Source organism: Bombina bombina, chromosome 2 (assembly GCF_027579735.1).
Source record: "Bombina bombina isolate aBomBom1 chromosome 2, aBomBom1.pri, whole genome shotgun sequence".
Taxonomy (NCBI): Eukaryota; Metazoa; Chordata; class Amphibia; order Anura; family Bombinatoridae; genus Bombina; species Bombina bombina.
The window spans coordinates 366,063,765-366,207,943 of NC_069500.1; the positions used below are offsets into that span (position 1 = coordinate 366,063,765).

The following is a 144,179-nucleotide window of genomic DNA, read 5'->3' on the forward strand; positions in this document are numbered from 1 at the left end:
AACATCCTAGATGAGATAAGAGACAAGTTACATGGGTTAGCAAGGAAGGAGATAGTTCTGGTGCAGAGAGGTAGATTTGGGTGTCGTCGGCATACAAATAATGAAACCCGTGGGACTTTAAGGAACCTAATGACGTGTAGATTTCGGAGGGGACAGAGCCTTGCGGTACCTCAACAGAAAGAGGTAACAGGGCAGAGGATGCCCCAGAGAAGGCTACACTAAAGGTACGTTAGACATATAGGAAGAGAACCATGAGAGAGCTGTGTCGCAGATGCCTTAAGTAATGGAGTGTTTGGAGCAAAAGAGAGTGGTCGACAGTATCAAAGGCTGCAGACAGATCAAGGAGGATAAGTAGAAGTGGCCTTTGGATTTTGCTGTAAGTAGGTTGTTGGCAATCTTAACAATTGCTGTCTCTGTGGAGTGTAGGGGGCGAAATCCAGATTGCAGTGGGCCAAGGAGGGAGTTTAATGTAAGGAAATGGGATAGACGTGCATATACTAGCTTTTCGAGGAGCTTTGAGGCAAGAGGGAGTAGGGAAATGGTGGTTGGATTGTGAGGTTTTTCTCTTGTAGTGTAGTCAGTCCACGGGTCATCCATTACTTATGGAATATATCTCTTCCTAACAGGAAGCTGCAAGAGGATCACCCAGCAGAGCTTGCTACATAGCTCCTCCCCTCACATGTCATATTCAGTCATTCTCTTGCAGCCTAACTAGATAGGTCGCTGTGAGAGGTCTGTGGTGTTTTTTAACTTAGTTTATTTCTTCAATCAAAAGTTTGTTATTTTAAATGGCACCGGAGTGTGCTGTTTATTCTCAGGCAGCATTAGAAGAAGAATCTGCCTGCGTTTTCTATGATCTTAGCAGACGTAACTAAGATCCACTGGCTGTTCTCATCTGAGGAGTGAGGTAACTTCAGAAAAGGGGAATAGCATGCAGGGCCCCCCTGCAAATGAGGTATGTGCAGTAATTATTTTTCTGAGGAATGGAATTGACTGAGAAAATACTGCTGATACTAATGTAACGTAAATTCAGCCTTAAATGCAGTGATAGCGACTGGTATTAGGCTGATGAGTGTGTGTACACTGAATGTATTTTTCTAAGGAATGGAATTGACTCTGAAAATACTGTTAATACTGAAATGTATGAGCCTTAACTGCAGTAAAAGCGACTGGTAGCAGGCTTATTAATAACAATTCATAACTTTTCAAATGTATGTTTAAAACGTTTACTGGCATGTTAATCGTTTTTTGTGAGGTACTTGGTGATAAAACTTATTGGGGCATGATTTTTACCACATGGCCATCTTTGTTTTCTGCATAGAAACAGTTTTCTGAGCTTCCCCACTGTTGTAATATGAGTGGGAGGGGCCTATTTTAGCGCTTTTTTGCGCAGTAAAAATTCAGTCACAATCTGTCTACTTCATCCTCCATGATCCAGATCGTCTCTAGAGAGCTCAGGGGTCTTCAAAATTCATTTTGAGGGAGGTAATCAGTCACAGCAGACCTATGACAGTGTGTTTTGACTGTGTTAAAAACGTTAATTATTAAATTGTTATCCGTTTTTGGGTATTAAGGGGTTAATCATCCATTTGCTGGTGGGTGCAATCCTTTGCTAACTTAATACATTTACTGTGAAATTGGTTGCTATAACTGTTTTGGTTCATTGTTATTTCAACTGTGACAGCTTTTTGTGCTTCTTAAAGGCACAGTAGCGTTTTTTATATTGCTTGTAAATTTATTTAGAAAAGTATTTCCAAGCTTGCTAGTCTCATTGCTAGTCTGTTTAAACATGTCTGACACAGATGAATCTCTTTGTTCACTATGTTTAAAGGCCAATGTGGAGCCCAATAGAAATTTGTGTACTAATTGCATTGATGTTACTTTAAATAAAAGTCAATCTTTACATGTAAAGAAATTATCACCAGACAACGAGGGGGAAGTTATGCCGACTAACTCCTCACATGTCAGTACCTTTGCCTCCCGCTCAGGAGGTGCGTGATTTTGTGGCGCCAATTACATCAGGGAGGCCCTTACAAATCACTTTGCAAGACATGGCTACTGTTATGACAGAAGTATTATCTAAATTGCCAGAATTAAGAGGCAAGCGCGATAGCTCTGGGTTAAGGACAGAGCGCGCGGATGAGGTGAGAGCCATGTCAGATACTGCGTCACAGTTTGCAGAACATGAAGACGGAGAGCTTCATTCTGTGGGTGACGGATCTGATCCAGGGAGACTGGATTCAGAGATTTCTAATTTTAAATTTAAGCTTGAGAACCTCCGCATATTGCTAGGGGAGGTATTAGCGGCTCTGAATGATTGTAACACGGTTGCAATTCCAGAAAAATTATGTAGGTTGGATAGATACTATGCGGTACCGGTGTGTACTGACGTGTTTCCTAAAAGGCTTACAGAGATTATTAGCAAGGAGTGGGATAGACCTGGTGTGCCCTTTTCCCCTCCTCCCATATTTAGGAAAATGTTTCCTATAGACGCCACCACACGAGACTTATGGCAGACGGTCCCTAAGGTGGAGGGAGCAGTTTCTACTTTAGCTAAGCGTACCACTATCCCGGTGGAGGATAGTTGTGCCTTTTCAGATCCAATGGATAAGAAATTAGAGGGTTACCTTAAGAAAATGTTTGTTCAACAAGGTTTTATCTTACAGCCCCTTGCATGCATTGCGCCTGTCACTGCTGCAGCGGCATTCTGGTTTGAGTCTCTGGAAGAGGCCATTCGCACAGCTCCATTGGATGAAATTATGAACAAGCTTAAAGCACTTAAGCTAGCTAACGCATTTGTTTCTGATGCCGTCGTACATTTAACCAAACTTACGGCTAAGAACTCCGGATTCGCCATCCAAGCGCGCAGAGCGCTATGGCTTAAATCCTGGTCAGCTGACGTGACTTCTAAATCTAAATTGCTTAACATTCCTTTCAAAGAAAAGACCTTATTCGGGCCCGGCTTGAAAGAAATTATAGCTGACATTACGGGAGGTAAGGGCCATGCTCTACCTCAGGACAGGGCCAAATCAAAGGCCAAACAGTCTAATTTTCGTGCCTTTCGTAACTTCAAGGCTGGAGCAGCATCAACTTCCTCCGCTCCAAAACAGGAAGGAGCTGTTGCTCGTTACAGGCAGGGATGGAAAGTTAACCAGTCCTGGAACAAGGGCAAGCAGGCCAAGAAACCTGCTGCTGCCCCTAAGACAGCATGAAGAGAGGGCCCCCTATCCGGAAACGGATCTAGTGGGGGGCAGACTTTCTCTCTTCGCCCAGGCTTGGGCAAGAGATGTCCAGGATCCCTGGGCGTTGGAGATCATATCTCAGGGATATCTCCTGGACTTCAAAACTTCTCCTCCACGAGGGAGATTTCATCTTTCAAGGTTATCAGCAAACCAAATAAAGAAAGAGGCGTTTCTACGCTGTGTAAAAGACCTTTTACTAATGGGGGTGATCCACCCAGTTCCGCGGACGGAACACGGGCAGGGATTCTATTCAAATCTATTTGTGGTTCCCAACAAAGAGGGAACCTTCAGACCAATCTTGGACTTAAAAATCCTAAACAAATTTCTAAGAGTTCCATCATTCAAAATGGAAACTATTCGAACCATCCTTCCCATGATCCAAGAGGGTCAGTACATGACCACAGTGGATTTAAAGGATGCCTACCTTCACATACCGATTCACAAGGATCATTATCGGTACCTAAGATTTGCTTTCCTAGACAGGCATTACCAGTTTGTAGCTCTTCCCTTCGGATTAGCTACGGCTCCAAGAATCTTTACAAAAGTTCTGGGCTCACTTCTGGCGGTACTAAGACCGCGAGGCATAGCGGTGACTCCGTACCTAGACGACATTCTGATACAAGCGTCAAGTTTTCAAACTGCCAAGTCTCATACAGAGATAGTTCTGGCATTTCTGAGGTCGCATGGGTGGAAGGTGAACGTGGAAAAGAGTTCTCTATTACCACTTACAAGAGTTCCCTTTCTAGGGACTCTTATAGATTCTGTAGAGATGGAAAATTTACCTGACAGAGGCCAGGTTATCAAAACTTCTAAATGCTTGCCGTGTCCTTCATTCCATTCCACACCCGTCAGTAGCTCAGTGCATGGAAGTAATCGGCTTAATGGTAGCGGCAATGGACATAGTACCATTTGCGCGCCTGCATCTCAGACCGCTGCAATTGTGCATGCTAAATCAGTGGAACAGGGATTACTCAGATTTGTCCCCCCTACTAAGTCTGGATCAAGAGACCAGAGATTCTCTTCTATGGTGGCTCTCTCGGCCACATCTGTCCAAGGGGATGACCTTTCGCAGGCCAGATTGGACGATTGTAACAACAGACGCCAGCCTTCTAGGCTGGGGCGCAGTCTGGAACTCCCTGAAAGCTCAGGGATTATGGACTCAGGAGGAGAAACTCCTCCCAATAAATATTCTGGAATTAAGAGCAATATTCAATGCTCTCCTAGCTTGGCCTCAGTTAGCAACTCTGAGGTTCATCAGATTTCAGTCGGACAACATCACGACTGTGGCTTACATCAACCATCAAGGGGGAACCAGAAGTTCCCTAGTCTCAAAGATAATTCGCTGGGCAGAGTCTCACTCTTGCCATCTGTCAGCGATTTACATCCCAGGCGTAGAGAACTGGGAGGCGGATTTTCTAAGTCGCCAGACTTTTCATCCGGGTGAGTGGGAACTTCATCCGGAGGTCTTTGCTCAACTGATTCTTCGTTGCGGCAAACCAGATCTGGATCTCATGGCGTCTCGCCAGAACGCCAAGCTTCCTTGTTACGGATCCAGGTCCAGGGACCCGGAAGCGGTGCTGATAGATGCTCTGACAGCCCCTTGGGTCTTCAACATGGCTTATGTGTTTCCACCATTCCCGATGCTTCCTCGTTTGATTGCCAAGATCAAACAGGAGAGAGCTTCGGTGATTCTAATAGCGCCTGTGTGGCCACGCAGGACCTGGTATGCAGACCTAGTGGACATGTCGTCCTGTCCACCGTGGTCTCTACCTCTGAGACAGGACCTTCTAATTCAGGGTCCTTTCAAACATCCAAATCTAATTTCTCTGAGGCTGACTGCTTGGAGATTGAACGCTTGATTCTATCAAAGCGTGGCTTCTCGGAGTCTGTTATTGATACCTTAATACAGGCTAGGAAGCCTGTTACCAGAAAGATTTACCATAAGATATGGCGTAAATATTTATATTGGTGCGAATCCAAGAGTTACTCATGGAGTAAGGTTAGGATTCCTAGGATATTGTCCTTTCTACAAGAGGGTTTAGAAAAGGGCTTATCTGCTAGTTCGTTAAAGGGACAGATTTCTGCTCTGTCTATTCTTCTACACAAACGTCTGGCTGAAGTTCCAGACGTTCAGGCTTTAACTAGGATTAAGCCTGTGTTTAAGACTGTTGCTCCGCCGTGGAGCTTAAACTTAGTTCTTAATGTTCTTCAAGGCGTTCCATTTGAACCCCTTCATTCCATTGATATCAAGCTGTTATCCTGGAAGGTTTTGTTTTTGATGGCTATTTCCTTGGCTCAAAGAGTCTGAGTTATCTGCCTTACATTGTGATTCTCCTTATCTGATTTTTCATTCAGACAAGGTTGTTCTGCATACTAAACCTGGGTTCTTACCTAAGGTAGTTACTAACAGGAATATCAATCAAGAGATTGTTGTTCCATCACTGTGTCCTAACCCTTCTTCAAAGAAGGAACGACTTTTGCATAATCTGGACGTAGTCCGTGCCCTGAAGTTCTATTTGCAGGCAACTAAAGATTTTCGTCAAACTTCTTCCCTGTTTGTCGTTTACTCTGGACAGAGAAGAGGTCAAAAGGCTTCGGCTACCTCTCTCTCTTTTTGGCTTCGTAGCATAATACGTTTAGCCTATGAGACTGCTGGACAGCAGCCTCCTGAAAGGATTACAGCTCATTCTACTAGAGCTGTGGCTTCCACCTGGGCCTTTAAAAATGAGGCCTCTGTTGAACAGATTTGCAAGGCTGCGACTTGGTCTTCGCTTCACACCTTTTCAAAATTTTACAAATTTTACACTTTTGCTTCTTCGGAGGCTATTTTTGGGAGAAAGGTACTTCAGGCAGTGGTTCCTTCTGTTTAATGTTCCTGCCTTGTCCCTCCCTTCATCCGTGTACTTTAGCTTTGGTATTGGTATTCCATAAGTAATGGATGACCCGTGGACTGACTACACTTAAAGGGACACTGTACCCAAAATTATTCTTTCGTGATTCAGATTGAGCATGAAATTTTAAGCAACTTTCTAATTTACTCCTATTATCAAATTTTCTTCATTCTCTTGGTATCTTTATTTGAAATGCAAGAATTGAAGTTTAGATGCCGGCCCATTTTTGGTGAACAACCTGGGTTGTTCTTGCTGATTGGTGGATAAATCCATCCACCAATAAAAAAGTGCTGTCCAGAGTACTGAAACCAAAAAAAATCTTAGATGCCTTCTTTTTCAAATAATGATATCAAGAGAACGAAGAAAAATTGATAATAGGAGTAAATTAGAAATTTGCTTAAAATTGCATGCTCTTTCTGAATTACAAAAGAAAAAATTTGGGTACAGTGTCCCTTTAACAAGAGAAAACATAATTTATGCTTACCTGATAAATTTATTTCTCTTGTAGTGTAGTCAGTCCACGGCCCGCCCTGTCTTTAAGGCAGACCTAAATTTTAATTAAACTCCAGTCACCACTGCACCCTATGGTTTCTCCTTTCTCGTCTGCTTTGGTCGAATGACTGAATATGACATGTGAGGGGAGGAGCTATGTAGCAAGCTCTGCTGGGTGATCCTCTTGCAGCTTCCTGTTAGGAAGAGATATATTCCATAAGTAATGGATGACCCGTGGACTGACTACACTACAAGAGAAATAAATTTATCAGGTAAGCATAAATTATGTTTTTTGAGAATAAGTGTAACCAGTGCATGTTTAAGAGATGTGGGAACTATACCAGTGCTGAGGGATGTGTGAGAGTATAGGGGTAAGGGTAGAAGAGAGGGAGGGGAGTAGCTGTGAGGGGATGGGGTCGAGGGGACAGGTAGTGAGATGCAAGGATAGTATAAGGGCAGAAACTTCTTTGGGGGGGGTGGGTAGAGACTGGTAGTATGTTGCGAGCCGATTTCATTTCTGATGGAGACCATTTCCTTCTTAAAATGGGAAGAGTCCACAGCTGCATTCCTTGTGGGAAATACTGAACCTGGCCACCAGGAGGAGGCAAAGACACCCCAGCCAAAGGCTTAAATACCTCCCCCACAACCCCAGTCATTCTTTGCCTTTCGTCACAGGAGGTTGGTAGAGAAATGTTAGAAGATTCAGAGTAGTCTCTTATGGAGGATAGTACGCCGAGATGGGACTGGAGTTTTAAGCAGTCCTGTCAGCCTCTCAGCGAGAGCATAAATGAAAGTTAGAGTCTGGAGATGCAGGGAGAGTCTTTCTGCGAAACCATCCCGACTCATATTAACAGCTCCGTAGGCAATCGGTGTTGACGAGTTTCGCTGCCTGCTTTCTTCACTCAAGTCCATGTTGGAAGCGATGCTACTATCTGTCACACTTGAAGGGCCGTGTTCCTGTTCCCTGGCATAGGTTCTGGTAAGATCGTTTAGTTTTTTGATACCTGTATGATAACGCAAAAAGACAGGGTCACAGTGTGACTCCATTTATCTGTATAGAATCAAGGGTTAATATCTCCTGAGGGGATTATTAAAAGGTGGGGAATAATATAAGTATGTTTGATTTTATGCTGCTTTTATGTGTGAGATGGTATGGGCTCATAAGCTGTTATGGAATATACTGGTTCTACTTTCACTTTGAGAGCTGTGCAACTTACAAGCTTGGCGTGCTTTTTCTCCTAGATTCATTCCCTCTTTCCTGAACTGGTGTTTATCAGAGAGGAGTCCTAAATCTCTGTACTGTCAGGGTCATAGGAGGTGGTGAGTGCCCCAGCCATTGGGGTATAAGGTGCAGTTTTTTTATTAATAAAATAAGATGTTTTATTTCTATAGTTCTCCAGTTATTGCACTAGCGATGTAGGATTCTGTTACTCTTTAGGAATAGAGGGAGTACCCTCCTAAAGTAATTCCTGTTTATATTGTAAGGAGGCCTTAGATCCGCCCTCTCAACTATGTTCTATATTTATTATCAGGTATTTGTTGAGCGCTAACAGCTCTATTTCCATATGCCTTGATAATGTGATTACAAACATGTTTGATACCACTGCCCCGTCCACCTCTGAGGAGTTGTTGTCCAGCGAGGTGCGCACCCTACATTCTTATCCCTCTGCACATGCAGTTTCCCGTAGCATTGCTGATCCTCCATCTGGGGGGGGGGGGCGCTTTTTTTCACCAGAAGTTACTGCGCAGTTCAGACAGCGGTGTCTGCGGCCTTTAATGCTTTACCTCGCCTTGCTGTGTGCAAGCAAAAGGTTACATATTGCACTCATTCCCAGAGTACATCAGATAATTTTATTGTATTTAACTGATTGAAGTTTCAGAAAGAACTTCATCCTCTGATAACCCTGAGTATGAACATTCTGGGTCAGAATCTGCTGCCTCCTCTGGCTGCGGAGGAATCAGACTTTAGTTTTAGGAATTTGCACCTTCTTCTAAAGGAGGTTTTTGGCGAATTCCGAGCTTCCAGAGGCTAAATTGCCTGATGAATCTTTGATTCCTAAATTGGATAGAGTTTGAGGACAGGGTGATACCCTATCCTTCCCTGCTCCTGTTAGATGGCGAACATTATTAAGACTAAATGGGACAGGATTGGATTCCTTTTTTCCCCTCTTGTCCCTTTAACAAATTGTTCCCGGGTCCTGGATTCTCAATGGAGTTGTGAGGTTCTGTCCTTAAAAGGGGATGGCTCTATCTTCATCCTTGCTAAACGTACTACTATCCCGCTTAAACGAAGAGCTATCCTCAAAGAGCTACCTACTGGTGCAAATCCTTACGGGATTTGATCGAGGAGGAGGGTCCCCTCGATGTTATTCAGGAAAGAATTAAGGCCTTGAGGGCTGCTAATTCTTTTATCTGTGATGCCAATAAGCAGATTTTTCGCCTGAATGCTACGGCCTCAGCCTTTTCTGTTCAGGCCCATCGGTCTCTGGCTGAAGTCATGGTCTGCGGATATGACTTCTAAGTCTAGACTTCTCCCCTTTCAAGGGAATGATTTTTTGGTCCAGGCCTGGACTCTTATCTCCACGGTCACAGGGAGCACTCCTACTGCAAGAGAATATGAACTATTCTAAGGGACAATTTTCATTCTGATAAAGCCCATGTCGGCAGTCCTCTGCTAAGGCAGAGCAAAATAAGAGCCGGCTCAGTCCTGGAATAAATCCAAGCAGAGGAAGAAGCCCACCGAGTCTAAGTCAGCATGAATTCACGGGTAGTCGGGTACTATAATAGAATGAGAATATTTCTAACAGACCAGAGATGATGTAAGCTAGCTTCAACATGTCTTGCCCTCCAGACCTCCTTAAGACCATCTGTGGCTTGGTGTATGGAGGTGTTTGGTCTCATGGATATCATTTCCTTTGTCAGGTTTCACCTCAGACTGTTGCAACTGCGCATGCTAAAGCAGTGGAACGGTGATCATTTGGATATGTCTCAACAGATTTCTCTGGACAACCGATCAAGAGAATCGCTCTCTTGGTATTTTTGTCTGGTTCACTTGTCCCGGGGACATCCGTCTTAAGACCATCCTGGGTGATTGTGACAGGGCCTATGGACTCAGGAGGAAAGCTCCCTCCAAATCTCATTTGGCTCTTCGGGCAATATAAAATGCTCTGAAGTGCTTGGCCTCTGCTGGGTTTGTCCCAGTTTATCAGATTCCAATCAGACAATATAACCTTGGTGGCTTACATCATCGAGGGGGGAACGAGAAGCTCCCTAGCTATGAGGGAAGTATCTCTGATTCTGGAGTGGGCTGAGATGCACATTTGTTCGCTGTCAGCGATCCGCATTCCGGGTGTGGACAACTGGGTAGTGTATTTCCTCAGCAGACAATCCTTTCATCCGGGGGAATGGTCTCTCTATCCCAAGTGTTTGCGGAGATTTGCAAGAGGAAGATCTTATGATGTCTCAATACCAAGCTACCCAGATATGAGTTGTGGTACATCAATGTCTAGATTCTCTGAGGCTGACTGCGTAGAGATTGAACGCTTAGTCCTAGCCAAGAGAGGGTTTTCTGAGAGTTATTTTTACTCTCATTCAAGCTCGTAAGCTGGTTGCTCGTCGCATCTATTTTAAGGTGTGGAGGACCTACTTATTCTGTTCTCCAGGATGAACTGGAGAAGGGCTTTTCTGCAAGTCCCCTGAAGGGACAGATTTCGTCCCTGTCTGTGTTACTGCACAAGAGGTTCGCTGAGCTTCCAGATGTGCAGTCATTTAAGGCTCTGCTAGGATCAGGCCTGTGTTAAGATCTAATGCTCCTCCTTGAAGTTTAAATCTTGTTCTTAATGCATTGCCTCCAACAGAGCCCGTTGCAAAACTTTAAGTAGGCATTAAATTGTTGTCTTGGAAGGTTCCTTTTCTACTGGCTATTGCTTCTGCGTGCAGAGTATCTATCAAAGGGCCTCTTCGACTTCCTTATCTTTTTTGCTGAGGAGTGTCATCTGTTTAGCATAGAGCCAGTGGGACACAAGCCTCCTCTGAGGATTACGGCTCATTCTACGAGAGCAGTGGTTTCCACTTGGGCCTCCAAAAAACACAATTTATGCTTACCTGATAAATTTATTTCTCTTGTGGTGTATCCAGTCCACGGATCATCCATTACTTGTGGGATATTCTCATTCCCAACAGGAAGTTGCAAGAGGACACCCACAGCAGAGCTGTAATATAGCTCCTCCCCTAACTGTCATAGCCAGTCATTTGACCGAAAACAAGCCAAGAAAGGAGGAACCATAGGGTGCAGTGGTTACTGTAGTTTAAATTTAAAAATTACCTGCCTTAAAATGACAGGGCAGGCCGTGGACTGGATACACCACAAGAGAAATAAATTTATCAGGTAAGCATAAATTGTTTTTTCTCTTGTAAGGTGTATCCAGTCCACGGATCATCCATTACTTGTGGGATACCAATACCAAAGCTAAAGTACACTGATGAAGGGAGGGACAAGGCAGGAACTTAAATGGAAGGAACCACTGCCCGTAAAATCTTTCTCCCAAATATAGCCTCCGAAGAAGCAAAAGTATCAAATTTGTTAAATTTTGAAAAAATATGAAGCGAAGACCAAGTCGTCGCCTTGCAAATCTGATCAAAAGAAGCCTCATTTTTAAAGGCCCAAGTGGAAGCCACAGCTCTAGTGGAATGAGCTGTAATCCTTTCATGAGGTTGCTGTCCAGCAGTCTCATAGGCTAAGCGGATTAAGCTTCTTAGTGAAAAAGAGGTTGCCGAAGCCTTTTGACCTCTCCTCTGTCCAGAGTAGACAACAAACAAAGCAGATGTTTGACGAAAATCTTTAGTAGCTTGTAAGTAAAACTTTAAAGCACGGACCACGTCCAAATTGTGTAACACAAGGATGGAACAACAATCTCTTGACTGATATTCTTGTTAGATACCACCTTAGGTAAGAACCCAGGTTTGGTACGCAGGACTACCTTATCCGTATGAAAAATCAGATAAGGAGAATCACATTGTAAGGCAGATAGCTCAAAGACTCTAGGAGCCGAGGAAATAGCTACCAAAAAAAACTTTCCAAGATAAAAGCTTGATATCTATGGAATGAAGAGGTTCAAACGGAACTCCTTGAAGAACCTTAAGAACCAAGTTTAAGCTCCATGGTGGAGCAACAGGTTTAAACACAGGCTTGATTCTAACTAAAGCCTGACAAAATGCCTGAACGTCTGGAACATCTGCCAGACGCTTAACTAGCTGGCAATCCTTTTTCCAAACCTTCTTGGAGAAAAGATAATATCCTAGCAATCCTGACCTTACTCCATGAGTAACCCTTGGATTCACACCAATAAAGATATCTACGCCATACCTTATGGTAAATTTTCCTGGTGACAGGCTTTCGTGCCTGTCTTAAGGTATCAATAACTGACTCGGAGAAGCCACGCTTTGATAAAATCAAGCGTTCAATCTCCAGGCAGTCAGCCTCAGAGAAATTAGATTTGGATGGTTGAAAGGACCCTGAAGTAGAAGGTCCTGTTTCAGTGGCAGAGACCATGGTGGAAAGGATGACATGTCCACTAGATCTGCATACCAGGTCCTGCGTGGCCACGCAGGTGCTATCAGAATCACTGATGCTCTCTCCTGCTTGATCTTGGCAATCAGTCGAGGGAGCAGAGGAAACGGTGGAAACACATAAGCCAGGTTGAAAGACCAGGGCGCTGCTAGAGCATCTATCAGTGTCGCCTCTTGGGATCCCTGGACCTGGATCCGTAAAACGGAAGCTTGGCGTTCTGGCGAGACGCCATGAGATCCAGTTCTGGTTTGACCCAACGATGAATCAGTTGTGCAAATGCCTCCGGATGGAGTTCCCACTCTCCCGGATGAAAAGTCTGACGATGAAAATCCGCCTCCCAGTGCTCTACACCTGGGATATGGATAGCTGATAGGTGGCAAGAGTGAATCTCTGCCCAGCGAATTATTTTTGAAACTTCTAACATCTCTAGGGAACTTCTTGTTCCCCCTTGATGGTTGATGTAAGCTACAGTCGTGATGTTGTCCGACTGAAATCTGATGTACCTCAGAGTTTCTAACTGAGGCCAAGCCTGAAGAGCCTTGAATATCGCTCTTAGTTCCAGAATATTTAATGGAAGGAGAGACTCCTCCTGAGTCCACGATCCCTGAGCCTTCAGGGAGTTCCAGACTGCACCCCAACCTAGAAGGCTGGCATCTGTCGTAACAATTGTCCAAGCTGGCCTGCGAAAGGTCATACCTTTGGACAGATGGACCCGAGATAGCCACCAGAGAAGAGAATCCCTGGTCTCTTGGTCCAGATTCAGTTGAGGGGACAAATCTGTGTAATCCCCGCTCCACTGACTGAGCATGCATAGTTGCAGCAGTCTGAGATGTAAGCGTGCAAACGGCACTATGTCCATTGCCGCTACCATTAAGCCGATTACTTCCATACACTGAACCACCGAAGGGCGCGGAATGGAATGAAGAACCCGGCAGGAATTTAGAAGCTTTGATAACCTGGACTCCGTCAGGTGAATTTTCATTTCTACAGAATCTATCAGAGTCCCTAGAAAGGAAACTCTTGTGAGTGGGGATAGAGAACTCTTTTCCTCGTTCACTTTCCACCCATGCGACCACAGAAATGCCAGTACTACGTCCGTATGAGACTTGGCAATTTGGAAGTTTGACGCCTGTATCAGGATGTCGTCTAAATAAGGGGCTACTGCTATGCCCCGCGGCCTTAGGACCGCCATAAGTGACCCTAGAACCTTTGTAAAGATTCTTGGGGCTGTAGCTAATCCCAAGGGAAGAGCTACAACTGGTAATGCCTGTCTTAAAAGGCAAACCTGAGAAACCGATAATGATCTTTGTGTATCGGAATGTGAAGATAAGCATCCTTTAGATCCACTGTAGTCATATATTGACCCTCCTGGATCAGTGGTAGGATGGTACGAATAGTTTCCATCTTGAACGACGGAACTTTGAGGAATTTGTTTAAGATCTTTAGATCCAAAATTGGTCTGAAGGTTCCCTCTTTTTTGGGAACCACAAACAGATTTGAGTAAAAACCCTGTCCCTGTTCCTCCTTTGGAACTGGATGGATCACTCCCATAACTAGGAGGACTCGTACACAGTGTAAGAATGCCTCTCTCTTTATCTGGTGTGCAGATAATTGTGAAAGGTGAAATCTCCCTTTTGGGGGGGAAGCTTTGAAGTCCAGAAGATATCCCTGGGATATAATTTCCAACGCCCAGGGATCCTGAACATCTCTTGCCCATGCCTGGGCAAAGAGTGAAAGTCTGCCCCCTACTAGATCCGTTCCCGGATAGGGGGCCGTTCCTTCATGCTGTCTTAGAGGCAGCAGCAGGCTTTTTTACCTGCTTACCTTTTTTCCATGTCAGGTTTGGTCTCCAGACCGTCTTGGATTGAGCAAAAGTTCCCTCTTGTTTATTATTAGAGGAAGTTGATGCCGCACCTGCCTTGAAGTTTTGAAAGGCACGAAAATTAGACTGTTTGGCCCTAGATTTGGACCTGTCCTGAGGAAGGGCATGACCTTTTCCTCCAGTGATATCAGCAATAATCTCCTTCAACCAGGCCGAATAGGGTCTGCTCCTTGAAGGGAATGTTAAGTAGCTTAGATTTTGAAGTCACGTCAGCTGACCATGATCTAAGCCATAGCGCTCTGCGCGCCTGTATAGCAAAACCAGAATTCTTAGCCGTTAGTTTAGTCAAATGAACAATGGCATCAGAATAAAAGAATTGGCTAGCTTAAGTGCTCTAAGTTTGCCAAGTATGTCATCCAATGGAGTCGCTACCTGTAAAGCCTCTTCCAGAGACTCAAACCAGTACGCCGCAGCAGCAGTGACAGGGGCAATGCATGCAAGGGGCTGTAGGATAAAACCTTGTTGAATAAATATTTTCTTAAGGTAACCTCTAATTTTTTATCCATTGGATCTATAAAAAAAAAGCACAACTGTCCTCGACAGGGATAGTAGTACGCTTTACTAGAGTAGAAACTGCTCCCTCCACCTTAGGGACTGTCTGCCATAAGTCCCATGTGGTGGCGTCTATTGGAAACATTTTTCTAAAAATAGGAGGGGAAGAGAACGGCACACCTGGTCTATCCCATTCCTTATTAATAATTTCTGTAAACCTTTTAGGTATTTGGAAAAACATCAGTACACACCGGCACTGCAAAGTATTTATCCAGTCTACACAATTTCTCTGGCACTGCAATGGTATCACAGTCATTCAGAGCAGCTAAAACCTCCCTAAGCAACATGCGGAGGTGTTCAAGCTTAAATTTAAATGTAGAAATATTAGAATCAGGTATCTTTCCTGAGTCATTAACATCACCCACTGACTGAAGCTCTCTTTCCTCAGCTTCTGCATATTGTGAGGCAGTATCAGACATGGTTCTTAAAGTGTCAGTATGCTCTGCATTTTGTCTCACCCCAGAGCTATCTCGCTTACCTCTAAGTTCAGGTAGTCTGGCTAATACCGCTGACAGTGTATTATCCATGACTGCCGCCATGTCTTGTAAAGTAAACGCTATGGGCGCCCTAGATGTACTTGGCGCCATTTGAGCGTGAGTCCCTTAAACGGGAGTCAAAGGGTCTGACACGTGGGGAAAGTTAGTCGGTATAACTTCCCCCTCGTCAGATTCCTCTGGTGATACATTTTTTAAAGACAGAAAATGATCTTTATTGCATAAAATGAAATCAGTACATTTGGTACACATTCTAAGAGGGGGTTCCACCATGGCTTTTAAACATAATAAACAAGGAGTTTCTTCTATGTCAGACATGTTTATACAGAATAGCAATGAGACTAGCAAGCTTGGAAAACACTTTAAATCAAGTTAACAAGCAAATATAAAAAACGGTACTGTGCCTTTAAGAGAAACAAATTTTGTCAGAATTTGAAAAACAGTGGAAAAAAATGCAGTAAATCAAACGAAATTTTTACAGTGTGTATAATAGGCTAACAGAGCATTGCACCCACTTGCAAATGGATGATTAACACCTTAGTTCAAAAAACGGATCAAAAAAACAAAATAGACGTTTTTTAACAGTCACAACCAACTGCCACAGCAAGCTGTGGCCCTACCTTCCCAAATAAACGACTTTGGAAAGCCTTTGGGCCCTTTAGAGATGTCCTATAGCATTCAGAGGGCCTTTGAGGGAAGCTGGATGTCACAGTTTGTAATTTTAACTGCACCAACTGTAACTTTTATACTACAACAGTGGAAATTGTTTCTAGTCAAAATTTAAGCCAGCCATGTGGAAAAAACTAGGCCCCAATAAAGTTTTATCACCAAAGCATATATAAAAACGATTAAACATGCCAGCAAACGTTTTATATTGTAAATATCATAAGGGTATTACCCCTGGGAGTAAGCATGATACCAGTCGTTATTAAATCACTGTATTCAGGCTTAACTTACATTAATCCGGTATCAGCAGCATTTTCTAGTGTTTTCCCTCTCTAGAAAAAATTATAACTGCACATACCTGATAGCAGAATAAACTGCACGCCATTCTCTCGCTGAAGTTACCTCATCTGTGTAATCCCCTCAGACATATGTGAGAATAGCAATGGATCTTAGTTACAACCTGCTAAGATCATAGAAACCTCAGGCAGATTCTTCTTCTATTTACTGCCTGAGATAAAATAGCACAACTCCGGTACTATTTAAAAATAACAAACTTTTGATTGAAGAAAATAAACTAGCTATATTTAACCACTCTCTCCTACAACGTCCTTGCTTGTTGAGAGTTGCAAGAGAATGACTGGCTATGACAGTTAGGGGAGGAGCTATATTACAGCTCTGCTGTGGGTGTCCTCTTGCAACTTCCTGTTGGGAATGAGAATATCCCACAAGTAATGGATGATCCGTGGACTGGATACACCTTACAAGAGAAATAAGGTCTCTATGGATCAGATCTGTAAGGCGGCTACCTGTTCCTCCTTACATACTTTTTCCTAATTTTACAAGTTTGATGTTTTTGCTTCTGCTGAAGCAGCCTTCAGGAGAGAGGTTTTGCTGGCTGTGGTGCCCTCAGATTAAGGGCCGGCTCTCTCTTTTCCCTCCTGTTAGCATTCTGTGTACTCTAGAGCTTGGGTATATGTTTCCACAAGTAAGGAATGCAGCTGTGGACTCTTCCCATATTAAGAAGGAAAACATAAATTATGCTTAGCAGATAATTTCCTTTCCTTCTGTATGGGAAGAGTCCACAGCTCCTGCCCGTGATCTCCGATGGACGGCCCTAAATTTATTCTTCTGGCACCTTTTTCACCCCGATTTTTCTCCTACTGGGGTTGTGGGGGAGGTATTTAAGACTTTGGCTGGGGTGTCTTTGCCTCCTTCTGGTGGCCAGGTTCAGTATTTCCCACAAGTAAGGAATGCAGCTGTGGACTCTTCCCATACAGAAGGAAAGAAAATTATCTGGTAAGCATATTTTATGTTTTTGTTGTTGAAGTAGCTGGCAAAATCTTGAGCTGAGAGAGAAGTTGTAGTGGGAGGTAGGGGTGGGCAGAGATGAGTATTGAATGTGGAGAACAGACGTTTTGGGTTTGAAGAAAGAGTAGAGATAAGAGTAGAAAAGTAATGTTGTATTATGTGTAACTAGTATTCAGTAGTGCCAAGTATCAGTGTGACTATTTACTGTAGTTGCATGTGGATGGTAAGCAAGGTTCACATGCAACTGGATCTTTGGATCCCCAAGTTCCACAACTTGCAGATGGCGCCTGAGGCTGTGGTGCTCCACTCAGCGTCCCTCCAAGGTAACATGTCTTAGGCACTTCTGTATGTGGCAGTCAGGTCATATGACTGTGGGCCACATAGGATATAAGAAGTGTGGCCTACGGCTCTGAACAACTATTGCAATGCGAAAATAGATACAATCCAGCAGGGATACTTTGTGCTATTAAAACGTAACTAGTAGAAAAACAACAGGGCTCAACCTGACAAAGGTGCTTCCTTGATTGATTTTCTGTTAGTACCTTTGTAAAGTTCAGCCCTGTTGCAGTTTTTAATTGTTAAAATCCAGCAAGCATATACTTTGTGCCATTAAAATGTATCTATTGCATCCTTATAAAATTTAATCTGACCAGAGAACATTAGAAAATCAGGCCCCTATGGAACCAATATCAGCCTTATCTGTGTGGTAACCAATTAGCAGCTAGCTCTTAGTAGTGCATATGCTTTTAAACAAAGGATACCAAAAGTACAGTCACATTGAAAATGTCATTCTCTGTTAAAAAATAAAAATAAAAAAATGCTATAAACATATCTGATAAAAGGTAAGTGTGACTTTTTACTTAACAGAAAAAAAAGGAATTCACTTTGAATATTGGCCAGGTATAACCTGCAGTATAATAATGCTACACTGACTTGTAACTCTGCATTGCTCCTGTTAGATAATGTACTAGTTTTACACTAGAGTATGATTGCAGGCTAAAGTTATGGAAGAAAAAACACCACTTCACCTGTTACATTATAAACATTTTTAATTTGCAGAACGTAAAACAAACATCCAGTTTATATATTGCACACAATACTTTTGAAAATATATTGTATCCAAACTTTTTTTTATTTATTTAAATAAAGGAAAAAAAATAACCCAAGTTAATAATTTTTTTTAATGTTTTGAAATTAAAGTGGATGTAAAGTCACATATAGTACAGAAAAGCTTGAGCTCCAAAAAATAGCATAAGTTTAAATCATCGTTTTTATAAATACATTATATTCGATCTATTTTTATACTTATCTTGCTCTCTCCCTCCGCCCGCCATTTTGTTCCGCTTTTAGTACTTTGATTGACACTTTACCCAACTAATTATCTTCCATACCCCGTGGCGTCCAGCCCCTATTCCCAAAAGTCATTTTTTCTTTATGCGCATGTGTAAACCAACCACCTGGATTTCGAAGCGCTGCGCGTTCACGCTGTTCGCATGTGCATAAAAAGCCAGGTGTAAGCTATGTAGCTTAGAGAACATCACCGCTCAGTACGCATGCAAATTACATTATTACGATCGCAATGATGTTGACTAACGCATGCGCAAATCAGTCAGTTAAAATTAAACGCATGCGCACAAAAATAAGACACCGTGAACGAGCATTGCTAATACGTCATAGAGCGGGTGGGACCGCTCTAGACGTGATGAGGAAGGAAACAGGGAAGTAATGGATGGGAGGAGCTGAAAGCAAAAACAGAGCTAAGTATAAAACTCCAATATAATCGTTGATTTTGAACTTTTTAATAAAAAACCAATGCGGTTTGGCTAATACAGCTAGGATGAATGAATATTTATTATTAACAACCGGAAAATTTACATTCACTTTAAGCAGTTGCAGCTAGATCTTGCTGAGGCACAGAAATCCCATTCTTCGTTGTTTTCAGCTTGTCTTTCAGTGTTATGAGTCTGGATAATGAGTATCACCTGTAAACTATATTTTGGGGCCAATATACTGCTACTTTTTTCACAAAGTGAACACAAATACCCTCCAACTCATCTGAAACAAGCCAATACGAATTGCAGCTAAAATGCTAGTAGAAACGCAGACCTCTAAATAAAGAACTTCTCGTGCCAAGAACAGTAGTATCGCTGCAAAACTGCTTCTAGCTGTTGTTGCATTCAAGATACGATTAATCAACCACCTGCTGTGTCTTATCATAAATACACTTGTACATAAAAAAGTCATTGGAATTTCATGATCAAATATTACTCAAAGGGACATTAAACACTAAATACATTTGATGCACCCTTACAATTATAGGTGCTGACATTTTAGAACCTAGGTTTTACTGCAGGTAGGCAAATACATCAGCACTAGAATGCAGTGAAAGCTAGCTGGCACCCATGACTAGAGGGAAGTTAGTATGGGGTGTGTATATAGAGTGCTGTTTGTTGCATACGTCTTATGAAGTATTTTCCCTTTTAAAAATTTGGGACACCAAGCTAAGGGGCAGGACTAGGTCTGTCCACGTGCTCTTTATCCAACCTGCACCTGTAGAAACTCACATTATTAGCAATAGGTCAACCCCTGCTAAAGTAGATGCTGCTGTAACTAGTTTTCCCATTGATTATTCAGGTGTCTTTTTACCACATGGTACTAGATGTGCAATTTGTTATTTAAATGTCTAGCATGCCTGTGGTTTGTGACATTTTCTAATAAATCTGTCACCAGTAAGCCGAAAACCCCAAACTGCAGCCATTTGTAGCCTTTAATGAATAGCAGATTGTACAGGGTACTAGGAATGTTTTACAAATTTTAGACATAAAAGAGAAGGCACTTATATAAACAACTTTAAGTCCAAAGCGAGACTCGGGCTGCACTGCCATAAAAAAACCACAAGTCATACTGCACTGGATTTTCAGTTACACATTGATAGTACAGTAATTAACACCAAACAGGTAAGTAAAGCAGAACGATAAATTGAACTCCTAATGAGCGTAAAGTATAAGTTGAGTCACCAAACACTTGTACAATACATGCATCAGAATACATCTCAACACACAGTTATTAATGGAAGTATTGCGGATATTTACTTGCTCAGTCCCACAGAGTTGCTATTATTATTAACTCAATATGATACCTGGGTGCAGCTGGCCTAACACATTCTACTCTGGGGATTACTTCCAAAACTTTGGCTCCATGTTATCCACAAGCTGAGCTCTTTGAAATGCAACACCTCCTTGTTTCAATTCACTCTACCATAGAGCTGCTACTCAATCCATGTCATTCCACCAGTTAGATGGGCGTTGCTTGGTGATGTAATGGCCAGTAATGATGGGTTTCACTCTTCCCAACAGGGCTGGCACAAAGCTTTGTCAACAAAATGCATGTAACTGATAATCCAGTGGAGTAGGAATTGTGTTTTATGGCAGTGGAGCCTAGGTCATGCTTTGGACTTGCAGTTTATAGAAGTCCCTTCTCTCTCTTTATGTCTACATTTACTTATTTTTGTGACTGCTTGTATGCTAATTATTAAAACATATAACTGCACCTTAAATCTATTTAGTAGATACTACTATGTTTTACCCAAGTAGTATATACCATCTATTAGACACAGGCATTGTATTTCAACTGAGTTCACAGCTTTTAGTCATGCTCCAGCTAATCTCTGTGCACTTTTGCATTTTACCAAAGCAACAATAGATATAGATACAACCATAGAAGGAAATGTGTGGGGGGAGTAAGATCTTTACAATTCGGAAACTTAAAAGAAAGGGTTAATGGCAAGGCAGTATACATTTGTAGGTAAAGTAATTAATGTACATATTATATTTTGTCTCTATCCCAACGTTGGTCACATGTACAAGCAAAAACATACAGCAAGTCTTAGTTGTCCCTCCGAAGCACACCAACATCTTTTCTTCCAGGAGCATACTTGTTTCACTTTAGAAACATCTAGGTACAGCAAAATTCAGATCAATAGGAACTCAATATAATTTCAAAAAGAGAAAATATATATTTCTGCCTCATTTCCACATCCATGGGGACATACTCGTCCATAAAATCCACAAACACCAGTTTTATTATTTAAAAAAAAAAAAAGACAATTCTAATCTACACAGAATCACTTATGAAATGAATCCTTGTGAAGGTGTTTCTGGTTTATACACGTCTCAGGGTTGCTACTTTCATATTTCAGTGGCAAACAGTCATGTGCAGTACCTCTGAATGTCACGAATTACAGAAATTACGAAGATGCTATAATTTTTTTTTTTTAACTCTGGATGATATACTTTTCATGGCCACTTCAGAGAAGAAAGAGCAAGTTCTGACATAGCAGGTTTTATAACTTCATTAGAGTTATGGCTAATACATTTTGATAAATGCCAGATGGTATAGTGTCTCATCTCAGAAGATCAGGACACCAGAGGCTTGATAAACATTTTGGGAAAGCTGGTTACAAACATAGTAACAGCTATGCTATATTATATATGTGTATATATATTTCATAAGATTAAGGTGGTATTTACATTTTTACACGACCATGAATGTTTAACCATTAAACGTTAGAAGTTGTAAGAGGTCTATGCTATTTTGTAAATCCTATGCAGTGAAAAACAAATGGACTGTTAACCCACGATGACACTAATCCTACGCAAAATCTATGATTTTGACTTGAAAAGTATAGTACATTGATAAGACATGCAAGTTAAAAGGTGTTCTAAATCCTGAAAGACTCAGCCTTCTGGGTAATGAAAGAAGTTGAATCACCAGCTGTGCTTCGTCAGGCAGCAGTTTTGAACACTCATAACACTTTCTCACTAAACGTTAGATGTCCATTAATACACCTCTGCAAAGTTTGAAGCAAGACTTTCAATTCTGTTTTATCTTAATACAATCTATGTAGCATATTAATTTATTTATGTCCTTTTGTCCCATTCAGTATTTGCACTGCTTTGTACTAAATGCACCTGTTAAGTATAAGCAGGGTAAGTCAAGATAATCAGAAATAATATAAAGACATTACTATACATAGCAGGGTCCCTACCCTCATCTTCCATCCTGTGATGGACATTCACTATGAATGAGGAGAGCGACAAGAGAAGTCATCTTTAAGATGGTAAGGTTGGTCATCCAAAAGGCGATGATTGGGTTTTATGTGATTAGTAAAGTATTAGCAAAGACATAAGCCCAGCTTTATTTAGAAAAAATACACAAACTCTATAAATGTGCAGATATGCTTTGCTCAGATGTGCAAAGGTATGGAAAGATTTGGTCTCATAAACATTCTACTGCTGACTAAAATAGGTTATTAATACACTAGATGAGCAGCAAATGTACATGAGAATATAACCTATGTCTTATAGACAGGCAATACATGCCCATATCCTTCATTTCAAAATGACAAAATATAAAAATCCCTTTTTAGAAAAATCAGTGCAAGGTAGAAGAAAGCAGGTTGCGCATAATAAACTCTGTTTAGGATCACAAAGTAAAGAAAATGTTCATAACTTCCTTAAGCACAGCTAAAAAAAATATGACAATAAAAATTGTATCCATAAAAATAAAGGCAGCATTCTTCACTACGTATGCTTCTCCTGTTTAAAGGAAAACCTGTTTGGTGGAACAAAAAGAAACACAATTAGTACAGACAAAAACATAATTTATGTAAGAACTTACCTAATAAATTAATTTCTTTCATAATGGCAAGAGTCCATGAGCTAGTGACGTATGGGATATACATTCCTACGAGGAGGGGGCAAAGTTTCCCAAACCTCAAATACCTATAAATACACCTCCCCCCACACACATACTTCAGTTTAACGTATAGCCTAGTAGTGAGGTGTAAAAAGGAGTAAAAAAAGCATATAAAAAAAGAGGAACTGGAAAATAATATTGTGCTTTTATACAAAAATAATATAACCGCCAAAAACAGGGTGGACCTCATGGACTCTTGCCATTATGAAAGAAATGAATTTATCAGGTAAGTTCTTACATAAATTAGGTTTTCTTTCATGTAAATAGCAAGAGTCCATGAGCTAGTGACGTATGGGATAAAATACCCAAGATGTGGAGGTCCACAGAAGAGTCACTAGAGAGGGAGGAATAAAATAAAAAACATAATTTATGCTTACCTGATAAATTTATTTCTCTTGTAGTGTAGTCAGTCCACGGGTCATCCATTACTTATGGAATATATCTCTTCCTAACAGGAAGCTGCAAGAGGATCACCCAAGCAGAGCTGCTATATAGCTCCTCCCCTCACATGTCATATTCAGTCATTCGACCAAAACCAGACGAGAAAGGAGAAACCATAGGGTGCAGTGGTGACTGGAGTTTAATTAAACTTTAGATCTGCCTTAAAGACAGGGCGGGCCGTGGACTGACTACACTACAAGAGAAATAAATTTATCAGGTAAGCATAAATTATGTTTTCTCTTGTTAAGTGTAGTCAGTCCACGGGTCATCCATTACTTATGGAATACCAATACCAAAGCTAAAGTACACGGATGAAGGGAGGGACAAGGCAGGAACCTTAAACAGAAGGAACCACTGCCTGAAGCACCTTTCTCCCAAAAATAGCCTCCGAAGAAGCAAAAGTGTCAAATTTATAAAATTTTGAAAAAGTGTGAAGTGAAGACCAAGTTGCAGCCTTGCAAATCTGTTCAACAGAGGCCTCATTTTTAAAGGCCCAGGTGGAAGCCACAGCTCTAGTAGAATGAGCTGTAATCCTTTCAGGAGGCTGCTGTCCAGCAGTCTCATAGGCTAAACGTATTATGCTACGAAGCCAAAAAGAGAGAGAGGTAGCCGAAGCCTTTTGACCTCTTCTCTGTCCCGAGTAAATGACAAACAGGGAAGAAGTTTGACGAAAATCTTTAGTTGCCTGCAAATAGAACTTCAGGGCACGGACTACGTCCAGATTATGCAAAAGTCGTTCTTTCTTTGAAGAAGGGTTAGGAAACAGTGATGGAACAACAATCTCTTGATTGATATTCCTGTTAGTAACTACCTTAGGTAAGAACCCAGGTTTAGTACGCAGAACTACCTTGTCTGAATGAAAAATCAGATAAGGAGAATCACAATGTAAGGCAGATAACTCAGAGACTCTTCGAGCCGAGGAAATAGCCATCAAAAACAGAACCTTCCAGGATAACAGCTTGATATCAATGGAATGAAGGGGTTCAAATGGAACGCCTTGAAGAACGTTAAGAACTAAGTTTAAGCTCCACGGCGGAGCAACAGTCTTAAACACAGGCTTAATCCTAGCTAAAGCCTGACAAAAAGCCTGAACGTCTGGAACTTCTGCCAGACGTTTGTGTAGAAGAATAGACAGAGCAGAAATCTGTCCCTTTAACGAACTAGCAGATAAGCCCTTTTCTAAACATCCTAGGAATCCTAACCTTACTCCATGAGTAACTCTTGGATTCGCACCAATATAAATATTTACGCCATATCTTATGGTAAATTCTTCTGGTAACAGGCTTCCTAGCCTGTATTAAGGTATCAATAACCGACTCCGAGAAGCCACGCTTTGATAGAATCAAGCGTTCAATCTCCATGCAGTCAGCCTCAGAGAAATTAGATTTGGATGGTTGAAAGGACCCTGAATTAGAAGGTCCTGTCTCAGAGGCAGAGACCACGGTGGGCAGGACGACATGTCCACTAGGTCTGCATACCAGGTCCTGCGTGGCCACGCAGGCGCTATCAGAATCACCAAAGCTCTCTCCTGTTTGATCTTGGCAATCAAACGAGGAAGCATCGGAAATGGTGGAAACACATAAGCCATGTTGAAGACCCAAGGGGCTGTCAGAGCATCTATCAGCACCGCTCCCGGGTCCCTGGACCTGGATCCGTAACAAGGAAGCTTGGCGTTCTGGCGAGACGCCATGAGATCCAGATCTGGTTTGCCCCAACGATGAATCAGTTGAGCAAAGACCTCCGGATGAAGTTCCCACTCCCCCGGATGAAAAGTCTGGCGACTTAGAAAATCCGCCTCCCAGTTCTCCACGCCTGGGATGTAAATCGCTGACAGGTGGCAAGAGTGAGACTCTGCCCAGCGAATTATCTTTGAGACTTCCAACATCGCTAGGGAACTTCTGGTTCCCCCTTGATGGATGATGTAAGCCACAGTCGTGATGTTGTCCGACTGAAATCTGATGAACCTCAGAGTTGCTAACTGAGGCCAAGCTAGGAGAGCATTGAATATTGCTCTTAATTCCAGAATATTTATTGGGAGGAGTTTCTCCTCCTGAGTCCATAGTCCCTGAGCCTTCAGGGAGTTCCAGACTGCGCCCCAGCCTAGAAGGCTGGAGTCTGTTGTTACAATCGTCCAATCTGGCCTGCGAAAGGTCATCCCCTTGGACAGATGTGGCCGAGAAAGCCACCATAGAAGAGAATCTCTGGTCTCTTGATCCAGATTTAGCAGGGGGGACAAATCTGAGTAATCCCCATTCCACTGACTTAGCATGCACAATTGCAGCGGTCTGAGATGCAGGCGCGCAAATGGTACTATGTCCATTGCCGCTACCATTAAGCCGATTACTTCCATGCACTGAGCTACTGACGGGTGTGGAATGGAATGAAGGACACGGCAAGCATTTAGAAGTTTTGATAACCTGGCCTCCGTCAGGTAAATTTTCATCTCTACAGAATCTATAAGAGTCCCTAGAAAGGGAACCCTTGTAAGTGGTAATAGAGAACTCTTTTCCACGTTCACCTTCCACCCATGCGACCTCAGAAATGCCAGAACTATCTCTGTATGAGACTTGGCAGTTTGAAAACTTGACGCTTGTATCAGAATGTCGTCTAGGTACGGAGTCACCGCTATGCCTCGCGGTCTTAGTACCGCCAGAAGTGAGCCCAGAACTTTTGTAAAGATTCTTGGAGCCGTAGCTAATCCGAAGGGAAGAGCTACAAACTGGTAATGCCTGTCTAGGAAAGCAAATCTTAGGTACCGATAATGATCCTTGTGAATCGGTATGTGAAGGTAGGCATCCTTTAAGTCCACTGTGGTCATGTACTGACCCTCTTGGATCATGGGAAGGATGGTTCGAATAGTTTCCATTTTGAATGATGGAACTCTTAGGAATTTGTTTAGGATTTTTAAGTCCAAGATTGGTCTGAAGGTTCCCTCTTTCTTGGGAACCACAAATAGATTTGAATAGAATCCTTGCCCGTGTTCCGTCCGCGGAACTGGGTGGATCACCCCATTAGTAAGAGGTCTTGTACACAGCGTAGAAACGCCTCTTTCTTTATTTGGTTTGCTGATAACCTTGAAAGATCAAAACTTCTCCTCCACGAGGGAGATTTCAAGTCCAGGAGATATCCCTGAGATATGATCTCCAACGCCCAGGGATCCTGGACATCTCTTGCCCAAGCCTGGGCGAAGAGAGAAAGTCTGCCCCCCACTAGATCTGTTTCCGGATAGGGGGCCCTCTCTTCATGCTGTCTTAGGGGCAGCAGCAGGTTTCTTGGCCTGCTTGCCCTTGTTCCAGGACTGGTTAACTTTCCAGCCCTGTCTGTAACGAGCAACAGCTCCTTCCTGTTTTGGAGCTGAGGAAGTTGATGCTGCTCCTGCCTTGAAGTTACGAAAGGCACGAAAATTAGACTGTTTGGCCTTTGATTTGGCCCTGTCCTGAGGTACAGCATGGCCCTTACCTCCCGTAATGTCAGCTATAATTTCTTTCAAGCCGGGCCCGAATAAGGTCTGCCCTTTGAAAGGAATATTAAGCAATTCGATTTAGAAGTCACGTCAGCTGACCAGGATTTAAGCCATAGCGCTCTGCGCGCTTGGATGGCGAATCCGGAGTTCTTAGCCGTAAGTTTGGTTAAATGTACGACGGCATCAGAAACAAATGCGTTAGCTAGCTTAAGTGCTTTAAGCTTGTTCATAATTTCATCCAATGGAGCTGTGCGAATGGCCTCTTCCAGAGACTCAAACCAGAATGCCGCTGCAGCAGTGACAGGCGCAATGCATGCAAGGGGCTGTAAGATAAAACCTTGTTGAACAAACATTTTCTTAAGGTAACCCTCTAATTTCTTATCCATTGGATCTGAAAAGGCACAACTATGCTCCACCGGGATAGTGGTACGCTTAGCTAAAGTAGAAACTGCTCCCTCCACCTTAGGGACCGTCTGCCATAAGTCTTGTGTGGTGGCGTCTATAGGAAACATTTTCCTAAATATGGGAGGAGGGGAAAAAGGCACACCAGGTCTATCCCACTCCTTGCTAATAATCTCTGTAAGCCTTTTAGGTATAGGAAACACGTCAGTACACACCGGTACCGCATAGTATCTATCCAACCTACATAATTTTTCTGGAATTGCAACCGTGTTACAATCATTCAGAGCCGCTAATACCTCCCCTAGCAATATGCGGAGGTTCTCAAGCTTAAATTTAAAATTAGAAATCTCTGAATCCAGTCTCCCTGGATCAGATCCGTCACCCACAGAATGAAGCTCTCCGTCTTCATGTTCTGCAAACTGTGACGCAGTATCTGACATGGCTCTCACCTCATCCACGCGCTCTGTCCTTAACACAGAGCTATCGCGCTTGCCTCTTAATTCTGGCAATTTAGATAATACTTCTGTCATAACAGTAGCCATGTCTTGCAAAGTGATTTGTAAGGGCCTCCCTGATGTACTTGGCGCCACAAAATCACGCACCTCCTGAGAGGGAGGCGAAGGTACTGACACATGAGGAGAGTTAGTCGGCATAACTTCCCCCTCGTTGTCTGGTGATAATTTCTTTACATTTTAAGATTGACTTTTATTTAAAGTAACATCAATGCAATTAGTACACAAATTTCTATTGGGCTCCACATTGGCCTTTAAACATAGTGAACAAAGAGATTCATCTGAGTCATACATGTTTAAACAGACTAGCAATGAGACTAGCAAGCTTGGAAATACTTTTCTAAATAAATTTACAAGCAATATAAAAAACGCTACTGTGCCTTTAAGAAGCACAAAAAGCTGTCACAGTTGAAATAACAATGAACCAAAATAGTTATAGCAACCAATTTTTCACAGTAAATGTATTAAGTTATCAAAGGATTGCACCCACCAGCAAATGGATGATTAACCCCTTAATACCCAAAAACGGATAACAATTTAATAATTAACGTTTTTAACACAGTCAAAACACACTGTCATAGGTCTGCTGTGACTGATTACCTCCCTCAAAATGAATTTTGAAGACCCCTGAGCTCTCTAGAGACGATCTGGATCATGGAGGATGAAGTAGACAGATTGTGACTGAATTTTTACTGCGAAAAAAAGCGCTAAAATAGGCCCCTCCCACTCATATTACAACAGTGGGGAAGCTCAGAAAACTGTTTCTATGCAGAAAACAAAGATGGCCATGTGGTAAAAATCATGCCCCAATAAGTTTTATCACCAAGTACCTCACAAAAAACGATTAACATGCCATTAAACGTTTTGAACATACATTTTAAAAGTTATGAAGTGTTATTAATAAGCCTGCTACCAGTCGCTTTTACTGCAGTTAAGGCTCATACATTATTTCAGTATTAACAGTATTTTCAGAGTCAATTCCATTCCTTAGAAAAATACATTCAGTGTACACACACTCATCAGCCTAATACCAGTCGCTATCACTGCATTTAAGGCTGAACTTACGCTACATTGGTATCAGCAGTATTTTCTCAGTCAATTCCATTCCTCAGAAAAATAATTTACTGCACATACCTCGTTTGCAGGGGGGCCCTGCATGCTATTCCCCTTTTCTGAAGTTACCTCACTCCTCAGATGAGAACAGCCAGTGGATCTTAGTTACGTCTGCTAAGATCATAGAAAACGCAGGCAGATTCTTCTTCTAATGCTGCCTGAGAACAAACAGCACACTCCGGTGCCATTTAAAATAACAAACTTTTGATTGAAGAAATAAACTAAGTTAAAAAACACCACAGACCTCTCACAGCGACCTATCTTTAGTTAGGCTGCAAGAGAATGACTGAATATGACATGTGAGGGGAGGAGCTATATAGCAGCTCTGCTTGGGTGATCCTCTTGCAGCTTCCTGTTAGGAAGAGATATATTCCATAAGTAATGGATGACCCGTAGACTGACTACACTTAACAAGAGAAACAGCTATTTCTGCTGAGAAATTAAATCCACAAAATAAGTTCTTATAAACAGAAGAATCAACCTTAGACAGCTGCCTGAAGAACTTTTCTACAAAAAACTGCTTCAGAAGAAGCAAACAGGGCCGCCATCAGGGTGTGACAGGGGTGACTCCTGTCAGGAGCCCAATGGGCCAGGTGGGCTACAGCAGTGGGTACTACAGCAGAGTGCTAATTGAGCATGGGAAATGTTATTGCAAGGAGTAAAGTATTAGCATTTGAGAGGATTTCTCAGTGTGCACTAAACCACTATAATGCACATTGTGAGACAGACTTGGCACTTTGTTTGTACAGTGTGTGCCTGAGTCAGACGGCTGATCACTTTCATTTGCAGAGGAGGTTGGAATTACTTAGCAAGTGTTTTATGTTTCTTTGTGCAATGTCGGATTGTAACTTCACTGTGGCAGTAGTTGTATGGTGGGGCCAGGGGTCCATAAAAACAATTTTTTTAGCAGCAGTGTATTTATGATTATTTGACAATGCTGTAGAATTTCTATATTTAAAACCATGCAGAAAGGTTTCCTCCTCAATACACAAATGGCAGGTGCCCTTTTGGCAGATATGCATTTTTTTAATTTGAAATGAGACAGGTTAACTCCACAGCTGGCTTAATTTTGAAAAACATACCAACAAGCCTAAATCCTGCATTTAACCAGATCTAATGGTATGAGTACCACAGATTATGGTTCCACCAAGACCATATAGAGTACAGCATTTTCAAAACCCATAAGTACAGCTGACAGATGGGAACATTTGTACACTATATTTGAAGTTGTGCTCTTGGTTGGGGAAAATGGGGAAAAAACAAACTGTCAACCTTTTAAAAGTACTTTTCTTTATCTAGCCATCTACTCAGATCATTAATGTACTATTTTGAATTCACAGAATTATTTTTGTTTGCACATGTACAAATATGATTCTTTAAAAATTGATCTCTTAATTTCTGCATTTTTTATCATGCATGTCACACACTGTTGATTTAGGGGATGCAAGGTGCATAAATGTTTCCTCCTGTGAGTGTTTATGTGGGTGTCTGTGTTTATGTCTTTGTGCTTTGGTTTGTGTCTCTATGAGTGTGTATGTATTTTTATTCTGTGGGTCTCTCTGTGAGGGTGGGTGTGTATGTCTGTGCATTTTCTGTGGATGTATGTGAGGGTGTGTGCATATGTCTTTGTGCTTTTTCTATGGGTGTCTCTGTGAGGATGTGTGTATGTTTGTCTTTGTGTATTTTATCTGGATGCCTCTATGAGGGTGGGTGTGTATGTCTGTGTTTTCTGTGGATGTCTCTGTGAGGGTGTGTGTTTTCTGTGGGTGTCTCTGTGAGGGTGTGTGTATGTCTTTGTGTGTTTTCTGTGGATGTCTCAGTGAGGGTGTGTAAATGTATATGTCTTTCTGTGTTTTATGTGGTTGTCTCTGTGTGTATGTCTGTGTGTTTTCTGAGGCTGTTTCTGTCGGCGTTTCCTTGGGTGTATGTGCAAGTTTGTGTTTGAGTGTGTGTGTGTCCATTGTCTGTTCCTTTTTAGGACATTTTGACCTTACTACTGATTATTCACATCTTTCTACAGACTTTGAGACTAATGAGACCTTTCCGGAAGTCACCTAATCCACCATTTAACCTTTAAATTATTGTTTAGGCAGTTCAGGGCCCTTCCATTCAGCCACTGCATGCTGTTGTCATCATTTAGTTGACATCTTCCTTTACAAAAAGATAATCAGAACTCCATATTTTGCTTTCTAAATCTCTTTTTTTCCAAAACTGTAGTCTACCTCATTACTTGTCAGGTCAATGTCAGTGTCTGTTTGGGTGTCTGAGTGTGTTTCTTTGTATGTCTGCTAGAGTGTCTATATGTGAATCCTTCCGTGTGAGTGTGTGTGTTTCAGTATATGAGTGTGTCTGTGTGTTTGTATGTTACTTCCTTTACAACATTTCCAAGTTTAAATAGACACTTAAGAATAAAGTGCATATACGTTTTAGTCACTTGGTCAAAAATTGCACATGTCAAAGGGGGCGGGGGGGAGTGTGTCTGTGTGTTTGCAACTACCTTTACAACATTTCCAAGTTTAAATAGGCACTTAAGAATAAAGTGCATATACGTTTTAGTCACTTGGTCAAAAATTGCACATGTCAAGGGGGGGGGGGGGGGGGGGCCTGATCAATGGTTAAGTCAGGGGCCCCAAAATTTCTAGTGGCGGCCCTGGAAGCAAATATATCAAAATGGTAAAATTTTGTAAATGTATGCAAAGAAGACCAAGTTGCTGCTTTGCAAATCTGATCAACTGAAGCTTCATTCTTAAAAGCCCAAGAAGTGGCAACTGATCTAGTAGAATAAGCTGTAATTCTCTGAGGCTTTCTGACCTTTCCTAGAACCAGAAAAGACAACAAATAGACTAGAAGTCTTCCTGAAATCCTTAGTAGCCTCAACATAGTATTTTAAAGCCCTTACCACATCCAAAGAGTGTAACGATTTTTCAAGCAAATTCTTAGGATTCGGACACAAGGAAGGAACAGCAATTTCCCTACTAATGTTGTTAGAATTCACAACCTTAGGAAGAAATGGAAACAAAGTCCATAAAACAGCTTTTTCCTGATGGAAAATCAGAAAAGGAGACTCATGAGAGCAGACAATTTAGAAACTCTTCTAGCAGAAGAGATAGCCAAAAGGAACAATCCTTTCCAAGAAAGTAGTTTAATTTCCAAAGAATGCATAGGCTCAAAAGGAGGAGGAGCCTGCAAAACCAAATTAAGACTCCATGGAGGAGAAATAGACTTAATAACAGGCTTGATATGGACCAAAGTCTGAACAAAACAGTGAATATCAGGAAGTTTAGGAATCTTTCTATGAAATAAAACAGAAAGAGCAGAGATTTGTCCCTTCAAAGTACTTGCAGACAAACCTTTATCCAAACCGGCCTGAAGAAACAGTAAAATTCCAGGAATTCTAAAAGAATGCCAAGAGAATTTATGAGAACACCATGAAATATAGGTTTTCCAAACCCGATAATAAATCTTCCTTGAAACAGACTTACGAGTCTGCAACATAGTATTGATCACTGAGTCAGAGAAACCTCTATGACTAAGCACTAAACATTCAATTCTATACCTTCAAATGTAGAGATTTGAGATCCTGATGGAAAACGGCCCTTGAGACAGAAGGTGTGGCGTTAAAGGAAGTGACCAAGGTTGGTAACTGGACATCCGGACAAGATCCGCATCCCAAAACCTGTGAGGCCATGCTGGTGATTTCAGAAACACATGCGATTGTTCCATTATGATCTTGGAGATCACCCTTGGAAGAAGAACTAGAGGCGGAAAAAAATAAGCAAGTTAGTAAGACCAAGGAACTGTTAACGCATCCACCATCTCCGCCTGAGAATCCCTGGACCTGGAAAGGTATCTGGGAAGTTTCCTGTTTAGATGGGAAGCCATCAGATCTATTTCTGGAAGACCCCACATCTCTACAATCTGAAAAAACACATCTGGAAGGAGAGACCACTCCCCCGATGCAAAGTCTGACGGCTGAGATAATCCGCTTCCCAATTGTCTACACCTGGGATATGAATCGCAGAAATTAGACAAGCGTTGGATACCGCGCATGAAAGTATCTGTGATACTTCTTTCATTGCTAAAGGACTGCAAGTCTCTCCCTGAAGATTCACATATGCCATAGTGATATTGTCTGTCTGAAAGCGAATGAAAACTTCTCTCTTTAATAGAGGCCAAGTCTAAAGAGCCCTGAAAATAGCACGGAGTTCTAAGATATTGATTGGTAACCTCGCCTCTAGAGGATTCCAAACCCCTTGTGCTGTCAGAGACCCGCAGACAGCTCCCCAACCTGAAATACTTGCATCTGTTGAGACTACAGTCCAGGAAGGACGAACAAAAGAGGCCCCTTGAATAATACGATGATGGTCTAACCACCAAGTCAGAGAGAGTAGAATGCTGGGATTTAAGAATATCAATTGTGATATCTGAGTATAATCCCTGCACCATTGATTCAACATGGAAAGATGCAGAGGTCTCATATGAAAACGAGCAAAGGGGATCGCGTTCGATGCTGCAGTCACGAGACCTAAAACTTCCATGCACATAGCCACTGAAGGGAATGATCGAGACCGAAGGTTTCGATAGGCTGAAACCAATTTCATTCGTCTCTTGTCTGTTAAAGACAGGGTCATGGACACTGAATCTATCTGGAAACCTAAAAAGGTAACCCTTGTCGGAGGAATCAAGAAACTCTTTGGTAAATTGATCCTCAAACCATGTCTTTGAAGGAACAACACTAGTTGATTCGTGTGAGATTCTGCAATATGAACAGATTGAGCCAGTACCAAGATATCGTCCAAATAAGGAAACACTGCAATACCCTGCTGTCCGATTACAGATAGAAGGGCACAGAGAACCTTCGAAAAGATTCTTGGAGCTGTTGATAGGCCAAATGGAAGAGCAACAAATTGGTAATGCTTGTCTAGAAAAGAGAATCTCAGAAACCGATAGTGATCTAGATGAATCGGAATGTGAAGATAAGCGTCCTGTAAGTCTATTGTGGACATGTAATGACCTTGCTGAACAAAAAGGTAGAATAGTCCTTATAGACACCTAAAAGTTGGGACCCTTATAAAATGATTCAAAAACTTCAGATCCAGAAATTGTCTGAATAAATTTTCTTTCTTTGGGACAATGAATAGATTTGAATAAAAACCCAGACCCTGTTCCTGAAGCAGTGTAATCACCCCTGAAAGCTCTAGATCTGAAACACACTTCAGAAAAGCCTGAGCTTTCACAGGATTTGTTGGCACATGAGAGAGAAAGAATCTTCTCACAGGAGATCTTATTCTGAAACCTATTCGATGCCCTTGAGAAACAATGCTCTGAATCCACTGATTCTAAACAGAATCTGCCCAAATGTTCTGAAATAATTTAAATCTGCCCCCACCAGTTGAACTGGATTGAGGGCCGCACCTTCATGCCGTCTTAGGGGCTGGCTTTGGTTTCTTATAAGGCCTGGATTTATTACAACTTGAAGATGGCTTCCAATTGGAGCCAGAGTCCTTAGGGGAAGGAGTGGTTTTCTGTTCTCTATTCTGACGAAGGGAACAAAACCGATTAGAAGCTTTAGATTTACACTTAGACTTTTTATCTTGGGGCAAAAAAACTCCCTTCCCCCCAGTGATAGTGGAAATAATAGAGTCCAACTGAGAACCAAATCAATTATTACCCTGGAAAGAAAGAGATAGTAATCTAGATTTAGATACCATGTCAGCATTCCATGATTTATGCCATAAAGCTCTTCTAGCCAGAATAGCTAAAGACATAGATTTAACATTAATCTTGATAGTATCAAATATAGCATCACAGATAAAATGATTAGCATGTTTAAGCAAACGAACAATGCTAGACAAATCAGGATCTGTTTCCTGATGTGCTAAGCTATCCAACCAAAAAGTTGATGCAGCCGCAACATCAGTCATAGAAATGGCAGGCCTGAGAATATAGCCAGAATGTAAATAAGCTTTCCTTAGATAAGATTCAATCTTCCTATCTAAAGGATCCTTAAAAAAAGTACTATCTTCCATAGGAATAGTAGTACGTTTGGCAAGAGTAGAAATAGCCCCATCAACCTTAGGGACTTTTTCCCAAAACTCCAAATTAGTCACTGGTAAAGGATATAACTTCTTAAACCTAGAAGAAGGATTAAAAGAAGCACCAGGCTTAGACCATTCCTTAGCAATCACATCAAAAACCGCATCTGGGACAGGAAAAACCTCAGGAGTAATCACAGAAGGTTTAAAAACAGAATTTAAATGTTTACTAGTTTTGTTATCAAGAGGATCAGACTCCTCAATACCCAAAGTAACCAATCCATCTTTCAACAAAGACCGAATATATTAAATCTTAAAAAGAAGATTTATCAATTTCAATGTCTGAAGTAGGATCTTTTGAAGCAGAGAGATCCTCTTCAGATGAGGATATTTCAGTATGTTGTCGGTCATCACAAATTTCATCAGTTTTATGAGAAGTTTTAAAAGACCTTTTACGTTTATTAAAAGGTGGAATAGCAGACATAGCCTTCTGTATTGCATCAGTAATATAATTTTTCATGTCCACAGGGATATCATGTACATTAGATGCTGAAAGAACAACAGGCGCTGTAACAGTACTAATAGAAACATTATCGTCATGCAAAAGCTTATCATGACAACTGTTACATAATATAGCCGGAGATATAATCTCAGATTGCTTACAACACTTAGCTTCGGTAGAACTGTGTTCCGACAGCATGGTTCCTACAGTAGCTTCTGAGACAGGATCAGACTGAGACATCTTGCAAAATGTAAAAGAAAAAAATAACATTTAAACAAAATATCCAATTTCCTCATATAGCATTTTCAGGAATAGGAAAAAATGCATATGCTAAATAAGCAAACCGTTATTTCTGGATAGATGGTTTAAATACAATGAACACTACTGTATGAGATATTTAAATAATTGTATTGTTATTTACATATGTATTTTTGTTTTGAAATGTTATATTATTTGACATATGCTAATAAAGGCGTTTTCAACAAAAAAGCACACAACATAGCCCTCTAGAATATAAAGAGAGCAGGGAGCATAAAGGAAGTGGGGTAATATAACCAAAAAGAAATCTGGCGCCATGTATGACGCACAACGCAGTGAAATGTTTTTGGTGCCAAATAACACCTGGAAATTACGCAACTCACGTCATAACAAGCGCAACTTCGCGCCAAACTAATGTCAATAAAGATGCAGGAAATGATGAAACGTGCGACACTATAGACGCAAATTTGTGCCAAAAAATATTCGCACCAAAAATTACGCAATAAATAATAGAATTTTGCGCCCTCGCGAGCCTAGATTTGCTGGCGAAATTTAAGGAAAAAACAAGTCAAATTGGAAAAAAAAGACTAAACCCCAGGTAAATTTAAAAAAAAAAAAAAAAATAACTTCCTAAAACATGATTCTCATACTGAAACTGTTAGACTGCAAAGGGAATTACACATAGACCTGACTCATGGCAAATATAAGTGAATACATATATTTAAAACTTTATATTAATACATAAAGCACAAAACATAGCTGAGTATCTTAAATAATGATACATACTTACCGAAGACACCCATCCACATATAGCAGACAGCCAAACCAGTAATGAAAACTATCAGCAGAGGTACTGGTATAAGAGTATATGGTCGATCTGAAAAGGGAGGTAGGAAATGAATCCCTACGACCGATAACAGAGAACCGTTGAAAAGATTTCCCATGAGTGAAACCATAAAAAATAACAGGCGATACTCTCATTTACTCTCTTCACATTCCTCTGACAAACACTGTACTCTGAGAGGAATTTGGCTTCAGAATGCTTAGAAGCGCTTATTATAGAAGAAAACATAAAAATCAAGCACAAACTTACTTCACCACCTCCCTAGGAGGCAAAATTTGTAAAAACTGAAGTATGTGTGTGGTGGGAGGTGTATTTATAGGCATTTGAGATTTGGGAAACTTTGCCCCCTACTGGTAGGAATGTATATCCCATACTTCACTAGCTCATAAACTCTTGCCATTTACATGAAAGAAATCCATATAAACCACCCCTGCGTAGTTTTGAAATGAAATATTATATATGCGTATATAAAGTAGTAGAAATAATTAGACAACAGTTCTTGTATCTCCACAATGGTTTGTGTAATATGGAAAACCACTGAAAACAAAGAATGTTATTTATTTACTGGCCCATTTACTGAAGCATTTGCATAATGTGTCCCCAAATAGAAATCCTACCTTCTTAAAGGGACATTAAATGCTAAATACAATTCTTGCACCTCCTTCTAATCATGGGTTCTGCCCATTATGGAACCTAGGTTCCACTGCAGGTACAAACAGGTCAACACTAGAATGTAGTGAAAGATAGTTTTCAACATGGTGGCACTTATAACTAGAGGGAGGTGTGGTATAACAATACAATTCTTATAAAATGAACTTAGTGCTTAATGTCCGTTTACATAGACAGATCTAGTAAAGGGAAATTACATTCCTCCACTCTCTCTCTCTCCACCCTTCTCCTATGACTTAATATAGGACAGATTAAAGAACTGATACCAATTTAGTAAACAAGACTTTAAATACATAGGCAATTCCCTTCAATCTAATTTTCCATATTATCAGACAGCTTTTAGGAAATCCCACAAATTCTCTAAAAAGAGGGAGGATGGAAAAACTCAATGTAGCTTATTTGGGGGAGGAAACAATTCTGCAATAAATCAGGGAAGGAAGAGCACAATTGGTAAAAGTCACATTTCCTAACACCCACTATATTTCATAACCAAAGGTGAGTAAGCCCCTAATCAAATGCAATGGGTGGGACACCACTGATGACAAGTCGACAAAATTGAGCCATCATATGCTCATTTGTTAATAAACTACTAAAGCTGATGGGACTGGATCCACAGAAGATCCTCTAGAAATAGATAAGAAGACAAAGAAGTCTATTCCAACTTGCATCATCTCATGAACTCCAACCTAAAACCCATGTTGAAGCATGTCATAACAAGTTTTATATTAATTAATAACAGACTGCAATTTCTCCACTACAGTTACAGGAATTGTCTGCAGGAGACAGCAAAATATTTTAGTTTCAGTAGAATATGTATCTTTGGCTACTCTTTAATTCTCACAAAAGTAATAAAATAACTTCTTGTACAAGAGAGGGAGAAATTATCCGGTCCAAAAAGCTTTGTGCACCTTTAACCCTAAGATAAAGTAACGTGTTTAGCCAGAGTTGCAACACTAGCCTTAGGGACTTGGGGAATGTGGGGGGAATGCAGAAATGACTGGATAACCTGCAAAACTCCAAAGGCAAATCTAATCTGTAGTATAATAGTAAGCAAAAATGGTTTATTCACATATAGGGAGTACGCAAAATTCATATTTATGTGAGAAATTCTACGAAGTTGAGCCCTCTGCTCTCAATTATTTGGATAACAAACTAGTTTTATCAGATGAGTTTGAACTATCTTCTATCCCTATTATTTTCCTTTTTGTAAACATAACATACCTTATTGTTTTTGGCATTATCTTTAATCCATAACTCACCTTAGAGATCCTAATTAGATAGTTGTTCTAGATGCAGAATATCAGGATTATACTATCTGGTACCTCATAGTTCTGCGATCATAAGAGGGTTCTACAGCTGCCCTACTATTTTGCCCCCCCACCCACTACTAATGAGTCTACAGACTACCTATATAATCTCCTCCAGATATCTATTTAAATATTTCAATAACAAAGACATATACAGTTCAGGCTGCAGTATTGTTCAATATTAACCTACATTCGTGAATTAAGCTTTTCACATACTATATCAGATGTTAATTCTATCATTTATGGTCTCCATGAGAGACCATTACAAATGCTAGTCTCCCTCTTGTACCATGAGATTAGGTAGGTCCAAGAGTGTCCTAAGTATTGCGGGGAGTATTCACTATGTTATAAAAACAAAATTTATGCTTACCTCATAAATGTATTTTATCCGGGCATGGAGAGTCCACGACTTCCAATTACTAGTGGGATATTCACCTCCTGGCCAGCAGGAGTAGGCAAAGAACAACCCAGCAGAACTGTTAAGTGTCACTTCCCTTACCCATAACCCCCAGTCATTTGGCCGAAGGGAAATGGAAGAAGAAGATAACACAAAGGTATAGAGGTGCAACTAAAGGGCGGGTCATGGGCAGTGGAATCTGATAAACCAGACCAAAGCTAGTTGAGGCCAAGCTGTCAAAGCATTGAAGATTGCTCTCAACTCTAAGATGTTTATGGGAAGAGAAGACTCCTCTCGAGTCCAAAGACCCTGACCCTTTAAGGAGTCCCAAACTGCTCCCCAGCCTACGAGGCTGGTATCTGTGGCACAATCCCGCAGGAAGGTCTCAGAAAGCATGTACCCCGAGACAGATGGTCCTGAAGGATCCACCACGAGAGAGAGTCCCTTGTTAGGGAATCCAGAGCTATCCTCTGCGAGAGATCCAAGTGGTCTCCATTCCACTGACTGAGCATGAATAGCTGAAGAGGTCTCAGATGGAACAGAGCAAAAAGGAATGATGTCTATGGAAGAAACCATCAGACCAATTACCTCCATGCACTGAGCCACTGATGGATGGGCAGAGGACTGAAGTGAAACGCAAGAAGCTAGAAGTTTGGATTTTCTGACATCCTTCAAAAAATCTTAATTGACAGAGAATCTATAATTGTTCCCAACAAACACACCTTGGTATTCGGTACTAGGGAACGCTTTTCCATATTCACCTTCCACACATGGGAACGTAGAATAGACAACAACATTTCTGTATGAGAGTTTGCTAGCTGAAAAGATGGAGCTTGGACCAAGATGTCGTCCAGGTAAGGCACCACCGCTATTCCCTGAGATCTGATCACCGCTAAAAGGGCTCCTAGAACCTTGGTAAAGATTTGAGGAGCCGTAGTAAAACCAAAAGGAAGGGCAACAAACTGGAAATGTTTGTCCAGAAATGCAAACCTCAGGTATTGGAGATGTTCCCTGTGAGATACCCGTCCTTCAGATCTATGGTTGTCATGAACTGACCCTCTTGGACCAAGGAAAGAATAGAACGGATAGTTTCCATTTTGAAGGACAGAACCCTGAGGAATTTGTTGAGACACTTCAGGTCTAGAATGGGATGAAAAGTTCCCTCTTTTTTGAGAACCACAAAAAGATTTGAATAGAATCCTTGACCCTGCTCCTCTACGGGAACTGGAACAATCACTCCCAGGGAAGATAGGTCCTTTACGCAGTTTAAGAAGGCCTCTCTTTTCACCTGGTTTGCAGATAACGTTGACAGGAGAAACTTGCCCCTGGCAAAATAAAAAGCCTGCCCCCCACTTGATCCAAGACTGGATCGGGGACGGCCCCTTCATGCCGATTTAGAATCAGCGGAAGGCCTCTTGGCTTGCTTCCCCTTGACTGGATCTCCAAGAAGACCTGTTTTTGTTTTTGTTTTGTTTTTTAAAGAGAAGGACTACCCTGCTGACTTCCAACAGCTATATTTCCATTGTTGACACTGCTGATGTCACCAGAGTTATAACAGAAGAGACAAAGGGATCCCAACCTTAACTTGAACCGCTCAGTAATAAGCAGATTGAGCCTTAGTCAGTATAACTGCTCGCCACCCGAATGCGCTTCTTTGCAAACCTAGAATTCGCAGCAGAGAAGGATTAGTGTACAATACTGAAGCGCACAACACCTCCTGCTTAAGGAATCAGTCTTACCAAAACAACAAACCCTTAGGAAAAACAAAAAGGCATAACAGCTAAAAATACATGAGGGTACTACTGAGCAAAGACACACAGAATAAAATATGAAAAACTACGAAAGAGAAAAAACCTTCCCATAAATATACTTCCTTTACAGAAAGGAAGAAAAAACATCAGAACTGATGCAGCTTAGAATAAATTAAATAAATGCCACTAGATGGCAGCAGACACCATGTAATCCCTGAACTATAGCAAATACGGTGAATATAGCTAATATAGTTAGGGACTAAAAACGGTACCATAAATATAAAAATATTTAACCAGATACCATTAAAAAACAGAATAAAGTCTAAAAAAGACCCTAAAACATAAGAGGGTCATAAAAAAAGAAAAAAAACGCACCGTAGTCCAAAATCAGCATAATTCACAGCCCATGGCAGGAATAAGCTAAGACTAACGTGCGAACTGTCCCTGAGCAGAAAATAGTGGCATCAAATAGCAGTCTGAACTAATGGCACACATAAGATCACTGCCAGTCAACTAAACACCATGTCACAGTCAATAAAGCTTAGGGGCAAAAAGCGTAGCTGCAAGGAGTATATTGGCCAAATCGATTGAGCTAATGACTCGCATTGTGATCATCATATACCTTATTTTGGGTCAAATTGATTGAGCTAATGGCGCGCATTGTGATCGACATATACCTTATATTGGACCAAATTTATTGAGCTAATGGCAAGCATTGTGATTGCCGTATACAGCTAAACCCACGGCACAGTCCTCATACAGCCAGCTGTAACCTCTTCCCATCTAGAGTAACTGGAGGAGCGGCCGCTGAAAAGGTGCAATATACAGACAAAAACCTTATGTAGGAGTTCCGTAGCTCTAAAACTCATATTAAACATAACATATTATACATGCTTCTCCTCACTGAGGATGAAATTCAGTAAATGCGGCAGAGCAAGCAGGGGCAGGATAGAGGATTAACCACTAAAATAAAGGCAATATGTGACCTAGAATTGTGCATGTAGAGTCATGTCCTGAACCCTGCCACTACATAAAGCCTGCATTTCTTTAGTCTGTAAAATCGTCTGATCCGGTAATAAAGGCTATGACCCAGAACAGGAACATTTTCCACCCGTGGGACACAAAATACATCAGACCAACTTATAGTAAGAGATGCCCCTAATAGACAAAAATATTCTTCTCTGAGGCTAATAAATAAATAACAGCAGAGATCTAGCCTACTGCGTCATTACAGTAACTGTACGCTAGACTCCAAGAGCAAGGACTCCACACTGCTTTAGCCTGTGAGATATCTTGAACCCAGGATATATATTCTCATCCAGCCCCCTTAGGAAGCATTCATTTGCACTTTCGTCACCAGCCACTGAGTCCCTTAAATAATAGAGAAAGGACTTACCCTCCAGGGCCTCTGCTGTGCAGTAGACACAGCACATCCTAAAAATAAAAGGAGTCCCAAGAAGGAATATCCACAAGGAGATTTAACCCTAAGAGTGCTGGTACTTTCTAACCTGGAAGGGAAGCACTTACCTGTGGATCCTGCTGTCATGCAGAGAATGGCTTCTAAGGTGTGGCAGATTCCTTCACTTCTTCCAGGGACCTGTAGAAAAAGAAAAGACAGAGTAACCAACTCTGGCATTCTATACTAGGGGTAGCATTAATGTTAGAAGTTAAGCAAAGACCACCTCGCCATCTTCTAACTGCTAAAAGCCACCCTTACTCTTACTAAAGAGATTGACATGGAGACAGCGTAGCCCCAATCCTTGCTTGCTTGCAGGGAAAAGTACCCATTAAAGGATAAAATCTTTAGGACACCATCTTCACACATCCTCCCGTGAAGAGGCAAAGAGAATGACTGGGGGTTATGGGTAGGGGAAGTGAATATCCCACTAGTAATTGGAATGAAGTTGTGGACTCTCCATGCTGTCAGGGTATCTGTGAATGTTTATATATATATATATATATATATATATATATATATATATATATATATATGTCTACACCCTTAGATGCCTGGCTGACCACAATTCAATCCTCCCCCACTCAATATGCAAAATTACACTGCATCCAGGTGAGAACAAAGGGAAGACATTTGGTCTAGTTGGTTCAGGCAGTCATTTCAAAGAAAGGCAAATTACTTCAAAAAGATGGTCATCTATATGGTTGTGTATTGCAAATCTTAGATCAAACACAAGAAGCATATGCCAACAGACATAATGTCTATGGAAATCCCTTTGAAACTCACTAAAGAAAGGAATATGGCGATTAGCACAGACCTGTTAATTGCCCCTGAACCAACTAAATACACATAGGACATCTGAACTCGAATTACCTACAGACATGGGAAATTAGATCTCAGATATAGAAATTATGCCTAATCTTCATGTAGTTCAAGATACTCAAATGAATATATATATATATATATATATATATATATATATTCATTCAGACAACATATTAAATATGAACACATGAATCTGGGAGATTGTCTATGCCTAAGAAGGGTAGTATTGGAAGCTGAAAACCTAAGAATCCAGATTTCAGACTTCCTGTGGGAGGAGTGTGTTACAGACGTGCACGCTAGAGCTCTGTGAGGGAGAGCTGAACTACAAACATACCCCGCCATAATAGCTCCTATTGCCTGGGGTGAGAGCCCTGCCTGGGGAGAGTAAGGCAACCAGTGACGGAAGTCCCCTTAAACTTATACCCGGCCGATTGGTACCGGTTACAGGCACACACACAGCACTAACGATAAACAGACACGCTGGAGGGAGGCTGCGGTCTGACTACAAACTATCTCTAAGAATACCGTGAGAGCATCCGTCGACTACACCGTGAGTGGAACACAGCTCCGGACACAGGCTGCGTGAGGCAGCTACCTGCTCGATCCGCCCGGAAACAGATGGGAGGTGTCTCGCCTGGAGCCGTGTAAGCGGAGGGGCAGAGGAGAAGAAGAACGGGTGCAAAGAAGCAGGACGTCAGACGAACAGCACGGATAGCGCAAGTATTGCCTTCTGTATGAGACTTGTTATAATGCATGTGTTGGTGTGCCTGTCAAAAAGGAACTGTTGCCTGGGTTAATTGCTGACCCAAAAGAGGTTTAAAGACTGACGGGCCTGAAAGGCTGCTTAGGAGTGCAAGTGCCCATTAATAGCGGGGCGCCAGGAGAGCAAATAGCATAACTGCCAAAACAAGGAATAAAGTCCCGGGGAGGAACCAGAGCATTGGCCACGGAGCAGGGCATGTAAAATATACGACCCTAAGCAAAGAGCTGGCCAGGGTGCAGCTAACTGCCAGTAGAACTGAGTGAACGGTATAGAAGCCCAGGGGGGCAATTAACACAGTCTGCTTTTTTCCTACGATAAACTGGTCAGAATATCGCAAGTGAAATGGTGGGAGGTTGCAGATACAGTCTGCTGGTTGTGATAGGTGCAAGCTGAGCTACAGGGGCTTTCACCAAAGCCAAGAATTTTGTGAGCCTTCACGGGGCCATTAGGCACATCCCCCCTGAGGAAGTTTTTGATACAACAAAGGTGTTCGATGTGACTGTAGCAAATTTTGTAACTGTTCATACAGCATCAGAACATTTTGCTGATAGTTTGTGCCTTATAGAGAAAGGGGCTTGGGAGAGAGGGGACCAGCCGGTGGTTTGGCGCACAGTTGGACAGAATCTTTCCTTTTTTGGGCAAAGTTGTCTGCACATAAATGAAGCCCTGGAAAGCTAAAGAAGGGATAATCGTGTTTTGAATACTGTCAAGCATCCCCTACCTGCTATAATCTTCTGGGGACTATAGTGATACCCAGAATCTAAAGCAACAGCTGCAGACGTTTCCTGGAACGGCAGTTCATAGCAGGGACAAGTGTTGTAATATACATTAATTAGTGCATTTCTGTATTGTTACCTTTTTTCATTGCTGCATCTTATATAATATCTCATCTCAGGCTGAATTATATTGAAATTAGCTTGTCTTGATTACATTTTAATCTTAAGTGTTTATGGTAGGGGTGAAGACATCTGATTATTCTGGGCAAGCTGACAGAGCCCCCTGTTTAAAAATTATATTGCAAACAAGTAGTGTTGCGTATTATTGGAAGGGTACTGTGGTAAAATAACAGGCAAAGTGTCAATGTGGAGAGAGTCTATTTTAGGCTAGTTGGATAGAGGTGGGGCAGTTAGGGAGACCGTTAGTTAGAAGTTTCTGGAAATATCCCATATTCACATTACACTAATTAATTGCACCTAGTGGTCCTACTAGGACCCTTTAGGGGGAGTTTCCCTATTGCACTTTTTTTGAGCAGCATTAGCTGCAGTTGTACACTTAATCACAGTCAGTTAAAAGGTTTATTAAGACCACTTTGGTCTAGTAGAGAGTGTTGTTTATCTCTGTGTTTCTTTCTCTAATTGTTATTTCTTTCTAGAAGCACTACACTAACTCACACTCTATGGAAAAGTATATACCTAACCTTAAAGTTAAGTCCCCCGCGATGCCCCCTAAGAGAGATAAAAAGTCCAAATTGTCACAGGAGACAAGTTTAGAGGACAGTACGGATCCTCAGCCATTAAGTACAGAGAAACAGCTGACACTTAACCAACTAGCAGAAATGATTCTACCCCAATTTGAGTCAGTCAGTCAAAGAGATAGCCACTTTATCCACAGAGATTAGATCCTTCTCAAACAGGATATTGGAGGTAGAAGAGAGAGTATCAGTAGTTGAGGATAGACTAAATGTACAAGCGATAAATTGGACTAACTATGAAAATAAAATAAAAATGATGCAATCTAAAATTGAGGATCTGGAAGACAGATCGCGCAGAAATAATATCCGCATTGTCGGACTGCCAGAGTTGAGCGAGTATGAAGATTTGGTACTATTCGCCTCAACTACTTTACCACAATTGTTAGGGATGCAGTTAACAGAAAAAATTCAAGTAGAAAGAGCACATAGAACAGGATCAGTTAGGGGGTCCCAAGAAGGTACCTCGCGCCCAAGGATGGTGGTCATCAAGTATTTAAACTTTCAACATAAGGTACAGATAACGAGACATTACAGGGAAATTCAGGGGTTTAAGATAGGCACGAAATCTGTCTTTCTGTTTCAGGATTTCTCAAAGGAGACTTCCTCAAAGAGTAAGGCAATGGCACCCTACTGCACAAGTCTAATTAAGGCGGGAATTCAGGCAAACATGAGGTATCCAGCCAAAATTGTAATTTTTAATTCAGAAGGGAATGCAACTGTATTAAACACAGCAATAGAAGCCAAAAAAAATATTGTAAAGAATCCAGATTTCAGCATGTCTTAACCTATGTATTTTTTAAAGCATAGAATGTTTTAAGGATTTAAAATGGCCAAGTTTAATAACCTATTTCTTTATATTTTTCAGGCATCAAATAAGTACATATATAATTGGTATTTTAAATAATATCCTATGTTTTATATACTCAAAAAGAAATATACAGATATGAAATAGTAATCTGTATGGGATAGTAATCCAATGTAGATATAATTATATGAAAATTACATCTGTTTGCTAATCTCAAGGTATGTATGTCATATTAAGATAATAACTGAGAAAGTAATTGAATCCATGATGAACGTATTACAATCTTTTTAAATCGTTCATAGAAAATATGATTTTTAGACGCATTTTAATATATGATAAGTGGAATATCTTCACGTTTAAAATGATCAGAGGAAGTGACACTGTGCGGACCATATATGAAACATATGATTTATTAATACAAGAGATTATAATATGTTGGAAATAATCACTTTATAAGGATGTATTAAATTGTTAGAAATATTGAAGATGAGATCTGCATTTGCGGTTGTTTTCCCCCTAGGGGATTAAAACTGGTATGACAGCCAAATGAATTGTCTATTGAAACACATGCAAATCCAAATAGCCAATCAAATGTTTCAACTCGAAGGGCCAATCCGAAATCTTGTGGGAATGATTAAAGAAACAGGGGAAGAATTCTTTATGCTTGGAATAAAGGTCCAGAGAGCTCACTGCAAAAGGACACAGACTAAAAGAAGCATTAACTTTTGGAGAGAAAATACATAGGCTTTGGTGCCCAGTATATTCTTTGCCATCTTGGGGACACTTTCTTGAACAAAGAAATATTAATACCTGTGCACATTGTGAGTAAACCCTCCATAGATGACTCACAAGAAACTCTGGAAGCTGAAAAATTGATTTGCTTATTTGGTGATGTACGACTGTTCCATGTTTTTAATATTTAAATCAAAAGGTACTGTATTTGGCAACTATAACTAAATTGCAGTTAGTAATTTTAAAAGGGTACTTTGTATTTTAGCTTGCATTCATAGTCCTGTATAGTTTTAAGCTTGTCTTTTGTATGCTAAGTAATTTTATATATTTGAATTTGTCTTAATTGTAGATAATTAATAATTTATTTCAGCTTTGATAAACTGACTGTTGACATTAATAACATATATAATTTCTGATGTTTTAAATTAGAGTTATATAGGATCATTTGTGGGCTAAATAGCTTAAGTATATTTGTCTGGAAGTTAACAAACCATACCTTGGCATCTCATTGTGATGTTTAAATCCAACTCTGATTTGGGAGATTATTGTGAATAAGGTAATTTTTATGATCTTTGTATAGCATATTATAACAGCATAAACGTGTATAGTTTGATTCATAGCCTGGTTCCTATAAATATAATTCAATGTGTCTATAAATTTTAACCAATATAAAGAATTTTGGAATTTACATTAAATTTAATTGTTTTGTATATGAATTTTATTGGGGGTTGTTTTAAAGAATAATTATTAAATATATTGTATAATATCCCCCGGCCATATACTGACAATGCTATAGGAAAGAAATTAGGTTTTATTTCTATATATCTAACTTTATTATTGACGCATATGACAGTTACGGTTTATAATGTTATTCACTTTTGTGTATTTTACTTTCAGGCTATTTTTCTTAAATTATTCATCTTGCTGTGCTATTGTATCTATTATTATCACCTACACAACTCAAATGTAGAATATGGTATTACAGCTTATGTCATTAGACCACTCCTTTCTCAGACAAGGTGCTGTGTTCTATTTAATACAACCCCTACTCTTTATCCTAATGAGCAGGAATTGACATGTATACCTGCATCTACTGATGTCTGTTTTCTGCTCAGTGGTGCTGAGGGCTTTACATAAAGACTTGGAGGGCTAGATGTGGCCTAGCACAGCAGTTTAGGCAGCTCTGCTCTAAATCTTAACCATGTCATTTCCTAAACCAAATACTCACAATCTTTTCTTTGTTGACTTTTCTTTGCTGGTTTCCTCTGTTCTTGGAGAGCTGGTGATTATGGATTCATTTTCTAATGTTACAATGTGGTCCTCATTTGGGGGAACCATACCACTGCAAAAATGGAGATAGTTAGTATTTTTGTCCCTATGGCTTTATCATCTCATTACAGCTATTAAAACAAACTGTATATTCAAAAATGCATGTTCATCAAACTATACAATAAAAACAAAACCAGCAATATGATCTATTCCAGTTGAGTAGAAGAGTATGAGTTTTTGTCAAGTTTTTATGTTAATGTAGGCACCTCATCAACAGTATGCCATTTCAAACGAAAACCCTTTTACAGCTGCTTTATATTAAAAACTTACATGAAGAGTCATATTTTCAGCAAACAGAAAATCAGCAAAAATTATTTGTAAGGTACTTGGTGACCTATGTATAAAAAAAATCACCATAGCAGAAATGTACACAAGTAAAACATACTGTCATCCTTTAGGATTCCCATATCATGGGTAAAGCAATCTCTCTAAATCTGTGTTTGTCGCACTGACAAGGAGTCATGTGATATGACCAGGCATGCGGATGTGATTTTTGTTTTGTGTTTTATAGATAAGCTTCTTGTTAGGTGAGACTGAAAATAAGCAACAAGGAACACACTGCAAAAGAAAATAAATGTAGAAAGCTCAGGAAACACATGTAAAGTTAAAGAGACAGTTTACCCACATTTTTCTCCCCTTTAATTTGTTACCAATTATCCATTTTACCTGCTGCAGTGCATTAAATTGTTTACAAATAGCTCCTTTGTCTTTATAATCAGCATTTGAAATAGCTGTTTTTGCCCATGGTATCCCTACCTATATGGAAAGTTTATATACTTAAAGTATAGGCTATTGACAGACTATGTAAACAGCAGAAGAAACTACACTCCCAGTGGGGAGTGGAAGAGAAGTTAAGTTCTAAAATGTTCATTTTTAATTATTCTTCCTAAGTATTATACAGAGATAAGAAAGGGAAGCATTTGAATAAGATAAGGATGTCTGAAAGCCTCACCTATTTTGATGGGTTGTGGTTTCAATGAGCAAATCCAGCTATTTAATTTACAAAAAAAGAAACCTAAGGAGCAATCTCTCATACATTTTGTACTCTGCAGCTGGTATAACAAGTCATAAGGAACATATTAAGGGGAAACCAATTTTACAGTAAACTGTCCTTTTAAGCTTAATAATCCTGTTGTGCTTGCTTTAGATATATACACATTGCTGGCAGAGCTTCCATCTTACTTTACAAAAGCATAAGCCTGTTCCTACCAATGCTCCTAGGTTGCAGAGCAATAGTATTTAATAACTATTTAAGCCTGTGATAACTTTCCTTTCCAAACTTTACACTTTATGCTTTCTCTTCCCAGACATACTGGTATCACCAATTTTTAATTCACACAGCAAACCCAAGTTTACAAAATTTAACATATTAATACAAGACATGCAAAGCCATGTAAATAAATTGACATACATTGTGAATACACTGACACTTTGTTTGCTGCAACAGTTTGTTCAATGGCCGTCTCCCACCATTTAACTGGAGGTGCCAACCTGAATTTATTACTGGAACAGACAAGGCTTTCCCCAATCATTTCATTAACAGTATTTGTATAACAATGTCTTATCACCGCTGCTGATGCCAATTAGGATCATAAATAAAGGAGTTATACAATGATCAAACAATGGCTTGGTAAAATGTAGCAGAGTTAGGCCTATGAAGTATGAAATTACAAGAAAAAGGGGGTACAATATAGTGCACAATTTTTTTAATAAGCTCTTTATTTCAAAAAGAACTGCCACGTATTTTCAAGCAGGTTTGCTTAAATTCACAAATGCTAGGATTGACTATTAATACAAATAAAGGAGACTTTCATTCATGAAATCTAAAATACTTCATGCAGAAAGCTCCTTTATTTGTTTCAAGCGATCGCCAATCTGAGCTGCTAAGGCAGCCCACTGCAGATCACAGTTTTGTGAGAGGTGACGTTTTCACCTCTTAGCCAATAGCCGTGTGGTAAATCCAGCTTGGTGCCCTTGGGAGCCGGATTAACCGATGGCAATTTGCTCAGAGTGGCGATCGCTTGAAACAAATGTTATACTTCATGAATGTAAGTCCCCTTTATTTGTTTCAATAGTCAACCCTAGCATTTGTGAAACGCTAGGATTGACTTTCACTTTAATGTGAATACTGCCTCCTGATTTTGAGGCGAATAGTTAGGTTTGCTTGATTTTGATTAGGAACCGGAGCACAAAAATATCAGCTACAAGGTGTCTCAAAGGTCAGGTAAGAACATCTTGGCCTGTGTACTTAATACTGGATATAAAGACATCTAAATAAGTCATAATCATGTAAAATTAATCAATAACAAGGATGAATTTTTTTTTATAATGCTTCTATGAACATAGTATATGACTGAATATAGCCCTTGTATGTGAACTGTAAACAAATTTACTGAAATTACTTTTTATAGCAATGTAGCTCATCTTGGGCAACCAGAAGCTGAACCTTCAGTTTGTTTCGTTCCTGTAAAACATCTCTCAACTCCTGAAGTGTAAAACGAGGCCGGTTTGGATCCGTCAGATCTATAACCATTTTGTCTTTTCCAACACCCATCTGAAAAGATAAATAAAATATAGAAAAACATTAATAAAACCAAATTCAGGATATTTAGATTAAATAAAAAAAAATATATATAACTTCAATGTCCCATTAAGCATTTACTTTGGTCATTACAGTAAACTATATGGAACTATAAGTACATAACATAGGCAAGTGACTGTGGTATTTTATGTTTAATGCACAAGAGATCATATTCTTTTGACTTTCTGAGGACATTGCAAGAATTTGTGGGCTATGTTCTAATCTCTGCAGTGCCAAGCATAGAATAGTGATAAATGATTCTCTTGAAAGAGTTTCATGTTCATTCCAGGATTTATGTCTATGTCACAAAGGTAAGTACATAATTATATTGCAAGTTAACCTATATAATAGATGTATTGGGTTTTTATGTTGATTTTGATCTAGGAAGTGCTTGATCTGTTCCAAAGAACTAGCATGGCATTTCTAAAAGCTATTTTTTATCTGTGCAGTATGTATAGGGAGTTCTGGTATTGAAAGGGACAGTAAAATCAAGGTCATGCTTTAGATACTGCATAAAATTTAAAAAAAAAAACTCTCCAAAACAATTGCAACAATGTAGAACAAAGCTACAAACACTTTTGCAAACACTGCAGCGATTGAGCAATGTTTCTCAACCTTTTGGTAGCAAGTACCATTGCAGACATACATTATTTTTTCCTACCTACCCTCAACTGCAGCATAATAATATCCTATGACCAAAAATAAGAGGCAATAAGTCATATTGCAGAATTTGACATAAAAATCTGAGAAATTATATAGGATATATGTATCTATTTTCTAGCTAGATTCTAAGGATTTCCGAACCTGAAAACAGTTGAGTCAGTCATAAGGAGCAGTTGAGCAGGGTGCTTGAGGGTGTCTTTGTTGCAGCGTGAAACGCGTAATATTTTGTTGCATCCTTGTGCATGTTTTAATGTTTTAACTTTTTTTTTAAATAAAGTGCCATTTTATTGTATTACTATTGCGACTTTTTTCCTTGTTTGTCATGGAGAAAAACTGATTTCTCTAACATTATAATGCCTAACATTTACACAGCTACATCAGGGCAATTCAAAAATGAAATGGCAACACACTGAAAACCCCTTGCTAATGTTTCAAGATCTACCCCCAGCTTAATGTTTCAAGTTAACACTCCCAAGCTTACCTGGGTTTATTCTTCAACAAATTATACCACAATAACAAATCAAATATGATAATATAATTAAATATATTACTTTTGAATTTATTGTCTCTTTCAAAAAGTTTTGTTAGAAAGGCTATGGTTGTCATGGTATGTTGACTCCAATATAAGTTGGAATGAAAACCACAAGATTTATGGACACATTCACTAACAAATGGTATTGTAAGTCACACTGGCAACAACATTTAAAACAGTTTTGTCAGCAGTTCCATATAAAACACATTTTTTTTAAGTAAGGTTCTACTTAAAAGGACACTTAAATTACCATTCTGTCATGGTTATAACAGGAGTAACAGGACCCCCTTATTTCTATATCTTTCCAGACCCCGCCAGCTAAAGTTCTCTCCAATCCTGTTATTTAATATTACAATATTATGATTACTATTATCATTTATTTGTACAAACACAGACAAACTTTGTATATGCCCAAAACTGCTTTCAGCAAATACGGCAGGTAAATAGCATTTATCTATAACTTGCATAGTACCTCTTTATAGGGTTAAGACATAGTTATAGCCTTTCTGAAGTGTGTGAGAGTCTTGATAGCCTCAATATGAACAAGATCTGCTGAAATATTGTTTTTAAATTGAGTAAATCTTAAAGGGATAGTAAAGTCAAAACTAAAAGCTTGCGATTCAGATAGAGCATGCAATTTTAAACATCTTTCCAATTTACTTGTATTATTTAGTTTCCTTCATTCTTTTGGTATCCTTTGTTTAAAATCATACCTAGGTAGGCTCGGGAGTAGAGATGCACTATACTGGAAGCTAGCTGCTGATTGGTGGCTGCACATATATGCCACTTGTTATTAGTTCACCCAATGTTTTCTGCTAGCCCGAAGTAGTTGGTTGCTGCCCCTTCAACACAGGATACCAAATTTGAAGCACATTTTATAATATAAGTAAATTAAATATTGTATGCTCTATCTGAATCCTGAAATAAAAATGTTTGGTTTCATGTCCCTTTACGTGATGTAATATTGTACGTTTCATCAAATTTGAGACTGCTCTGGTACCATGCTAGTAAGCACACCTAGTAACGACATTATTACCAATACGCTATAAATTATTTAAGTCTGAGGCCAAGAGTAAATTTATTGTCCAACAACACAGGAGTCATACAAAAAGGAATGGACATCAGTCTGTATTTTAATGTAATTGGCCTATAGTTAATGAGATTATAATAATTAGCATTTTATAAATAAATATTTCATTCCTATATTTAACCTACTGCATGGACATAAATGTTGTCCCATAACATAGCACCACTGATCTTTGAAACACTAAATTCCCACAATACCTGGGGTCCATCTTGAACGAGTTTCTCCACTTCAGCTTTCAGGTTGTCCCTTTCCATTCTCAGTTCTTCAGTCACCAAACTGGACTGGTTTACCAGGGTTTCCAGCATCTCTAGAACACGGACAATCTTAAACTGCAGCTCAGACACTGTATTTGATACCCCCCGTGTTTCTCTGCTGATTTTCATAAGGTCCTGGCCTACTATGTGGGAGATGTCATACACATCCTCCACAGTCAATTGGAAGGGGTCCTTTTCCAAAGCCATTTCAGGCCCCATCTCCTCTATTTCGGTCTCCATGCCACCCTGTAGACAAGTAGACAATGATTCCCTGTAGAGATTTCTGAACCTTACAACAAAGTGGAGGGGGGGAACAATCAAACACACATTTTCAAAAGCAAACAAACAAAATGTTGAAAAAAAAAAAAGTTCAAATAAAATTCAAATATAATAAAAGAAGACAGAAGTCTCAAAGTTAGATCAAATGTACAGAAAAAGTGTTTTTTTTTTTTTATTTAAAAACATTATGACTAGAAGTCACAAGTCTATATGACAGATGAGGCACAAGGACTACTTGAGATATTAAGTTGTAGGTAAATCCTAGCGTTTTTAAAATTATAGGATTTACCAGCGCAACAAATAAAGGTCATGAAGTATAAAATACTTTATGCTGAAAGTCCCTGTATTTGTCTGCAGCGTATGCCACGCTGAGTGCCTCAGGCCGCCCATGGCAGAACGCTATTTTTCCAGTGAAGTGATCTTAGCCAATAGCATGCTAGCTATCAGGCATAATGCCAGCTGGTCCGCACGGCTATTGGCTAAGAGGTGTTCTTCTGTGGGCGGCCTGAGGCACTCTGCGCGGCATACGTTACAGACAAGTAAAGGAACTTTTAGCATTAAGTATTTTATACTTCATGACTAAGTTTGTTGCACTGGTAAATCCTAGTGTTTCAAAAACACTAGGGTTTACCACCACTTTAAGTAATAACATTAAAGAGATATAATAAACTTTGGAGGGAAAAAATCATAGAAATAAAAGAGCAGTATTTAAACATGTTAAAATATTTTCAAAAATGATTTACAAAAAAGAAAATATTTGAAAGTCTCTTTAAAAGGACAACAGATAAGAACAGCAGAAAAGTAACATTCTATCATTTAAATGTAAAAAACAAATAATATTGAATGTTTTTTACAACGTTTTACAAAACATTGGACTAATCAGTATAATGTTTTCACTAAACTGATACAAGTTGTTCACTTTATTATCAAACACACACTTTCTATTATGTTTTAAAGGGATATGAAACACACATTTTTACTTTCACAACTCAGAGCACGCAATCTTAAGCAACTTTCTAATTTACTCCTATTATCAATTTTTCATCGTTCTCTATGTATCTTTATTTGAAAAGCAGCAATGTAAGCTTAGGACTCAGGCCAATTTTTATTCAGCACCTGTGTAGCACTTGCTGATTGGTAGCTACATTGGTGTGCATAATGCCTTCTATATTGATCTATATTTATTATTATACTTTATTTATATAGCACCAACATATTCCACAGCACAGTACAATTTGTTTTAAAATAAAACAATGATACAAAACTTGAAAGAGACAAGACAAAATTTGAGAAATACATACAGGAGGAGTTGAGGGCCCTAAAATCTAGATGGGTAGGAAGGTGAGAAACAGGAGGTGTGGACTGCAAGGGTGAGAATGATGTTAATACAGAGTTAGATAAGGGCAATTATTACGCAAGTGGATTTAATTTGTTACTGAGTTGGGTAGTAGGCTTCCCTAAACAAAAATGTCTTTAGGAAATGTTTAAAACATAGCAGATTAGGGGAAAGTCTGACAGCGCGAGGCAGAGTTTTCCAGATGGTTAGTCCCGCACAAAAGAAGTCCTGCAGTTTAGCATGGGAAGAGGTGATAATCGAAGATGCAAGGAGCAGATTATTGTTGTATCTCAGTGGGGGGACTGGATTGTATTTGTTGATTAGTGAGGGCAGGTACTGGGGAACAGTGTTGGTGAGGGCTTTGTAGGTCGGGGTGAGAATTTTGAATTTACTTCTGCTGTAAATGGGGAGCCAGTGAAGGGACTCGCAGAGAGATATAGAAGATACAGAGCCACGGGAAAGGTGGATTAGCCTGGCAGAGTCAATTAAGATAGATTGAAGGGGAAACAGGCAGAAGAGAGGAAGGCCAGTAAGTAGGTTATTGCAGTAGTCAAGTCGGGAAATTACAAGGGAGTGAATTGCTATGTGGGGGTTTTGCTCAGAAACGGCAGAATTATGGAAATATTGCGTGGGCGGTTGCAACAAGATGAAGATTGCAATTGGATGTGGGGGATGAAGGATAGGTTGGAGTCAAGTGTAACTCCGAAAAAGCGGACTTGAGGTGATGGAGAGATGGTGATGCTGTCTACGTTGATAGAGAAGGACATGTTAATCTTTAGGTGATGAGAGGCCATCCAGGAAGAAATGTTAGAAAAGCAGTCACTGACGTTAGAAAGGAGGGAGAGAGAGCAGGGGTAAAGAGGTAGATCTGAGTGTCATCAGAATAGAGGCGATATATGAAACCATAGCTGTTGATAAGTTTACCCAGTGAATTAGTATTAACCTCTTAATGACCACAGCACTTTTCCATTTTCTGTCCGTTTGGAACCAAGGCTATTATATTTTTGCGGTGTTTGTGTTTAGCTGTAATTTTCCTCTTACTAATTTACTGTACCCACACATATTATATACAGTTTCTCTCGCCATTAAATTGACTTTCTAAAGATACCATCATTTTCATCATATCTTTTAATTTACTATAAAAAAAATGATAAAATATGATGAAAAAATGGAAAAAACACACTTTTTCTAACTTTGACCCCCAAAATCTGTTACACATCTACAACCACCAAAAAACACCCATGCTAAATAGTTTCCAAATTTTGTCCCGAGTTTAGAAATACCCAATGTTTACATGTTCTTCGCAAGTTATAGGGCAATAAATACAAGTAGCACTTTGCTATTTCCAAACCACTTTTTTTCAAAATTTGCGCTAGTTACATTGGAACACTGATATCTTTCAGGAATCCCTGAATATCCCTTGCCATGTATATATTTTTTTTAGAAGACATCCCAAAGTATTGATCTAGGCCCATTTTGGTATATTTCATGCCACCATTTCACCGCCAAATGCGATCAAATAAAAAAAAATTGTTCACTTTTTCACAAATGTTTTCACAAACTTTAGGTTTCTCACTGAATATTATTTACAAACAACTTGTGTAATTATGGCACAAATGGTTGTAAATGCTTCTCTGGGATCCCCTTTGTTCATAAATAGCAGACATATATGGCTTTGGCGTTGCTTTTTGGTAATTAGAAGGCCGCTAAATGCCACTGCGCACCACATGTGTATTATGCCCAGCAGTGAAGGGGTTAAGGAGCTTGTAGGGTTAATTTTAGCGTTAGTGTAGTAGACAACCCAAAGTATTGATCTAGGCCCATTTTGGTATATTTTATGCCACCATTTCACTGCGAAATGCGATCAAATAAAAAAAATGGTTTGCTTTTTCACAAACTTTAGGTTTCTCACTGAATTTATTTACAAACAGCTTGTGCAATAATGGCACAAATGGTTGTAAATGCTTCTTTGGGATCCCCTTTGTTGAGAAATAGCAGACATATATGGCTTTGGCGTCGCTTTTTGGTAATTAGAAGGCCGCTAAATTCCGCTGCGAATCACACGTGTATTATGGCTAGCAGTGAAGGGGTTAATTAGGTAGCTTGTAGGGAGCTTGCAGGGTTAATTTTAGCTTTATTGTAGAAATAAGCCTCCCACCTGACACATTACACCCCCTGATCCCTCCCAAACAGCTCTCTTCCCTCCCCCACCCAACAATTGTCCCCGCCATGTTAAGTACTGGCAGAAAGTCTGCCAGTACTAAAATAAAAGCTATCTTTGATTTATTTTTAAATTAAGCATATTTATATATGCTGCTCTGTAGGATCCCCCTTAGCCCTCAACCTCCCTGATCCCCCCCCCCCAAACAGCTCTCTAACCCTCCCCCTCTAACTTATTGGTAGCCATCTTGAGTACTGGCAGCTGTCTGCCAGTACCCAGTTTACAATAAAATATTATTTTTTTTCCTATTTTTTCTGTAGTGTAGCTTGCCCCCCTAACAAACAACCTCCCACATCCCTTTGATCATTTTTATTGTATTTTTATATCCCCCTCTCTGCCACTTTTTTGTTCAATATTTTTCTGCAGTGTACGGTTCCCACCCGCTCCCTACCCATGCACGCGCCCGCCCCCACGTCCGTGCGTGCCCCCGGCGATCCCGACCACGATTCCGCCCCCCTCCACATAACACGGCCCATCGATGGCTGCCCACCCGCCTCCCAGACTGGCTCCCACCCACCAACGATACCGGCCATCAATGTCCGGTGCAGAGAGGGCCACAGAGTGGCTCTCTCTGCATCGAATGGCCAAGGAGGGTTATTGCAGGATGCCTCGATATCGAGGCATCACTGCAATAACCGGAAAGCGATCAGGATCACTTCCACCACTTTCCAAGACCAAGGACGTACGCCATACGTCCTCAGGCATTAACTGTCTTTTTTTTTTTTGAGGATGTATTTTTTACATTGATTTAGACTTTTAAATGGTTAGCTATATTGGTTAAATGCAACTAGATATACCCCATATTCAAAATTAAACTCTCATGATTCAAAGTGGGCATGTAATTTTAAACAACTTTGCAATTTACTTTTATCATTAAATTTGCTTTGTTCTATCTCTTGGTATTCTTAGATGAAAGCTAAACCTAGGTAGACTCATATGCTAATTTTTAAGCCCTTCAAGCAGCCTCTTATCTTAATTCATTTGATAGTTTTTCACAGCTAGAGAGCATTAGTTCACGTGCGCCATATAGATAACATTGTGCTCACGCCCGTGGAGTTACTTTTGAGAAGGCACTGATTGGCTAAAATGCAAGTCTGTCAAAAGAACTGAAATAATGGGGCATTCTGCAGAGGCTTATATACAAGGCAATCACAGAGGTAAAAACAGAACTTATGTAAGAACTTACCTGATAAATTCATTTATTTCATGGTGGCGAGAGTCCACGATTTGTTACATATGGGATACACATTCCTACCAGGAGGAGGCAAAGTTCTTCAAACCTCAAAAGCCTATAAATACCACACCCACCTTACTCATATCTCAGTTTAACGTATAGCCAAGAAGTGAGGTGTAAAAAAGAAGTAAGAAAAAGCCATAAAAAAAAAAAAAAAAAAAAAAAAAGAGAGAACAGGAAAAAAAAAAAATATGTGCTCTGTTAAAAACAACCCATAATAATGAGAGGACCTTGTGGACTCTCACCACCATGAAAGAAATTAATTTATCAGGTAAGTTCTGACATAAATTATGTTTTCTTTCATATAGGTGGCGAGAGTCCACGATTTGTTACATATGGGATATAATACCCAAGATGTGGAAGTCCACGAGTAACAAAATAAGAAGGGTGGGATAAAATGAACAGCTTTTTTCGCTAAAAAATAATATCAAAATTAAATGTCTTTTAATAACTAAAAAACTTAAAAAGATTTATAAGCAACAGAATCAAAGAGTAACAACTACCTGAAGAACCTTTCTACCAAAAGCTGCTTCTGAAAAGGCAAAAACATCAAAATGGTAAAATTTGATAAAAGTATGCAAAGAAGACTTGCAGGCCCATTTATCAAGCTCCGTACGGAGCTTGAAGGGCCGTGTTGCTGGCGAGTCTTCAGACTCGCCAGAAACACAAGTTATGAAGCAGCGGTCTAAAGACCGCTGCTTCATAACCCTGTCCGCCTGCTCTGAGCAGGCGGACAGGAATCGCCGGAAATCAACCCGATCGAATACGATCGGGTTGATTGACACCCCCCTGCTGGCGGCCGGGGCAGCAGGGGGCGGCGTTGCACCAGCAGCTCTTGTGAGCTGCTGGTGCAATGTTAAATGCGGAGAGCGTATTGCTCTCCGCATTTAGCGAGGTCTTGCGGACCTGATCCGCAGTGTCGGATCAGGTCTACAAGCCCTTTGATAAATGGGCCCCTAAGTGACTCCTTTGCAGATCTGATCAACTGAAGCTTCATTCTAAAAAGCCAAAGATGTGGCAACTGATCTTGTAGAATGAGCTGTAATCCTCTGAGGCGGAGACTGACCCGCTTCCAAATAAGCTTTGCGCATCAGAAGTTTTAACCAAGAAGTTAAAGAAATAGCAGAAGCTTTCTGACTCTCTTATAAGCAAAAAAAAAAAAAAAGAATGCAGAGACTCAAAAAGGAGGAGCCTGTAAAGTCTGAAATACTAGATTAAAGGGACAGTATACTGTAAAATAGTTTTTCCCTTAATGTGTTTACAATTGCTTTTTTTTACCAACTGCAGAGTAAAAAATGTATGAAAATTAGCTTTTTAAGGCTTATTTGTGTATATTAAAGCTCTGATTTTATGTTTTGAAGCCACAGCCTAATAAAATAGGTTGAGCTTGTAGGTATAATCTGATCTTATTACTGTATCACATTGTGCACATATACCTGCTTCTTTATCTTATATCTGTCCTTAAAACAATCACCAATACTTTGAGAGAACAATGGAAAATCAACATTTTATTACCTTATCTCTGCTTTATCACACTGGGAGTGTAATTTATTCTGCTGGCTGTGTTTACAAAGCTTATCTATAGCTGGTACGCGCGGCCACAAACTTTCAGAATAGGTGGGGATACCACATGCTAAATTAACAATTTCAAATGCCAATATAAGGGTAAAGGAGCTACTTGTAAACAATTTAATACACTCCAGCAGGTAAAGTGGATCATTGGGAACAAATTAAAGGGGAGAAATTTTTTGAGTAAACTGTCCCTTTAAGACTCCATGGAGGAGAAATAAACTTAAAGGGACAGTTTACTCAAAAATGTTCTCCCCTTTAATTTGTTCCCAATGATCCACTTTACCTGCTGGTGTGTAATAAATTGTTTACTAGTAGATCCTTTACCCTTATATTGGCATTTGAAATAGTTGATTTAGCATGTGGTATCCCCACCTATTCTGAAAGTTTGTGGCTGCAGGTCCCAGCTATATATAAGCTTTGTAAACACAGCAGAAGAAATTATACTCCCAGTGTGATAAAGCAGACATAAGGTAATAAAATGTTGATTTTCAATTGTTCTCTCCAAGTACTGGTTATTGTTTTATGGACAGATATAAGATTAAGAAACATGTTTATGTACACAATGCGATACAGTAATGAGATCTGATTATACCTACAAGCTCAACCCATTTTATTAGGTTGTGGCTTCAAAACACAAAATCAGAGCTTTAATATTCACAAATAAACATTAAAAAGCCAATTTTCATACATTTTTTACTCCGCAGTTGGTAAAAAAAGCAATTGTAAACACATTAAGGGAAAACTATTTTACAGTATACTGTCCCTTTAATAACAGGCCTTATTCTGGACAAAGCCTGAACAAAACAGTGAATATTTGGAAGATGAGCAATCTTTCGGTGAAACATTACAGAAAGTGCAGATATTTGTCCTTTCAAGGTACTGGCAGAAGTTTTTATCTAAACCATCTTGAAGAAACTGAAGAATTCTAGGAAATCTAAATGTATGCCAAGAAAAATTATAAATGGAACACCAGAAAATATAAGTTTTCCAAACCTTATAATAAATTTTCCTGGAAACAGGTTTTTTTGCTTGAATCATAGTATTAATTACAGAGTCTGCAAAACCTCTGTGACTGACAACTAGGCGTTCAATCTCCACGTCATTAAGTTAAGAGATTTTATGTCTGGATGAAAGAAGGGGTCTTGAGACAGAAGGTGTGGTCTTAGAGGAAGATACCATGGCGGGTAGCTGGACATTCGAACTAGATCTGTATACCAGATCCTGAGAGGCCACGCAGGGGCTAACAGAATTACAGATGATTGTTCCATTTTGATTTTTGAAATCACTCTGGACAGCAGAACTAGTGGAAGAAATATATAAGCATATTGGAATGACCAAGGAACTGCTAGAGCATCCGTCATTTCTGCCTGAGGATCCCGTGACCTTGCAAGATATCTGGGAAATTTCTTGTTCAAAACGAGAGGCCATTAGATCTATTTGGGGAAGACCCCAGATTTGAAAAATTTGTAAGAATACATTCTGGTGGAGGGACCATTCCCCCTGAGTGTAGTGACTGACGACTGAGATATCTGCCTCCCAGTTGTCCACACCTGGTATGTAATTCGCAGTGATGAGATAGGAATTGGACTCTGCCCAAGAAAGTATCCGAGATACTTCTTTCATGGCTAGGTAACTTTGAGTTCCCCCTTAAAGTAAATGTAAATTTTGATGCTAAAGTGCCCAGTTTTTAAAAATTCGATTAAAAAACAGGGGCACTTTAATTCATCAAAATTTACATTTCACTCCTGTTGTGAAAAACAAAACAAACAAAAAAAAAATTACCTTTTAATCTTGACAGCAGCTCCAGCTTCCTCCACCCGTTGCAAAGCCTCTTCCTGGGTCTATAATGAGGAATCCGGCTCATCTTGATAAAATTAGCTGTGACTACCGAAACGCGTAGAATTTGTTTTTACTGTCTGTACTATATATTTTATATACTTGTAACAATCAGGTTCATCCCCTAACTTTGTTGTATCAATATTTTGGGCATATGAATAATTCCTGTGTTACTAAGTCTGTTCTCTTTATCTATATTCAAAACACCATGCAGGTACATTGTTTGTGTCAAACTTTGTAGACATAAACTATATGTATAATTCCTGCTCCAAGTGTTAAGCTACTATCATTGCCTACCTGGTTTAGGCTTCATGCTAACCAAGCAATCCGGATCAAAGACACTACACAAAGAGACTACAACTGATCCTCATTAAGCTGCTGCTTTAAAGGTTTCAAACAGAATCAACACCTTTATAATCCAAGCTGGAAATTGAAGACTTCCTCTGTGTTTTTTGACTCAGGATTTCTTGAAGTAGACGAGATTCACAACGCTTGCTGATTGGACCGGAAAAGGTCTGACATCACCATCTATACCGGAGCTCCCAACGGACTGTCAATACACGTTTGTATAGCGGAGAACTGAGTTACAAAGCTGTGCACAGCCGAAGAATCTATTTCTGCTATTTCTGATATTGGTGCAAGACACTATACACCAATGAATAAGTCACAAACCATTTGGGAACATTTTAGCTTAACATACAAGTATTGGCTTTGTTTTATTGTTTTTTGCTAATCGTTACCATAAGATACAGAAATAGCGCTATTTAATATGTAAGATTGCTACCTACATTTGATAACATATCATTGCTGAGGTACGCTTAGTATTAAATATATTGATTATTATAGATGCCGGCATCTTATAGAAACTTTAGTGTGCTACATTAGCAATTTTTAGCATTTTAATAAATCTTTTGTTACATTTTGTACAAATCACTTCTTGTCACCTTGTCTCATCTGTTTTTTGTATTGGGAACATTTAGAAATACTATAAACTTATCAGTAATATTGATCACTCTACAACATAGTACTTTCACTTTAAAACATAATACTATCACGGCAAAAAATTGTCTACACATAATTTGCAAGGTAGGCTTCATTTCTTTGGAGCGCTTCTGTCCCACACTTCCTTTCTTTCCTCCACCCGTTGCAAAGCCTCTTCCTGGGTCTATAATGAGGAATCCGGCTTCCTCCAATCGCGGCATTGAATCAGACACTGATTCCCCCCCGGGGGGGGGGGGAAAGCCGTGATTGGAGGATTGACCTATCCATCATTTCTGACATCAGAAATGGCTTGCGACGACCGGAGGAAACTGGAGCTGCTGTCAAGATTAAAAGGTAAGTATTTCTTCATGAGTGAAATGTAAATTTTGATTAATTAACGTGCCCCTGTTTTTAATCAAATTTTTAAAAACCAGGCACTTTAGCATCAAAATTTACATTCACTTTAATGATTGACATATGACTGTTGTGATATTGTCTGTCTGAAAACGAAGATAAGGTTTGTTCTTTAAAAGAGACCAAGCTTGAAGGGCTTTGTAAAGAGCACGGAGTTCTAAGATATTGATCGGAATTTTTGTTTCCTGAACATTCTAGAGTCCCTGTGCAGTCCCCAGGGACCCCCATACTGCTCCCCAACCTGTAAGACTTGCATCTGTTGTGATCACAGACCAGGTAGGACGAACAAATGAAGTCCCTTGAAGATACTGGTTGTGTAGCCACCATGTCAGAGAAAAAAAAGAGTGTTGCGATCCAAAAATATCAGTTGTGATATTTGAGTATAATCCTTGCACCATTGGCCCAGCATGTAAAGTTGAAGAGGCCTCATATGAAAATGAGCAAAGGGGATTGCGTCTGATGTGTCTAACACCTCCATGCTCATAGCCACTGAAGGGTATGATAGAGACTGGAGATTCAGACATGCTGAGACTAGTTTTATGTGTCTCTTTTCTGTCAGAGAAAGAGTCATGGACACTGAGTCTATTTGGAAACCCAAATAAGTGACCTTTGTCTGAGGAATCAGGAAACTCTTTGGAAAATTGATCCTCCAACCAAGATTTTGAAGAAACAACAATATTTGATTTGTGTGAGATTCTGCTAAATGAAAAGATTGAGCTAGAACCAAGATATCGTCCAAATAAGGAAACACCGCAATACCCTGCCCTCTGATTACAGATAGAAGGGCACCGAGGATTTTAAAAAATATTCTTGGTGCTGTTGCTAGGCCAAACGGAAGAGCAACAAACTGAAAATGCTTTTCTAGAAAAGAGAATCTCAGAAATTGAAAATGATCTGGGTTAATAGGGATTTGATCCTGTAAGTCCATTGTGGATATATAATGACCTTGCTGAGCAATAGTCCTTATAGTTTCCATCTTGAAGGTTGGAATTCTCACAAATCTGTTTAATGTTTTAAGATCCAATAATGGTCTGAATTAATTCTCCTTCTTTGGTACAATGAATAGATTTGAGTAAAAACCCTTTCCTTGTTCCTGTACGGGAACTGGGACTATCACTCCCATAAGTTCTAGATGCGAGACACATGTTTAAAAAAGCTTGAGCTTTTTTTTGGATGTTTTGGACATGAGCTAGATAAAACTGTCCCCTTGGGGGTTTGATTTTGAAACCAATTTGATAACCTTGAGAGATTATATTCTGAATCCAAAGATTTTGGACAGTTTCTGACCAAATTTTCTGAAAAACTTTTAATCTGCCCCCTACCGGAAGAACTGGGATGGGGGCCGCACCTTCATTGTTAATCATCTATCTATAAGCGGAGAAATTACTGTCCCTGGGCTGCAAGATATTAAAAATATAAAGCAAAAAAAACCTTTTTAAAAGTGCCCAAAAATAGCTAGGAGTGTCTTCTAAAATAAAATATACTTACCGTAATTTTAGAATAGGGTAGGGCATTTTTTTATTTTGGGGGGCTTTGTTATTTTATTAGGGGGCTTAGAGTAGGTGTAATTAGCTTAAAATTGTTGTAATATTTTTCTAATGTTTGTAAAAAAAATTTTATTTTTTGTACTTTAGTTAGTTTATTTAATTGTATTTATTTGTAGGTATTTTATTTAATTTATTTATTGATAGTGTAGTGTTAGGTTTAATTGTAACTTAGGTTAGGATTTATTTTACAGGTAATTTAGTAATTATTTTAACTAGGTAGCTATTAAATAGTTATTAACTATTTAATAGCTATTGTACCTAGTTAAAATAAATACAAAGTTGCCTGTAAAATAAATATAAATCCTAAAATAGCTACAATATAATTATAATTTATATTGTAGCTATATTAGGGTTTATTTTACAGGTAAGTATTTATTTAGCTTTAATTAGGATTAATTTATTTAATAAGAGTTAATTTATTTCGTAAGATAAAAATTATATTTAACTTAGGGGGGTGTTAGGGTTAGACTTAGCTTTAGGGGTTAATAAATTTAATAGAGTAGCGGTGAGGTCCGGTCGGCAGATTAGGGGTTAATACTTGAAGTTAGGTGTCAGCGATGTTAGGGAGGGCAGATTAGGGGTTAATACTATTTATTATAGGGTTAGTGAGGCGGATTAGGGGTTAATAACTTTATTATAGTAGCGGTGAGGTCCGGTCGGCAGATTAGGGGTTAATTATTGTAGGTAAGGTAGCAGCGACGTTGGGGGCGGCAGATTAGGGGTTAATAAATATTATGTAGGGGTCGGCAGTGTTAGGGGCAGCAGATTAGGGGTACATAGGGATAACGTAGGTTGCGGCGGTGTGCGGTCGGCAGATTAGGGGTTAAAAAAAATTTAAGAGTGTGGCGGCGATGTTGGGGGGACCTCAGTTTAGGGGTACATAGGTAGTTTATGGGTGTTAGTGTACTTTAGAGCACAGTAGTTAAGAGCTTTATGAACCGGCGTTAGCCCAGAAAGCTCTTAACTCCTGGCTTTTCTCTGCGGCTGGAGTTTTGTTGTTAGATTTCTAACGCTCACTTCAGCCAAGACTCTAAATACCGGCGTTAGAAAGATCCCATTGAAAAGATAGGATACGCAAATGGCGTAGGGGGATCTGCGGTATGGAAAAGTCGCGGCTGCAAAGTGAGACCTTTACCTACACGACTCTAAATACCAGCGGTAGCCCAAAACCAGCGTTAGGAGCCTCTAACGCTGGTTTTGACGGCTAACGCCAAACTCTAAATCTAGGCGTTATTGTTACATACCAGAGAAGCATCCTGCAACTGGTCCCACACCTATAAGCTTGTAAGAAGTACATGAAACATTTAAAGGGACACTCAAGTCAAAATTAAAAAAATTTATTCAGATAGAGCATGCAATTTTAAACAACTTTCCAATTTACTTCCATTAACAAAATGTACCCAGACTTTTTATATTTAAGCTACTGAGCATGTGCAAGAATTCACAGAATAAACGTATATGCATTTGTGATAAGCTGACAGGGATAGGCAAGGTCCGTGACTGGCCCTTGCAGTGTCTGCCGCCCATTTTGCTGTGGGGAGGGAGGAGTAGGACAGATGAATGCTGGTCCTGACTCTCCTTTTTCACACGCATCTCCACACTTCGCAGGGTTGTGGCCATTTCCACGTGATGCCACTTAGTACCGGAAAAATGACTATGAGTGAGACTGAGTGAGAGGGAAGATTCAAGAAGCAAGCTGCTACAGTGTCCCTGGAGCTTTATATGCAAAGGTAAAGCACTTTAACCAGCACCTGAGGTTTATTATAAGTAGTATTTAATTAGAAAGAAAAGACATACTGTGATTCACAACCTTAGTATATCTTTTCTTTCTGATTAAATAATAGAAAAGGGAAAATATGTAGTGTGAATAAAGTTAGTGGCTTGTCAAGAGACTGCTAGCGATATTGGGTGATAAGTTATGGAACAAATAAAGCCTGAGTGAAATACTGGCTGTGTATCTGCATCTGTATAATAACACCCAGCACTATACAAAGACACAGAAGTGACACTGGAACATGGGTATAGCCAGAGGAGGGCTGGTTATAGGATCAATGGTATCTGCATCAGTATAATAACATTCAGCACTATATAATGATATTTTTTTATTTGAAATGTACCTTGGTGTCTTTCTCCAAGTTCTTTACTTTAGAAAATGTCCGCCCCAGCCTTGGTTCATGCCCATACCTGTTGGCTGTCACAGGGGGAGTGAAAATAGACATAACTTAAAATAGAAAGAAAAAAAACAACTACTCATTTGAAGTTCAGAACTTCAGACTAAGTGCTATTGCATTGTTCTCTTGCATTTGTTTATTATGCAAAACATACTCGGCCAGATTACGAGTTTTGCGTTATGAGTGGCTCGGTAATAACTTGCAAGTTATTTCCACCGGTCACCTTTAATAGCGCTGCTATTACAGGTTTTCCAAAAAACAGCGTTTGTAGGCAATATGGCAGCGTTGAGCTCCATACCGCACACAAATACCAGCGCTGCTTTGAGCTGCTTTTACGTGCTTGTGCACGATTTCCCCATAGGCATCAATGGGGAGAGCCGGCAAAAAAAAAAAAAAAAAAAAAAAAGATTGAGCTTGCATTCTATTGGCTGATTGGAAGGGTAAAAAATAATAGGATTGAGCTTTAATCCTATTGGTTGGTCCAATCAGCCAATAGGATTGAGCTCGCATTCTATTGGCTGTTCCAATCAGCAAATAGAATGCAAGCTCAATCCTATTGGCTGATTGGACCAGCCAATAGGATTAAAGCTCAATCCTATTATTTTTTACCCTTCCAATCAGCCAACAGAATGCGAGCTCAATCTTTTTTTTACCCGGCTCTCCCCATTGATGTCTATGGGGAAATTGTGTCCGGTCTTCAAAAACAGTAAGTGGATCTTCGGGGGTTAGTGTTAGGTTTTATTAAAGGGACATTCCAGTCAAAATATAAATGCACATAGATTAATTACATATTTGAATAGAAACATATTTGCAATATACATGCATTAGCAAAAATGATTCTAGTAAAAGTTATCACTGTTTTATTGTTAACATTTTTCTCTGCATGTGCATGTGAAGCATAGCTAGATATTGTCACTGCACCCACATTTTAAATACTGCAGCTGCTCAGATCATCACTGGGACTTGTATCATGTCAGCAATTACAAATGAAGTCATTAACAGATGGTACATGCACATTAGGCTCTCTGAGCAAGTACTGTGTTTAAAATGCTGGTGCACGGTGCATACTTAAATATACTTTTGAAACAGCTAGAGCTTTTATTAGAAGCATTTTTGCTAATGCATGTATATTACAAAATTGCTTCTGTTTAATAACGAAATGCACCCATGTGGATTTTAATTTTGACTGGAATATCCCTTTAAGCATTTATTGGGTGGGTTTTATTTTTAGATTAAGGACTTTGGGCAATGTAAAAGAACTAAATGCCCTTAGGTTTGAGCTTAGGTTTTTTAGGTAGGTTTTTATTTGCAGGGGGGGGGGTTGGTTGTGTGGGTGGAGGGTTTTACTGTTGGGGGGTTGTTTGTATTATTATTATTTTTTACAGGTAAAAGAGCTGATTTCTTTGGGGCAATGCCCAGCAAAATGCCCTTTTAAGGGCCATTGGCAGTTTAGTGTAGAATAGTTTTTTTTTATTTTGATAGGGCTATTAGATTAGGTGTTAATAGGTAGTTTATGGCCGTTAGTGTACTTTGTAACACTTCAGTTATGAATTTTATGGTACAGCTCTGTAACGTAAAACCCTTAACTACTGACTTTCAGTTTACGGTACGGATCTTGTAGTTATGGGCTGTACTGCTCACTTTTTGGCTGGACAGAGAAACTCGTAATACCGGTGCTGTGGAAGTTCCATTGAAAAAGGACTTTTTAAAAAGGTGCGGTAATTATGTTGCGTGACGGCCAAAAAAGTGTGCGGTACAGCTATACCTACAAGACTCGTAATAGCAGCGGTTGTGAAAAAGCAGCGTTATGAGGCTTTTTCTCTCATAACGCAAAACTCGTAATCTAGCAGACTATGTTTACTGGTCCTTTAAATATTTGTTTGTTATGAGCTCCGCCCACCTATTGCGTGTATATTTTGGTATGTTACGTTTCTCCAATCTTGATCAACTCTTAAATAAGTTTTCCTACTCGCACATGCTGATTTGTGCATGTGCAATTTGAAATAGCTTACTGAAAAATATTAAACGTGCACTGCTAAACTGTCATACAAGAAAACAGCCAATTGGGCGGAGCTTGACAGCCATTTGCGGCTGCTAACAAACAATGATTATTTAAAAGTTTCATGTACTTCTTTCAAGCTTATAGATGTAAAACCTGTTGCAAGAAGCTTGTCTTGTATGTAGCAATGTGTAATGAAGAACAAGTATTGGGTCTAGACTGTCCTTTAAATTTTAAAGGGACACAAAACCTAATTTTGTTTCATTCCTTTGGTATCCTCTGTTGAAGGAGCAGCAATGCACTACTGGGAGCTAGAAGAACACAGGTGAGCCAATCACAGTCATAAGTGCAACAACCAATCAGCAGCTATTTCCCAGTAGCACTGTTGCCTACATAGGCACGCTTCTTAACTAAGCAAATTAGATTATATAAATAAATTGGAAATGTGTTTAAAATGGTATGCTCTGTCTGAATGATAAAAGAAAAAAAAATGTGGTGTTTCACTTCCATTCTAGTTTAATGTTTAAGTTTAAAGTTGAAATTAACAACTGTTTGCCAACATATGCCTGTTGCTCCAATTTGTTTAATAGGGGTTACATAACTAAAAATGTTTTCTCTACCTGAAAAGTGATATACAGTGAGCAGGAAGTAAACAGATCTAGCTTCTATACAGCACTTCGAGCAAGTTTTCAGCAAAAAAAAAATACATAACTATACGTGTGTTTAGAGAGGGAAATTAAGAATTTAAACTCTTACCAAATAATGTCGATTACAGACCTCACTTTATTTTCGTAATGTCCCCAACTCGGCCACTTCCTTCTAAAACAGTCACTTTTGTCACCATTCACCGCCCAAGGCAATTTAGACGGTTGGCATAGAAACTAAATTCTTCACACTTCTGTTCAGTTGCCATGTAGCCAATCAAAAGCTTCTTCTTGCGTTTCAAGCCTCGTTCTGCTTTGGCGAATCAGAAATCTGTTGATGTCTGCGTGTGATTCTGTTGTTCAGTTTGCGCTATATTGATGGTTAGTGCTGCATTTGTAAGTATAATATTTCGGATTTTTTATATTAGATACACTGTGATATATAGGCTACCACGGATGTATTTTTTAAGTTTGCCATATATTGCAGACATGGGGGTTTATTACGATGTATGGTATGTACGGAGCAGTAAAAATGGTTGATCTAGTCTGTCTCTTACAGACCAGATGCGAGGATCACATACATCCTATAGTTATCTCACTTGCGCTAAATTAAGACGACTTACAGAACATTTTATTATTTTACTATTGTTTCTATATAACTGTGTGTTCAAATAAATCAAAAGCAGATTTATATTTTTTTTTAACTAGGAGTTAGTTAACCACATCTGGTGAGCCACCAATCATCAGCTGCTGCTCCTGGGCAAATCTATTAATCACGTAAACGTTAAGGTTCATTTAAATAATTTGAAATTATTGTAGAGACCAGAACTATTTCTAAGTAACCCATAGAATTTAACCATGTCCCCGAACTGTCTTCACAATTAAAATTAAAGCACTACTGATTTATAGAGCTGCACCCTTCTTATCTCAAAGCAAGTTATAATAACTTATATTGTCTTTGTATAAAAATAGCAAGATTTTTTTTCCCCAATAAATATGAGTCCCCATTCAGGGACGCCCCCTCCCAAAAAAAGTTGAATTTGATACCTTTTTTTTTCCTGATTATTGTACTCTGCAACTGTAAACTTTATAATGGTAAAGTGCAGCTTAGTATGTTGGTGCTTTATAAAAAAAATAGTTGTCACGCACTTATTAAAAGAGAATGCATCAAATACAAAAAATGAGCACTGTAATATCAAAATACACACCTTCAATATATGTAGTGTGCGTTTTTACCAAAGCGTGCTTCTTATTTCTATGAATTTATCTGTTAGCCAATGAAAAGAATGATGTGATGCACACAGTTAAAAAAAAAAAAGAAAAAAAAAAGGTCTGCAAATTAGAAAATTAATCAATGTAATGGAAATACGGAGCCTTAAATGTACATAAGAGCATTTATATTTATTTTGTATCCTTGTATATGTGCTTTTGAGCGAAGATGTTTAAAAAATAATCCAGAGTTGTAAAACATAACACATGACTAACTGCAAATAACGAAACATTTGCAATGTAATACCGTCAGTAGGGATGCACCGAAATTTCGGCCACAGAAACGTTTCGGCCGAAAATGGCATTTTTGGTTATTTAGTTTTTCATTTTTTTGTTGCCTGTTATTTTCTGTAAAATTATTGTGGAGCATATTTCAAATTTGATGCTAGCATAGAGCTGCTGTTTGAGTTCATTTCTTGACTTACTGTTTCTCATATAATAAGTTTTCTAGGACTATACTTTATTTGGATAATTGGTAAAAAAAAATACTGTTAAATCTGATTATGTTACACAGAACTAAATTCAGAATAATACAGTATATTGATATTTAATATTGTTTTAAGTAGGGATGCACCGAAATTTGTTCGCAGAAACATTTTGTCCGAAAATGGCATTATCGTTTTTTTGTTCTTGGTAAAATTATTGTGTAGCATATTATTGTTTTAAGATATTTTTGTTCAATTTTAGTGTTGCTTTCAATAAAAGTGTGGTTATTTTATTTTATTGGCTTGCAGGTTTTCAATTCAGATTCATTCATAAAATAGTCTAATTATGCAAAAAAAACTAAAAAAAATATTTTAAAATAATTTAGAAAAAGACATTTTCGGTTTCGGTTTTTGGCTAAGTGCATCCTGGATTTTCGGATTCGGTTTCAGTCCAGAGTTTCCATTTTGGTGCATCACTAACCGTCAGCAAAGTACATTAGAGCATATTGGAAAACTGTACGGTGGATTACACGTAACAAGCTTGCCTCATACATTCGTTACAAATAGCTACATTCATCTGAAACAGGCTTCCGAATCCAAGCACCTCCATAAAGCTTCCGTCTCAGAATTTTAATGATTGATATTTCCCTAAACCAAGTTACATCATTGAGGAGCAACAAAACAGATTAATTACACTGATGTGTGAATTTCCGGTTAACCCCGTGGCTCCCAAAACCTCTATCTGCAAAGCTTTGGAATAAGTCACTGGCAGCAAGTAGTTTGGAGCTTTATTGTTATTAACAATGCTAGGAACCAATAGGAAACGTAGACTCTCCTTTGTAATTTGTATTGGAACACTGGACTGTGACACTATTTCTGGTCTACTCCAGTCGGGTGTGCCCAGTAGCGTGGGTTGTCGGGCCCCCAGGGCAAGGCAAGTATTGTGCCCCCTAACCCATTAGCACTGATTATTAATTTATCATTTTACCTGATTTTATTTTATTGTGTATTTTATGTAAAACATGTATTGATTGCTTAAATTTAGCCCATTTGTTCACTATAGTACCTTTTTTTAAAAAGATGCTCCTCCAGAACCAACAAGAGTTGTGATAGAGCAAACCCAGCAGAGAGGTGCTCGTTTACATAGATACACTGGCTGCACAGATTAAGTAGAGCAGCCTTGTGTGAGAGTCTGATGGGCAGTAGTTAAGTGCAGGAAGCAGTAGTGACTTTATATAGTTTACTTTTTAGCCTTTTCCAGGAATGCTTGTGTGCATTTATAACATGTAGTAGATTACACTCATTCTTGCATAGCTCCACAACAATTTTGGGTCTGGCAGCATATGGGTTGGATAAATATTATCGTAAGTACAAATATGAGATCACCTGTGCTAGTATACTATAAAAGCTCCCTAAACCTCCCTCTGTTGCTAGAGGAAATCTGACCTCCTCTGTGGCCAAAAAAAGGATCTATGGAATGAATGTAGTGATGGAAGCGCTCACAGAGGAGGTCAGATTTCATCTAGCAACAGAGGGAAGCTCCCTAAACCTCCCTCTGTTGCTAGAAGAAATTTGACCTCCTCTGTGGCCAAAAAAAGGATCTATGGAATGAATGTAGTGATGGAAGCGCTCACAGAGGAGGTCAGATTTTCTCTAGCAACAGAGGGAGGTTTAGGGAGCTTTTATAGTATACTAGCACAGGTCACCTGCGGCAGGTGATCTCATATTTGTACTTAAGATATTTATCCAACCAGACCCAAAATTGTTGTGGAGCTATGCAAGAATGAGTGTAATCTACTACATGTTATAAATGCACAAGCATTCCTGGAAAAGGCTAAAACTTTATATAGGGCTTGATTTATCAAAGAAAAACCAATTTGGCTGACAAGATCACCTATTCATACAGTCCCCAAAATATGTATACTATGTTGGGAAAAGGTGCTGGTACTTAGGGAGTGTAATGGCACATGTGATAAAACACGTATGTAATACACAACAAAGTTGTTGTCAATTAATTCCTTGATACAGTTCAGCCTGTGTGTTTAGAGCAATATAGTTGTTGAATAGTGAGTTGATGCATACACCGCTTCATACGGTACAATCCGTGTAAGACACTGGGTAACAGAGCTTAATATTGTGTAGTGAATTACTTAGCCAATTATACAGCAATATATAGCAATCACCGCCCTGCCACAGTGTTATCCGTGTACTCACAGTCAATTTTGAGGGAGACTGGCGACTCCGGTGATCCTGGGCTGTCTCGCGGTTCCTTCCTCTGGGTTTACTTGCGGATATGCCTAACACCGCTCGCCAAACAAACTCCTCTCCAACAGGTAGATCCAAACACACACAGGCCTTGGCGTGACTCACTGCTGACGTTAACAATCCTGATTGGTTAACCGTTGCACACCTTCCTTCCTCCCATTGGACAATAAGTACCAGCAGGGTCATACACGGAAAATGTATCCCAATGGTTGGATGCGATATTACAGCCATTGGTGACCCAGTTACCCAGTCATTTGAAAGACACCACACATGTGTTACAATTACTTGAGTCTGAGAAATGGAGTACTGACAGCATGTGGGTCACAGTGGATGTAACATCGTTATATTCCATGATCCCACATGATAAGGGGATACAAGCTTTGAGATATTTTTTGGCAGAACAAACCAATTTTTCCATACCATATCAGGATTTTATATTGAGGGTCACTCTATTTTTGTTGACCCACAATTATTTCGAATTTGAGGGTGAGTTTTTCTTGCAGAGACGTGGGACAGCTATGGGTGCCAAATTTGCACCTTCATACGCCAACCTATACTTAGGTTGGTGGGAGCTGTCCCACGTCTATACACAAATCAACCCATACATCAATGAAATTGCTTTTTATAAGCGTTTCATTGATGACCTTCTATTTATTTGGAAGGGGGACAGGTGCAGCATCACTGAGTTTATGACTTGGATCAATGATAATGACCTCAATCTTGGGTTCACTTTTGAGATAGAACCCTATGAAATAAACTTCCTTGATATCACGATGAGGGGCATGTCTGATGGCAGGATTGTAACTAGTAGTTACAGGAAACCGATCTCGGGCAATACTTTGTTACATGGCCGGAGCTGCCATCCTAAGCATGTCCCTTATGCGATAGCAAAGGGACAGCTGATTAGACTTAAACGAAACTGTTCTGATCCACAAACATATGAAAAACAGTCGGAAGATCTAGTGAGTCGCCTCAAAGAGAGGGGCTACAAAAATTCAGACATAACCAAGGCTATAAATGAGGTTAAACACATAGATAGAAGATCTTTGCTCACCCCTAAAAGTGGTGATATCGCCTCATCCGAACATAAGGGAGTCACATTTGTTACCACATTTAGTGCTCAATACCAACAAATTTGTGGTATAGTTCGGAAACATTATGGCATGTTAAGGGCGGATGATAAATTAATTGACACTGTTGATAATGGTCTGAGATGCTCATACAGAAGGGCCTGTACACTTGGCAACATACTTTCCCCTTCCAAACTAAAACCTACTAAACAACCAACTAGTTCATGGCTACAACATAGGGGCATGTTTAGATGTGGACACACCAGGTGTAAACCATGTGATTATATGGATATAACAACTACCTTTTCCTCTACAGTCACAGGCAAAACATATGACATTGAAAGATGTCTTAACTGTTCATCTAGCAATGTCATTTATATGTTGGAGTGTACACAATGTCAGGTCCAATATATAGGACTTACGACTAGAGACGTAAGATCCCGTATGCGGGAACATTTTAGTACCATCAAAGTGGGTAAAGCAACCACTCCAATTGTGCAGCACTTTGTCACAAAACATCGCAATAGTATTGCTTCACTAAGATGGAAGGCCATTGAACAAGTGATTACCCCCCAGAGGGGGGGTGACAAAGAAAAACTGTTAGAAAAACGAGAAATGTTCTGGATTTTCCAGCTGGAAACCAGATACCCCAAAGGCTTAAATTCCCAATATGATCTAATTAATTATTGGGAATAATTCAGACAGATATCCCTTAGCTCTTTTGGATTCAAAGGAGTATATTAAAATTAAATTAAAATTTCATTCTGATTTATATATTTGTTCCATCCTTAGGCATTAAGTTATACTCATTGACATATGTATTTTGATACACCTAACAACATTCAATCCATAGATTTATAGATTGGGTTTGCTGTACACTTATTGACATTTTTTCACTTACAGCTTTAGGATAGTCATTTATATATACATAGAGTATTACATATTTGAGACTGGTATAACTTTTATTAGTAACAGGTCAGTTTCAATTTATAAACACTGCAATATGATACATTAGGATAACTCTAAAGGTTAGGTTTTACATTAGAGAAAGCCGATATACAGTGTTTGCAGTTCTATTCTTTTATATATATTTGTCTGTGAAATGCCTTATAATCATTGCTTTATTATGCTGGTTTGACTTGTAGTTGACACTTGTTAAGTTTCACAGGAAACTAATCAAAGTTCAAACACGCCTATTGTTTTTGAACCAATCACAGCCCAGGGGGGCCTTTTTTAAACTGAATTGATTAGCAATGTGATATTGGCTATGAGTAAGGCTACGGCCGAAACGCGTAAGCCACCGTTCTAGGTGTTTTGGACTTTCTGTGTTCTGTCCCCATGTTTGGATTTTAAATCGTTACAATAAAGTTTTTGATTTTTTAAATCTGACCCCGGACCTGTTCTATCATCTTTGGCTTGATTTATCAAAGCCATTCTCCTATAATTCCGTCCAAAATAGCGCATACGAACTGACCGTCATATTCAGCAAAGCACTCTGCGCCTATAATTGCGCAAATCTGAAAGAAACTTCTTCGCACTCCGCTTGCATTCGCCTAGGCGCACGGGCGTGCTCCCGAGTGCAAATTTATACATTAGTAATAGGTGTAACTTAAAGGGACATGCCACCCACATTTTTTCTTTCATGATTTAGAAAGAGAATGCAATTTTAAACATCTTTCTAATTTACTTATATTATCTAATTTGTTTTATTCTCTTGATATTCTTTGATGAAAAGCATATCTAGATATGCTCACTAGCTGCTGATTGGTTGCTGTACATAGAAGCATCATATGATTGGCTCACCATGTGCCTTGCTTTTTCTTCAAATAAGGATATTTAAAAAATGAAGCAAAATAGATTATGGAAGTAAATTAATGTTGTTTAAATTTCTATTCTCTATCTGAATCATGAAAGAAAGATTTTGGGTTTAGTGGCCCTTTAACAGCCCGACCTACAAATACGCACAGTTTCTTATTTATTATTGCTTGGCGCCGATAGGGAACTGAAATTTCGGCTTCAATTGCGTGTTGTATATTTTGCCATACAGACTGAGGCGAACACCATTACAATACATGCTTTTACATCTTGTGATGCAGTACTTTCTTCTTTTAACTAATTTTTCAAAGGCTCAGCACCAAGAAGAGACTGTTATTGCCAGAAAGTTGTGCTTCCACTGGCGCATATGGTACCAGCAGTTTTTTTTATATATATATATATATTGATATATTTATTTTTATGATCTTAAATTATCAACATATGGCAAAAACAGCACAAAAACATTATCTAATATAAATATAAGCTAAATAGTTACCTAAAAAATGTTTTTTAATAATCAAAACTTGGCGGCGTAAATATTTATAGGGATGTACTGTGATAAATAGGGAGTAAATGCTTTTGGGATATACATTCCTACCAGGAGGGGCAAAGTTTCCCAAACCTCAAAATGCCTATAAATACACCCCTCACCACACCCACAATTCAGTTTTACAAACTTTGCCTCCTATGCAGGTGGTAAAGTAAGTTTGTGCTAGATTTCTACGTTGATATGCGCTTCGCAGCATGCTGAAGCCCGGTTCCTCTCAGAGTGCAGTGAATGACAGAGGGATGTGAGGGGAGTATTACCTATTGAATGCAATGGTCATTCTAACGGGGGTCTATTTCATAGGTTCTCTGTTATCGGTCGTAGAGATTCATCTCCTACCTCCCTTTTCAGATCGACGATATACTCTTATATACCATTACCTCTACTGATTCTCGTTTCAGTACTGGTTTGGCTATCTACTTTATATAGATGAGTGTCTTTTGGTAAGTATGTTTTCTTTTATTTAAGACACTCTCAGCTATGGTTTGGCACTTTATATGTAAAGTTCTAAATATATGTTTTGTACTTATATTTGCCATGATTCAGGTTTATCAGTATATTTCCTTCTTACAGACTGTCAGTTTCATTTTGGGAAATGCATATTTAAAAAAAAAAATTCTTACCTGAAATTTTTTGAATTGACTTTCTTTTCTAAATTGCGGGCTGTTAGGCTTGCGGGAGCGCAAAATGCTATAATTTATTGCATCATTTTTGGCGCGAGACTTTTTTGGCGCGAGAATTACATTTGTTGACGTAATTACGTCATTTCCGGCGTCTTAGTTGGCGCCGAGAGTTTTCACATAGTTACGTCATCTATGACGCTCGTGTTTGTTGCAGACGTTCTTGGCGCCAAAAAATATTTGTCAGTTGTGGGCGTCATATTTAGCGCCAGATTTTTGACATTAGTTAAATCCTTATTTCATTTTGCTTCTGGTTTCCAGAGGCTTATTTTGTTTGCATTTTTTCCCATTCCTGAAACTGTCATATAAGGAAATTGATAATTTTGCTTTATATGTTGTTTTTTCTATTACATATTGCAAGATGTCTCAATCTGACCCTGTCTCAGAATCTACTTCTGGAATTCTGTTGCCTGATGTCGGTTCTACCAAAGCTAAGTGCATTTGTTGTAAACTTGTGGTAACTGTTCCTCCGGCTGTAGTTTGTGTTAGTTGTCATGATAAACTTTCAAATGCAGACAATAATTCCATTAGTAGTAATCCATTACCTGTTGTTGTTCCTTCAACATCTACTGTTCAGGATATTCCTGTTAATGTGAGAGAATTTGTTTCTAATTCTATTCAGAAGGCTCTGTCTGTTATACCACCTTCTAATAAACGTAAAAGGTCTTTTAAAACTTCTCATAAATTCGATGAATTTTTAAATGACCGACAGCATTCTGATTTATCTATCTCTGATGAGGATCTATCTGGTTCAGAAGATTCTGCCTCAGATATTGACACTGACAAATCTTCATACTTATTTAAAATGTTGTATATTCGCTCATTATTAAAGGAGGTGTTGATTGCATTAGATATGGAGGAGACTAGTCCTCTTGATATTAAAACCAGTAAACGTTTAAATTCGGTTTTTAAACCTCATGTAGTTATTCCAGAGGTTTTTCCAGTTCCTGATGCTATTTCAGATGTAATTTCTAGGGAATGGAATAGACTGGGTACTTCATTTATTCCTTCTTCAAGGTTTAAGAAACTGTGTCCTTTGCCGACTGATAGATTGGAGTTTTGGGAAAAGATCCCCAAAGTTGATGGGGCCATCTCTACTCTTGCAAAGCGTACTAGTACTTCTTTTAAATATCCTTTAGATAGGAAGCTTGAATCTTATCTAAGGAAGGCTTATTTATGTTCAGGTCATCTTCTTAGGCCTGCTATTTCTTTGGCTGATGTTGCTGCTGCTTCAACTTTTTGGTTGGAAACTTTAGCGCAACAAGTACCAGATCATAATGTGTATACCATTGTTAAGCTAATTCAACATGCTAATAATTTCATTTGTGATGCCATTTTTGATATCATTAGAATTGATGTCAGGTATATGTCTTTTAGCTATTTTAGCTAGAAGAGCTTTATGGCTTAAATCTTGGAATGCTGATATGACTTCTAAATCAACGTTGCTATCTCTTTCTTTCCAAGGTAATAAATTATTTGGTTCTCAGTTGGATTCTATTATTTCAACTGTCACTGGGGGGAAGGGAGCTTTTTTGCCTCAGGATAAAAAATTTAAGGGTAAATTTAGGGCTGCTAACTGTTTTCGTTCCTTTCGTCAGAATAAGGAACAGAAACCTGACCCTTCCCCTAAAGGAACGGTTTCCAATTGGAAGCCTTCTCCAGTCTGAAATAAATCCAAGCCATTTAAAAAATCAAAATCAGCCCCCAAGTCCGCATGAAGGTGCGGCCCTCATTCCAGCGCAGCTGGTAAGGGGCAGACTAAGATTTTACAAGGATGTTTGGATCAATTCAATCCAAAATCATTGGATTCAGAACATTGTTTCTCAAGGGTACAGAATAGGTTTCAAAGTAAGTCCAAAAAGGAAAACAATATACAGAGGTGCAAGATGGAAAAAAACACACAATATTCTGTACAAATGAACTAAGAACTGATACTCTCCTTTAGGTCAGACCGCAGCCTTCTTGCAGTCTCTCCCTTGTGACTGTGTATAGATAGATAGTAGTAGTAGATGGCGCTGGTCTATTGAGTGATTTTCTCTAATAAGTGAAGAGAAAAAAGGCTTGATGCATATATTGAAGCCAATTAATATGGGTGCAGTATACTCACTTCATAAGATGAATCTTTACAGCTGAAAGGGAACGTAGCGTCAATACTTGGTTTTACTTACCTGTTTTACTTGTTTTAATGTATGCTCTTGATAAAGACGTGTAATACGTTGAAACGCGTTGAGCAAATAAAACCTTTTATCCTTTGTTGAAAGATTGTCAAGATCTTGTTTTGCTGTGCTGAGCTGGAATCTCCTTATTTATGGAGTAAGTTACTACATTTTTTCAATTATACACTGGATACTTTTGTCATTTGGGTCTCTATTCATTTATAGTCCACTTTTGGATAAACCTGAAAATTCAGTATTTGACTCCAGGAACCTGTGGACTCTTGCCATCTGACGCTACGTTCCCTTTCAGCTGTAAAGATTCATCTTATGGAGTGAGTATACTGCACCCATATTAATTGGCTTCAATATATGCATCAAGCCTTTTTTCTCTTCACTTATTAGAGAAAATCACTCAATAGACCAGCTCCATCTACTACCTTCAAAGTAAGTCCGCCTGTGAGAAGTTTCTTTCTCTCACGCATTCCAGTGAACCCAGTAAAGGCTCAGGCTTTCCTGAAGTGTGTTTCAGACCTGGAGTTATCTGGGGTAATTGTGCCAGTTCCTTTTCAGGAACGGGGTCTGGGGTTTTATTCAAATCTGTTAATTGTTCTAAAGAAGGAGAATTCTTTCAGACCAGTTCTGGATCTAAAAATTTTGAATCGTTATGTAAGAATACCAACATTCAAGATGGTGACTATAAGGATTATACTGCCTTTTGTTCAGCAAGGGCATTATATGTCCACAATAGACTTACAGGATGCATATCTTCATATTCCGATTCATCCAGATCACTATCAGTTTCTGAGATTCTCTATTCTAGACAAGCATTACCAATTTGTTGCTCTTCCTTTTGGCCTAGCAACAGCTCCAAGGATCTTTTCAAAGATTCTCGGTGCCCTACTCTCTGTAATCAGAGAGCGGGGTATTGCGGTGTTTCCTTATTTGGACGATATCTTGGTACTTTCTCAGTCTTTACATTCTGCAGAATCTCACACAAATCAACTAGTGTTGTTTCTTCAAAGACATGGTTGGAGGATCAATTTACCAAAAAGTTAATTGATTCCTCAGACAAGGGTAACCTTTTTAGGATTCCAAATAGATTCAGTATCCATGACTTTGTCTCTAACAGACAAAAGACGTCTGAGATTGGTTTGAGCTTGTCGGAACCTTCAATTTCAATCATTCCCTTCAGTAGCTATGTGCATAAAGGTTTTAGGTCTCATGACTGCAGCATCGTACGCAATGCCCTTTGCTCGTTTTCACATGAGACCTCTTCAGCTTTGTATGCTGAGCCAATGGTGCTGGCATTATACAAAGATATCACAACTAATATATCCTTAAATCCCAATATTCGACTATCTCTGACTTGGTGGTTAGATCACCATCGTTTAGTTCAAGGGGCCTCTCTTGTTCGTCCAACCTGGACTGTGATTACAACAGATGCAAGTCTTTCAGGTTGGGGAGCTGTCTGGGGATCTCTGACAGCGCAGGGGATTTGGAAATCTCAAGAGGCGAGATTACCAATCAATATTTTGGAACTCCGTGCGATTCTCAGAGCTCTTCAGTTTAGGCCTCTTCTGAAGAGAGAACCGTTTATTTGTTTTCAGACAGACAATGTCACAACCGTGGCGTATGTCAATCATCAAGGTGGGACTCACAGTCCTCAAGCTATGAAAGAAGTATCTCGGATTTATGCATTTTAATTTTCTATGAAATTTTCTATAAAATGTTTATGAAATGGTTCATTAAATCTATTTAGGCAATATATAAACTGTAGTTTAATGAAATTTGCTTATAGAGTATCATGCATTTTTTTTTTAGTGAAATTCTATGTATCTTTTGGGACTTAGTAATATATTTATATTAACTAATTCAATCTGTATATGTTATGTGTGTGTATGTATAGCATTAGGCCACTAGAGGGAGCCTTCTCCATACAACAATCTGAGAAGGCGCCAAAATTTGGGTATTTAAAGATGTAATAAGGCCAGTGTATAATTACCAAGCATGAATAAGGTGCTGTGACACCGAAACGTCGCTATTTGTGTTCAAATAAAGTCTGTTTGATAAAGTGCTGGAGACCTTGCTTATCTTTACTTATGTGTTTAGGGCTTGGCAGCGCCCTAGGTCTACCGTGCACACTCTCCACTCCTAAGTGCTGTTCCCCTTTTGGACTTTGGATACTTGCATGGGCGGAATCCAGCTCCTGTCTAATTTCTGCGGTCCATATCCCAGGTATAGACAATTGGGAAGCGGATTATCTCAGTTGCCAGACTTTACATCCGGGAGAGTGGTCTCTTCACCCAGATGTGTTTTTTCAGATTGTTCAGATGTGGGGGATTCCAGAAATAGATTTGATGGCTTCTCATCTAAACCGGAAACTTCCCAGGTATCTGTCCAGGTCAACGGATCCTCAGGCGGAAGCAGTGGATGCGTTGTCACTTCCTTGGAGTTATCAACCTGCTTATATCTTTCCACCTATAGTTCTTCTTCCAAGAGTGATTTCCAAAATCATAATGGAGCGTTCATTTGTACTGCTGGTGGCTCCAGCATGGCCACACAGGTTTTGGTATGCAGATCTTGTTCGGATGTCCAGTTGCCAACCTTGGCCACTTCCGTTAAGGCCAGACCTTCTATCTCAAGGTCCACTTTTCCATCAGGATCTCAAATCATTAAATTTGAATGTATGGAGATTGAACGCTTAGTGCTTAGTCATAGAGGTTTCTCTGACTCAGTGAGTAATACTATGTTGCAGGCTCGCAAATCTGTGTCTAGAAAGATTTATTACCGAGTTTGGAAGACTTACATTTCATGGTGTTCTTCTCATAAATTCTCTTGGCATTCTTTTAGAATTCCTAGAATTTTACAGTTTCTTCAGGATGGTTTGGATAAGGGTTTGTCTGCAAGTTCCTTGAAAGGACAAATCTCTGCTCTTTCTGTTCCACAGAAAAATTGCTAATCTTCCTGATATTCATTGTTTTGTACAGGCTTTGGTTCATATCAAGCCTGTCATTAAGTCAATCTCTCCTCCTTGGAGTCTTAATTTGGTTTTGAGGGCTTTACAGGCTCCTCCGTTTGAGCCTATTCATTCTCTGGACATTAAATTACTTTCTTGGAAAGTATTGTTCCTTTTGGCTATCTCTTCTGCTAGAAGAGTTTCTGCTCTTTCTTGTGAGTCTCCTTTTCAGATTTTTCATCAGGATAAGGTGGTTTTTGCGGACTTCGTTTAAATTTTTACCTAAAGTTGTGAACTCCAACAACATTAGTAGAGAAATTGTTGTCCCTTCTTTGTGTCCTAATCCTAAGAATTCTCTGGAGAGATCCTTGCGTTCTTTGGATGTGGTAAGAGCTTTGAAATATTATGTTGAAGCTACTAAAGATTTCAGGAAGACTTCTTCTAGTCTATTTGTTATCTTTTCTAGTTCTAGGAAAGGTCAGAAGGCTTCTGCCATTTCTTTGGCATCTTGGTTAAAGCTTTTGATTCATCATGCTTATTTGGAGTCGGGTAAATCCCCGCCTCAGGGGATTACGGCTCATTCTACTAGGTCAGTTTCTACTTCTTGGGCTTTTAAGAATGAAGCTTCTGTTGATCAGATTTGCAAAGCAGCAACTTGGTCTTCTTTGCATACTTTTACTAAATTCTACCATTTTGATGTTTTCTCTTCTTCAGAAGCAGTTTTTGGTAGAAAAGTACTTCAGGCAGCTGTTTCAGTTTGATTCTTCTGCTTATAATTTCAGTTTTTTTATTATAAGATTAAAACTTTTGATTTGGGTTGTGGATTCATTTTTCAGCGGAATTGGCTGTCTTTATTTTTATTCCTTCCTCTCTAGTGACTCTTGCGTGGAGTCTTGGGTATTTGCTATCCCATATGTCACTAGCTTATGGACTCTTGCCAATTACATGAAAGAAAACATAATTTATGTAAGAATTTACCTGATAAATTCATTTCTTTCATATTGGCAAGAGTCCATGAGGCCCACCCTTTTTATGGTGGTTATGATTTTTTTTTTTTTTAGGGCTGCAACAAACGATTATTTTCATTATCGATTAATTAATTTTTTCCTACATTTCAAATAAATACCACATACTGAGTATTATAAATATAAACTTCAGACTAAAACTTAAAGGGACACTGTACCCAAAAATTTAATTTCGTGATTCAGATTGAGCATGAAATTTTATTCAAATTTCTAATTTTCTCCTATTATCAAATTTTCTTCATTCTCTTGGTATCTTTATTTGAAATGCAAGAATGTAAGTTCAGATGCCAGCCCATTTTTGATGAACCTGGGTTGTCCTTGCTGATTGGTGGATAAATTCATCCACCAATAAAAAAGTGCTGTCCAGAGTACTGAAACCAAAAAAAAAGCTTAGATGCCTTCTTTTTCAAATAATGATAGCAAGAGAACGAAGAAAAATGGATAATATGAGTAAATTAGAAAGTTGCTTAAAATTGCATGCTCTTTCTGAATTACAAATGAACAAATTTGGGTTCAGTGTCCCTTTAACATTAACACAAGTGTTTGTCCATTTTTTAATCAGCAGAACAAATGTTTATAGAACTAGTAATAGGTAGACTACCACTGTTTATAACATTCTGTTCACTCTTTTAGAAAGTTTGTATTGATATGCAAAAATTTCACCATGTCCACATGCTCCTGACTAAGGCTCACCACCAATGCAAGGGGCCTCTTAACAAAGTAAGCCTGGACTGGCATAAAAATATCTTGAATATCTATATCCATGGTAAACAACCAGCTATAAGGTTAGGGGAAAAATATTTAGTTCACTCTTAAACTAACAGAGGTAGAATTTGGTACATATTCCATTAATTTAAAAATATAGGGGGGGGGGGGAGGACACAGCCTTACACATATATCTATAGAGTACATATAATCAGCAATAGCAAGCGATCTGCTAAAAATTGTGCAAACAGGTAATAGGGGCATCAATTCATATAACAAATCTCATCAATCTAGGGCTAGGTGTACATAATAAGCTCAGCACTATATCATGCAAAGCACAGTCCCAAATTACCTGATTTAATATAAACAATACAAATGATGACTCCTATTTTATTTCTGGGTTGCACATAAAACAGGAGTAGTTGTAAACTTTAAAAAAAAAACTGATAGTGTCCTGAAAAATGAAACTTAAAATGTCTCTAGACATCCTAACAATAAAACACAATACCATGTTCAGGAGCTCATTGCAGTAAAGCAGCTGGTGCTTTGTGAAAACTAACTAATTGCAAATCAACTAATCGATTATGAGATTCGTTGACAACTATTTTCATAATCGATTATTATCGATTATGCCGATTAGTTGTTGCAGCTCTATATTTTTTTGTGTAAAGCACAATTATTCCAATTCCTTGTTGATGCTTTCGCTCCTTTCTTATCACCCCACTTCTTGGCTATTCGTTAAACTATATTGTGGGTGTGGTGGGGGGTGTATTTATAGGCATTTTGAGGTTTGGGAAACTTTGCCCCTCCTGGTAGGATTGTATATCCCATACGTCACTAGCTCATGGACTCTTGCCAATATGAAAGAAATGAATTTAGCAGGTAAATTCTTACATAAATTATGTTTTTCCGACAGGCAAAATTTATCTTTATTACGCCCCAGCTCGCCTGAGCAAAGTTACGTCTATTTTTTTGATGAATTCAGGCGCACGTGTGCGCTTATCCGGAGGCGAGCTGGGGCGCAGTTACAGGCGAAGCACATACAGAGTTCGCCTAGACTTTCATAAATCTAGCCCATAGTCACTACTGTTTCCTGCACTTACCTACTGCCCATCAGACTCTCACACAAAGCTGCTCTACTTAATCTCTGCAGCCAGTGTATCTATGTAAATGAGCACCTCTCTGCTGGGTTTGCTCTATCACAACTCTTGTTGGCTCTGAAGGAGCATCTTAATCCTTCACCTCCCCTCTCTAAAATGTTGGATCCAGCCGCACCCAGCTTCCTAGAAAGGATCCATCATTCAGCTGCACCCCCACTATTTAAAAATCATGATCAAGCTGCCCCAGCCCCTGGCTAAATTTTCTAAGATGTCATGCTCTGTAGCAACTAACTGGTACCGTCTGAAATAAACCAGAAGCGTATACACGCTGCACCCCTCACCACCCTCTACACGACACACGCTGCCTGCACGGTACTTGCACAGTGCACTGTCTGTTGCACACCTCTCACTGTTGGGACTTTTGGGATTAATGATTGAGATCTCACTCACCTCAGAGTAAGAGATGATGATACGGATTCTGGCGGCTGAGGCTCCTTCTTTCGCCTGACTGCTTAGTCCTAGGCTCCTGCTGCTCCAGTTCAACACATGCCCACACGCTGCTGTCACTGTGCCGCCTCAAAGTATTGCGCTGTTAAAATTGCATGGGTGGGTGGAGCTAAGCAGGAGCCACAACAGGGTAATCTATCACCCACCACCGGCCGCACAAGTGACATGAGAGGGCCCCAAGGGGATTGGTCACCACCATTTTAGGTGATGGCAGACAGTCTGCCAGTATGCAGTTTAGGGCTTTTTAAAAATATATTTCTGTAGTTTATGGGTCCCTCTACAACCTCCCACCTCCCTGTTACCCCCCAACAGCTCTCTTGCCCTCCCAATGCCCACGGCTATTTTTGTTACTGGCAGCCGTTCTGCTAGTAACAAATTATCATTTATTTTTATTATATTGTATTTTATAACTATTTTTCTGTAGTGTAGGGCCCCCCTCATCCTCCCCCTTCAAGATCATCTTTCTTCTGCCTTACATTTTTTTTCTGCGTGCAATTTTAAACAACTTTCCAATTTACTTTTATCATAACATTTGCTTTGTCCTTTTGGTATTCTTTGCTGCAAGCTAAACCTAGGTAGACTTATACTGATTTCTAAACTTTTAAAAACCGCCTCCTATCTCAGTGCATTTTGACAGTTTTACACAGTGCTAGTTCATGTGTGCCATATAGATAACATTCCCATGGAGTTATTTAAGAGTCAGCACTGATTGGCTAAAATACAAGTCTGTCAAAGGACTGAGATAAGGGGGCAGTCTGCAGAGGCTAAGATACAAGGTAATCAAACAGGTAAAAAGTGTATTAATATAAGTGTTGGTTATACAAAACTTGGGAATGGGTAATAGAGATTATCTATCTTATTAAAGGGATAGTATAGTCAAAATTAAACTTTCATGATTCAGATAGAGCATGCAACTTTCTAATTTACTCCTATTATCAATTTTTCTTTGTTCTTTTGGTATCTTTATTTTCAAAAGTTGCAAAGTAAGCTTATGAGCCGCCCCATTTTTGGTTCGGCACCTGAGTAGCACTTGCTGATTGGTGGACATTTAGACACCAATCAGCAAGCCCTACCCAGGTGCTGAACTAAAAAAGGGCCGGCATCTAAGCTTACATTCCAGCTTTTGAAAATAAAGATACCAAGAGAACGAAAAAAAAATTGGATAATAGGAGTAAATTAGAAAGTTGCTTAAAATTGCATGCTCTATCTGAATCATGAAAGTTTAATTTTGACTATACTATCCATTTAAACAATAAAAATTCTGGAGTAGATTAGTGTTCAGCTAGCTCCTAGTAGTGCATTGCTCTTCTGAAACTGACTTGTGGATGACTTTATCCCCTTTTGTAGCAAAAGTTATTTTGCTACAGTATACAGAGTCATTCAGACATAAAAAGAAACAAGATGCTCTGACATTTTAATCTGTTACATTGTTGTTGTTTTTGCCATTTTAAAATAATGGCTAGTTAAAGTGAATGTAAAGTTGAATGATTGAGTGCCCGGTTTTTAAAAATACTATTAAAACAGGGGCACTTTCATTCATTAAACTTTACATTGCAGCATTTTTTTAAAAAAATACTTAACTTTTATTTAGCAAAATCAGACTAATAATGTTATTCTTAAAAACTTGGCACTTATTCATTCAACTATACATTCACTTTAAAGTATGTTGCATATCACATGGGATTGTTCCTTCTATTACAGGTAAACTGACGCATGTTGTCTTGCCAAATTAAATATACTGTCATTTTGTTTTCCTTACTGTAGACAATGAATGAATGGACACCTATAGCAAAAGCATATGATCCCCTTAAAGCTGGCAGCATTGATGGCACAGATGAAGAACCACATGATCGTGCTGTCCTTCGGGCAATGCTGGCCCGTTATGTTCCAAACAAAGGTGTAATTGGGGACCCACTCTTAACTCTGTTTGTCTCCAGACTAAGCCCACAGACAGATGAAGAAAAGCTGAAGAAAGCATTTTCACGCTATGGAGATATTAAAAGGCTCCGGTTGGTGAGAGATTTGGTAACTGGTTTCTCCAAAGGCTATGCTTTTATTGAGTACCAGAAAGAAAGTGCTATAATAAAAGCATACAGAGATGCCAACAAGCTGGTAATTGATAAAAATGAAATATTTGTGGACTATGAACTTGAAAGACGACTAAAAGGCTGGATTCCTCGTCGTCTGGGAGGAGGCTTTGGGGGGAAAAAAGAATCTGGGCAGTTGAGGTTTGGAGGTCGTGATAGACCTTTTAGAAAGCCGATAAACTTACCAAACTTTCCAAATCATGGCAGTGCAGACACCCGAGAAGAAAAAAGACAGAGGTCACGTTCTAGGGAGAGAGTACAAGAGTGGAGGGCTAAGAGATCAGAGTATGAACGAGGAAGGGACCCACGGTGGCAAGAGAAAGATAGATCACAGAACAGACGAGACAAAGAACATTTTGAAAAACACTCCAATGAAGAACGGAGTAGAGACAGGGAAAGAAGTATTACAGACAGACATCGGGGTGATCGAAAGCGAGAGAGAAGCAAAGAGCGAGATTACAAAAAACAGAGGGATGAGGACTAAAACCAATAAGTCACTTTTTTATATTTATCATAAGATTTTCTTTTCCTGTGATGTTTTAAATGCTGAATATTGTGTAAAAATTGTATAGTTCATTCTATGGACAATGGAAATTTCTTCTGTTTTTAGCTTACTATTCAAAGCATATAATATATAAACTAATGAATACAGTTCTGTAACACAGATTCAATGTGGAAAATGTGTTCTTATTCACAAAAACAAGGCTGTAGTAGCTCAAATATTTTAAAGTTAAAGGAAAACATAGGTGAATAGATTTGTAGATAAAACCATTGATACTCTTCACTCCATAACGTTTTAAACAACTTCACAATTTACTTCTATTATCACATTTTCTTAGTATACTTTCTCAAAAAGCATGAATGTACGTTCAGGAGTGTGCATGTGTCTGCAGTACTTTATGGCAGCAGTTTTGCAACAATGTTATACATTAGCAAGAGCACTAGATGGCAGCACTGTTTCCTGTCATGTAGTGTTGCAGACATGTGCACGCTACCTATCTAGATATCTCTTAAACAAAGAATCGCATGAGAATTAAATTTAATATTATGTCAATTTGGAAACTTTTTAAATTGTATTTTCTATCTGAATCATGAAAGAAAAATGTTGCGTTTCATGTCCCTTTAAGATTACTTTGTTTACATACATTTTTACTCTCTCTTTATTATAGTAAGAGTGTTCTGTTATTTTGTTTGGTTGATAGACATTTGGCTGAACCCTGCCCTTTTTACTGGACAATTAAAGAAACTAAAGACGATTTATGAACAACCACTCTACGTTATACGTTGCTTGCTATGTGCTGCTGCAAACTAAGAATCATACTGTATGTTACCTAATTATGTTCTACACGCATGTCCAAATTGTCCATTGTATAAATAAAGATAGAGACATGAAACCCCATGTTTTTTATGTGTTATTCATTCAGGGCATAAAATAAATCAAATGTATTTCTATTATCAAATTGTCTTCATTCCCATGGTATTCTTTGTTGGAGAGTAAACACTGCTGCCAGCTAGTACTCTTGTAAATGTAGAACATTGTTAAAACTATTCTTGCAAAACTGTTTACATATAGTGCTCTAGATTTGTGCATGCTCCTTATCCTACCTACCTTGTTTTCAACAAATAAAACAATCTGGGTTTCATGTCCCTTTAACACACTTGTAGCTACATTCCCTCAGGGCTGGCGCTAAGATTTTTGGCTACACAGGCAAAGACACATTTTACTGCTTACCTGAATCAAATTATATACCTTGCCATTATGTTTCTTAACATAATGTTCTAGTGGTGTTTTAAGCAACTATAGATAACTATTTTATCTGTAATGATAGAGAAAATAAATTTCCGTTATCACATTAAATTACTGACTGTTTAATTTGTTATAAAAGCTATAATGGTTCATTTCTGCATTACATAACATACTAAAGTGGTGGCTCTGCATATCATAGCAAATCAGTGGTGACAATATATAAAACACAAACTTAAAGGCAGGATGAGCTTTTCTTTATCACAATTGTGTCTAGACTGATACTAGCATGTCTAACAGAAAAATGTATTGAGTTGCAGACGGACACGTTCTCAAGCAGAGAACCTGTCTACCTGCAATCGCCACTTGGCAGAGTTTAAGACTACAGAAGAGCTTTGTTGTTTAGTCCTGCCTCCTGTTCTTTGGCAACCAATTGTGTGAGAGCAGGGCCCGTCAATCACCCGAACAAGCAAGTTTGAAGTGATTTATCTCTGCCACCTAGCATGAGAGGCTGATACTGATTTTTAAATTTGTGGTTGCAGACTCACTCTTCCAATCTTGAACTGCAAGTTCTTAGAAGCTGCAAATGCATCTTGATACATTTTTTTTCCAATCCCTACAATAGATCACATTAACTTGCAGTCCATTACTTACAATGCTTGATATACACATGTCATGCATCAAATTTGCATGCCCCCCACCCTGCAGGGGCGCCCTTATGCGGTTGCCTAGACTGCCTCTATTGTAGCACCAGTCCTGCTTTCCCCTTCCTGTGAAGCTGGGATTTGGACAAATTCATTCACACCTTAGAAATTATGAATGAAAGGATAGATTAGTTATTAGTGTCTTCTTAAGTGAGCATTTCTGTTTAAAGTGAAGGTCAACTTTGATGAATGAAAGCCCGTTTTTTAAAAATACTATTAAAAACAGGGGCACTTTCATTCATCAAAGTTTATAAAGCAGCCTGTTTTGTTTAAAAACTTCTCTCTCCTCTTCACAGCCGTAGCAGCTTCCCCCGCCCGCATATCCTCTCTTCGTATGTTAGCAATGACGAATCCAGCTTCCTCCAATAACTGCTTCCCTCCCCAGAGCAAACATTGCCTGATGCCATGCTGTATTTGGAGGAAGCCTGATTCTTCATAGCGGATGTATGAAGAGAGGTTTTGCAGGTGGGGGAAGCTGCTCCGGCTGTGAAGAGGAGAGAGGTAAGTTTTTAAACAAAACGGCTGCTTTATAAACTTTAATAAATGAAAGTGCCCCTGTTTTTAATAGTAAACAATTTTGTCATATACAATATCAGCATGAGTAAACACACAATGGACACATTGAGTACAAGAAAATAAAGGTAGTCAGAAATTGCAGTACACCGTATGTTCACATTGATTAACATTGTTTAGGTATAGAGGGAGAAATCAAAATCAATTAAATAAAGTAAATAGTGATCCATAATACCTTGGTATATAAGAAAGTAAAGAGAATAAAGGGGGGTAGAATAGAGAAGGGTAAGGTGGAAGAACCTCTTTGCACATGGCTTATTTATTACTGTGGACAGCCATACTGTTAAGGTTATACATCAATATAATCTTCAACGCTAATAGTTGAGAGATCAGCAAAACCAAATTGAAGAAGAATATTTCTCCATATTAACCTGTTATTTGTTCCCAAATAAAAACATCTAGTATAAAGTCTTTTTTACCCATAAAACAATAGTGTCTTTTTTTCTAAGGACAAGATATGGTTTAGCTCGGCTTCCCATTGTTGGAATGTGGGGGGATGCTGCTGTTTCCAGAGTCTAGGTATAAGGAGTTTAGCACAAGGGAGCATTAATTGTAGTATTTTTTTGCGGTATATACACCTCATACTGGGCACTTGGTTTAGTAGCATCATAGGGGCTGAGAGGGTAAGCTGTGTATTCAACGTGAGATTAACACAACGCTCTAACTGAGACCAAAATGCCGCCAACTTGGGGCATGACCACCATATATGAGAGGGTGTACCAATCTCACCACAACGCTTCCAACAGCTAGAGTTAGCACCTGGAAATATTTCATGTAATCTCTGGGGGGTAAGATTCGAGCGTGAGAGGATTTTATTATTTAGTTCAGCTAGGGCCTGGGAGACAGAAGAGGAGAGTGTCAGGCGAAAGCTTCGTTTCCAGATATCGTTCGGGATCTGAGTCTGTAACTCCAGTTCCCACCTAGAGATGTAAGTAGGTGTTATATAAGGGGAAGAGCCCCTGAGAATCTTATATGTGATGGAGAGGTGTGCTTTATGAATATCAAGGTTAAGGCATAGATTTTCAAAGGGATTAAGTGGACGATGACAGTCATTTCTGTGTGGGCAGTCTTGTATAGCTTGTCGTATTTGGAAATAGGAGAACCAACTATGAAACAGAGGTCCTAATGTGTCCCTCAGAATTAGTCTATCTTTCACCTGGGATGAATCTGTTAGAAGGAATATACGTAGGTTTTTATGTAACTCATCTTCTATGCCGTATTTAAACTGGCACTGATTAAAAAATAGGGAATTATTCAATAATGGGGTCATAGGCGAGATTGGGGTAGAGAGAGTGTTAGGATGTTAAATGAGCGTGTCCTAGATAGCGAGTGTCGCTCTGATGCAAGCATTGTGTGTAGCTAATAAGGGTCTATGAGACTTAGGGATCCAACAGAGATCCCTCATGGAGCGCTGATTAAGTAGGATGGCTTCAATTTGGATCGATATTTTAAATGGGGAATTGTGGTTCCATGCTACTATTTGTGCAAGGTATGCTGCCTTATAGTACAGTGTTAAGTTGGGTACATTCAGTCCTCCTTACTCAAATAGAGAGTGTGACGGGACACTCTAGGTTTTTTGTAGGTCCAGATAAAAGATTCCAGCATTCGTTGCTGGGTGTGTAGGTAGTGATTTGGCACTGGGATAGGGAGTGCCTGAAATAAATATAGATATTTAGGGATGACCATCATTTTGATCGTATTAATTCGGCCTATCCAAGATAGGTGGCCCTGTTTATGCCAAGAGTGTAGTAAAGAAAAGACGCTGGAGCTTCAGGTAATTCTCATGCTACAAATCTCTGGGATCCTTTGGAATGGTCAGCCCCAAATACCAAAGAGAATTTGAGATAGAAGGAAGTCCATGTCTTTGGAGTTTACATGAATAAGGATAATACCCAATTTCTCCATATTTATGGAGTAGTTAGAGAACTGTCTATGTCTCTAGCACATGTATTAGGGCCGGAATGGAAGTCGATGGTAATTGTAGTGTGAAAATGATATTGTCCGCAAAAAGGAGTTTTGCGAGATATTTCCAAATAAAGTGCCGGCAATAAATCGGTCGTTTCTAATCTGAATTGCCAGTATCTCTACTGTAATGGCAAACAACAAGGGAGAAAGTGGACATCCCTGTCGGGTACCATTCGATATTGGGAAGGATTGGGAAACCGTGTTATTGACTTTGACCGTAGCGCAGGGATTGTTATATAAGGCTTGCATTCTGGTTATGAATTTGTTTGAGAGCCAAATTTTGACAGGGCCGACCACATGAACTGCCAATCAACCCTGTCAAAGGCATTCTCAGCATCGGTGAAAAGACGGACAAGGGGGCTCTTTTCATAGGAGGTTTGCAGTGTATGGAGCACTCTAGTGGTATTATCTTTGGCCTCTCGGCCTTTAATTAATCCAACCTGGTCCGGATGGATGATCTTCGATAGAACAAGGTTTAGACGGTTTGCTAATATCTTAGCGTAAATCTTAATGTCAACGTTTATCAATGATATCGGTCTATAGTTACTGACTATATCCTTTGGTCTATCAGGTTTGGGAATTACTGTGATCATAGCGTCTAAAAGAGGTTGGGAAAATGAGAGGCCCTGGTCTATGGACTGAAATAAGTCATGCAAATGAGGGCTAATATTGCCTATAAGTAATTGATAGAATTTAGTAGTAAGGCCATCCGGCCCAGGAGATTTGCCTACAGGCAGGGATTTTATTGTATTTATTATTTCTTGAAGCATTATCAGGGTATCTAAAGCGCTTAAGTCATCGCCCTGAATCATACGGACAGTAACAGAGTCAAGATACGACTGCATTCTATCACGTCTCTCTTGGTCATTTATATTTGGAAGGTTATATAACAAGGAATAATATGAAACAAAACTATTGGCTACATCTTCATTTTTGGTGTGAACTGTCCCAGTATGATGTTTAATTGATTGGGTGTAGGAATTTAGCCTTTGTTTCTTTAGAGATCTAGCTAGCATGCATCCTGCTTTATTAGATTCAGCAAAAAATTTAGATTTAGAGGTCAAAGCAAGCATATGCGCATTTTCAGTTAGAAATTTATTGAGATTGTCTCTAGCCATCTTTAACTCAGCTAATTTATGTGGGGATTGTGGATCTTGTTTATGTGAACGTTCTATAGAAGAAAGGGTGCTGGTCAAAGAATTGAACATGGCAGATCTTTGCTTTATGAGTTTCGCTGTGAGTTGTATAATAATTCCCCTAATGTAGCACTTATAAGTTTCCCAATTATTTATAGCAGTAGTGTCAGAGGATATGTTAAATTTAAAATATTCATCTGTGTATTTGAGTAGCTGGTCAAGGATATCACTATCCGTAAGAATATGTTTGTTTAGTCTCCAATTCAGTCTATGTTTGGGTTTAGTTGACCATTTAAAAGTGGATTTTACCAAGCTATGATCTGACCAGGATGTGTGCGAGATCTTTGAGTCAATTAAGTTTGTGAGCAATGTCTGGTCACAGAAGATATAGTCGAGTCTCGAATAAGAGTGCTGCGGGTAAGAGAAAAACGTGTAGTCTTTAGCGGATGTGTGGACAATTCTCCACGTGTCAAATAGAGTAAGTGATTGTAGTAGTGCATTATTACTTCTGATCTGTGTACTTCTAAGGTAAGATTTACCCGTTGATGTATCAAGGGCTGGATTTAGTGGGAAATTGAAATCTCCACTTACTATGATCGGACCCCTGGCTATATCAAGGAGTTTATTAGTGACTTTGCGGAAGAAAGAAGGAGTGGGTCTCACTGGGGCATAAATGTTTGCCAATATAATGGGCTTCCCGCAGTAAAGACCAACTAGGATCAGGATCCTTCCTTCTTTGTCAGAGAATTTTTGTAACAGCTCAAATGGGGCGTTACGCTTAAGTAAGGTACAGACACCATTATGTCTAGTTGGGCCTGAGCTTAAATAATATTGGTCGTAGTGCCTGGAGGGAAACCTTGGTTCATGTGTTTTCTTAAAGTGAGTTTCCTGGATCATTACGATGTCCAGATTCTTTTTATAAAAATCATATAGAGCAATGGACCGTTTTTCGGCAGATAAGAAACCCTTAACATTTTGAGTAGCGATAAGGATTAATCCTTCATGTATAAAGGTTGCCATTATATAAATTACGAGTATGGATGTCGTGGAGGTGATTATTAGAGTGCAAAGAGAATATTAGTAAACTATCAAGATTAAAAATGGGGGGGTAGGGGATTGGAGTATGCAAAAGAGAAAAAGCCGGAGTATTACCGGCAGTCTTTAAGGAAATGGATCCTAATTATGTGCTGTTTGAAGTGTGGTTAGGGTAAAGTAGGAGGCTACTAGGCAAGCTAGGCATATAGTTGCTAAAGAAATTAAGTAAAGACGTAAGAAAAGGGGGAGAGTAATAGACATAGATGTAAAGAGCATTATAAGGCAGAGGAACACATGCACATAAGCAACTAATAAACACGACATTGCTACAATAACTTCTCTAAAACAGGTCGGAGTCATGCAATAATGCTTCAAACAGTTATAACTTGCAATAGAAACATTTTAACAACTATAGAGGTATAGTGAAGTAATCAGTAATTAAATAAAGCCCTTATAGGGGAGCTCGCTAGACTGTGGAAGGAGCAGGTTAAGAACTTTCTAGCGATTCCAGTGGGGCCAACCTCATGAATAAAATAAGTTCAATTCAGCTCTTCATAACTTGAGAGCATAGCAAAGAAAAGAAACAATTGAATTATTACATTTTGAAGAACAAGGCTAAAATAAGCCATTGAGTATATCAGTATGAGACCGGGGGCATAACAGATAAAAGGATCACAAGGAAATATATTGCACGGTACCATAGTATCAAACAATTATCAAGTATGGAGCAAGAATCCACAGTGAACAGAACACAATCTCCACAGTGTCACATTAAAGGAAATGTGACAATTTAGAGCTGATAAATGGTGTGAGGGCATTAAACCCAAAGCTCGTATTATGTTCACGTTTATAAATAGAGTCAAGACAATTGTAACTAAATAAACATTGAGTGCATAGTAAAATTCAACACTAGAGTAAACATAGTATTTATTATACCTAGAAAAAGAACCATTAGGTGAACAGAGCAAAATTATTAAACAAAAAATATATATTTACGTGTCCCCCTTCATGGAGGTTCATTATCATTGTTGGCAAAGTTGGTTTGTCTTCTCTTGTTTTGCTTTAGCACAGAGTCCAACCATTGACACCTTTGAGATTTAGGGGCATCTTGTTTAGTTGCAGATAATGTCTGCGCGGGGAGTTCTTGTGATTCCGGTGGTGAAATGCTCAGAAGTTGGCAAAATTGCTCAACATCTGATGGAGATAGGCATTTGAATTTCTTTCCGTTCTTGACAACTATTACAGAGGTTGGAAATCCCCATCTATACGGAATCCTCAGTATACGCAGATGGGATGTTAGGGTAGAAAAGTCTTTGCGTTTCTTTAGAGTCCGTGCTGAAAGGTCTTGGAACACTTGAATGCGCTGGCCTTGAAACATGGTGGTTTGTTGCTTTCTGGAATAATTGTATATCACTTCTCTATGCTGGAAGTTTTGGAAGTGGACAATTATATACTGGGGTGGTGATCCTTCAGCAGGTTTAGGGCGTAGAGATCTGTGGGCTCTGTCAAGAGTTTTAACAGGAAAATCGCCAGAGTTATTTTTCGCTAATTCTGTGAAAAAGGTTTGCAAATAGTCTCAAATCTCATTTCCAAGAACTGTTTCAGGAATTCCTCTAAATCTTAAATTACTCCTTCTGGAGCAATTCTCCAGGTCGTCTAGTTTATCCTCCAGATCAACCATACGTTGCTGATGTTGAGAGGTCTTAGAAGAAAGGCCTGCTATTTTCTGGGAAATCACATATTTATGTTCTTCCAGGGAATACACTCTATAGCATAGATCAGAAATGTCCTTTTTCAAGTCTGCGCACTTATCTTTAATGCATGACTTGACTTGTTCAATAAGAGCTTCCATTGCTCCATAAGTAATAAGATCATCTTTTCCCATTCCAGAGATACCTGCTTGTGGTCCTGTTATGGCGTCTGCTGGTTCAGTAGAACTTTCGTCTTGGGATGTCTGCATTAAGTCAGATTCTTTATTGGTTTTGCTTTTGCCTGTATTTTTGAAGAAGGCGTTCATTGCCCCCTGGCCTACCAGTGTTGTTTTCTGTAATTTATCATTTCTTGTTAGCTTCCTTTGTGACATGGTGAAAAGAACAGTTTCTGTTTAGTGCTGCAGTAATACACAGCTCCCCAGGGTATTTGCTCTCACAGAGCGATCATGGTAAAAAGGAAGAGGTTATGACCCGCTGCTACCAGGAACAGTGGAAAAAGGAAGGGGGAGTGTGTATAATGTGTCAAGGCCTAAATGAAAAATGTAAGCCCACGAAACATACAATACTTAGAATCTTGTGGAAATAATGGATTGGAGAGAGGGAGCAATCTGAGATAACTATGAGTTTTTCAATGTCTGTAGATTGTGTGCTACGCTTGTGGGGCAGAAGATAAGGATGATTCCTCTTATATTCAGTTCAAGCTAAGAGACGTATTAAAAAAAATCATAAAGGCTCATGAGATGCAGGATCAAAGTTCTTTTGATGAGGGTAATAAGTTATATAGCCTGTTCATCGAGGCCCCTACATAGCAACAGTGGGACAAATGTGCTGCCTTAATTGTAACTCTGTGTTAGATTACCTGGGCCATCTGGTGCGTGCTTAGGAGGAGGCCTAGGACAGGGCGAATAGCTGTCAGTATGTAGTTACAAGTCCCGTGGTTATTAAGGCACTAGTATCCAGAAGGGCGCAGTATCAGGCTCCTCTGATGTGCTGTGCGGTAAACTAGGGCCACTCCGCAAAAAGGCCTATGGTAGCTGACGATGGAACCTCCTTACACAGCTGTAGCGTAGTATGATGTGACGCAGGTAAGAATTAGCAAGGGCTTCCGAGGCGCTGCTCCAGGATCGCTGTCAGGATCAAAATTGGCCACAACAAAGTGGTGTAAGATGTTCACCATATATTCTGGTGATCCGTCATAACTTTTACATCGACATAGCTCGAGGCTTACGGCAGTTATGAGTTTTTATGCCCAGCTCGCTGATAGAGCTTCAGTGATGTGCGGCCATCTTTGCCAGCCGCTCGCCAAAATCAACTTTTTTTATATACACAAATAAACCTTAAAAAGCAAATTCACATACAATTTATACTTTGCAGTTGGTAAAAAAGTAATAGGAAACACATTAAGGGAAAAACAATTTTACAGTATACTGTTCCTTTAAATAAATAAAACGGGGGCTAACAGTCAGAGGAGAAAGACGCATATTTTCAAGCTCTGGTGTTTTTGCTAAAATAACTGGCAATAAAGGGCTATTTCCACTGGAACCTGCACAAAAGAGAGACCGGACATTTGAGAACTCTATACCCGGTTCAGGATTAACTGCTATAAGTGAGGGGGTTTTTTGCCGCATCATCTGTTTCCAGACAAGCAGGCTCCGGATTACAGTCGGAGCTCCGCTCCGGCGGTGTGGTAAGCCAGATTACTTGCTAATCAATACATTCACAGACCCCTGTATAACTGGAGGCATTCCCCCTCAGGCAAAACCGCTGACTAGCTTACAAATGAGGCAAGAAATACGCGCCATCAAGCAGGCCTACATACCCTGCACAACACCCTAACTATACCAAGCTAAAGGCATACCATTACACAAAATTCAGACACACTGAACGTACTTTTTGAAGTGATTGGGGAAGTTTGGGAGCATCAGTGTGACACTTTATGCCAGCCAGGAGATCCGGATCCCATAGTGTTGTTTTTCTTATTGGCGGGAACAGACGCCATTTTCAGATCCCACTTATGAAGATGCACCCTCCCTACTGACTAACGCTACGGTGTGAGACTACTTGAAGCATACATAGAGACTATATACTATATGACCTGCTTGTTATGAAACCATAGTTATCCCGTATTAAACCTATACGCTCCTATAAAGACCTAACAATTCTGAAAGAACACACTCACTGTATCCCTTTAGCCTAATCTGGAGAACTGTGTAACTCCTTTTTGGGAGCTGACTAAAGAGAGAAAATTAAGGTCTATTGTTAGAAGACTTAGGAGCAGCTCCTCTTATAATTCGAACTACTGCTGTTAAGCCTCACTATTGGGATAATGAAGAAATGTATGTGAAAGTTTGGGTGAGATGGATGGGGCATTCACTCTTTTACAACTATATATAATGAGACTTTAATGCAATTTTTCATGTAGCAACAGCGCATATGATCATATGATATCAACCCCTAACTCCTGAGTTAAAAGTTTGTCGCCTGTCTACAGAGCACAAACATTTTTGCTGTTTGCATAACACTTCTCACAATCAAGATGAAGAATAAAACACAGACAGTAAAATAATGTCTAAGCAAGTCACAACAAAAACAACAAGAGATTAATAGCCTCAGCACTAGTGAAACTTCTCATTCAAATACTCCAGACGCTGCTGGCTCCAGTATTACAGACTCTCAGAACACCGCACTACTTTCACAGATAAAATTGCTATTCCAGGAGGAGCTCAAAACTGCTCTTTTTGATTTGAGACAGGATATTAGAGACATTGGCAGCCGTACAGCTGAACTTGAAGAGAGAACAGACAACATTTCAGAGGAGATTCCAATAATCCAAGCAGCATTATCAGACCAAGCCAATTACATTGCTAAATTAGAAGAACAGATTGAAGATCTAGAGAACAGATCTCGCAGATCTAATCTGCGCATCAGAAACCTTCCAGAATCTTACAAGGACCTACAAGCCACCATGGTGACCCTTTTCAAGCAGCTTGTCCCTGAGGTAGAACCTGATCTCTTCATTATGGACAGAGTGCATAGAGCCCTAACTAAACCTCCACAATTTTCAGCAAGAGATATCATTCTTAAGCTTCATTATTACCATATCAAAGAACTTATCCTCAATGCGGCTAGAACACATCAAAACCTCTCCTTTGAAAGCCATCCCATCCAGATATCTGCTGACATAGCTCCTGCTACTTTGAGAAAGCGGATGGAGCTTAGGCCAATTACTGCGGCTCTTTCAAAGGCACAAATTAAATATCGCTGGAACTTCCCTTTCAGATTAGTGTTCACCCACCAAAATGTTACCCACTCTTGCACCACATTGGAGGAGGGAATGACCACCCTACAACGTATCCAGATCCCGATTGAATTATCTTCAACTCCATCATCCTCTAATTCACAAAAGAAAGTTTTTCAGCGGGAATGGACGCCGGTGGGCAAGGCCAGAAAACCTAAGAAATCTAAGGCAAACCCCAGCACAAGCAATGTCCCTGCTATCCCCCTGGGGGAAGCATCGCCACCACCTTGAAGAATTGAGACTGACCTTAGCACTTATAATAGTCTTATTAAGGCTATGCTCTGTTCACTACTTAATTATATATCCAGTTCCAAGTGTTCACAAAGTTTATTATGCTTTAAATGTCTGTCAACACTAATGTTATATTGTTACTCAGGAGCTACCCCCTCAAACCCCTGACCCTATTTCCCCTATCCCTCCTTCCCACCCTCCTTACTCCTCTTTTCCCCTCCTATCTCCTTCCCTCCTCTCCCCCTTTCTATTTTTCCTCTTACCCTCCCTACCTACATGTTCTAATACTACTAAGTAACTCAGGAGCTACCCCTTCAAACCCCTGATCCTACTTCCCATATTCCTCCTTCCCACCCCCCTTTCTCCTCTTTTCCCCTCCTACTTCTTTCCCTTCTCTCCCTCTTTCTTTTTCTCCTCTCACCCTCCCCCCTTACATGTTCTTTAAACGCTTAGAATGTTGTTGCTATAATACATGATATCCATCAAGTGTAAGTTAAGGGGACATATTCTCCCCTTTCTCTCATATGTCTACTTTTCGAAATCTTGATGGCCTCATCTTTTTGATGCCCTATTCAGGCACCCAAACCAGATATGTTAATACTATTAAGTACAGTTTAGTATTTTTCTTTAACTTCATTTGTTTAAACCAGTTGATTCCAGTTATGACGTTGTTAGATATGTTAATACTCTATTGCTGTCCTCAGGTAAAAGAACTCACATTAAGTGATGCAGTCTTAACTCCTTCACAATGGTCTAGAATAAGCTGGGCGAGAGGGTCTCGGATGATCGTTCACTCTCTGTTAGGGGTAAGTCTCGGCTCTCCACCGCACAAGTCTCAGAAGTCCACATTACTGTTCTTTAGATTCTACAGTCTGTTATCTCACATTGCCTACACCATTTTTCACGTGTTTAGATGTCGGTGACCATATTATCACATAATGCTAGGGGCCTAAACTCTAACATCAAAAGAAAGAAAGCGCTAACAACATATAAGTCCCGGAAAGCTCAAATAGTTCTGATTCAGGAGACACATTTTACCAAATCATTCACTCCCAAATATTGGGATAAGACATACCCAACCCAATACCATGCAGTTAATAATAATAAAAAGGCCGGGGTTACGGTTCTGATCCAGTCAACCTTAAACTTTAAAGAGGAAGAGGTGATAATTGATAAAGATGGGAGGTACATCCTATTGAGAGGACTAATTCAAAATACCCCAATCATTATATTAAACATATACGCACCCAATGAACATCAAGCAACCTATATGGCTAAAATAAGCAAACTACTAACCTCCTGGAGGAAATATAAGACTATTATAGGGGGAGATTTTAACCTCACATTAGATCAGGGAATGGACCGTACCACTTTAGGATTGAGTCTACCTAGAACCCGACCCTCACACTCTATACTAAAAGACTTTATAGCAGACCACAACCTTATCGATAGCTGAAGAGCTCTTCACAACAATACCAAAGACTACACCTACTTCTCACCGGCACACAATACGCACTCCAGATTGGATTATATCTTTATAAGCCAAATCCTAATGCCTCTTTTAGCTCAATCCTCTATAGTAAACTGCCCGTGGTCGGACCATTCTATGGTCGAAACCACACTGACTGGAGTACTAAACCCTAATAGAGTCAAGTCATGAACTTTAAATCCAGGACTATTTCAAGACAAAATGTTGGTTCAACGACTTTCCCAACAGATAGCTGACTTTGTTTCACTAAATGAGAATAGCACTGCTAACCCTCTATTTACATGGGTAGCCTTGAAAGCATACATTAGGGGTTTTTTGATCGCTGAAGTGGGCAAAAGGAACAAGCAAGATAAACTTAGACTTTCACAACTACAACAGGATGCTAATTTAATTAAGACCCTTATAGTGACCCGCCCAAATAAAAAAAAAATCAAACGACTTTGAGCCAAAAATGAAGAGATAAACCAACTCTTAGATAGGGAGGCCTGTAGGTCCATCAAAGCCATAGACACTCATTATTACATCCACAGTAATAAACCTGGCAGGATGTTGGCTAACAAGCTAAAAGAATTAACTAGAGTTTCCTCTGTACCGCAGCTGCAAAGTCAAGATGGCACGTTCACTAACGATCCTCAGTGTATTGCCAATAAATTTGCGGAATTTTATAATGGCCTTTATAACCTCCCCAATCCAGATAGAGGTAAGGACAAATCAATAGAGCTTAACAACTTTTTGGGGCAATGTAGGCTACCACAGGTTTCTGGCGAAGAGCATGACTCTTTGAACTCCCCAATCACTCAAACGGAGGTTAGTGCATCCATTAAATGTCTTAAAAGTTCTAAAACACCAGGCCCAGATGGATATTCTGGGATCTTTTATAAATCCTTGCAAGAGATTTTGATCCCCCAGTTGACCAAAACTTTTAACTCCATCAAGAAATGTTGATGGCCAGAATTGCAGTCATACCTAAACCAGGGAAAAACAAGCAACATTGCCAAAACTACAGACCAATTTCCCTAATAAATCAGGATATTAAGATCCTAACTAAAATTCTTGCTAATCGTATAAACCCCATTCTCAAACGTTTAATACACACTGATCAGGTTGGATTTATTCAAAATAGGGAAGCCCCAGACAACACCCGTAAAATCATTAATTTAATTAATATAGCCACGGTCTCAGCAACGCCTTCTCTGTTTCTGTCTTTAGATGCAGAGAAGGCGTTCGATAGGGTGGGGTGGGACTATATGTTTGATGTTTTGAACAAAACTGGGATTCAGGGCGAATTCTGCAAAGCCCTGGCTACCTTATACTCTTTTCCTACTGCCTTTGTTAAGCTTGCGGGCTACCAATCCAACCTGATACATATCAAAAACGGTACTAGACAGGGTTGCCCCCTTTCACCCCTCCTGTTTGCTCTCTGCATTGAGCCCCTGGCGGCTAAAATCAGAGAAGACGTAAATATCTCGGGAATTAAAGCAGGACATAATGAATACAAAATATCACTATTCGCGGATGATGTCATTTTATCGTTAACTAAACCCCTCTTGTCACTACCTCCCCTGTATTCTATTATACAAGATTTCGGAAACTTAGGATACAAGATAAACCAAGATAAGTGTGAAGCCCTAGGAATCAGCTTACCCCTACATACAAAAAAACTTATGGAACTCAATTTTTCATTTAAATGGGTATCTAAAATGCTTAAATACTTGGGGATCAATCTCCCACTGGATATTTACACACTATACCAATCTAACTACACCCCCATGTTCAAACATATCAGATGTCTTATTGCAAAATGGTCTAAACTTAAGCTTTCATTAATTTGCAGAATAGTCTCCACCAAAATAACATTATTACCAAAACTACTTTACCTGTTCCGATCACTACCTGTCTCGATTCGGTTGTCGGAATTACATGCTTTAAAGGGCGACTTACTGCGCTTCATTTGGCAGGGCAAGAAAGCCAGAATAAATTTAAAAACTGATGTGCTCACAGAGGAGGTGGAGGAGTGGGAGTACCGGATCTGATAGCTTATTACCAGGCAGCCAGGCTGGCTCAAACATCAGGGTGGTTTAGAGTCGATCAAAGCTCGTCATGGGTTACTATTGAGGCAGATATACTAGACATCTCATACATACCAAGTCTCCTGTGGGCCCCTAAAAGTTTTAAACACCCATTGCAAAACAAATTAATTACAATTTCCCACACCCTATATATTTGGAAAACATTGAATACTAAATATAAGCTCATCCAGGATAGATCCAAGGCTACCCCGTTAGTTATCCCACAGTCATCTATTGACCCTATAGTACAAAGGAAATGGGCCAACAAAGGCCTCTACAGAATAGCAGATGTTTTAATTGATAATAAGGTTATGTCCTACTCACAATATAAAGAATTAGACCCCGCTGACAAGAATATTTGGTTCCACTACCTGCAATTAAAATCAAGAGTCCAAGAAGTCTCTGGTAATTTTAAATTCTCACTTAATAATCCCTTTGAATCATTATGCCTAAATAGAGAACACACCTCCGGCCTGATCGCTACTCTGTATAGTTTTATCAAAAATCAACATTCACTCACTAAGTCCTCAATTATGTTGAAATGAGAACAGGACCTAGGCGAGACCTGGAGCCATGAAACGTGGTGCGATAACTTGCAAAGAGGCCTCTCATTCTCACAGAATGCTATGCTTAGGAAAAATTTTATAAAGGTTGCGTTTAGGTGGTATCTTCACCAAACTAGATTTGATGCAGGAGATACTCAATCCCAACATCTATGCTATAGGAACTGCGGAGAGAGAGGATCATTTATCCACACGTGGTGGCATTGCGCTAGAGTAGGTGAAGTGTGGTCACTGACCTCTGATTTATTAAGCTCAATATTCCAAACACAGATTACACTTAAACCCGAACACGCCCTACTACACTTTAAGTTGCCGCAGATTTCGTATAGATCCCATAAGCTGGTAATAACCATTTGCACAATTCTTAGAATATGTCTAGCCCAACATTGGAAAACCCGTCCACCGGACTTTTCAGTCATCTATAATAAAATAACGTATCACTATAACATGGCTAGCATGGTTGCAGAAGCCTTGGACACTAGGGACAGCTTTGTCGCACAATGGGAACCATTTATTATGTATCATGAAAGCAGAGGTAGGGGGAGAATCTAATTTGCATTACCCATTAACTCCTATTTCTGTGGAGATTGCGGTGGAGGGCCGAGACCTGAGAGATCTGGGAGACCTGAGTGCCCTAAGAGACTTCTGGGGGAAAAATGTAATAAAATTTAATTTAATTTGCCTATCTATATTTTATGTAAGATTTGTAATGTTTATTGGAGTATGCCTAGTTACTTGTAGAGTGATCTTATAATAGCAATGCAGGACTTTGATATGCAAGATGTTAACAACATGCAAACTATTTTATACTGGTAATTTATCTACTGTTATTTGATTATTTGGAAAATTTTCAATAAAAAATATTTTCAATTAAATAAATAAAACGGGCAAAAAATAAAAAATGAGAGAACTCCCTGAAAAACCTTCCTACCAAAGACTGCTTTAAAAGAAGCAAAACCATCAAAATGGTAGAATTTTGTAAAAGTATGCATAGAAGACTAAGTAGCTGCCTTGCAAATCTGGTTAACCAAAGCCTCATTCTCGGAAGCCCAAGAAGTGGCAACTGACCTAGTAGAATGAGCAGTAATTAATTGCAGTTGAGTCTGACCTGCCTCCAAGTAGGCCTTGTAAATCAATAGTTTCAACCAAAAGACAGAAGAAACAGCAGAAACTTTCTGACGTTTCCTAGCACCAGAAAAGTGAATGAACAAACAAGAAGTTTGCATAAAGTCCTTATCAACATCAATGCAATATTTCAATGCCCTGACAACATCCAAAGTATGCAGATATCTCTCTGTAGCATTTTTTGGATTAGGACACAAAGAAAGAACAATCTCCCTGCTAATGTCTGAAGAAACATCCTTCGGCAAAAAGACAAAAAGTAGCCCGTAAAACTGCCTTATCCTGATGAAAAAAAAAAAAAACAGATAAAGAGGATTACAAAAAAGAGCAAACAATTCAGAAACTTCTAGCAAAAGAGATCGAAAAAAAAAATAGCACTTTCTAAGAAAGCAGCTTAATATCCACCTTATACCTAGGTTCATAAGGAGGAGCCTGCAAATTCCTTAACAACAAGTTAAAATTCAATTGAGGAGAAATTGGCTTGATTACAGGTTTAATATGGACCTGAGTCTGAACAAAACCATAAATATCAGAAAGATTAGTAATTTTCCTATGGAACAAAACTAAAAAAAAACAGAAATCTGCTACTTCAGAGAAAAAAAAAAGAATTGATTTCTGATGATATTTATTGGCATTTCAAAATAAATACAAGCAAACAACAAAGGTAATCCATCAAACTATAGGAAACAAAGTAAATCATTAATATGTACCGGTGTGTATAATAAATTCATTACAATAATGTAACTCAAGGATTGTACTAATAAAGTAAGAAAAGAGAAAAACAAAAAGCAGGCAATGACTGATCTTTAAAAAAAGAAGGGAAACCCCATCTACCCCCCCCCAGTATCTACCGGTCACCATATCTCTCAATGAGACTCATTTTCTCAGTACAGGGTGACTTCCTTTTTTCCCCATTTCTATAATAATCTCAGAATTTCTGAAAGGATAAATTATATATATTTTTAATGTTTAGTGGAAGTGTATTAATAATCCCACTTCTGAAAAAATCTCTTACACTCATCTATTAGCTGCTGTTCAACCTGCAGCTAAATTTGAGACAGCTCTCTCATGGCTAGGGAAGTGTAAGTTCCCTCCTGATGGTTGACATAAGCCACTGCTGTGAAATAGTCTGTCTAAAAATGGAGATGAGATTTTCTTTTCAACAGAGGCCAAGCTTGAAAAGCCCTGAAAATTCACAGCGTTGTAGAACATTTATAGGTAACTTTGCCTCCTGAGGATCCCAAACTCCCTGTGCTCTCAAGGACCCCCAAACAGCTCACCATCCTGAGAGACTTGCATCTCTAGTGATCACAGTCAAGGCAGGATGAGCAAAAGAAGCCCCACTGAATAATAAGCTGATGGCCCAGCCACCAAGTCAGAGACTGACTTGTATTGGGATCCAAAAATACCTTTGCGTATAGTCTCTGCACCATTGACGAAGCATACAAAGCTGAAGAGGTCTCGTGAAAATGAGCAAATGGAATTTAATCTGAAGCTGCAATCATAAGACCTAGAACTTCCATACAACGAGTAACCGAGGGAAAAAAGAAAGACTGAAGGTTCAGACAAGCTGACACAAATTTTAACCTTCTCTTCTCTGTTAGACTCATGGAGACTGAATTTGTTTGAAATCCCAAAAATGTTACCTTTGAGGAATCAAAGAAAATTTTTGGAAATTGATCCTTCAACCATATTGTTGAAGAAACAAAAAGGGTCGGTTGGTGTGAGATTCTGCTAAAGCAAAAGATGGAGTTAGAACCAAGATGTCGTTCAGGTATGGAAACAATGCAATACCCTGAGTTCTGATCACAGGCTGTCAGGATGCCAGGAATCAGACTGAGACGAGAAGTGCAAAAATAATCACACCTTTATTAATAGCAAAAAATAATAAAAAGTCCACAAGTCAAATAACAAGCCAGCAATCAAAACCAGAGCTGGTAGTCAGACGAGCCAAGTCAGGAGCCAAAGCTAATAGTCAGACGAGCCGGAATCAGGAACAAGGAGAACAGCAGAGTCAGGAACAAGCCAGAACCAGGAGGGACGTCAGACAGCCAGGTAATACACAGGAGCTCTCACAAACAGGTCTGAGACAACGCAAGGGCAAAGCATACTGAACAGAGGCCCTTTAAATAATAAGTGATGACATTACAATTCTGAGACTGCATCCTGTTTCACACGGATGGTGTACACCAGTCTGGCTATAAAAGGAAGTGCAGGAAATGAGCAGCATCACACAGTATGCAACAGAGCCAGCAAGAGAGGTGAGTAAAATAGCTGCCAGCAGCACATGGCAAACAAAACAGGGAAAAAACCCTGACAGTACCCTCCCCTCAACGACCCCTCCCCTGCGGGAGGACAAAAGGCTTATTGGGGAAACGGGCATGGAAGGCACGGAGGAGGGCGGGAGCATGAACATCAGAGGAGGGAACCCATGAACCCTCCTCCGGACAGTAGCCCCTCCAGTGAACCAAATACTATACGCGGCCCCTGGACATACGAGAGTCAATAATGCTGCTGACCTCATACTCCTCATGGTTGTCAACAAAGATAGGACAGGGACGAGGCAACACAGTGGTAAACTGATTACAAACCAATGGTTTCAAGAGGGAGACATGAAAAACATTGGAGATGCGCATTGCAGGAGGAAGGTCAATAGCGTAGGCCACAGGATTGCCCCGTCGGAGTATTCGAAAAGGACCAACATAATGGTGAGCCAGTTTATTGGAAGGCACACGAAGGTTCAAGTTGCGGGAGGACAGCCAAACTCTCTCACCAACCTGGTAGGAAGGCGCGGGCAGGCGCCTATGATCAGCCTGGATCTTTTGGCGCTGCATAGAACGATGAAGGCAATCCTGAATCTGCACCTACATGGAACAGAGTTGCCGGAGATGTTCCTCCAAAGCTGGAATACCCTGATACATGAATGAATCAGGCAACAAGGGTGATTCATTCGCCATGAACGGGGATAACTTGGAGGAAACATTAATAGCACTATTACGAGCAAACTCTGCCCAACAGTAACAGTTCAGACCAATTATTGTGGTGATCTGAGACATAACATAGCAACGGAGGAACTGTTCCAGAGCTTGATTAGACCGTTCTGCAGCCCCATTGGATTGAGGGCGATATGCCGAGGATGAGGAAAGCTGGATCCCCATTTGAGCACAAAAGGAACACCAAAATCTGGAGACAAACTGGCTACCCCGGTCTGACACTATCTCCTTGGGTAACCCGTGTAAACGGAAGACCTCCCGGGCAAAAATTGAAGCAAGCTCCTGAGCGGTAGGCAACTTCTTCAAGGGAATGTAATGTGACATTTTAGAAAAACGGTCAACCACCATAAGGGTAACAGTATTGCCATCGGAAACAAGGAGCTCGACAATGAAGTCCATGGAAAGATGTGTCCAAGGATGCTCACCATTAGCAATAGGTTGAAGAAGACACACAGGAAGACGTCGAGGAGTCTTATTCTGTGCACAAACCGAGCAGGAGGCAACATACGCAGCAACATCAGAACGAAGACCTGGCCACCAGAATTGTCGAGTAACAGACCAAATCATTTGGTTCTTGTCTGGGTGACCTGCGGCTTTAGGATAGTGGTAAGTGTGCAAAAGTTTAGTTCGAAGATTCTAAGGAACAAAACAATTACCACTAGGTTTCTCAGGAGGTGCAATGGATTGTGCAGCCAGGATCTCCTCCCCCAAGGGAGAAGTCAAATTAGTACGTATGGTAGCCATAATATGGTCAGGAGGTATAACTGGAGTGGGTACAGACTCCTCCTTGGACAGAGGTTAAAATTGTCGAGAGATGGCATCAGCCCTAACATTCTTACTACCAGGCAGGTAGGAGACCACATAATTAAACCGAGACAAAAATAGAGCCCATCTGGCCTGTCGGGGCGACAAACGTTTTGCTTCAGATAGATAAATTAAATTCTTGTGGTCAGTAAGAATGAGCACTGGCACCCTAGTACCCTTGATGCCTCCATTCCTTGAGTGCCAAAATTATGGCCAGTAATTTCCTGTCACCAATTTCATAATTGCATTCCGCTGGAGACAATTTCTTAGAGAAGAAACCACACAGATGCAAGGTACCGCCAGGTGTAGGACGTTCAGACAAGAGGGCACCTACTCCAGTCTCAGACGCATCAACCTCAAGAACAAAAGGCAGGACAGGGTTAGGATGAGCCAGAACTTGAGCGGCAGCAAAGACAGTCTTAAGACTATGAAAAGGCCTTAATGGCAGTAGGTGACCAATGGAGTGGATCATTCTCTTTACGGGTCATGTCTGTGATAGGTTTGACCAAGGAAGAAAAGTTTTTAATAAACTTTCTATAGTAATTGGTGAACCCCAAAAAACTGTGAATAGACCGAAGACCAACTGGGCGAGGCCACTGCAGATAACTTGTCAGGATCCATGGAGAACCCTGCAACGGCGATAACATAACCTAGGAAGGTTACTTGAGTCTGATGGAACTCACATTTCTCGAGTTTACAAAACAGGCCGTTCTCACGTAGTCTCTGAAGAACCCGTGTAACTCACGTAGTCTCTGAAGAACCCGTGTAACATCAGAACGATGAGCCTCAAGTGTGGGTGAGTATATGAAGATGTCGTCTAAGTACACCACAACACACTGTTGCAACATATCTAGTAGGACATTATTAATAAATTCCTGGAAAACAGCAGGAGCATTACATAGGCCAAAGGGCATTACAAAATACTCATAATGCCCGCTCCTGGTGTTAAATGCTGTTTTCCTTTCGTGGCCCTCCTTGATCCTAATGAGATTGTTTAGTCAAGTTTAGTAAAGACCGTAGCTCCCTTGAGGCGGTCAAAGAGTTCTGTAATGAGCGGAATAGGGTAAGCATTCTTAATGGTAAGACGATTAAGACCCCTATAATCGATGCATGGTTTTGCGGATCGATTATAGGGTTATATTGCGGATGATCCCCCGAGACAGAGCATCGGCAACATACTCCTCCATAGCACAATTCTCCGCAACAGACAGAGGGTAAACCCGGCCCGAGGAGGATTGGCTCCGGGTTGCAGGTCTATGGCACAATCGTAAGACCGGTGAGGAGGCACGCACCTTGTCAAAAAACGTCTAGGAACACTCGGTACTCCTCTGGCAATTGAGATACTGAAGAAGTGCACAAGACTAACTGGTTTACGAAAACAAGGGGAAATACATTGCGGAGACCACGACAAAATTTTGGACCTGCGCCAGTCGAGACTGGGATTGTGCTTTTGGAGACAGGGGTAACCCAGAACAACCGGAAAATGCGGAGAGTTTAACACCTAGAACTGAAGGGTTTCAAAATAGAGAGCCCCAACAGCTATGGATAACGGAGCAGTTTCGTGAGTAACGAGTGCGGGCTGAAGGGGCCTGCCATCAATAGCCTCAATAGCAAGTAGAACGGACTGAGGCAAAACAGGAATGGAGTGCTTTGCTACAAAAGCACTGTCAATGAAATAGCCCACAGCACCGGGGTCAACAAGAGCCTGGGTGACTATGGAGGAGTCCACCCAGGAAAGGACAACCGTGACCAAAGGTTTCTCCTTTAGCGGTTCCGGGGACGAGGATAAACCACCCAAGGTCTGCCCACGACAGGACCTTAGGTGTGAGCGTTTCCCGGCCGTGTAGGACAAGACTTCAAAAGGTGGCCCTGTAACCCACAATAAAGGCAGAGCCCCTCCCTCCTCCTAAAGGCCCTCTCCGCCGCGGAGAGATGTGTGAATCCCAACTGCATCGGCTCAGCTGTACCTGATGACTCGGGACCAGGAGGCATGGGAGGAGAGGGAGGCATGGGTGGGAACGAACGCGTAGGAGACAACGGAAAAGGAGGCTTCCGCAAGCGCTCCTTGAAAGAGGGCCTCTCTCTAAGTCTGATGTCAATTAGGATCAAAAAAGACACCAATGCCTCGAGATCCTCTGGTACATCTCTGGCAGCAACTTCGTCTTTAATTGCATCAGAGAGCCCATGAAAGAAGGCGGCAACAAGGGCTTCATTGTTCCAACCTACCTCTGCGGCAAGCATACAGAACTCAATGTCATACTGAGCAACAGATCTTGTACCTTGCTGAATGGACATGAGTTTTTTAGCAGCAGAGGAGGAGCGAGCCGAAACATCAAATACCCTTCGAAAGGAGGCCACAAATTCAGGGTAATTTGAAATCACAGGTTTGTTAGTCTCCCACAAGGGATTAGCCCAGGCAAGAGCTGTGTCAAAGAGTAACGAGATGATAAATCCCACCTTAGCTCTGTCAGAGGGAAACGCCTGATGAACATCTCAAAGTAAAGGCCCACCTGGTTCAAAAACCCTTTGCACTGATTAGGATCGCCTCCATATCGCTGAGGTAGAGGTGCCGAACCGGACATGCTCCTGGTAGTACTAGGTGCAGCAGCGGAAACAGGAGCAGCCATAACTTGCGGGACACTTTGGTCCAAATGTGCAGTGCGAGTCAGCAGGGTTTGCAGGGCTAGTGCAAATTGATCCAAGCGGTGATCCTGTTCATCCATCCTGGAAATTATGGCAGGTAAAGGTGGATTATTAGCACCATCAGGATTCATGGCCCTTGCGTAATGTCAGGATGCCAGGAATCAGACTGAGACGAGAAGTGCAAAAATAATCACACCTTTATTAATAGCAAAAAATAATAAAAAGTCCACAAGTCAATTAACAAGCCAGGAATCAAAACCAGAGCTGGTAGTCAGACGAGCCGAGTCAGGAGCCAAAGCGAATAGTCAGACGAGCCAAGTCAGGAGCCAAAGCGAGTAGTCAGACGAGCCGGAATCAGGAACAAGGAGAACAGCAGAGTCAGGAACAAGCCAGAACCAGGAGGGACGTCAGACAGCCAGGTAATACACAGGAGCCAGCACATGGCAAACAAAAAAGGGAAAAAACCCTGACACAGGCAAAAGGGCACTCAGAAGTTTTGTGAAAATTCTTGGAGCTGTAGCCAGACCAAATGGTAGAGCTACAAACTACTAAAAGCTTGTTGAGAAGGGCAAAACTCAAAAACTAGAAATGTTCTATTGTGGACATAAATTGATCTTCAAAAACGAAAGGCAGTATAGTCCAAATAGTTTCCATTTTGAAAGATGGAATCTGTACAGACTTGTTCAGAAGCAATGCACACAAAACAAAAACAATCTTGCACTGTGTCTGCAAATAACGTATCTAGCTATAGACCCAAAATACACAGTGGTGTTACCAATAAACAAAATTCTGGATACGTTCAATAATAGCAATATTCAAATTCCTTACTGGTGTGCAGGAATATATACATTTGAGAAAGTACCTTGACCCTTAATCAGCAATGTTTCAGTCTTTTACAATAAAAACAGTTCTGTCCATGACACTGGCATACACTTGAAAAACAGAACCAATAGTGCTGCTCCCTTTCAGCCAGGCTCTCCTCTCATCAGCGCTGGTAAAGGAGGATATATGCAAAGAAAAAACAAAGCGCACAGAAGGAACGATTCAAGTGTATTTTTTTATCAACAAAATGACACACAAACATAAAATTGCACTTACTAAATGTAAGCCAAGTTAAAACATCCAGTATAAGGCGATCAGGAGTACAAATGGCTTTTTCCTCCCCACGGTCGCCGGCTCCTCAGTGTCTCCGGATACCCCAAAGGCTGCGATCACGTGATGATCAAGTACAGATCGTGATAAAAGTACAAAAAACTTATTTAGAGCTCTCAGATCTAGAACTGGTCTGAAAGTACCTTACTTCTTTAGAACAATTAAATAAAATCCCACCCCCTGTTCCTGCAAAACTCTCATAGCTTCTAGATCTTAGATAGACTGGGAAAAAACTTGAGCTTTTACAGGATTCCTTGGAACGTTGGACAGGAAAAACCTTCCTCTAGGAGGCCTTGTTCTAAATCCTATTCGATATCACTGAGAAACTATATTCAGAACCCAGGAATCTGGAACCAACTGAAACCAAGCCACCTGAAAGTAGCTTGACCTGCCCCCCCCCCCCCCCAAGAACTTCTGGATCGGGGACTGCATCTTCTCATGCAGATTTGGTAGTAGGGATAGATTTCTTACCCTGGTTACCCCCTCCTTAGTAGCTTTGTAAATAAACTTGCAGGTATAATGCGCTAAGCTGATGTGCAAAACAAAGCAGGAGACATTAACATTACATCTGAAGGGCAGATAACGCTCATCAGAATGAGAAAAGAAAACAGCTATAAAGGATTTATTGTGCCTAAACCCGTGCGCATAGCCGAGGATGAACATGCGAAAACCCAATGTGCGTAAACCAGCCGAAGCGCGAAAGTAACTAAAGTAAAACTAAAAGTACGTAGTCTTTAAGGCCGATGTGCAAAATGTAAACTAAGTGCGCAAAAAAGCCAACTGACACAAAACTGCAAGGGGAGTAATGTTAAGGATTCTGTCCCAGGGCGATATATATGAAAATATATAAACTTAAAAAATGCCCATAACATAGCTATAGAATGTCTGTTTTGTTGTTGTTTTTTTTTCTCTTGGGGATTGGGAATCTTTGCCTACTCCTGGTGGTAGAGAAGAGTAATTCCCAGGAGTAATGGATTGTGGATTCTCACCACCTGTATGAAAGAAACCTAGGTACAAACTGATGGTACACAAAATTAGAAGGCAGTGCATGAAATGTATTTAGTGTTTAATATTCCTTTAATATTTGACTCTGACTTGAATGGAATTGTAATGGAATCTATGTAATATGCAGATGTTAAATTTGTTATTTGAATGTTACATTCATTATTCAAATATAGAAACAGTGGAATAGGCATTTTATTCTGCCATTTGAATGTCAGAACAGACAATTGTCCATCCCTAATGTGGAGTTGATTAATCGTTTGTTATTAATATGAAATTAGTTTTTAGTACAGATGGTTCAATACCTGATACAACGTTTAATGTCATATTTCAAATCTCAAATTAATATTTAATGTAATGGAAAAACAATTGATTTACAACAGTCAAACTCCACACTCTATTTACCTTATTTAGAGGAACCAATCTGGAATTTAGTCTGCATACAACATAATTGTAATATAAAATGCATTGTTTTCGGTTATTATCAGTTAAAGCCAATTTGGGACAGATATGTACCAGGGTAGCCTTGAAAAGTCAGCAGGTGCATTTCAAGTTCAGAGAATTAGAAACTCCTTAAAGGGACAGTCAACTCAAAAAAATGTACTGTTTAAAAAGGTAGATAATCCCTTTATTACCCATTCCCCAGTTTTGCACAGCCAACATGGTTATATTAATTTACTTTTAACCTCTGTGATTACCTTGTATCTAAGCTTTTTTTTGACAGCCCCCTGATCACATAACTATTTATTTATTATATGTTGACTTGCATTTTAGCCAATTAGTGCAGTGTCAGCCCCATTTTCATGGGAGAGCACAATATTATATATATGGCAGTCTCTTGTGAAAAGCAAATAAAAAAGCATGTGATAAGAAGCTGTCTGTAGTGGCTTAGAAACGGTTTAAATGCTATAAGGTATATCAATATAACAATGTTGGTTGTGCAAAGCTGGGGGATGGGTAGTAAAGGCGTTATCTATCTTTTTAACAATTTTGGTGTTGACTGTCCCTTTTAATTTTAGAGTAAAAGGGATATGAAACCTAACATTTCTCTGTTATGATTCAGATAGCGTATACGATTTTAAACAACTTTTCAATTTACTTCCATTATCTAATTTGCTTCATTCTATTTATAGAAAAGAATACCTAGGTAGGCTCAGGAGCAGTAAAGCTCTATTGGGCCTTAGATGCACATATATGCCTCTTGTCATTTGCTTACCTGAGGTGTTCAGCTAGCTCCCAGTAGTGCATTACTTCTCCTTCAACAAAGGATACCAAGAGTACAAAGCAAATTTGATAATAGAAGTGGTACTGGAAAGTTGATTTAAAATTGTATGAGCCCTCTGAATCCTGAAAGAAAAGTTTGGGGTTTCATGTCCCTTTAAGTTACACATAACGTTGCAATATACTTTCAATGTTTATTTCATTATGCATAACTAAACATTTTATATAAAAATATCAAGGTGTCTACTGGCCCTTTAATTCACGCACTAAGGCAGAGAGGACCAGATTTGAAGAACCATGATATTGACATAAGGTGAAGCTAGTAATTTTATAGCTTACTTTGCAGCTTAATAGAATTGTTTGGGTTTCCCGTAGCTCAGTATATTAATTTGCAAACACTTCTCAGGAAACGTGGTGGAACCCAAATACATTCCATTTGCTAAAAAATAACTACAGGTATCATATGAAGGTTTAATAATAATCAAATCATTCATTTAATACTGGTAAATCACAAGGCACCAGACCTCTTCTAACCATGTGCTGTTTTAGCCACAAAAGGACTTCACTGTACATTCACAGCCTTTAGCAAAATGTCTGCACAGGAGGACCCAATGTTAACCTTATGGGTAGATTTATTCAAAATGGTCAGCAAGCATACAGAAATATTACAGATTTCCCTTATTTAGCCACTATCATTAGTTAAAAGGCTTTTAAATGAGTAAAACTGTAATCATCAGCATTTTTATCATGAGAATTACTAAAGCCAATGCAGTAAATAAGGCTCTACATTTGCAAATCTACCGTCTTCATTGCAGAGCCAAAGAGTCGGTTTTTCTTAGGCTATTTGGCCCTAGCAAAATATACCCTACTGAACTCCAGTGTAACTGTGTTATGTATGTTAATATATTTCTTTTTAATGGTGTATAATCATCTTGCAATGACCAATGTAAAATAAAGAAGCAGACTGGCTTGTTAATTCCATGAAGACGGATTTAGAACCTAAAGTGCTTTCATCAGCTTAGTTCTGTTCAATGTAGTGGAGGAGACATGAAACCACCGCAAGTAGGGTTGTCACCTCAGCCATGTTTGCCTGGACACTTATGAGTTACACATGCTGCAGGGTGTGCAGGGAGGAACATGTATTGTGTTTCTGGACAGCACTATTCATATTCCTCCCTGCACACCCTGCAGCATGTGTAACATAAGTGTTCTGTATTTTAAGGGACGGGTGGCAACCAACTCTTTTAAATGTTTTTTATTACTATAAAGCTTTATTTTTCCTTTCCACATAGATGCTCCCTATCTTTACCTCAGTGCAAATGTAAGCCTTGTAAAATTCTGGTTATTAAATGCAGTTGCAGATACAATAGATTTCCCCTATTATAGGAATTTTGCCTAAAGTTTTAGTTTATTTTTTTTGTGTAAGTTTATTGTAAAAATACTGTTTATTAAACAGGCCTTAATAGATAACAATTTATTGCCTTGAAAACAATTCCTGCTGGTAATGGCTCGGTTTCTTTCTGAACACAGATGTAGCGATGCCACCTTTGCTGATAAAACATACCAGACGTTTAACATTTCCTAGACGTAACCTGGTATTATTGATTTACAACAGATAATTTTTCCAAGTGGCTTCCTTTAAATCAGCGATGGCCAACGCCCTAACACACAGGGGCTGTAGATGAATATTTTAGCTGCATTTAAAGGTTTAGCTATTAAACATACTAATAACATATTTCCTAAAAATGTCCAGTGGCAAAGGGTAAATTAAGATAAGATTGCAGGGTACCCTTTAGCTGCTACTCTCCAATCCAGATGGCTATTTTGAGTTGTTGCCACCTTGTTTGCTACCAACCACAGAGAGCCACATGTGGCCCCTGGGCTGCCAGTTGGCCATCACTGCTTTAAACATAGGAAAAGGTACTGCCTTATATTTCTTTTCCATTTACCTATGTTTTTACTCACTGTGGTGGTAAAGTACTGAAAAAGGCTCTAACTTTATTTTAACAATAATCTGTAAATGTAGAAAATATTTTCATTGCGCGATTAGTTGTGATTTCTTTAGAAAAAAGTGTATTATAATTTAAATAAAAATAAATCTGACTCAGCATCTTATTCCCTCATACTGAGTCATGTGCACTTATGTATCCTGGCCTGTTAGTTTGTGTTGTAGATAAAGCTGCAACAGATCCTTACATTTGTTTAGTGTGCCATAATAACAATCTCTTCAGTTCACTAATGCATGAGGAAACTATCCACATCAGTACATTGGGAGATTTTTGTCATTAAAAAGTTCTTTAAAATCTTACTAAATCTAAAAGCTTGATTAAAGCAAGCAAGACACAAATTCCAATGTTTTTAGTAGATGCCACACACTTGTGCTACCTTTAGAAGAGGTATTTTTTGTAAAGATACGTAAATTAGCCTTGAATAAAAAAAGGGGTCATTGTTAAAACCTTTCAATTTCCTGTGAAAGCTTTGCCATTCCAAAACTTGGTATAAACCTTTGTTATATCTTTTCAAACTGCTATACTATGTACACAACAAAAAGCTATTTCACTCCTTTACATAAATCAGTTAATATAAAAAGTGAATGATGTGCAGTGGGGCATACTGAATTCTACCCTGCATAGTTTAGTTCAAATAGAAATAACATAATAACAAGTTACACAAGATGTTAACTGGCATAGAGCAGAGAATTGTACACCATCTGTCAAACTCCGAAGCAAGCATGGATTCAGTTTGCACCTGTAACTCCTTTACTTTCAGATGGCATTGTTTTCCTCTCTGATAAGTTTACTCTTTTTATTTCTGTTCAGAGTAAATCTTTTTCTCTCTAGTGCGCTGAGGAAGCAATTTGCTGTTTTCTTCCAAATGCAGTAACGTTCTAGGAAGTTCATTACATCTCCTTTCCTAAAAGGAGTTTTAATATTCCATTTTTCCCCCTTTTTTGCAAGAGGAGGAAGCTCAATTTATTTTGGTAAAGCAGAAATTCTTCTTGAGTAATATCAAAAGAAGACTTATCCAACCTGACAAATGAATGGTGCATGTTGACACCGGTCTACTAGGTAAATATATTATGTTGACAAACAATGTACTGAAGATTGTTAAACTAGAAAGCAATATGTTATCTTCATATGTTTAACATTATCCAAGTGATAATAATCCACTCTTTTCTTCTATGCAGGTATTTTAGTAAAAACATGAAAATGGCACTCCTAGGCTTTTTGTTGTTACTAAAATGTGCTGTCTCTCTGGGTTATTGGGTTATTGGGTTATATTTCCACAGCTAAAGCAAGTTGCACTCCCCCCATGTGCCATAGTTTACTCAGCTTTGTGATTTCAATAGCAAATGCAGAAGTGGAAAGCATCATATTTAGAGTTAGTCTGCTGTGAAATATGTTTGTCAGACATGTAAGGCTAAGCAAAACATCAGCTGCTGAATATGCACATATTATTTCATCCCATTTAGTCACATGTGCTGTAACGCTTCCTGTCCCTGCTCTGTAAAATCATCATCTCTGTTGTAATTCGTCCAGATGCCATAAGATTCCTGAAACTGGGCATTTTTCTGTATCATGGGCATCCTTTTCTTGTCCCTTGAGAAAAAGCTAAACCTAAAGCGAGAGAGAGAAAAAGATGAGAACACAGGATGCACATATACTGCTAGTCATTTTCGGTACACTGTTAAGCTCTTTAGCAGAGGAGTTACTAAGAACCTAATGATCTATATATATATATATATATTATATCTCATTGGCATAGTAAGGTCCCTCAAACAATTTTAGAAAGGCACATTTTATCTTGAGAGCTGTTTATTTAGCTTATTCCATGTGTTTTATATTAATTTCCAAGTAAATTAAAGGGACACTGAAACCAATTTTTTTCTTTCGTGATTCAGATAGAGCATGACATTTTAAGCAACTTTCCAATTTACTCCTATTATCAATTTTTTTTAATTCTTTTGGTATCTTTATTTGAAATGCAAAGTTTAGATGCCGGCCAATTTTTGGTGAACAACCTGTGTTGTTCTTGCTGATTGGTGGATAAATTGATCCACCAATAAAAAAAAGTGCTGTCCAGAGTTCTGAACTACCAAAAAAAGCTTTGATGCCTCCTTTTTCAAATAAAGATACCAAGAGAACGAAGAAAAATTAATAATAGGAGTAAATTAGAAAGTTGCTTAAAATTGCATGCTCTATCTGAATCACGAAAGAAAAAAATTGGGTTCAGTGTCCCTTTAGGCACACACTGATCACTATAAACAGACAATCAAAGGCTATGATAAATGTCAGCATTTGGAATTGTTATTTACCTTATCAGTGATGTCTTTGGAATAGTCAAATAAGTGCAAGGGGGGTTGGAATATGGTTAGAGGGAATTGGAAATTAGAATCTTTTGCATTAGATTCTTAAATGGAGTTTAGTCACTAGTTAAAGCCAACTATAAAATCTAACATTTTTAATAAAATATCAGAATGTAATAATTAAGATGGACACAGCCTAGGCTGAACATAATATAAGCCTCACATAGGATTTGAAGAAATTAATAAATGAGAAGATTAAACGAGTGCAGTGTTACACTGTCAAGATGTATGGTATTTAAATACATGGGCTGTGGTTTCTTCGGTTGCTTGTACCCATGCAATATGTTCATAGTGATATTTTTTATGTTAAATAGACTGAGAAAATGCTAGTGATGATCTAAAAAAAAAAATCATATTGTATCTATACTGATGATACATTTATAACAGGCATTACAATTTTTATACACATTTTTAGCTTGCACAAGGATATAAAACATGATTCAATTCTTTACTTTAAAACAATTTAATAATATATTACATGCGGTTAGAGCAGCACACTTCATGGCAATGCTTTGTGCAAAAATAACCAACTCTGCAAGTAGGCCAACAACAAATATTGTGCTTTTGTGGTCTTGTGAACTCTGCAATGTGGAGCAGTACTGCATCTAAACATTTCAGTTAGTACAGACATGGGTAGGTTTTAATAAGTATGTAAAAGTATGAAATAGAACAGGTATGTCTCTATCTGTGTCTCGCAAAACAAGCCTTCTTCAGGTAAATCATGTATGGTCAAATTAGCATTGTTTTCAATTAAAGTGCTGCAGAGAATAAGCATGGGAGTAAAATGAATCACCTTTGCTACATGAATGTGACATCAATACTGGAGCAGAAACCTGACAATTTTTGTTTGTTATTACAAAATATATAACGTTAAGACTCATTTGCATATGTGGAGATGCTTTATTCTGGAAAAATTAAATCTATATTCCGTATTAATAGTGGGAGATTTGTAGGTATGGTTTTGTTTGTTTGTTTTTGGGGAGGGGGCAGAGGTGTCAGTAAAAAAACACGATGGGTCTAATAATTCAACAACTATTTGATTGTGGAAAATAGTTAAGAAATGTCTCTAAAATGTGAATATGAACTTTTAATATATATATATATATTTTTAATAAAATAAAACTGAAACACATTGTAAGAGATGCAAGTCCTTAGCATAGAAAAAAGATTTTGAATAATTGCCCCAGTACTGTTTGCAGTAGATCACAAAAGGATCTAAAACAAGTCATGCAACCCCATGTTAGTAAAACACTGTGCTAGTCAAAGACATAAAAAAAAAAAAGAGTTGTGGAGAGGGCCTTGTATTTCAGGACTGATAGCCAATGAGAAAATGGCTGTTGGATATGGAACCAATAGGTCTCCTGTGTGCTAGGAAAAAACGTACATATGGGCAGAATGCAAAATATGAAAATAAGCCAAATTTGCTATTTGCGTTATAGGCCATCTGTAATAGCTATTGTTGGCTTTGTCTACAAAGAAAACTAGACAGTTTGGGTCTTCTCTGATTATAATATAACATTTTTATGCTGGCAAGACTGATAAAAAACAAATATAATTTTGGTATGTTTGATATGTATATCACTGGGTTTATTTTTCTGACAGTTTGCTACCTAAACGTGCAAGGTACTCATTTCAATAAGATTTACTGGTCATTCTGATTGGCAGCTGGCAAATCAATTTTTTTATTCCACAATCCCACGATCAACCAATCAGAATGCCACCAAAAGGACAAGTGGAAACACACAATAGCTACATGCAAGACACAGCAACTGGAACAACAGAAAGTTTTCCTACAAGAGAGATAAGCCTTCTGATTGGCTGCAAAGTGGGATCATCTGGAATCAACCCAGCTGCTACCATGGGCATTATCGCAGTAAAGATCCTGGTTAAAAACAAATAAATACAATTTATATATATAAATATATATATATTTATATATCAAACATATAACAAATAGAGAGCATAAAAGCAAAAAACTACAAGAACCAATAAAGACAACATTATGTCTTATAGTAGCATAGCTTTTAATTCTACATAAATAAGGTATTTTTAAATTTTTTTATTTTTTTTATTATAAGACAAGATTAAGAACACTGGCCTTTTAAGCATAAACTATACGCTTTATATCTTCTTTGTTATATAAAAGAAAACTTGCCTCATTTTGTGTTTTCTACACATTTTATAAGAATGGTTAATTGCAATTATAGATTTGAAATACCCTACCTGTGGAAAATAACAAAACTGCTCTTCCCTTATGATATCATAAAATACATTATTTCTCTAAAGTAAAACTCACAATATAAATGATGTAATATATATGTATACACAATCATTTTACTTTGCATGTTTGACGGAACCTATCACTGTGTGTGATTACCGTCTTATATTTAAAAGAACATTAAAGTCAAAAGAAAAATAAAATCAAATGGATATCATGTACATGAAAGAGCACTATTTAAACATGTTAATATTTTTTTACATGAAAAGAATGTTGCTTTAAAATATACATAAATTTATAAAGATCTACACAGTCTAATCATTTCATTGATTGAGTGCAATTCATGCATAGGGACAGATTTCAACCTTGACACACCCACAAGAAAAATGATATATACTATACAAACCGCACTCTCTGGTTTTAACAAGCAAATCTTCAAATTTATTGCATAACGTTTTGGGGTCCTCACCCTTTCTTCAGAAAAAGTGCAAATTGAACAATAGCTGAAATTAACAATGTAGAAGGGCACCCTAGATTCTTCATCTAGCAAGATTACTTACAGGTTAGTTCATATCTAAATGGAGCTGTTATTGCTCATGTCTCTGTAAGTATCATGGATCAGAGTTGAAGCACCATCATAGCGTGCACATCATTTATGAGACACCGCTACCTGATCTAACAAAGGGATGTGTACCCAAAAAACCCGTTCTGCTAAAGTCACCTTATTGTCAGGGGGCGTGAATAAAGGAATTTTTACCAAATAAATTACTCATCCTATTATCATCCCGCTGCACTGCACAAGGACAGGTATTAATGTCAGTCCCAGAGTGATATTATGTATAGCTATATATGCAATTACATATCAATATGCACATTATGGTACAAAAGTGTTCAATCAATATGAATGTAGATAATGACAGTGAAAGTATAGAATAAGAGTAATACAAACCATTTGCATCACAGCAGCTAATATAAATATAGGTGTATGTAGTGTTCTCTCTAAGGCCAGTTTTGTGAGCGGCCCAGCAGTAAAACACACCTTGCAGTCTGCATTGCTCTGTTTCACTGATGGCCATAGAGGGAACACTGGGTGTACTCCACAAAAAATGTACAAGAATGTCTTTCTCCAATAATGAGCTAGATTACAAGTAGAGCGCTAACTGCGCTAGAAGTAAGCTTTTTGCGCGTCGGGTAGCGGGCGTATTACAAGTTGAAAGTAAAAAGTTTTTGCTTGCGCGTTAAACAAATACGCACAAAAAGCCGAACTTGCAATATCGTGCGCGTGTTAACCTATTCCCCCACTGAAGCCACTGAGGCAAGAAAAGAGGAAAAAATATATAGAACTATTCTCAAGTGCGCTAACCTGACATGAAAATATGAATATATATATATGTATACACACACACATATATTATATATATATATAGCCAACGCTTTGCTGGATTGCACATATTGATGTGAGGCTTATGTACAGCTGCTAGGCCATGGAAACCCACTTCATGGAGCTCTTGCTGCAGTTCTTGTGCTGATGTTGCTTTCAGCTGCATTATGGAACTCTATTGTGAGGGATACAACAGATGATAGGGGATTATTACGTACTTCAGCACTCAGCAGCCCAGCTCTGACAGTTTACCTGGTCTTCCACTTCATGGCTGGGATGTTGCTCCTTGATGTTTCCTTTTCACAATACTAGCACTTATAGTTGACCAGGACAAGTCTACTAGACCAGAAATTTCACTAACTGACATGTGACAAATGTGGCAGCCTGTGACAGTGCCACGTGAAAAGTCATTGAGCTCTTCATCAAGACCCATTGTTTCTCTATGGAGATTCCATGGCTATGTGCTGGATTTTATGCACCTGTTAGCAAAGGTTGAGGCTGAAACACCTAAACACCTGAACTTAATAATTATTTGTAGGGGTGTCCACATACTTTTGGCGATATAGTGTGTGTATATATATATATATATATATATATATATATCATGGGTAAAGGGGAGAGGAGAGATAACCAGGAACTGAATCCAAGTTCAAAAGACAGGGAAATCAGCTCTCTTTTTTAAAAGAAAAAGCTCAAAAGACCAATCAGTTTCAAAAACACTTTAATCGTGGAAAAGTGGCTCCTCCCACCGAAAGAACACTGTCACCCAAGAGACAATATGCAACAACTGTATTTACATATAGCAATGTATACCAGAATCTTGAGTATAAAAATTGATAACTAAGAATAAACAGATATCAATGGTAAACCTGACCGGTCAGGGGTGCACATGAATGCCTAAGAGATAAGTAGCTGAAAGTTGCCTCATTGACACGATGTTGAAGTACCAAATGGGCCTCTACACCCAGCTGCACACAGAACCCCCTTCAAATAATGCAATACGGAGGTATAGCCTGGGCAGGAAAAAGTAGAGGGATCTAAGAGGCCAATAGGAGTACTTACTTATATATGCAGGACAAGCAAAGCTGCATCAAAATCATAAACAATATATAACATGTACATATGCATAAGTATATCAAGGAGGACCCCAGCTTAGACTCACTACACCCGGCTGCACACAGCACTCCCTCCAATCAAGGAGGTAACATTCTGGGCAGGTAAGAGGAAAGGGGATCTAAGTAGTCCTAGCAGGGCCCCCTGGATATGTACAGGCATAAGCATAGAAGTTACAAAGCATGTAGGATGTTATCGTTGCACACACAGAATTACGTTCAAGCAGCAGTGCTTTAAATTGAAGCTTGTATCCTCAAAATCACTGTTACGTGTAATTCAGCCATTTGAGCACAGCATGCAAAAGAAAAAGTTAGCAAGCATAGGCATAAGAGTTACAAAGCATGTTAGGATATTATTGTTGCACAGACAGAATTGCGTTCAAGCAGCAGTGCTTTAAATTGAAGCTTGTATCCTCTAACTATGCATGAACCCTTTGCAGCGTATGTACTTTCCAGAGTCACAATCAAGAAATCCCTCATTAAAGAAAGTCATTCAAGAAGACTACCAATAGTATGCGGTGGTAATAAAACTTCTGACGGACTCAAGAGCAGGATTCATACAACCTTGATATCCTATGGTTAGGCGTTGATGATCATACTGGGCTGTGTACGTCTTTTCCAATGAGAACCAAGTCTTCATTCACCGTGTCGGGCTAATTATGTGATCCGGTCGGCTGGACCAAAAGGCATTGGTGCACACCTTCACTGCAGCTCTTTGGCTCCATGCACAGAGATACCTGGCGTAATTAGCCCGACACGGTGAATGAAGACTTGGTTCTCATTGGAAAAGACGTACACAGCCCAGTATGATCATCAACGCCTGACCATAGGATATCAAGGTTGTATGAATCCTGCTCTTGAGTCCGTCAGAAGTTTTATTACCACCGCATACTATTGGTAGTCTTCTTGAATGACTTTCTTTAACGAGGGATTTCTTGATTGTGACTCTGGAAAGTACATACGCTGCAAAGGGTTCATGCATAGTTAGAGGATACAAGCTTCAATTTAAAGCACTGCTGCTTGAACGTAATTCTGTGTGTGCAACGATAATATCCTAACATGCTTTGTAACTCTTATGCCTATGCTTGCTAACTTTTTCTTTTGCATGCTGTGCTCAAATGGCTGAATTACACATAACAGTGATTTTGAGGATACAAGCTTCAATTTAAAGCACTGCTGCTTGAACGTAATTCTGTGTGCAACGATATGCTTTGACATGCTTTGTAACTTCTATGCTTATGCCTGCTAACTTTTCCTTTTGCAAGCTGGGTACGAATGGCTGAACAACACATAACAGTGACTTAGATACAATGTCACCTTTATGAACTATCGCAACATATAAGCCTATAGCTACAATTTGCATGTTTTATGCCTTACACTGTTACATTGTACATATCCAGGGGGCCCTGCTAGGACTACTTAGATCCCCTTTCTTCTTACCTGCCCAGAATGTTACCTCCTTGATTGGAGGGAGTGCTGTGTGCAGCCGGGTGTAGTGAGTCTAAGCTGGGGTCCTCCTTGATATACTTATGCATATGTACATGTTATATATTGTTTATGATTTTGATGCAGCTTTGCTTGCCCTGCATATATAAGTAAGTACTCCTATTGGCCTCTTAGATCCCTCTACTTTTTCCTGCCCAGGCTATACCTCCGTATTGCATTATTTGAAGGGGGTTCTGTGTGTAGCTGGGTGTAGAGGCCCATTTGGTACTTCAACATCGTGTCAATGAGGCAACTTTCAGCTACTTATCTCTTAGGCATTTATGTGCACCCCTGACCGGTCAGGTTTACCATTGATATCTTTTTATTCTTAGTTATCAATTTTTATACTCAAGATTCTGGTATACATTGCTATATGTAAATACAGTTGTTGTATATTGTCTCTTGGGTGACAGTGTTCTTTCGGTGGGAGGAGCCACTTTTCCACGATTAAAGCGTTTTTGAAACTGATTGGTCTTTTGAGCTTTTTCTTTTAAAAAAGAGAGCTGATTTCCCTGTTTTTTTAACTTGGATTCCATTCCTGGTTATCTCTCCTCTCCCCTTTACCCATAACATATTTCTATAAGGGTCTGCACCACTTTGTATTTGGTATTTTCAGACACGTATGTGTCTGATACCTTTACTATTATTATTATAGCTCTCACAGCATTTGCGTCCCCTCCGTTTTGTTCTCGAATATATATATATATATATATATATATATACATATATACACACACACACACATACAGTATCTCACAAAAGTGAGTACACCCCTCACATTTTTGTAAATATTTTATTATATCTTTTCATGTGACAACACTGAAGAAATGACACTTTGCTACAATGTAAAGTAGTGAGTGTACAGCCTGTATAACAGTGTAAATTTGCTGTCCCCTCAAAATAACTCAACACGCAGCCATTAATGTCTAAACCGTTGGCAACAAACGTGAGTACACCCCTAAGTGGAAATGTCCAAATTGGGCCCAAAGTGGCAATATTTTGTGTGGCCACCAATATTTTCCAGCACTGCCTTAACCCTCTTGGGCATGGAGTTCACCAGAGCTTCACAGCTTGCCACTGGAGTCCTCTTCCACTCCTCCATGCTGACATCATGGAGCTGGTGGATGTTAGAGACCTTGCGCTCCCCCATCTTCCATTTGAGGATGCCCCAAAGATGCTCAATAGGGTTTAGGTCTGGAGACATGCTTGGCCAGTCTATCACCTTTACCCTCAGCTTCTTTAGCAAGGCAGTGGTCGTCTTAGAGGTGTGTTTGGGGTCATTATCATGTTGGAATGCTGCCCTGCGGACTAGTCTCCTGAAGGGAGGGGATCATGCTCTGCTTCAGTATGTCACAGTACATGTTGGGATTCATGGTTCCCTCAATGAACTGTAGCTCCCCAGTGCCGGCAGCACTCATGCAGGCCCAGACCATGACACTCCATGCTTGACTATAGGCAAGACACACTTGTCTTTGTACTCTTCACCTGGTTGTCGCGGCACACGCTTGACACCATTTGAACCAAATAAGTTTATCTTGGTTTCATCGGACCATAGGACATAGTTCCAGTAATCAAATCAATGTTCTTAGTCTGCTTTTCTTCAGCAAACTGTTTGTGGGCTTTCTTGTGCATCATCTTTAGAAAAGGCTTCTTTCTAGGATGACAGCCATGCAGACCAATTTGATGCAGTGTGCGGCGTATGGTCTGAGCACTGACAGACTGACCCCCCACCCCTTCAACCTCTGCAGCAATGATGGCAGCACTCATACGTCTATTTCCCAAAGACAACCTCTGGATATGACGCTGAGCATGTGCACTCAACTTCTTTGGTCGACCATGGCGAGGCCTGTTCTGAGTGGAACCTGTCCTGTGAAACCGCTGTATGGTCTTACCCACCGTGCTGGAGCTCAGTTTCAGGGTCTTGGCAATCTTCTTATAGCCTAGGCTATCTTTATGTAGAGCAACAATTCTTTTTCTCAGATCCTCAGAGAGTTCTTTGCCATGAGGTGCCATGTTGAACTTCCAGTGACCAGCATGAGAGAGTCACTGGAATTTAACACACCTGATCTCCATTCACACCTGAGACCTAATGAGTCACATGACACCGGGTAGGGAAAATGGCTAATTGGGCCCAATTTGGACATTTCCACTTTGGGGTGTACTAACTTTTGTTGCCAAAGGTTCAGACATTAATGGCTGTGTGTTGAGTTACTTTGAAGGGACAGCGAATTTACACGGTTATACAGAATGTACACTCACTACTTTACATTGTAGCAAAGTGTAATTTCTTTAGTGTTGTCACATGAAAATATATAATAAAATATTTACAAAAATTTGAGGGTATATATACAGTATCTCACAAAAGTGAGTACACCCCTCACATTTTTGTAAATATTTTATTATATCTTTTCATGCGACAGACACTGAAGAAATTACACTTTGCTACAATGTAAAGTAGTGAGTGTACAGCCTGTATAACAGTGTAAATTTGTTGTCCCTTCAAAATAACTCAACACACAGCCATTAATGTCTAAGCAAAAGTGAGTACATCCCTAAGTGGAAATGTCCAAATTGAGCCCAATTAGCCATTTTCCCTCCCTGGTGTCATTTGACTCGTTAGTGTTACAAGGTCTCAGGTGTGAATAGGGAGCAGGTGTGTTAAATTTGATGTTATCGCTCTCACACTCTCTCATACTGGTCACTGAAAGTTCAACATGGTACCTAATGGCAAAGAAAAAAAGTTGTTGCTCTACATAAAGATGGCCTAGGCTATAAGAAGATTGCCAAGAACCTGAAACTGAGGTGGACAAGACCATACAATGGTTTCACAGGACAGGTTCCACTCAGAACAGGCCTTGCAGAGGTTGAAGGGGTGGAGGGGTCAGTCTGTCAGGGCTCAGACCATATGCCGCACACTGTATCAAATTGGTCTGCATGGCCGTCATTCCAGAAGGAAGCCTCTTCTAAAGATGATACACAAGAAAGCCTGCAGTTTGCTGAAGACAAGCAGACTAAGGAAATGGATTACTGGAACCATGTCTTCTGGACCGATGAGACCAAGATAAACTTATTTGGTTCAGATGGTGTCAAGCGTGTGTGGTGACAACCAGGTGAGGAGTACAAAGACAAGTGTGTCTTGCCTACATTCAAGCAAGGTGGTTGGAGTGTCATGTTCTGGGCCTGCATGAGTTCTGCCAGCACTGAGGAGCTACAGTTCATTGAGGGAACCATACATGACAACATGTACAGAGACATACCGAAGCAGAGAATGATCCCCTCCCTTTGGAGACTGGGCCGCAGGGCAGTATTCCAACATGATAACAACCCCAAACGCACCTCCAAGACGACCACTGCCTTGCTAAAGAACTGAGGGTAAAGGTGATGGACTGGCCAAGCATGTCAACAGACCTAAACCCTATTGAGCATCTGTGGGGCATCCTCAAACGGAAGGTGGGGGAGTGCAAGGACTCTAATATCCACCAGCTCTGTGATGTCGTCGTGGAAGAGGACTCCGGGGGCAACCTGTGAAGCTCTGGTGAACTCCATTCCCAAGAGGGTGAAGGCAGTGCTGGAAAGTAATGGTGGCCATACAAAATATTGACACTTTGGGCCTAATTTGGACATTTCCACCACTTAGGGGTGTACTCACTTTTGTTGCCAACGGTTAAGACATTAATGGTTGTGTGTTGAGTTATTTTGAGGAGACAGCAAATTTACACTGTTATACAGGCTGTACACTCACTACTTTGCATTGTAGCAAAATGTGTCATTTCTTCAGTGTTGTCACATGAAAAGATATAATAAAATATTTACAAAAATGTGAGGGGTGTACTCACTTTTGTGAGATACTGTATATATATATATATATATATATATTTCCACTAGTCTCAGATGAATAAGGAATAATCTTTTCTTTAACATTGAATAGACTAGTAACTTTTTTTCCTCCAGGCTAGCAGCTTTTAACCCCTGAATAATGAACTACAGTAATATTTTCTGCAAAGAAAACAAAATAAATAAAAATAAAATAACATTTTGTAACACTGACAGTAAAATACAACATACAAATGCATAACTCAGCTGCACATAACTGCATGACACTGTTATGTGTGGTATTAATTCCAGACGATATAAAGGAACGCAGTTCACAGATAAGTAGACAGGGGCCGCAGTCATGCATGGGAAAGTCACTACATGCTCAGTCCGAATGGGATTTGTTTAAGGAGCAAAAGACCTGGTTACCTGGAATAAGACCATTATGGAGAGGAGGCAGACAAGCCATGATATGGCAATAAAGAAATAACTGTATGTTGGCTGGAATTCAACACTAAAAAAGATGGAGACATCTAAGTTTATGGTGGGTACAGGCTCTAGAGTGTATCTTTAGGTTTTTATGTTATGGCAAACATGCTATATAAAACTTAACATAGGGGTAGATCACAGTCCTTTAGAAAAGCTTATAAAATTATTTTTCTGATTCCGACAGTGCGGATCAGGTCCGACAGACATTGCTGAATGCGGAGAGCAATACACTCTCCGTATTCAGCATTGCACCAGCAGCTCACAAGAGCTGCTGGTGCAACGCCACCCCCTCAGGACTCGCGGCCAATGGGCAGCCAGCATACTCGATCGGGTTGAATTCCGGCGATTCCTGTCCGCCTGCTCAGAGCAGGCGGACAGGGTTATGGAGCAGCGGTCTTTAGACTTCATAACTGCTGTTTCTGGTGAGTCTGAAGAAGCTTGATAAATGGGCCTCAATGTATTCTTTTACCATAAGACAAGTGGCACTGGCTATGCCTGTACCTGATGCTATAGAATTTGGCGATGCTTTATAAGAAATTATAATACTGCTAAGTAGGGATGTGCATTGGGTAGTTTCGTTCACTGCTGAATGCAGAAGTAGGAGGCTATTTTTGTTATGCGGCTCTTTTTGAGGTAGAATATCCTCTTGTGCAAGTGAAACATACTATGATCTGTCCAAAACCAGATCTTAGTGTGTTTTACTTGCACAAGAGGATATTCGGCTCCGAAAAGAGCTTGATAACAAAAATAGCTTTCTACTTCCGCATTCGGCAGTGACCGAAACTACGAATGCGCACATCTAGTGCTAAGCAATATAAGACATATTCTAAAGAACACTTTGCCTTCAGCATGTATTGGCAATATCTTTTACAACTAGAGAATACTATTTATCAGTACAATGACACTCGGGAAGATCTCTAGATGCAAGCTCAGATGCTCAAAAGTGGGAGTTTTTGAACAACAAAGGCTTCATAATAACAGCACAAAAGCATTTTTTCCCCTTTGCTGGCATATGAATAACACAATGCAAAAACATAAAAGCAGCATTACATACTGAGACCAGCGAAATGGCACAGCCTGAGTGAAAAATAGCCGTCATATCTGGAGGAGGATTAGGTGCATCTTTTATAGCTGATCTGGAACTCGGTGCCACACACGCTCGTGTAATGTGCAAGCAGCTTTGGCTGTACTGAATTAAAGTAGGAGACATTGAGGCCCATTTATCAAGCTCCGAATGGAACTTGAGGGCCTGTGTTTCTGGCGAGCCTGCAGGCTTGCCAGAACAGCGGTTATGAAGCAGCGGTCTAAAGACCGCTGCTCCATAACCCTGTCCGCCTGCTCTGAGCAGGCGGACAGAGATCGCTTCAATTCAACTGCAGGGGGCGGCGTTGCACCAGCAGCTCACAAGACCTGATGGTGCAATGCTGAAAAAGGTAGAGCGCATTGCTCTCCGCATTCAGCGAGGTCTGTCGGACCTGATCCGCACTGTCGGATCAGGTCCGACAGACCTTTAATAAATAGGCCTCAATGTGTACAGGCCTGAGACTATGTGCAAATAGAATGCTATTAAGGAACATTGCCTTAAAGCCGGAGGCCAGACAATGCTATAGCATTTTTTTATATATTGGAGGTTTAAAAAAAGAACAGTCTACTTGAAAATTGTTATTTGTTTAAAAATATAGATAACCTCGTTTTGCCCATTCCCCAGTTTTGCATAACCAACACTGTTCTATTAATATACTTTATATCTCTATGATTATCTGTAACTAATCCCCGGCCGGCAGGCTGCCCCATATTTCAGTGATTATTTTTTTTTTAGCTTTTTACAATCTTGCATTTGGGCAATTTGTGCTGGTTCTTGCGAACCCCTTACAAATCTCCACGGTAGTGAGCACAATGTTATCTGTATGGCACATACAAACTAGCACTGTCTGGCTATAGTGCAAGATTGTAAAACGCTAAAAGAAAGGACTTAGATAAGGGGTGGACTTAGAAAACAAACAAACAGAGGTTATAAATAACAATGTTGGTTATGAAAAGCTGGGAAAAGGGTAGAAAAGGCATTATCTAACTTTATAAACAATAAAAAATAATCAAGTAGGCTGTCCCTTTATATAGTTACAGCCAATTAAACATCAAGTTGTCCATGCAGTTATTTGCAATTCTGAGAATGTTCCTGTTGAGCAATGACTTAGGGATAGCAGAGTGTAGCATCGATTTATAGAAATATTATAAGCAAAAAGCACTGCATTATCACCTGCACTATTGTGGACAAACCCAAGGACCTCAGCACATGCTTTGTAGAGATGTTCAGTGCCCAAGCAGCTCTTTATTGCATACCTGATAGTCCTATCACCCCTTTGGCCACAAATACACTTCAACCGATTGTATTCCCATCCCCAGACTAATGTAAAACCCCAAAATCTGCAAAATTTGGCAATTATATATATATATTTTTTAAATAGTTCCTGTGGTTATATTCAGGCTTGATTTATGACACAGTATACTTAAAGGACCATAATAGTAGAAAAATGACATGCTTTAATTTGTTAGATCACGTAAGGTTTAAGACTATTCAATCTGCTCTAATGTGTGTTTAACCCCCTGCAAAAGGGTTAAACACACAGTAGAAGTACCACTCAGTACCCACAGAGCACTGCTTATCCGATCTGCGACAGACACACACTGATATTCTGACATACAGACACTAAACATACATACACACCAACACACAAATAGGTATAGACACACACTGACACACAGACACTGGCAAACACATTAAGGGCTAGATATATCAACGCTGAGGTGTACAGGGGCGCGTATACGCACCCCTGTACGCCTCAGCTCGCCTGTGGCGGGGCGAAATTACCCACAGGTAATTAACATTGCACACAAGCGCAATTTTGTGCTCACATGCAATCCCGCCCCCTGCTCGTGCACAGCCAATCACGCGCGGGCAGGAGCTGTCAATCTCCTCGGTCGGACTCGACCGAGGAGATTGAATTTCGCCACAATAGAGGTGGCGTAGATGTTAGGGAAGCAGCGGTCTGGTGACCACTGCTTAATAAATAACGGCGAGCAAGTTCTTGAGAGAACTTGCTGCCGTAGGGGCTTAATAAATCTAGCCCTAACACTCACACACTTACAGAGAGGTCATTTTATTTCACAACCATAGTTATAGGTAAACATTCTAATCATAAGCTACCCATTCCAATCAATTTTGCAGAAACTGCTTGGTTAGAGATACTTTTGGCAGCCTTAACCAACCATATTAGATAGTCTCACTCAAGGCAAGGCAGATGGTAAATATTTCAGTATGACCTATGTTGGGATCACCCACCTACATGCTTTTTAACTATGACTTATGGACACTTTTTACATTAATATACAATTAATAATTACTTTATAAGCTGACTGAGAAGCTCCGACTCCAAGCTTTGACACGGTCCCGTATAGTCTGCAGATCAGTCACTTATAAGATAGCTTCAGACTGACTTGCAGATAAAGTTTGCGCTTTTCTAAGCTGTCTTCTAATCTTTGCACTCTATCTAGCGCCGGTTTGTGCGTCACTCCACCAGACCACCCACATTAAAAAAGTTTCCAATAAAAATTTGTTGCCACATCTAGGCCTATTTAGGGGCATGGGCCTGGAGCTGCAGCTCCAATAGCTCCTATGTTAATCCGGCCCGGTAAACAAAGCATAATGTCCAGTCTGCAGTATGTGAGGTGAACTCCACAAGGACTTGTTGCAGAAATTTAACAAAGATGCAAATTTGTGCTGCCCAAACCAGAAATTGCATTGAGACAAGAAGGGAGGGGGAGAAAGGAAGAAAAAAAAAAAGGAATGGTGATAAACGCTAATCTGACTGCAATAATGCACAAAAAAGCAGATGAACATGTCCACACTATAGAGATGCTTTCCATCCGCTACCTGTGATTGGCTTTCTTCTTACCATACTTACCAATATTGATAGATATAAATGGAGAGTGTGAAGCAGAAGGTTTAGAGCAAAGCTTGAAGTTCAGTCGTTTGGATGCTCAAACTAAAGAAAAACAACTCCAGGGATTAACCCCTTAATGACCACAGCACTTTTCCATTTTCTGTCCGTTTGGGACCAAGGCTATTTTTACATTTCTGCGGTGTTTGTGTTTAGCTGTAATTTTCCTCTTACTCATTTACTGTACCCACACATATTATATACCATTTTTCTCGCCATTAAATGGACTTTCTAAAGATACCATTATTTTCATCATATCTTATCATTTACTATAAAAAAAAATATAAAATATGAGGAAAAAATTGAAAAAAACACACTTTTTCTAACTATGACCCCCAAAATCTGTCACACATCTACAACTACCAAAAAACACCCATGCTAAATAGTTTCTAAATTTTGTCCTGAGTTTAGAAATACCCAATGTTTACATGTTCTTTGCTTTTTTTGTAAGTTATAGGGCCATAAATACAATTAGCACTTTGCTATTTCCAAACCATTATTTTTAAAAATTAGCGCTAGTTACATTAGAACACTAATATCTTTCAGGAATCTCTGAATATCCATTGACATGTATATATTTTTTTTTAGTAGACATCCCAAAGTATTCATCTAGGCCCATTTTGGTATATTTCATGCCACCATTTGACCGCCAAATGCGATTAAATACAAAAAAATCGTTCACTTTTTTACTAATTTTTTCACAAACTTTTGGTTTCTCACTGAAATTATTTACAAACAGCTTGTGTAATTATGGCTTAAATGGTTGTAAATTCTTCTCTGGGATCCCCTTTGTTCAGAAATAGCAGACATATATGGCTTTGGCATTGCTTTTTAGTAATTAGAAGGCTGCTAAATGCCACTGCGCACTACACGTGTATTATGTCCAGCAGTGAAGGGGTTAATTATGGAGCATGTAGGGAGCCTTTAGGGATAATTTTAGCTTTAGTGTAGTGTAGTAGACAACCCCTAGTATTGATCTAGGCCAATTTTGGTATATTTCATGCCACCATTTCACCGCCAAATGCGATCAAATTAAAAAAAACGTTAAATTTTTCACAATTTTAGGTTTCTCACTGAAATCATTTACAAACAGCTTGTGCAATTATGGCACAAATGGTTGTAAATGCTTCTCTGGGATCCCCTTTGTTCAGAAATAGCAGACATATATGGCTTTGGCGTTGCTTTTTGGTAATTAGAAGGCCGCCAAATGCCGCTGCATTTCACACGTGTATTATGGCTAGCAGTGAAGGGGTTAATTATGTAGCTTGTAGGGAGCTTGCAGGGTTAATTTTAGCTTTAGTGTAGAGCTCAGCCTCCCACCTGAAACATGAGACCCCCTGATCCCTCCCAAACAGCTCTCTTCCCTCCCCCACCCCACAATTGTCCCCGCCATCTTAAGTACTGGCAGAAACTCTGCCAGTACTAAAATAAAAGCTATATTTGGGCTTTTTTTGTGTTTTTTTAGCATATTTACATATGCTGCTGTGTAGGATCCCCCCTTAGCTCCCAGCCTCACTGATCCCCCACCAAACAGCTCTCTAACCCTCCCCCTCTGCCTTAATGGGCGCCATCTTGGGTACTGGCAGCTGTCTGCCAGTACCCAGTGTAGTAAAAAAAATGTGCCTTTTTATTTTTTTAAATGATCTTTTCTGTAGTGTAGCTTCCCCCCCCCCAAGATCAACCCCACACCCCTTCCAGGTCCCTTAGCTGTTTATTTACAGCTTTAAAAACTTTATTTGGTTTTACTTTTCCCAGTTTATTTTCTGTAGTGCAGCGGTTCCCTCCCGCTCCCGCCCCGTGCACGCGCCCGCCCGCCGCCCCCCGTGCACGCTCGCGCGCTCCCGTGCGCGCTCCCGCCCCTCCCGCCCCCGATCCCGCCCCCCTCCACTCCATTCGGCACATCGATGGTCGACCACCCGCCTCCCAGACTTGCTCCCACCCACCAACGATACCGGCCACCGATGTCCGGTGCAGAGAGGGCCACAGAGTGGCTCTCTCTGCATCGGATGGCCAAGGGGGGTTATTGCAGGATGCCTCGTTGTCGAGGCATCACTGCAATAACCGGAAAGCAGCTGGAAGCGTGCAGGATCGCTTCCAGCTGCTTTCCAGACCAAGGACGTACGCCACACGTCCTCGGTCATTAACTGTCTTTTTTTTGAGGACGTGTGGCGTACGTCCTTGGTCATTAAGGGGTTAAACAATAAGATACTGTTAGGGGGAAAATGTATCTAGCTGCATTTACAGCTATTGAGGCTTTTTAGTGCAGGTTTACATGAGCCCGTCTGCAACTACAAACTACTTCTTTATCCTCTCTGCCACCTCAGAGCTGTCAAGATGTACCACTTGTTTGGAGTGACTGACATGCCCTGCTTTTGTGCAACTGGTTGCATGAGAGTAGGGGGCAGCATTGCACAAGAGAGCTCCTGTGCAATGTTACATTTTGCCACGCATTGCTTGCAAGTGATGATTCAGGCAGACAGGTTCCTTACTTGTCCACCTCCAATCGTATACATTATTTCCTTAAGAACTAACACTAATATAAAACATTTGCACTGTTCATCTATTAGTTTATAGATATCTTAGTGTGAAAATGAATAGGCAGAATACTTAACTATCCAATACCTGAAGAGATTCTATGCATAGTAAAACCTGTTTTAGTAGTTCTTTTAGTATGTTCCATGTAATTTTATTCTGACAATTGGTGGAGTTTTTCATTGTTTTAGAATGGCTTGGGTGTAAACTGCAGAAACATGAACAATAAAAATATACAAAAATAAACCTAAAGGAGTGATTTCCCTTGCATGTCATGCTCTGTAGCTGGTCACTGGAAATGCATTAAGAGGAAACCAATTTTACAGTACACCGTCCCTTTAAACAATGTTTGCATAATATTCTTTTCCAATAATGTGAACGTCAATTAGAGGAACATAACACTAGACTATAATTTAAAGAACCACTTAACATTTCACAAAATTATATTGTCAACATGAAATTTGCTATTAAAATAAGGAAGTATGTACTTATTAATGTGAGCTAACTATATAATAGCACATTTCTCAACTCTTCAAGTGGTCAAAGAGAGACACTCTTGAAATGAAGTGCATTATTTGTCTGTGCTCCTGATATAATGTACACTTAAATTGTGGTCCTGGGTACAAAAATACATATAGTACAGAGACTACTAGTGTCTTTTGTCTGATGGGCTAAAACAGTTCATATAAAAGATTTCTATAGGATTGTCTAGGAAGGTCATACAGATATACTTATAGAGGAGGATCTGCAATTAAGGTTTTTATTCTACAAAGCTGCTTTCTGAGTCTCACAAATCTTTTATACAAGTTAAAAAGCAATGCCCGACGTGATTTATGAAAATATAAATTTTCAAGATACATAATATTAATAAAAAACAACATTTATATGAAAACAATAAAATCTCCCAAAAGCAAAACAGGTCCTTTATGTGATGTAATGAATAAATCAATAAAAAGGGAAGATTCTGGGTGATCAAAGACACGCCAATAAGGTGAATAGAGTGACAGCCCTTCACAGTGTTGTCTAATGTAGAGCTTACTGGTTGTTAATAAAGTGATGTACATAGTGCTCCTAGGTTTGACAAATAATGCTGTATTTTTCTGAAGCTGATTTTCTGTATTTCTCAATTAAAATGTGGATTTCTTTCATGTAATTAGCAAGAGTCCATGAGCTAGTGACGTATGGGATATACATTCCTACCAGGAGGGGCAAAGTTTCCCAAACCTCAAAATGCCTATAAATACACCCCTCACCACACCCACAATTCAGTTTTTACAAACTTTGCCTCCGATGGAGGTGGTGAAGTAAGTTTGTGCTAGATTCTACGTTGATATGCGCTCCGCAGCAAGTTGGAGCCCGGTTTTCCTCTCAGCGTGCAGTGAATGTCAGAGGGATGTGAGGAGAGTATTGCCTATTTGAATGCAGTGATCTCCTTCTACGGGGTCTATTTCATAGGTTCTCTGTTATCGGTCGTAGAGATTCATCTCTTACCTCCCTTTTCAGATCGACGATATACTCTTATATATACCATTACCTCTGCTGATTCTCGTTTCAGTACTGGTTTGGCTTTCTACAAACATGTAGATGAGTGTCCTGGGGTAAGTAAATCTTATTTTCTGTGACACTCCAAGCTATGGTTGGGCACTTTATTTATAAAGTTCTAAATATATGTATTCAAACATTTATTTGCCTTGACTCAGAATGTTCAACTTTCCTTATTTTCAGACAGTCAGTTTCATATTTGGGATAATGCATTTGATTTAATCATTTTTTCTTACCTTCAAAAATTTGACTCTTCCCTGTGGGCTGTTAGGCTCGCGGGGGCTGAAAATGCTTCATTTTATTGCGTCATTCTTGGCGCAGACTTTTTTGGCGCAAAAAATTCGTTTCCGTTTCCGGCGTCATACGTGTCGCCGGAAGTTGCGTCATTTTTTGACGTTATTTTGCGCCAAAAATGTCGGCGTTCCGGATGTGGCGTCATTTTGGCGCCAAAAAGCATTTAGGCGCCAAATAATGTGGTCGTCTTATTGGCGCGAAAAATATGGGCGTCGCTTTTGTCTCCACATTATTTAAGTCTCATTTTTCATTGCTTCTGGTTGCTAGAAGCTTGTTCTTTGGCATTTTTTCCCATTCCTGAAACTGTCATTTAAGGAATTTGATCAATTTTGCTTTATATATATGTTGTTTTTTCTCTTACATATTGCAAGATGTCTCACGTTGCATCTGAGCCAGAAGATACTACAGGAAAATCGCTGTCTAGTGCTGGATCTACCAAAGCTAAGTGTATCTGCTGTAAACTTTTGGTAGCTATTCCTCCAGCTGTTGTTTGTATTGATTGTCATGACAAACTTGTTAAAGCAGATAATATTTCCTTTAGTAAAGTACCATTGCCTGTTGCAGTTCCTTCAACATCTAAGGTGCAGAATGTTCCTGATAATATAAGAGATTTTGTTTCAGAATCCATAAAGAAGGCTATGTCTGTTATTTCTCCTTCTAGTAAACGTAAAAAATCTTTTAAAACTTCTCTCCCTACAGATGAATTTTTAAATGAACATCATCATTCTGATTCTGATGACTCTTCTGGTTCAGAGGATTCTGTCTCAGAGGTTGATGCTGATAAATCTTCATATTTATTTAAAATGGAATTTATTCGTTCTTTACTTAAAGAAGTACTAATTGCTTTAGAAATAGAGGATTCTGGTCCTCTTGATACTAATTCTAAACGTTTGGATAAGGTATTTAAAGCTCCTGTGGTTATTCCAGAAGTTTTTCCTGTTCCTAATGCTATTTCTGCAGTAATTTCCAAAGAATGGGATAAATTGGGTAATTCATTTACTCCTTCTAAACGTTTTAAGCGATTATATCCTGTGCCGTCTGACAGATTCGAATTTTGGGACAAAATCCCTAAAGTTGATGGGGCTATTTCTACCCTTGCTAAACGTACTACTATTCCTACGTCAGATGGTACTTCGTTTAAGGATCCTTTAGATAGGAAAATTGAATCCTTTCTAAGAAAAGCTTATCTGTGTTCAGGTAATCTTCTTAGACCTGCTATATCTTTGGCTGATGTTGCTGCAGCTTCAACTTTCTGGTTGGAAACTTTAGCGCAACAAGTAACACATCATGATTCTCATGATATTATTATTCTTCTACAGCATGCTAATAATTTTATCTGTGATGCCATTTTTGATATTATCAGAGTTGATGTCAGGTTTATGTCTCTAGCTATTTTAGCTAGAAGAGCTTTATGGCTTAAAACTTGGAATGCTGATATGGCTTCTAAATCTACTTTACTTTCCATTTCTTTCCAGGGTAACAAATTATTTGGTTCTCAGTTGGATTCCATTATTTCAACTGTTACTGGTGGGAAAGGAACTTTTTTACCACAGGATAAAAAATCTAAAGGTAAAAGCAGGGCTAATAATCGTTTTCGTTCCTTTCGTTTCAACAAAGAACAAAAGCCTGATCCTTCATCCTCAGGAGCAGTTTCAGTTTGGAAACCATCTCCAGTCTGGAATAAATCCAAGCCAGCTAGAAAGGCAAAGCCTGCTTCTAAGTCCACATGAAGGTGCGGCCCTCATTCCAGCTCAGCTGGTAGGGGGCAGGTTACGTTTTTTCAAGGAAATTTGGATCAATTCTGTTCACAATCTTTGGATTCAGAGCATTGTTTCAGAAGGGTACAGAATTGGTTTCAAGATGAGACCTCCTGCAAAGAGATTTTTTCTTTCCCGTGTCCCAGTAAATCCAGTAAAAGCTCAAGCATTTCTGAAATGTGTTTCAGATCTAGAGTTGACTGGAGTAATTATGCCGGTTCCAGTTCCGGAACAGGGGATGGGGTTTTATTCAAATCTCTTCATTGTACCAAAGAAGGAGAATTCCTTCAGACCAGTTCTGGATCTAAAAATATTGAATCGTTATGTAAGAATACCAACGTTCAAGATGGTAACTGTAAGGACTATCTTGCCTTTTGTTCAGCAAGGGAATTATATGTCCACAATAGATTTACAGGATGCATATCTGCATATTCCGATTCATCCAGATCATTATCAGTTCCTGAGATTCTCTTTTCTGGACAAGCATTACCAGTTTGTGGCTCTGCCGTTTGGCCTAGCTACAGCTCCAAGAATTTTTACAAAGGTTCTCGGTGCCCTTCTGTCTGTAATCAGAGAACAGGGTATTGTGGTATTTCCTTATTTGGACGATATCTTGGTACTTGCTCAGTCTTTACATTTAGCAGAATCTCATACGAATCGACTTGTGTTGTTTCTTCAAGATCATGGTTGGAGGATCAATTTACCAAAAAGTTCTTTGATTCCTCAGACAAGGGTAACCTTTCTGGGTTTCCAGATGGATTCAGTGTCCATGACTCTGTCTTTAACAGACAAGAGACGTCTAAAATTGATTGCAGCTTGTCGAAACCTTCAGTCACAATCATTCCCTTCGGTAGCCTTATGCATGGAAATTCTAGGTCTTATGACTGCTGCATCGGACGCGATCCCCTTTGCTCGTTTTCACATGCGACCTCTTCAGCTCTGTATGCTGAAGCAATGGTGCAAGGATTACACGAAGATATCTCAATTAATATCTTTAAAACCGATTGTTCGACACTCTCTAACATGGTGGACAGATCACCATCGTTTAATTCAGGGGGCTTCTTTTGTGCTTCCGACCTGGACTGTAATTTCAACAGATGCAAGTCTCACAGGTTGGGGAGCTGTGTGGGGATCTCTGACGGCACAAGGAATTTGGGAATCTCAGGAGGTGAGATTACCGATCAATATTTTGGAACTCCGTGCAATTTTCAGAGCTCTTCAGTTTTGGCCTCTTCTGAAGAGAGAATCGTTCATTTGTTTTCAAACAGACAATGTCACAACTGTGGCATACATCAATCATCAAGGAGGGACTCACAGTCCTCTGGCTATGAAAGAAGTATCTCGAATTTTGGTTTGGGCGGAATCCAGCTCCTGTCTAATCTCTGCGGTTCATATCCCAGGTATAGACAATTGGGAAGCGGATTATCTCAGTCGCCAAACGTTGCATCCGGGCGAATGGTCTCTTCACCCAGAGGTATTTCTTCAGATTGTTCAAATGTGGGAACTTCCAGAAATAGATCTGATGGCGTCCCATCTAAACAAGAAACTTCCCAGGTATCTGTCCAGATCCCGGGATCCTCAGGCGGAGGCAGTGGATGCATTATCACTTCCTTGGAAGTATCATCCTGCCTATATCTTTCCGCCTCTAGTTCTTCTTCCAAGAGTAATCTCCAAGATTCTGAAGGAATGCTCGTTTGTTCTGCTGGTAGCTCCGGCATGGCCTCACAGGTTTTGGTATGCGGATCTTGTCCGGATGGCCTCTTGCCAACCGTGGACTCTTCCGTTAAGACCAGACCTTCTGTCACAAGGTCCTTTTTTCCATCAGGATCTGAAATCCTTAAATTTAAAGGTATGGAGATTGAACGCTTGATTCTTGGTCAAAGAGGTTTCTCTGACTCTGTGATTAATACTATGTTACAGGCTCGTAAATCTGTATCTCGAGAGATATATTATAGAGTCTGGAAGACTTATATTTCTTGGTGTCTTTCTCATCATTTTTCTTGGCATTCTTTTAGAATACCGAGAATTTTACAGTTTCTTCAGGATGGTTTAGATAAGGGTTTGTCCGCAAGTTCTTTGAAAGGACAAATCTCTGCTCTTTCTGTTCTTTTTCACAGAAAGATTGCTATTCTTCCTGATATTCATTGTTTTGTACAAGCTTTGGTTCGTATAAAACCTGTTATTAAGTCAATTTCTCCTCCTTGGAGTTTGAATTTGGTTTTGGGAGCTCTTCAAGCTCCTCCGTTTGAACCTATGCATTCATTGGACATTAAATTACTTTCTTGGAAAGTTTTGTTCCTTTTGGCCATCTCTTCTGCCAGAAGAGTTTCTGAATTATCTGCTCTTTCTTGTGAGTCTCCTTTTCTGATTTTTCATCAGGATAAGGCGGTGTTGCGAACTTCTTTTGAATTTTTACCTAAAGTTGTGAATTCCAACAACATTAGTAGAGAAATTGTGGTTCCTTCATTATGTCCTAATCCTAAGAATTCTAAGGAGAAATCGTTGCATTCTTTGGATGTTGTTAGAGCTTTGAAATATTATGTTGAAGCTACGAAATCTTTCCGTAAGACTTCTAGTTTATTTGTTATCTTTTCCGGTTCTAGAAAAGGCCAGAAAGCTTCTGCCATTTCTTTGGCATCTTGGTTGAAATCTTTAATTCATCTTGCCTATGTTGAGTCGGGTAAAACTCCGCCTCAAAGAATTACAGCTCATTCTACTAGGTCAGTTTCTACTTCCTGGGCGTTTAGGAATGAAGCTTCGGTTGACCAGATTTGCAAAGCAGCAACTTGGTCCTCTTTGCATACTTTTACTAAATTCTACCATTTTGATGTATTTTCTTCTTCTGAAGCAGTTTTTGGTAGAAAAGTACTTCAGGCAGCGGTTTCAGTTTGAATCTTCTGCTTATGTTTTTCGTTAAACTTTATTTTTGGGTGTGGATTATTTTCAGCAGGAATTGGCTGTCTTTATTTTATCCCTCCCTCTCTAGTGACTCTTGTGTGGAAAGATCCACATCTTGGGTAGTCATTATCCCATACGTCACTAGCTCATGGACTCTTGCTAATTACATGAAAGAAAACATAATTTATGTAAGAACTTACCTGATAAATTCATTTCTTTCATATTAGCAAGAGTCCATGAGGCCCGCCCTTTTTTTGTGGTGGTTATGATTTTTGTATAAAGCACAATTATTCCAATTCCTTATTTTATATGCTTTCGCACTTTTTTATCACCCCACTTCTTGGCTATTCGTTAAACTGAATTGTGGGTGTGGTGAGGGGTGTATTTATAGGCATTTTGAGGTTTGGGAAACTTTGCCCCTCCTGGTAGGAATGTATATCCCATACGTCACTAGCTCATGGACTCTTGCTATTATGAAAGAAATGAATTTATCAGGTAAGTTCTTACATAAATTATGTTTTTAGCAAGGAAAATGTATAGCTCATTTGCATTTTATTATTGTCTATCTGTAATCCTTAGCATTATTTTTTTATAACTTGCCACATTTCAATATTTTGCTTAACAGTTTCTTTGTAGTGAAGCATCTGTTGCAAAAAAATAAATATATATTATTTATGTACCAGCTTTAGATTAAAAAGTGATACTTGAGCATTAGGTTTTGCTAGTTCATCTGTGTGACATCAATGTCTTAGACCTTTAAATGGCAGTAAAATGCAATTAAAATCAAATAAATCTTCATGGTGCTGCCATCTTGTGCCCTGGGGAATATACAACGCCCTACTGATGCAAACAAAGGACTTATGGGCAACTTTTATTATAAGTAAACCACAGGGAAGAACACAGTGTCTGAAGGTAAATACCTCCACGAGAGTGAGCACCAACTGTTTCAAGT

At 39.5% G+C, this 144,179-nt stretch overlaps 3 protein-coding genes across 11 annotated transcripts in view; 1 reads left to right on the forward strand and 2 right to left on the reverse strand.

The window, feature by feature from the left end:
- Positions 1–18,127: 18,127 nt before the first annotated feature.
- On the reverse strand, positions 18,128–69,501 carry RILPL2 (Rab interacting lysosomal protein like 2). Of its 6 annotated transcripts, none has more exons than XM_053701804.1 (6): positions 69,392–69,501; positions 66,583–66,656; positions 52,989–53,291; positions 50,331–50,482; positions 47,828–47,941; positions 18,128–22,709 (listed from the first exon to the last, which is right to left on the reverse strand). In XM_053701804.1, exons 3-6 carry the CDS (start codon positions 53,283–53,285, stop codon positions 22,679–22,681), a joined length of 594 nt encoding a protein of 197 aa, XP_053557779.1. In that variant the 5' UTR covers positions 53,286–53,291; positions 66,583–66,656; positions 69,392–69,501; the 3' UTR covers positions 18,128–22,678. The 6 variants fall into 6 exon arrangements, with proteins under 6 accessions (XP_053557779.1, XP_053557778.1, XP_053557781.1 ...); XM_053701803.1 differs by having other exon boundaries at positions 52,989–53,334; XM_053701806.1 differs by having other exon boundaries at positions 69,413–69,474.
- An 81-nt stretch (positions 69,502–69,582) lies between these two features.
- Positions 69,583–89,744, forward strand: SNRNP35 (small nuclear ribonucleoprotein U11/U12 subunit 35). Its single transcript, XM_053700507.1, has 2 exons — positions 69,583–69,675; positions 87,564–89,744. The coding sequence occupies exons 1-2, from the start codon at positions 69,658–69,660 to the stop codon at positions 88,368–88,370; spliced, it is 825 nt and encodes a 274-aa protein (XP_053556482.1). The 5' UTR covers positions 69,583–69,657; the 3' UTR covers positions 88,371–89,744.
- A 24,433-nt stretch (positions 89,745–114,177) lies between these two features.
- The window catches only part of RILPL1 (Rab interacting lysosomal protein like 1), a 95,728-nt gene continuing 65,726 nt past the window's right edge, over positions 114,178–144,179 (reverse strand). For 2 of the 4 annotated variants that reach the window (XM_053701809.1, XM_053701808.1), the window contains exon 7: positions 114,178–118,959. In XM_053701809.1, the coding sequence (XP_053557784.1) occupies positions 118,815–118,959 (145 nt within the window). In that variant the 3' untranslated portion in view covers positions 114,178–118,814. Of the gene's footprint in view, positions 118,960–121,502; positions 121,591–130,146; positions 130,232–144,179 lie in introns of all 4 variants that reach the window. The other 2 variants (XM_053701810.1, XM_053701811.1) reach the window with 2 other exon arrangements.

Coding starts and splice junctions, on each gene's coding strand:
- RILPL2 (XM_053701804.1), bottom strand. CDS start 53,285: ATGGAGACCGAAATAGAGGAGATGGGGCCTGAAATGGCTTTGGAAAAG. Junction 50,483..52,988: donor TCGTTCAAGATGGACCCCAG/GTATTGTGGGAA, acceptor TTATCTTTTCAG/ATGGGTGTTGGAAAAGACAA. Junction 22,710..47,827: donor AAGTCAACAAAGAAAAGATT/GTGAGTATTTGG, acceptor TCCACCAAACAG/GTTTTCCTTTAAACAGGAGA.